This window comes from Lontra canadensis, unplaced genomic scaffold, assembly GCF_010015895.1.
Source record: "Lontra canadensis isolate GAN:19392208 unplaced genomic scaffold, GSC_riverotter_1.0 scaffold39, whole genome shotgun sequence".
NCBI lineage: Eukaryota > Metazoa > Chordata > Mammalia > Carnivora > Mustelidae > Lontra > Lontra canadensis.
Genome location: NW_022631033.1, coordinates 14077541 through 14221719, shown reverse-complemented (window position 1 = coordinate 14221719; position 144179 = coordinate 14077541). Strand labels below are relative to the sequence as shown.

At 42.3% G+C, this 144179-nt stretch overlaps 2 protein-coding genes and 1 long non-coding RNA gene across 6 annotated transcripts in view; 1 reads left to right on the top strand and 2 right to left on the bottom strand.

Moving 5' to 3' along the window:
- Positions 1–18693, bottom strand: part of LOC116874869 — a 26136-nt gene extending 7443 nt beyond the window's left edge. The window contains exon 1 of the long non-coding RNA XR_004384079.1: positions 18628–18693. This is a non-coding gene — a long non-coding RNA (uncharacterized LOC116874869). The remainder of the gene's footprint in view (positions 1–18627) is intronic.
- An 8126-nt stretch (positions 18694–26819) lies between these two features.
- On the bottom strand, positions 26820–70909 carry TRAPPC11 (trafficking protein particle complex 11). 3 transcript variants are annotated; one of them, XM_032869875.1, is made up of 30 exons: positions 70752–70909; positions 68086–68311; positions 65652–65821; positions 64537–64607; positions 63358–63472; positions 61835–61934; positions 61416–61489; positions 59582–59678; positions 57816–57949; positions 57004–57151; positions 54371–54464; positions 53552–53631; positions 53358–53436; positions 53221–53275; positions 52734–52879; positions 52223–52284; positions 51981–52113; positions 51257–51387; positions 47105–47260; positions 45427–45614; positions 45150–45298; positions 44842–44963; positions 44153–44272; positions 40455–40520; positions 40188–40344; positions 36077–36188; positions 32902–32993; positions 31759–31892; positions 30066–30233; positions 26820–27340 (listed from the first exon to the last, which is right to left on the bottom strand). In XM_032869875.1, the coding sequence occupies exons 2-30, from the start codon at positions 68287–68289 to the stop codon at positions 27296–27298; spliced, it is 3402 nt and encodes a 1133-aa protein (XP_032725766.1). In that variant the 5' UTR covers positions 68290–68311; positions 70752–70909; the 3' UTR covers positions 26820–27295. The 3 variants fall into 3 exon arrangements, with proteins under 3 accessions (XP_032725766.1, XP_032725764.1, XP_032725765.1); XM_032869873.1 differs by lacking the exon at positions 70752–70909 and adding an exon at positions 69975–69992; XM_032869874.1 differs by lacking the exon at positions 70752–70909 and adding an exon at positions 69225–69242.
- A 295-nt stretch (positions 70910–71204) lies between these two features.
- Positions 71205–85499, top strand: RWDD4 (RWD domain containing 4). 2 transcript variants are annotated; one of them, XM_032869871.1, is made up of 9 exons: positions 71205–71376; positions 74020–74100; positions 76966–77075; positions 77158–77305; positions 79039–79156; positions 81350–81399; positions 81545–81547; positions 83732–83795; positions 84880–85499. In XM_032869871.1, the coding sequence occupies exons 1-8, from the start codon at positions 71353–71355 to the stop codon at positions 83765–83767; spliced, it is 570 nt and encodes a 189-aa protein (XP_032725762.1). In that variant the 5' UTR covers positions 71205–71352; the 3' UTR covers positions 83768–83795; positions 84880–85499. The 2 variants fall into 2 exon arrangements, with proteins under 2 accessions (XP_032725762.1, XP_032725763.1); XM_032869872.1 differs by lacking the exon at positions 83732–83795.
- The last annotated feature ends 58680 nt before the right edge of the window (positions 85500–144179 follow it).

Genomic DNA, 144179 nt, shown 5'->3' with positions numbered 1-144179 from the left:
GGGGGAGCAAATAAATAAACAGGAAGCGACAGCCTAGACAGAAAATGCAACCGTGGGAGTAAGTAGGGCGTGGGAGGGCAGCTGGGGCTGGGGGTGAGGGGTACCCAACCCAGTTGAAGAGAAGGGCACCCCAGAAGGAGGAACCCTCAGGGGAGAAGCTTACAGCAGAGACAGGGGCTGACCCCCCTGGGGTAAGCAGGTGTGTGTCCCCAAGATCCCACAGTCGCCGCCTCATCTGTTTCCTACAAAGTGCTCTGGCTCTTTCTTACGGGTTGACAGCCCCCAGTTAGGTTTTTCAACTTTTTCTGTTCAAAACTTCAAAAGAACCAATACAAGAAGAGCAGTGCCCCATCTTTTGAGCTGTAACTCCTTGGAGAGACCTGGCTTTCAGGACATCCTACGCCCTGTGTCATCCCCCTCCCCTCCCATTTCCCTCTTTTCTTAGCACTAGGCACAGTGGCACTGAGCAGAATATGCGTTATGGGAAAGCAACTTGAAGGTTCTAAAATCCGATCCAAATGGTGGGTGTGAATCATCATGATTCATAATCGGATGTTTGGTACAGAGGAAAGTGCAGAGGCTGAGATCCCACGAACTCTGGGTCTAGTTCCTTCCTCTGACTCCGTGCCCCGGAGTAAATTCTGAAGGTCTCTGCAGTGTATGTAGGCATTTTCCTGCCCTTACATTCCATATTCTTAGACACGTGCTCACCCCCAAGCACATGAGCACACTCACACACACACACACACACACACACACACACATATGTGTGGACAGGTGATACAAATGTGGGAATATTTTTACATTTTTTGATCCAAATTGTAGGTTTCTGGATGACCACTATACTATTCTTTAAATTTTTCTCAATGTTTGAAACTTTCGTAACAAAAATTTAGAAAACAAAATTCCTACCCTCCAGCCATGTTCTGTCTGTGACCTGTGACTTCCCTCAGTTCTGGGCACCCTTCTTGGTCCCAGGCAATTTCGTACCACCCCTTCCTCCGATATCAAAATCTGCTCAAAAATGGATAGTTACCCGTTATCACCTCTTCTTCATTTCGGGCATATTTATGCTAAGTTCTTACTTTTTAAAAAAGAGCATTCACGTGTTATCTCTAACTGTGACATAAAGGTTTTGTGTCTTCTTTAAAGGAGTTCAGGATGAGCGAGTGTGAGGATGGGAGGGCCGGGGATGCTGTCTTCCCAGAGCCCCATAAAGCACACTGTCAGGGCTATGTCTGCCTGTCTACACCCACACCTGCACAGCACGGTATCCCCCTTGAAGCCACATGTCTCAAGTGGGTCCTGCTGTAAATTGGCTACCTTGCTGTCCCCTTAGTCCTCTAGACCACCGACAGCTCATTTGGAAAATAAGATGATTACACCAGCTGGGGACGGGACTAGCTCCCCGGGCTATTCATTAATCATGTGGATGCTGTGGCCCCGCTATGGAGTCATCAACATACGAAGCACTGTTGGGTTCTCTGCACAACTCTCTTGAGCTACGGTGCATGGATGTTTATGACAAAACAGGGTGGACTGTGTCCACACAATGGAGCGTCTCTCCCACGCCTCCTTTCCTCCCCTTCCCACACCCCCTCCTCTCCGTCCATTATTCACAACGTGAGCTGGACCTTATCAGCCCAAAGGGAATGGCTCTCCTGCCTCTGCTGACCTGTGAGCCTCAGGCAAGAGAACTCAGAAGAAGGCGGAGTGGATTCAAAATCCAGAAGCATTTTCTTTTTTGGTCATCCTTTAAAATGAAACAAAGCGGCTCATCTCTTTCTCATTACATTCGACTACATTTTATAATCCACAGCGCCTTGGCTGCAGTTGAGACATTTTCTTGTTGTTCAGAGCTCTCTTTCTTGATGTTTTTTTGGGGGGAAAAGCTTCGTAAAAGCATATTTCAGGCTAAAAATATAAATACTTTCCTTTAGGAAGTCACCGCTCCCTTCCCCTCACATATTTGAGGAAATACTGCAGATATAACTGTGGTGATGTTAAAAAGGAAACCAAACCACAAAACAAATTCCCTAACAATGTTTTCACGGGAACCAATAAGAGCCCATGGTCCAAATGATGGGAGGTGGGTGGGGGCCTCTTTCCCCTCCATGTCACTGGAGGCCTTCCGTTCTCTGTGGGCCGAATGTTAAATAAATCTAAACGAGAGTCAACAAAGGTCCTTTTCATTCTGGGACATACAAAAATGCAGGGCCTAGTCCTGAAGTTTCAAGTCTCGGAGACCTTCTGTCGGCTGAGTGAGCTACAGGAATTTAATAATTCTGGGGAATGATCCTTGTGCAGAGACGATGGAAGCCCAGAGCTGCCCCTGACCAGCTTCAGCAGTGACCCCTCTTTCTTCCCCGACTGCTGTCCTGCCCCAACTTGTCCGGATTATGGGATTATCAGAACACCAGCACTCAGGCTGGGGTGGGGCCAGGAGTCCTTGAAGGAGCCCTGACTGTTTTCTCTTTTCTTCAGCACCTTTCAAAGACTGGAAAAAGCAACTGAGAAAAGCTTTCTTTCCGAACTGGTGTGGCTCAGGCCACAGGTACACACACCTTGCTCTCACCATCGAAGGCGTTACGTCCACGCAACAAGAAGTTACAGGTGCCGGCTGAATGCACGCTATGGACAGCTGAGCCAGCACGCAAAAATAAGATTCAGGCTATCTAGCAGTTTGATGTCCACATGGAAATCACCATCAATGAGTTACAGAACAGTCTGAATGCAATAAACTGCTAAAAATCTGTGATATGACCCGAAAGACGTGTGCAGTCTGAGCTGAGTGTCGGGGGTAATGCTTTACACGGAACAAACAAAAGGGAGTAGCAGTTATTGCCATGGGCTTTGATGGCCAACTGCCCTGGTCCAGAACTTGGATCCGGTGCTTATTAGCTGTGGGGCCTAGGGCAAGACACTTAACCCATTTCTGCCTTAGTGTCTTCGTCTGTAAAATGGAGGTAATACAAGCACTGACCTCAGAAGGTTGTAATAAGGAATACACACACACCAACACACCCATGTGCATATATATACATATACATGTATATATACAGGTATTTACTCTTTAATCCATTTTCACACCAGAGTGCACCCTGCATGACAACAGGAAATACTGATTCTTTGCTGCTAGGGTGACTGTCTTGTGTCGACTTAGCTAAATTGCACCTGCGTTTCCAGCGTTCTCTTCCCTGCATCTTCCTGGGTCATGGATCTGCGGCCACACCCTGTCTCGTGCCTGCTGCTTCTCCAATTCCCACCAGATCTCTTCCTTTGGTTTCTCTGAGTCCTGTGCCAGGCATGCGCCAGCTCCATGGTGCAGACCACCAGCCTCTCCCGCAGGGTCCCTGTGCCATCAGGGTTAGAGGCAGTGACAGATGGAGAGGCTCTGGTTTCTTCTCGTGGGTCACAGTCTGCCTTGGGGATCCCATTTCTAGTCTTTCTTCCTCACTAGTTGGTCTTAAATGATAAAGACTGGAGGATCATCAGCCGATGGAGAGGCAACAGCCTTGCACAGAGGTCCCTGGCAGCTTCTACAATAGTGCAAGGTCTAGTTCCTAAAATAAATCCATTATTCTGCATCACTGAGAGTGACTTGGCTTCTCTGATCCCGGACTTATAAGGAAATGGTGTCAGACATGGTTCCAAAAGATGTGTTCTCTGACCCAGTTCTAGGCTCTCTGAAATTGGTTCTCTGATCTGACTCAATGTAAAGGCATTAATAACTCAGAATCATTAATAATAACTGATAATGGGGTCTGTGAGTTGCACAGCAGAAATTACTTTAATGATTACCTGCCGTCAAATGTCTACAGCAAATAAAGCTTTGGGTGACAAAGTTGCTTCTTCCACAAAAAACTTCATATATAATAGAGTTGTTTGGTTTCATTCTGGAGAACTTGGGGGAGAAAATGATGCACTTAGGGTTTTAAATTCCCAACTCAAGGTCTGATGAAAGGACGAGAAATTTGTGCTTGCCCTAAAACCGAACATTTTCCCAGGAGCCACAGGGCCAAGATTTCTGAAAACCAGGCCCAAAGTCCAATCCAGTTGAATGGCCAACCTTACAGGATCTTTTTTTACTAAAATTAAGGAAGTGATTGGAAAGGAGTGGGACCCTAAAAATTGGGAAGGGGACATATAGGCAGAGTCAACACCTGGGGACCTTGAGTCCCCAAATTCTGCCAAGTCTTCTTTGCCAGTAGAAGAAATTCTTTCTCCCATGTCTGCGGAAGTTTTCATCCTTGTGCCTGAAGATCCTGAAATGGGTCTCTTCCAAGGCTTTACACCAGAGACTGGTGACCTTCCTCAGGGTGAACTTTGATAGAGTTCAATAGATAGAATCTATTGATTCTAGACCAGATTCAAATTCCAGCAGGTACAACATATGACCTATGAGGTTGCCATACACACCAGAACTACAAGATTTTACCAATTTACAGCAACAGAAACTTGGGGAGCATGCTTGGGAATCCAACAAACGTGTTGGGTCATAGTGGAAGGAATATGATGCTGAATTGGGCTGGATTGCTTATATAAACGTATAATAATGTGTTACATTACATGTAACATGTAATAAAAACATGTAATAAATGTAAACATGTAATAAAAACATGTAAACATGTAATAATATAATAATGTGTGTTACATCCTGATCCAATGTGTTAGCTCAGTGGTGGGGAGTGGCTCTCACAGTCTCCTTATTTGCTTGGCTGAAACCTAGTAACTTGGTTATCTGGACCCAAAGATAGTGACACTGAAACGTTAAGGAACTAGCAAAGAGAAAGGTTCTGGTACAGAATGAATAGAAAATGGGAAATGGTAGGACCCATTTCAAATATATTCAGTCTTTAGGAATGAAGGAAAGGAGTGGATTATCTTCTTACTCATGTCTAAGAGATCCAGCCCCTGTGAAGTTCATGTTTGCTTTTTACACTAATTCCAAATGAGAATATCATGGATCATTTTTTCTCAGCCTCGGGTACCATTGCGACGGGCAAATAATCTTGCCCACCAAAGTCTGGGAGGGGTGGTTACTTTCAAGGAGAGATTCCAATTAAGTCATTCAGCCATGCAAGCACAGAAGCTTTCTTCTCTCTCCAATTGTTCCCTCCCCATGGTAGCAGTCCCTTTGGTTGGGTCTACAGAGCCTTCTCTCCAGTTCCAAGGGCTACAGATCCACCAATTCTGTGACCACAGTCAGGACTCCAATGTCCTATCTTTTTGTATTAAGAAATTTTGAACTTCTTCATTTGTATTATGGCTTGAATTAACACGGCTGGGGCCAGAGTCCAACAGACCCCACGAGCCAGCGCTAGACAAGGAGGGAAAGAGGAGATGCCAGCATTCCATGCCAGCCCTCGGGGGCTCAGCACGCACCCTGCTCCTGTCCCCAGAAACCCTACAGTCCTGGAGAGTTTCAGCAGAAAGAACCCTCACGAATCTAAGGCATAAAGTTAGCTGCCTGCATTTTTCTTCTTTTAAGCAGATCCAATCCCCAAATACTCTTTGTGCTCTTAAATTCTGCTTCTTATTTGGAAAAAAAAAAATACACACTCTTTTTCTTTTCTTTTCTTTTCTTTTGAAAATTCTTTCTTATATAACGACCTTAGCCCTTAAAAGGAAATTTTTAAAAAGAAAACAATTGTGCAATGTCCTCTCAGCAATCTAGATCCCAATATGTGACCCAAATGAATGATTTCTTAAAACTCTGGGTGTAAGTAGGAAGAGGAAAAGTGTTCTGAAAATCATTGCCCACTGCTGAGATCACGAGTAACATCCACAGATGCTGTTTTCACTTATGCTTCCAGGAAATCATTCAAGGGACAAGACTGGTCTCCTTCTCTGAACTGACGTGGAACTTGTCAATTTGATTGAATTTTAATATCTTTTAATCTGTAATTTAAATTTTTGCTTAGAAAATTTTGTCCTTAAAAAAAAGAAAAGAAAATTTTGTCCTTTATCTCACCAATACCAGCAGGAAAGTTGAGCTATCACAGTGTAAGGGGTTAACTCAACACCAATTACTTATTAAAAACATGTAATCAAAAATCTAAGGTTTGGGGGCGCCTGAGAGGCTCAGTTGTTAGGATCTGCCTTTGGCTCAGGTCATGATCTCAGGGTGCTGGGATGAAGCCCCACGCTGGGCTCCCAGCTCAGTGGGAAGCCTACTTCTCCCTCTTCCCACTCCTCCTGCTTGTGTTCCCTCTTTCGCTGTCTCTCTTTCTCTCTCTGTCAAATAAATAAAATACTAAAAAAAAAAAAATTGAAGGTTTGGTTAAATGCTGCACCATGTAAAGGAACATATTTGAATTTTGATTTATAAAATTATTAAATTCAGAGAAATGTATTGCAATTTTATGTTTTCTCAATTGTAAGATAAGAAAAATAATATTGTCTGCTGTTACCACTGCCTAAGAACCTAAACAGAGTTTTGCAGGCACAATTAGTTAATAATTGCTATTTTGATTTATACCACTGTAGTAATTTTATGCTAGATTTTCCAGTATCAAAGCAGGGGTAGAGACATTTTTTAAAGATGACCATTATGCAAGTGCAAACTTAAACAATTCTGCTTACTAGGATTTGCAACCTGAGACATCCCTTTAAAACAAATCCAAAACATCCAAAGAACGTATATATGTGAGCAAGGGTGAGTGTGTGTGTGTGTTTGATATATACACACATATTACCTTTTCTCACAGGTGCTGCCTTCACATCCTTCCATAAGCATGACAATAGTTATAGCAAATCTCACTATATATAGTAAATGTGGTAAAATAATTTTTCATCTAAGTGAACAAGTCAAAATTTTTAGACCCACACTCCTGAAGTTCCCCTAAAGTGTGTCTAATTCAATGGTAAGATTCATGAAATGTAAATATTAGTACGTTCTTTTTTTTTAATGATTTTATTTATTTATTTGACAGACAGAGATCACAAGTAGGCAGAGAGGCAGGCAGAGAGTGAGAGGGGGAAGCAGGCTTCCCACTAAGCAGAGAGCCCGATGGGCGGCTCAATCCCAGAACCCTGGAATCATGACCTGAGCCGAAGGCAGAGGCTTTAACCCACTGAGCCACCCAGCTGCCCCTAGTACATTCTTTTTTTTGAAGATTTTATTTATTTATTTATTTGAGAGAGAGAGCAAGCAAGACAGCTACAATTCTATTTTAAAAAATGATTATCATTAAATTAAGAAGTTCTTTGTCTTGGTTAATTGTTGAGAATTGTGGTGCTCAAAAGATGTAGGTGTCCCCATAAATCTCATTTAAATGACATCTCATGAACTATTTCTTCTTACTCTTCCTAGTGAGTGGTGCTTTCTGAGACATTTAATCTAATCCTAAGTAGGGTTGCCAAATAAAATACAGGACATCCAGTTAAATGTGAATTTCAAATAAATAATGAAAATGTTTTCGGTAAAAATATGTCCCAAATGTTGCAGAGCATATACTTACCCTAAATTTATTTTCATAGTTTATCTGAAATTCAGATTTAACTTGCCGTCCTATATTACTAAGAACCTTATTAAGCTTTATTAAGATACTTGTGTATCATAAAATTCCACCACTTTAAGTATATAAGGCAATGGGTTTTACTATATTCACAGAGTTGTGCAGCCATTATCACAATCTGATTTTAAAACATGGTATCACCCTAAAAAGAAACCCTGTAACCATTATCAGTCCCTCCCCATCCCCAGGGCCCTCTTATTCTGCAGTCCTGGGCAACCACGAATTTACTTTCTGTCTTTATAGATTTGCCCATTCTGGACATCTGACCTACATGGGCTCACCCAACATGTGGTCTTCTGTGAATAGCTTCTTTCACTTAGCCTGATTTCAACGTCCATCCGTGTTGGAGCATATCACCAATGCACCTGTATTTTTATTGCTTAATCTGGCAATGTTAATCATAAGGCAATATGGACTAGAACCATTTTGCCCAGGATAAGGTGAAAAACTGTTCTTTACTACCAGACTCCCATCCAAACTGATCCGTGGAGCTACTCTGTCAAATTCTCCCATCTCCTTTGGACTCGCGGAATTTACCATTCTGGATCTGGAGACCTGGGGTCAAAAAAAACCAGGCTCAAGGTAACAGGATTGGGGCAGTTACTGAAGAAGTTGCCAGGGGCCCGGAGTACAGGATGGAGAAGATTCTGGTGCTCTAGCTGGTGGTCAAAAGGGCCTGAGCTGGTCATCACACAAATACAAGGGGAGTGGGGGGTCAGAGCTGGGTGTCTGCTTTCCACACCTCTGGGCCTTTGAAGATGTCTTCTGTCCTTTCTTTTTAGCTCTCCCCTGGATGATGGTTATTACCAGATTGTCCCTCTGTGAGATTTGAGAAGAAGGATAAATAACACAAGGGAGTTAACCCACAAGTTGAAGGGCGGGCTAGGCCTGCCAGGGATAGCGAGCAGTCTTGGGACAGGCGGAAGAATAGGATTTGAAAACAGTCCTACCGTGCAAGTCTGAAGGGCCCGATTTCACATCTGCTGACGCTGCTCTTCTCGAACCTCCCAGATCCCACTCCCAACCTACCCCAGCCCTGATTCCTACCATCGCCTATGATAGCCACCTGCAAGGAGGTAGTGATTGAAGACTCCAGGCCCTGCCTTTGACCCTGAGAATCCCTTACATTCATGGCCTCGAGAACTCCAGGCTGTGCGTGGTAAACCATCGCTCCAAGATTTTCCTATTAGGACTGTGGAGGAGGAAGCATTAAAACTTCACCAAACAACTTAGCCAGATGATTACTTTATTCTGTTCCTTCCTTGGGCAATGTTACTCTTTGTCTTCCTCAGAATTAGAGAACTGTATTTGCTTCATTTGGACAGGTGTCTGGAGAAGTTACATGACTGCTCCTGAGGGTGAGTGAGAGGACCCGTCTCCTCAGGGATCGAGCGGCAAGCTCAATGCCCCCCTCTGCCTTGCGTGACAGGATGCTCTGTGCATGCCTGATGGAATCCAGGACACCGTCCTATGCCCTCCTCTTGTAAAATATGTATTTCCAACTTGATGTATCTTTCAGCTTAAGCCTTCATCAAAGCTGTAGCCAGCATCCAGAACTCCCCCAGAGGGCCTCACTTGAACACTTCTCTCTCCCACAGAGAAAGGAACCTGCTCTCACCCCACAGCACATGCTCAACTGGCGGAGTGAATTTTTATCACATTAAAAGAAGAAAAAAAAACCCACCGACCATCGTTCTCCAGAAACTCTTGCAAAAAGGTCAGCTTTAATGCAAGGCTTATCAAAAGCATTTCAAAGGGGGCGCCTGGGTGGCTCAGTGGGTTAAAGCCTCTGCCTTCGGCTCAGGTCATGATCCCAGTGTCCTGGGATCGAGCCCCACATCAGGCTCTCTGCTCCGCGGGGAGCCTGCTTCCTCCTCTCTCTCTCTGCCTGCCTCTCTCTTCCTACTTGTGATCACTGTCAAATGAATAAATAAAATCTTTAAAAAAAAAAAAAAAGCATTTCAAGGAATCCAGGGTTGGGTTAACTTGTTCCAAAACTTTAGTTTCTTTAGGTGTTTTTTTTTTTTTTTGAAGTTCCCAATCCCCTTCAAATTCCAAATATTTACGGTTCCCCCAAGAGTGGGCTGTCACCCTTTGCCGCACAATAGCCCTGAGGCGTCATTCTTGACTGTCAGGATTCTAGAAGGAGATGAAAGAATGATAAATAGAAGCCACTGTGGGTGAGTTTGTCTAAAGGGCGGGAGGTGCCTTTTGGGCTATGGGAGAGCGATCGGTGGGCCAAGGAGCCCGGAGCCTCCAGAAAGACAGGCTATCCCGCTCCCGGCTCCCCGCCGCCGCTGGGCCCTCAGCCTGCGTCCCCCCCACACCCCCAGACCAGCTCAGTGGAGGGAAGACTTGCATTTCCCAGTTAGACCTCATCGTGTTCGCTAATCAACAACAGCGAAACATGACGAGATGATGTGCACACGGCATGTATAAAAACAACATAAAACTACCCGACAAATGAGAAACGTGTAAGAAACAAAACCCAGAGCCACCAGATGAGCCATGAGCTTCACGGGCTCGTCCTGGGCCCAGCAACTTCTGAACAGATCTCCCTCGAGGGACCTCTCGGGGGCGTCGGTCAGTGTCATCAAGCTGTGCATCGGGCGCCACGCACGGGACAGGCCTCCGGCGTGAGCGAGGGAGCACGGCATGATGACACCGCGCCCTCGGCTGAGAACACCCAACGCGTTTCCTGCAGCTGCCCATGATGCGCTCGTTCTCTCAAAATAAAAATTGCAATTTAAAAACAAATTACCGAATTCCAAGATTTTAAAGAGCCGCGTGTCCTTGCAAATAGAATGAACACTCAAAGCGGAAATTCCCCAGGAAGATAAGGGCTCACCAGGGTCTCCCCTCGGCCGTAAGGCTACGTCTTCGGGGGCTCAATGACCCAAATCCAGAAGAGCATTTTAGCTGTGGCTCCTTTACTGGGCAGGTCTTTTGATGTGGGGTAACTGGAAGGACTCCCCCTCAGCACCCCAGTACAACACTATACTTCCTCTGTATCTCTATGTGTACCCATGAACACACGTGTCCACATATACCTACTTACACCCACATACACATACATACATACATATACACACACACGTATCCTCTGTCCAGCTCTTTACTAAAATTAATCCATCTAATTCACCCCTGGATTTCTTTTAGCTTGAAATCCCAGGATCCTGTGTTGCATTAGTCAGTATCTGGCTGAACCCAGAGGAGACAGACCCCAGGACAGGACTATGCTTTTAGAAATGGGACGTTCTGGAGCATAGGGTGCTGCTAAGGGAGGGAGCTCCAGTGGGGGACCCGTGGCAGCGACAGGACTATCAGACAGGTGGAGGACTCGGACGGGAGCTGCAGAGGAAGCAAAGTCAAAGTTGGCCATGTTTTATCCAGAGCCAGCCCTATACCTGCAAAACCGGATTTAATGGCAAACCATCTAAAAATCTGTTCATTGAAAAGAGTCCACAGACCCTCGCCTCTGAAGAAACGACTGCAGGACACCATGGGGTCAGTATTTGAGCTTTCATTGTAATGCCTAGAAAAATCTCCATTTACACAGTCAGTTTTCTCCTACCCTGGAGTTAAGCTTTTGACTTCTTTGTTAAATCTGGGCAGAAAAGGGGCCGGAGGTTAATGGGCTGGGGAACCCAGGGCTCTGTGATACAGGGACCGCACATTCCTTTATCACTTGAGCTTCTACACAGTATCAGACTGAGTAAATAGAGTCACACCCCACTCGTGGGCAATCCTAGTATATAGCAAATGCCTCAGTGGGAGCCAGGAAAGCAGAAGAGGGCCTCATGATGGCGTGGAAATTAGAGGCATCAGAAAACAATGTCTGGGGTTGACAGAAAGGGACAAATGGACAGACGGACAGACAGGGCACTGTGCAACCGTTTTTATTAACCTGCAAAGCAGGCAGCCCACCTTTTGTACCATATATTGGAGGAAACCAAAGTCTTCTAAAGAAATCAATGAATAAAACTTGCATGCTTCAAGACTTTGCTTTGAACAAGTGCACTGAGCCATGATGAGTGATGCAAGCCTGGTTTGGGGGGAAGGTAGGAAGGAGAGACTCAACACAGAAAAGAAGGGCCAGACACAGGGATGTTGCAAAGAGGAGGTGTGCCCTGGAGGGCTGGGACAGGGTCTCAGCTCTTGGCTGTGAGGCCAAAATGTTATCAGCTGACCTCTAATTACAAGGAAGAGGAAATCAATGTCAACACCCAGAACTGTTTATATTCCTGTCTGAATGAGCTATCATCTTGTCTCACTGAGTCCAAGCTTTCTCGACCATCTCTGAGTGAGGAAACCTCTAGCTTTCTGGTTTACCTCTGTGTGTGCTGCATGTGACATCTGCATGTAATACACTTTATTCAAAGGAATGTCCTTGGCCTGTTATTAAGACTATTTAAGGCTACATTGGACAGTTACAGGAAACTTGGAGTTGGGGCTTTCTAACTCACAGAAATTAGAAATGACAGAGAATTCATTTACCCAAACACAAATGCTAACATCGGCAAGAAGTGGCAGGTAATAACTATAGAAGGAAAGAAAAAAAGATAAACTCTCCAGGGCCAACCCAAGTGCCACAGAGCACAACAGACTTCACCATCATCACAGAGCCATCGCGACACACATTTGATAGCCGAAGTCAGCCCAAAGAAAGCACAGTTGGAATCTGATTTAAAATGCTGAAAATTAAGCAAAGGGAGTTTTAAAATATTTTGTCCAAAGGGATTAAAGAAAAACAGGAATTTTATTATCTCCAGCAAGTTGTCAAGGGATGTGGACGGTTGAGGTCTCCACTGGTTGAATAGATAAATTCTTGTCCACCCAGAATCAGGAAATACGACCTTACTTTGAAATAGTGTATTTGGTATTTGGTGAGTGGTAAGTGAAATGTACTTGGCTTTGAACTAGTCTCTGAAGTTGGACAATGGGTACAGAGGCAGTGCCATATTATTCTGATTTTTTGGTAAAGTATTTTTAGTGTAAAAAGGGCGTCTAAACTCTTAGTGACTTCTATAAACAGTAAAATAATCACAATTAATTTCTCTTCTATTTTTGCATTTTGCTGCCTGTTTTTCCTGGGGGCAAAAGTGCCTCCTTGGAAGAGATTATTTTATTATCTTTCATTCTGCTCTGCCCGGGACGAATATGCTGGGGTAACACTGGTCACAGCTCTGTAGAATGTGCTACCTAGGAGGAATTTAACCTAAGTTAGGAAACGGTCAGGACTTGACTTGCCTTTTTCTATTTGTAACACGATTTGGCAGAGGTCCTAGACCTTAACACAGTTTAATGTTTAAGGGCACTCAATTCAGCCAACGCTAAGAAAACCATTCCACCAGTTAGTAGCTGGGCCTGTCTTCTACACAACCCTGCAGTGCGTTCCATTCCATCCAAGGGGCAGAGCAGAGATGAATGGGAACTGTGTGTAAGAGGGAGGGGCTCCCTTCCTGTGCAGATGCTCTTGATTCATAGCAGTCTGGTCATTCATCTCTGGGTCAAGCACAAATCCCATGGGGACAGGGAGGAATGGGGTGGGGAAGCCCAAGAAATAGCCGCTCTTTACTTCCCTGGACAGGGCAATGGATCTACTCAGGTTTCCCATCCCACCCCTGGGGAAGACAAGAAAGTAAGAAACCTGTTGGATGTTTCCGGTCATCTCAGCCGCGAGTCCTACCTGCCTGTGAACGGAGACTGTCATGAGTCGTTCATGAGCTCATTTAACAGGTATTTATTGACACAACTATGTGTCAGGCGCTCTTTCAGGCCAGTTCAGGTACGTCGGTGATAAAATATACCAAGACGCCTGCCCTCATGGGTCTTACAGGAATGCAGACGATGCAGATAATCAACTATAAACATAATCAAGGAGTAAATGCTCTAGAAAAAGAAATAGAGCAGGTTGTGACTGAGGGTCTGGGGCATTAGTTTTGCTTTTTTAAATTAATTTAAATTTTTTCAGTGTTCCTGCCATTTTAAATAGCAGGTCAGAGGGGGGCTCTCTGAGAAAGCAACATTTAAGCAGAGTTGAGGTAGAAGAGGAGGTTGGATTTCAGCTAGTTGGAGAGACAGTGTTTCAGGCACAAAGAAGAGAAGGGAAGGGAAGGGGAGGGGAGGAAAGGGGAGAGGAAGGAGGGGAAAGAAGAGCTAATTCCAATATTCCGCAGCAGGAGCACACTCCAGTTCAATGAATGTCAAGACAGCATGCGGAGCACGGTGAACAGGGGCTCGAGTAGCAGGAGAGGAGATCAATAGTAGGTGATGTCTGGCCTTGGAGAAACTTCTAGGTCACTGCGTGCACTTGGCCTTTCCTCTGAATGAAAGAGGAACCACTGGAGAGATCGGGCAGAAGAGTGTCAAGGTCTGAGAGCTTCTCTGGGCTTGTTCTGGCTGCCGTGTCAATCCTAGACCATTGAGGTGGGAAGATATGCAGAGGATATTGTGATGATCCCAGTGGCTGGAGACAGTCACAGCAGTGGGGTGGTGAGAAGGGATCAGATTCGGGGTAGAACTGAAGTGACCTGTCCGAGATCATACAACGACTTGGCGGCAGAGCCAGGTGAGAACCCGTCTTTCACATATCATGATCGAGCTCCTGCTTACTGAACGACCCCTCCCCTCAGTTCTCCCGGAATCCTACCACGCTCTACAAATGCAGGTTTTTGCTTGGGGTTGTTGATTGTCTCGGAACTATCAGTGCATTTTAGCATACATCTTGCTGTCTCCTGGGAAATGGTTTGGGGCAAGAAGCCAGTATGTCAGCTCTCTGCTCTCTGCTAGCTACTCATCTGGTGATTTCTAGACAACTGTTACAAAACTTCTGGGGCATTCTCTGCTTTGCAAAGGAATGCCTAGTAACAGGATACCAGTGCGCCAACTGGAAGCACCCCATGGGGATTCCGTATGGAGACATTCTGCCATGCGGAAGATAAACATCTGCTCCTGCCCCACGGCTGCCCAAGGAAGAGGCAGAGGAGCCACCACTGTAATTACAACCATGATGCTTCCCTCGTACCCAGAAGGTTTCTGAGGACTTGGTGACTCTGATCTACTGCTTGGCAACATTTGCACTGAGTCGGTTCTCTTCCGATTTCCAATCCTGTCTATCTGGCCAGGAAGAATTCTCAAAGCAGATACTCTGTTTCATCTTGGCTTTTAGACTCTAAAAGGCAGACCTCAATTTAGATCTCTGACCTAAGGACTGACGCCAAGGGACCCAAAGAGTTACAAAGCCTGAACTAAACCAGACTTCAGTCTTGCCACAACTTCCTAAATGGAGCCTTTCAGCAAGACCACTAGAATGTTAGCGCCAGAAAGGGATGTTTGATTCACTGATGTGTCTCCAGCTCCTAGGACCATCCTTGACACACTGGGACTGGCAAATATTTATTGCATATAGATGGGTAAACGTCAGATTTACTCTTTGGAAATGTTTATCTCCCAGTCCTTCAGATTTCTTTTTCTTGTCCTTTCTTATTTCTTGTCCTTTCTCCTTCCCCTCCTTCTCCTCCTCCTTCGTCTCCTGTCTCATTTTTATACGTATACTTGAGAACTCCTCCCTCACCCCACCCCTGCCCATTTGTCATTTTCCTCCTACCATTCTAGTCATTCATTAAAAATTGGCCCGTCCGAAAGACAACTTAAATCACAAGCCACACTCAGGTATGACTCCTGGAAGCTTCCCAACAAAGTCTTGAAGCATTTAGGAGGAGACACCAGAACCCAAACGATTCCAAATGTGCTCTTTTCATTGCCAGTTCCATATAAATTTGAGATTGACTGGAACATATGGTCACGTGTATTTGTGATACCAGTGGTTTTTGTCAACACATGACAATGAAAAGTCTTTTCAGACAGTACAAAGGTCTTTCCCTTTGCAGCAATCCTTCTCTCACCAAGTTGTGTTTCTAATGGCCCAAGCCCCACTGAAAACTCTAGATGGTGTCTTCTAACTCAAGTCAAGTGATCTATATTGATGTGATACACATTTGCCAAAATATGCTTAAGTTGAAAACCTAGTAGGTTGTCAAAGTCTAGGATAGCATGCAGATCTCCGACCTCTCAGGGATTAAGGGTCCAAATATTTCGCTGAATGGCTTCATGAGTCATCCTCACACTGAAACAATGTCTCTCTCCAGCTTCTCCAGTTCTGTCAGTGGTACTGCACTCTTGTGGACACAAGCTCCAAACCAGGAAGCAGGGCAGCGGGGGTTCCTCCACATCGTAACTCAGGAATACCAGAAAGGTGTCTTCCCTTTGCCTCAACCTCTCCAAGCAGATTCCTCCTCGTTTGCTGACAACTGAAATTTCATAATTTATTGTCTTGGCTTAAATCCAGGAGAAGGGAAAAGATGTGAATTTCTTTTCGAGCGCTGTGTGCCAGCTACGATCTTATTCATTCTCCGTATCAATCTTATGCCTCAGACCCTTTTACATACTAGGGAACTGTAGCACAGAAACGCTGAGTGATTTTTTTTCAGGGTCACAAAGCAGGTACATGGAAGAGATTATTGCTGAACCCAAGCTGGGCTGACACCAGAATCTGATTTATCTAGTACCCTAGGCTAATATCTAAGTGAGCCTAGCACTGTATTAAATATTTGTCTTATTAGATATATATTATCAGAGTCAGTAAGTTTATCAGGGTACAACCTGATGAAGGTCCCCCCCCATGCCTCTGTACCGAATAAACCCCTCACCCCAGTGCCAGTGGTCCTCAGTCAGTGACTTCCTTGCCCCTAGGGAAGGATAACCCTACACTGACTCCCAGAACTCCCCACTGGCATTAAGCTCCAGGTGTCCACAAAGAGATGTGCTCTATAATACACCTTGTATTGGCTGCCATTCTGTTCCTTTCTCAGTTCCCAATCTACCCATAGATGTTTCTTGGTATCCTTTCCAAAATAAACTCCTTGCACTTGAATACTTTTCTCAGGGTTCTAAGGGTCTGCCTCTTTGGAACCCAAACTAAGGCAGTTGGTACCTGTCCTAAATAGAGATTTTTCAGGGGAAGAATTACCAGACTTTGTGATCATCAAACATTGGCAGGAACAGAAGAACCCGTCAGCTCTCATTTGCTCCCAAATAGTCTTAATTAAATCAGCCATTTATTCCTTATCTCATGAGCTACAGCCAGGGAGATAAAGTCATATATGTGTCCATAAACATGTATCATTCCAGTTCTAGGGAAGAGGGATCAAGCAGGGACAAAATGCCCTGTCCTTATGGAGGTTATAGTCTAAGGGTTGCAAGGAGATTTTTAAAAAGAACCAACTAGATCCCCTGGAATTAAATAATACATATCTCAAGTATTTTTCAATGTATAGGGTCCCTCTTCTCCTACCACTTGCTTTGTTCTTTAAAATTTTTCTGTTGGAGGAGCTTTTGTCCTCCCAAATTACCTATAGCCTGGATTTTGCTGCTTAGGTCCTTGTAGTGGCAATTAATACCTCACTGTATTTTCTGAAAATTGGTGATTCCATCTAGAAGCATGATCAGAATCAGGTTCAAGTTTTGGGCAACCTGATTTCATAGAATTGTTACTTCCATCAGGAGGCATACAGTATCACCTTGACTCTCTCTGTGTGATAACAGAAGCTATTGATAATCATTACCAAGAGTCATTATTAGCTAGGATACTTCCACGAAGGAAAATTATTCCATCAGCTATGTGGTTACTCTTAAGTAACCATGTTCATGTAAAGACAGCAAAATACACAATTTTTTTTTCTTTGTCAGTTCTCAAAATAAGACGATTCTTTAACATCTTCCAACATGGCCCACGAAGTTTATTTGTTTCTTTTGAGTGTCACTGTGAATTTATGGATCCATTGGGAGCCCTTCGGATTGGCTCCAAGGTCATTCCGGCATGATGCTAGCAGTATTTGGTTATTCCCTGGTTTCTGGTACAAAAATGTTCTGAACTCATCTTTACATTTCTTGTCTTCAGACATGGAATCAGCAAATTCTGCCTTTTAATTCCATTCTTAGCAGGAAATATACATTTAAAAACATTCTGCCTGCTGAGTAAATAAACCCTAGTTCAACTCCAACAAGTAATACTAGGTGTTGACCCATCACTTCCCAGGATGTAAGTTTCTGAACGCAGCCAGGTGGACTTCCTGGGTGCTCTGGTTAGGAGAGCTTTCTCCCTCCTGACTAAATGAACAAGGCAGCTGACCTCAGTTTTGGATTCTCTCTCCCCTCTGCCCAGTTCAGTAACTGAGTAACGAACAACCGGTTTTTAACTTCGGTATTCTGTCCATATAACTTTTCTTAGTCATGTGCAAGGACAGCACAGGTGACACACTTTTGAGCATCTGGTCACCTCCTGGCCATTTATGGCAGTGTCCAACTCCCTCCTGGAGCCCTGCACCAGGCACTAGAGAGCAAAGAGGTGAACAGTAAAGAGCTCCTGTCTAGCCAGGGGACAGAATGCGTCCTCTAAAGAGTCACAAGGTGGACAGTATGTACAGGAAATGCTAGAGGATTCTGGAGGACTATGGGAGGACCCTGATGGCTATGGAGGAGGTAGTAAGGCAGCTGAAGGGCTTCTGTGGTAGAGATGATGCTCTGTCTACTGTGTGCATTTCCTGGGCACCCAGGAAGGCACCCATTTCCTTACTTCCTCTGGCCACTGGAACGTATGTGTGCATGTTCCAGGTTTGGCTTTCGAGAGGGAAAATAATGACCCCCTCAAAAACGTATCTTTGTGTCCTTATCTTGTTGGTTTCCCTCCCTTCATACTCTGCCCCCTCAGAGCCCCTCCAGCCAGGCCTATGCCTCTGGGCAGCATGCTTCTGAAGTGGGTGTCTGTAGTCACGGTTCACAAGCAGACAGACATACCTGTGACTTAGAGTTGAGTAGAATGTTCCTTGTCTCGGACACCTGACAATTCTTTCAGCCATAGGGAATTTCGGGGTTACACTGAGACACGTAGAACATTTTATCTTCTCCCAAATCATATTACCAAAGATTCACCTACTAATTCTGTGAGTGTAACTTCTCAGAGAGAAAGAGAGAGTTCTGGGTGGGGATATGAACTGCTTAACCATATCCTCATCCTAGAACATGATGCAGCCTTCACAAACCTTACCTCCAGGGTGACTGTCGTGGGTCACTAAGGAGCAAGGTCATGTCCAGGATCCATCCACTGTCTTCCCACTGGTGGCTGTGATAATTTCCTTCGAAAAATAACATTTATCATTTATTCTCGTTAGGGGAAAAAAATGTTACTGTTGAAAACACTTAAAATAGATTAATAAAATATAGAAAATTAAAATCACCTATAATGTAGTAATCCGAAAATACAGTCTGGGTGTATACTTCTGGTCATTGTGACACCTCAAGGTATGTGTGCATGGTGTTTGCTTTGTCCTCTCCAACGAGATCCTATCACACATGCTGCTTCGTAACTTGCTTTCTTCCCCAACGATATCGAGTGACCATCTGCGGATGCTGTTAACTATTTCTTTAGGGCCAGACCACTGTATCCGGAGTACAGGTGGTTTCACCAGGGAGGACGGGCACGCTGGGGTGGGCGCCCAGGGTCACCGGGAGATCTGCCAAACCCAACGCAGAGGAGGGATGGAGGCGGCCTGGGGGCAGCGCTTGGCATGGGCCTCTCAGACGATCCCCCTGCTGGGAGCGGGAACCCCAGAAGCACCACCGGAGTCGGCCAGGAGGCCCCGCAACCGGCTCGCCGCGCTCAGCCCCCCTCCTCCCCCGTAGGTACTACTCGCTGGGCTCTGGAAAGCGGAGTTTCTCCACTTTTCTTCCATGGGGCTTCCGAGGCCGGTGGGGCTGAGGGGTGCGTGAGGGGTGGGCGAGCAGGTGGGGGCGGGGGGGGGAGCAGCCTAAGCCTAAGGGGTCCTTTCTCTTTCCGGACCGTGCCGCCTCCTGGAAAGAAAAGGTCGACTTAACACCGCTTCACCTCCTAGGTGGGCTTTGCACAGTCCTTCGAAGGCTTTTTTGCGTTGTGCTTCGGAAGCGCAGCGGCGGGGGCGCGGCGGGGGGAGCTTGCTGCAGCCGGCGGCCGGTCGCGGCACAGTCTTTCGGGTGAAGGCGGGCGCGGGCGGCGGGAATGCGCGCCTCGCGGCCGCGGAGGCCACTGACGGCCACACCTGGGCCGTGCGCGCGTGCGCGTGCGCGGCGGGGTCGCGTGCGCGTGCGGGGGGGGGGCGCGTGCGCGGCGGGCGGCAGGCGGGAGCGACTGCACCCGCGGCCCTGGGCTGCCCCCAACCTGCAGGGCGTGCGCCGCGCGGGTCCGCGAAGCGCGCGGAAACCTGCCTCGGTCGCAGCTGGGTTCCGATTTTAGAGCAGAAAGGCTCATTGTCCCTAAGTCACCCAGCCTGTCTGACCACTTTGGAAGTTTCTTTCTGCTCTGCAGAACTCCGAGTCGGTCGTCCCACGGGTCACGGGATTATTAATGCATGAGCTTTACCCAGCAAAACCCCTCTGGGAAAGGGCAACCCTGGTTTAATTTTCTATGAGGCGGGGGAGGCAACGCTTGAAAAGAAGGGCTCTGCTCAGCCAGCGGGCTCCAGCTTTAACAGTAAACACTTTACTGTTTGAGAGAGGAGGAGGGATTATTAACCTGAAATTAAAATTTTGTAGTAAGAAGTTGTAAGCAAATGTGCATCGACCAAGACTGCCCTCGGACCAAACTTTCTTCCGGGTCCTCTGAGCGCTCTAGTCGGCTAGGCCAGCCCTTGGGCTTCTCAATGACCTTGGAGAATCCTGTTTGAGCAAGAACGCTACTAAATCAGCTTAGGGGCACCGTCGGCCCTGGTATCTGATCCCCCAAGAATTCTGTGGAGTTGGTCTAGCTAGAATCCCCCCTCACCCTTACTTCTTGGCTATTTTCCCTGTATGTCCCCTTTGTCCTTGTTAGAGTCCAACCTCCTGGGGTCCAACCTCTCTCCCCTACAAAACCCCGTTCCAGGAGCCTCTCTTGAATAAAGGCTGCCTTACTGTCTTTATTTAACAAGTGTTCTCAATAACTTTTCCGCAGTTTCTCTTGGTGTGTGTGTGCATGTGTGGGTGTGTGTGGTGAGAGATCCCTCTTGTAATGATTACCTGTTTTTAAACAATTAGTATAAAATGCATTCATTAGACAACTTCATCTTCTGCTTCAGGCTCATGTGCTAATTTCCCAAGGTAATCATTTAGAACAACTATAGCGCTGATTTTAGGTGCTCCCAGGAATGTATGTCCCTTATCAGCATCAGTCTGAAGTTATCTCATTGATTTTATCCGTGCTGCTGAAGATTCCTTGTAAAACTGTATTCTTCAAAGCAGAAGCTTCAAACAGGTGAACACAGGCACGAATGTCCCTCTGTTCAGAGGAAGGCAGATTGGAGGGTGCTGGGTCTCCTTTAGAGAAGATGGAATCTGCTACCAGAAAGCCGTAAAGCTGTCACAGCGACCTGACATTCCTGTCCTCCAGCGGTTCATTTACAAGATTTTTACACAGGAATAGGGGGAAAGGAGAGGACAAACCAAAACAAAACCAAAGCTCTTGAAAAACATTAGAGATTAGTGAAGAGATGTGATATAATGGAGGGCCTCCTTAGGATGGAGATTAAACTATAAAAAAACTTCTTGTCAATCAGGGGAAATTGTATACGTATTGTGTATTAGACAATCATAGGGAATTTTTGGTAGTTTTTTAGATGTCATAAGGCACTGCAGTTTTTTGGTTTTTTTTTTAAGTCCTTTTATTTCTGGGTGAAATTATCAAAGAGAATTGAATGTACATAGCCAAGTACTGATAGGGACTAAAGCTCAGTACAAACATGGAAGTGTGTTATAATCTCTATTTTCTATATCTTTATTTTCATGGGTGTTTGGAAATTTTCATGATAAAAAAGATGAAATAAAGGGATGGCAATCAGGAGTGAAGAAAATATTATAAATGTCCTCTGAGCACCTGGGGGTCAGGATCTCCTCCCATCAACATGAGCTATCACAGAGCTCCTCCCATCTTGTATTTAAATAATTCTATATTTCATCTTGAAGACAGAGCCGCTTCTTTCTTCCAGTTAAATTTGGCATTTGAGATTCAGTCCTTTGCTGAGACGGTGGTTGTTGGCGATCACCCAAGATCAACCATTTTTCAAACGATTCAGTCCTGCAATCTGTTGAGCATCTAAAAGCTGAAAAGAAGACAAGCTTCATCCCAGAAGTCCTGGAATTTCAACGGAAAAAGCCCTGCTCTCCAGGAGCGGGGGGTGGGTTTCGTTCCTCTCCCCTCCAATTCTCTTATCACTGAATGTGAACCTCCCAGGTAGGAAAACAAAGGCAAGCTGCCTCAACAGTTGACAGGGCTATGCTAAAAGCACTTGGCCCGCAGGGTGCTGGAAGGAGGGGATGCATTTCCATACAGGAGAAGCACAGTCGTCTTACTACTGAATGAAAATAGCTCTGATGTTGCTCTTAGAGGAGCCCAGGCCTCACTGCTGCTTCCTCACCTCCACCCTATGCTCACCTCCACTGTGGTTCCTTTCTCCCTTGTACGTTTAGTATTTCTTTAATCGTGGACATTTTCAGACATAGCCAAAAATTGGATGAAATGCGCCCCCCCCCCACTGCTGGGCACCCTTTTACCCACCTTTAACAATTACCAGCAGTTTTCAAATCTTATTTCATCCATCTCTCTCTGACATAGTTTGGTTCCCTCCCACCCCCAACCAGGAACATTTTAAAACAAATCCCAGACACCCATCAGCTCATCAGTCTTACACTCACTTCTGCATTTATCACCTTGTAGTGGAATTTGTTTCCAAGGCATTTCCCCCTGTTGGTCTGCAGGGATGGGGTGTCCCTGATGGCTTTAGCAACCAGTACGGAAACTGGCCCATGGTGGTGGTTCAGGAAACACTTGGAATTCAATGTGTGATAAGGGCAGCGGCTTTACTGGCATAGACATGAGAACATAGGGCTTAGGATGCCTTGGTGGCTCAGTTGTTAAGCGCCTGCCCTAGGCTCAGCTTATGATCCCAGGGTCCTGGGATCCAACCCAGAGACAGAACCCTGCTCAGCGGGGAAGCCTGCTTCTCCCTCTCCTGCTCCCCCTGCTTGTGCTGTCAAATAAACAAATAAAAACTAAAAACAAAAAAAAAAACCCAAACCCAAAAAAATCCAACATAGGTCTTAACTCACAGAATGCACAATGCCGGTCATCAAAACCATGCTCAGCCAAAGATTCAATATTTAAGTCCAAGTGCCTGCAGTGTTAGAAGAGTGGCTGTGCGGAGTGCCTTGACTTGAAGCCCAGCTCTGCCCTGACTTCCGGCGTCGCTGGGTCGAGACTTCCGGTTGAGACACTGTATGTTCCAGAACCGGCTGCAGTTCCTCCTGTCCCATAACGTTCTTCCTGTTTCCCCACCCGGAGGCAGAGTTTATGTTCCCTCTTGAATCCAGGTGGGCTTGTGGCCACAGTGGAAGGGCTGTTAAGTGGTAGCCCAGGAGAGGTCGCAAAAGGCAGTGTGGTTTCCACCCTGCTGCCTGAGGCCGTCATGCCGGAGCCCCCAGGCCCCTGGAAGGGTCCTGAGACTTGCAGCTAGCAGCTAGCCCACTCCGACTTCAGCTCCTGGTTCCATTCCCACCTATTCTAACTGCGGTTATGGTCAGACCACAATCGCCCAGGCCAGAGCATGGGACAGCCAAGCCGCTCCCAAATCCCTCACCCCCTATAACCAGGAAAAGATAATGATTGTTGTTTTAAACTGTTAACTATTGGGGTGATCTGTTCAGCAGTAAGAGAAAAACCAGACCACTGGCTCTCGGTACCTCAGTTTACATATCTTTAAAATGTTTCCTACACATTAGTCTATCGGGGGTATTGAAGAGGTAAGAACATCACTGGCACATGATAGCATTGAATGAATGCTGCCAATCGTCATCTGGGAAACACAGAGTTTAGAAATCTTGTCCAAGCTAATAAAGATAATATTTGCAAGATCCCATTTGCCACACAGGTGGATACCTTTTGCATATGGGTGGTTATTACATAAATGAAAAATCTACTTCGAGGTTACTAGGAGTTCTTTCAATAATTGGAGAGAAAACAGAATTTTTAAAAATGCTTTGACTTTGCTTCTACTTCCCTGTCTAGTAAAACGTGCTTCAAAAAGCAAACACAGGCATGAGATTGAGTAGAAGAGAAAGTTTCTCACAAATACAATCTTTGAAGAAACCTGGAATATAACTAAACTGTGAATTTTTCATGAAAACATGGGATTTTATACTCACTGTTTAGCAGGGCTCCAATGTGTCCTGAAGAATGGCACTGTTTGCTAAAATAAAAGGAAGATATTTTTGGAGTTCACTAAAGGATGGCATAAATATCCCTTATTAAAAATGTTTTAAAACAAATACATATGCATTAAAAAAAAGGCATCTGAAATGCCAGGATAATAAAATAAAATGTTTTCTTATATATCTTAATGAGCAGGATCAATGATTTTTAACTTAGCATCCATTCATAGCACTTCAGTGAAAGGATTTATGGCCTGAGGAAAAGGGGAGGGGATAGGAGATAGTGAGGATCTCTATCTGGTGTCATGCACTCATTTAACAAGCCCTCATCACTGATGCTGCACATCATTGCTTCTTGAAAATTATAGTCATTGCTATTTACTTACTGTACCATTAAGTAATACAACTCATCTCTAAGTATTTTCTGGAACATGTTGCTGGGACATGAGCCCTCCACATTAGGAGGGGGAGCCTAACTTTTCAACTGAAAAGCAGTCCCTCACTCATTACAGTCCCAACATGGTAATCACAACTCAGAATTCTTTTTTTTTTTTTTTAAGATTTTATTTATTTATTTGACAGACAGAGATCACAAGTAGGCGGAGAGGCAGGCAGAGAGAGAGAGAGGAGGAAGCAGGCTCCCCGCTGAGCAGAGAGCCCGATGTGGGGCTCGATCCCAGAACCCTGGGATCATGACCTGAGCCGAAGGCAGAGGCTTTAACCCACTGAGCCACCCAAGCGCCCCACAACTCAGAATTCTTAACAGCTATTATCAGGAACAGTATTGAATGGAAGACGTTTTATATTCTGGGTGGAGATACAATATGGACCATGAAAGGACTGAATTAAAACAGAAGTAAAGAATCCCTCCTTCAAGTAACACGGAAAACATTTTTTTAAAAATCTGCTCTAGGAGTCACGCTCCATAACACTTTTTAAGAATTCAAGGGTAAGGAACCTAAGACGTTAATGAGGAAAATGGAGTCGAAATTGCAGATTTAACTTTAGGACCATAAAATACAAACTTAGACAAATTAAGAACTTTTTCTCCCCAGACATTATCACCATCTTCCTTGCACAATTTGACATTTGAAGAGCTCATCTCTGATTGTCAAGTGCTTGCCTTATGATACAGGAGGTCAAACTTCAGTGTATCCCTCCCAAAATATATAATGCTGTATTTAAAAATGTATCCCTCAGTGGTATATAAGACTGGTAGAGAGCCATATTGAGAACCAGACGGCACACAGTAAAAAACGGGAGGTAGGAGACTTTCACGTGGACGATGATGGCATCTGACGGCCCAGAGGCAGGAAGGGAAAGGCCGAGAGTTGCCCCCCCCCCCGCCACTACCCCTCCCAGCGGGTAACCTGAGTTCATCAACAGCTCTGGCAACACATGACAGTTTTGACTTTTTGGACCCAGGGAAGAGGATGATCTCACGTATTTTCGAATTAAAATTTTCAATTAAAAAAACAAGAAAACAGAATATATTCGCAGCAGAATTCATGATATGGGAGAGGTCCCGGCTGGGAAAGGGTCACCCTCTTGCCAACTGTGAGGATGATAGAAGGAAAGCACGGAGCTGTTTATCTGGTGTATTTGCAGTAGCAGAGAGCTGCACAGACCACCCGGATGCCAGTGCTCACAGTTTTAAGGTGTATGCCGGTGATTCATTTGTTCTAACACATACTCCATGTCTGACGATGGCCATGTGAACATGTGAGACCTTTATTACATAAGCCCCGCGTCAGACTGTCTTCACATTCAAAGAACCTGTGAAATTTTCAAGCTGCAGATTATAATCCATTAGTGGGTCATGAAGTCCAATTGGTAGGTTACACCAGGATATTTTGTAATGAAACAGAAGAGGATATAAAATATACGTGTATATAGAATATGAGTTCTTCCTAATATTTTTTGTTTTAGACATTTACACACATACGTCCACATGTATGTGCTCATGTATGTACTCAACTACATAAACACTGACACATTCTGATAACACAGACCCTCAAGTAGATGTAGGCACACCCTTTTCAGCCTTCCCATTTTAAAAAAATACTACTAATAATACAGATGTCACTGGTTGAGTACTCCTGTGGGTCAGCCACTGTTGCCAAGCTCTTCTTATGTACTATTACCATCCTCCTAAGGCTAGGAGATGGGTGTTACCATCACCTACATCTTATAGGCAAGAACACAGAGACACACAGTGTTCCGCACGTCGTGAGCAAGTGGCAGAGCTGGGATCTGACCCTGGACAATCTGACTTTGGAGACAAGCTCCTGTAGCCTCTACCCAAAAGGCCGAGAAAGAAGGGAACTCATGTCCTCCTGAGACACCCCATCACACTGTCCGAGTCTCCCTGAAGTTTAGCAGAGACAGTCCTAGAACACAGATCTCTCGATTTCGAATTCCAAGCTCTCCCTAGACCTCATGCAACAGTATTCTTAGTAAAAGCTGCCTCATGAAGCTGAAATCAAACAAGCTCAAGATAAATGAAAGACACATACAAGCGCCCTTGAAAGAGAACATATTTATTTACATCACTATTTCCTTTTACAACTCCTACACATTTAAATAATAACATTTTCCAGGAAATCCGGTAACCTTTAAATTAAGATATTTTAATGGAAGAAAATTATCATAATATGATTTTTATTTACATGAATTTCCAACAGTTTTAAATAGTTCCTTTTGAAATAGCACAGTATCACTGAAAGCTCTCATTTCGAACTTGCATCTTTTCCCAAAACTTTTAGTTTAAGGAATTAAGCTTATAGTCACCTCCTTGTAGCTTGGATTCTTAGAGACGCAAACCTGTTAACACACTTACGAACACAAACCTGCTTCATAAATGATCCATGTTTTGGCTGCGAGCTGAACCTCTTTCACAAGTTTTGACAGTAAGCAGAGTTTTTTTGTTTGTTTTTGGTTTTGGGTTTTTTTAAGACACTTTACATTGCTTTGATTAAAAACTTTCTGGAAGTTTTCTGGATTAGTCACATAACCACTTAAGAGGTGGATTCTGAGAATTCAATTCAGTGTACAAGGATGGGCTGATCTTGGGTTCAGCCAACTCTGAAAGCGCCGCAGGGGGCTTCGAAACATCCCTGGGTGGGGCGGGGGGAGCAGACTAGGTGTGCACTTTCCTCTCTGCGGCCAGTCCCATCTGGGGGGCTCCCGTTTCTCTGATATTGCACATGACAATCACTTTCTTCAAGAACCTACTATTCATAGAACAACTTCCAGCAATAACAATGGTCTGATATCCTTCCGTGTCACACTGAGAGATTTCAAATATTTATTAGTGAAACTATAAGAGAAGATAGATTTTCCTAATATTTTAAGCATGAGTTCCTCTGAAGAGTTGGTATAACATCCATTAAAAAATAGAAAAGATTAACTTTTACCATGATCAAAGCTACAGTTCACAATGAAAAACTTCTATAGCTCCATCCACCTTCTCCGTAAGAACAGCCGAGGGCCAGTCTTGAACTTCATGCGGCGGCAATGGAGGTATCATCCACGAGCCGGCCCTGTGGCTTTAAAGAGGGGAAACGAGATGGGTTTACAAGGCAGTAACAACAAAGGCTCTAGTAATTGAAAACATTTCGAAATTCTTGGAACTGTTTCACAAAAACGGAATAAATGTGCACGAGTATCAAAACCACATTTGTTTCTCTCCTTCTTTCACCCCACCTTCTTGCTTCACTTGAACCTGGGGAGGGCAAGCTGCGGGGCCGAGGTGCTGCCCCCCTTCCCTCTGCCACCAGACACCGACATCGCCAGCCGATCGCGTACCTCCACCACCTTCTGCCTCGGTCACTAATTCTGTCCACCCTGCGTCCTCACAGCTACTGATCTGATCTCGCACTGGTTACGTGGTGGGAGCGGGAACCCAGCTGCCTTCCTGCTTCAGGGACAGTTTCAGTTTCTCTCTTGCTCGGGGCCCTCCTGCATCCCAAGCTCGAAGAAGGTCACAGACCTGGGCTGACAGACAAGTTCCTTGGGGATCCAAGGTCTCCCAACCTCCCGTTTCTTAGGAAAAGCAATTCACAATGAACTAGAGTATCTAATGACGAACACTACAAGGACAGAAGCAGCAGATAAGAACAAAAATCTAGCTTTCCCTAAGGTCACTGAAACAAACTTAAAACGTCACATCAGAAGAGTAAAGGCTAAGAATGAATAAGAGGTATTGTGACCATACTGAGGGTAAACCTTCTGACAGGTTAGCGATACCTCAGGGGGTCATCAAGGAAATGAAAAAATGAAACTCTTGCAAACACTCTTACTCAGTGGAGGTACATGAGCAGACTTCTGTAGGAAGAGCACGAGATGGTATTTGGGACATGAAACAGAACTGTGTTACACCACCACCACCGAAAGCCATTGACAAGGCCTGACGCAGAATGGTTCAGGGCAGGGGGCTCCCTGAGGCAGGGAAGGGAGCACTTTGTTGCCGTGTGTTTAATGCACGCATGTGTGTGCACATATATGTGTGTGTGTATGCACGCATATGTGTGTAAGTTAGGCCTCTGACATTCAAGGCAGGAACGGAATGAATTAAAGAAGAGGTGGCTGGTCTTTTGTATTTCACATAACCTTTAGTACTGATAGAGGACGTTCAGTTTTAGAAACGGAATAATGGGGGCACCTGGGTGGCTCAGTTGGTTAAGCAGCTGCTTTCTGCTCAGGTCATGATCTCAGGGTCCTTGGATCCAGCCCGGCATGGGCTCGCTGCTCAGTGCGGAGTCTGCTTTTCCCTCTCCCTCTGCCCCTCTCCCTGCTTGTGCTCTCTCTCAAATAAATAAAATGAAATCTTAAAAAAAAAAAAAAAAGGAAATGGAATAACGGCTCAATCTGGTTATATCCTTACGAAACACAGCTTTATGAACAGGGACAGAAGATTAGATCATGAATTAGAAAACTTGGAATCTACGTTTCAAAGGAAGAAAAATATGAATCCAGCCTTGAAGTAGGGCAGTGCGATCTAAGAGAACTTTCTGTGATGATGGGAAAGCTCTGGTCCGCGCTGTCCACCATGGGAGTCACACTGATTTACTGCGCACTTCAAGTGCGGCTAGGACAACTAACTAATTTTTAAATTAAATTAAATTTTAACTAAATTTCATTTACGTCTCGGTAGGGCCCATCATACTAGAATAGCGCAGCTCTAGACTTCAGTGAGCGTGTGAAAGGAAGGACAAATTGAGCCAGTAGGACTGTTCACTAGGAGGGAAGGCAGCAAGCCTCAGTCACTGTCCTCAGCATGACAGGCGAAACTACTGGCACTCAGATTTCCCCACCGAGAGAGCCGCCGGCTCTGAGGATCCCAGCCAACCTTTTCGGCAGCAGCCAAGTTACTAGAAGGTAGTACTTGTATTTAGAAAAAAGAGCACGGCAGTTAGAAAAAGAAGGGCCAGTTATGCTAAGACTTACAAATGTTTATTTTTCTGGAACCTTAGGATTTAAGCACTACCATTCCAGATTATGTAAAGAAGGGACAGTTCCTTCAAACTGGAATGAGACAGACACCAAAGAGGCAAGTGTGAGCCATGTGACACGTCATTCCGAAAGTGAGTATGGAGTTAAAAGAGAAGGTGGCAGACAGGTCGTCTGCACACAGGACGTCTCTACACCCACGTGTGCCCGAGGCACTGAGGAACCCGCAGCTCCTGGGAGGGGAGCCCTACTTTCCAGTGGCGAGAATGGCCTCGGCGGAGGTGAGCGCGCTGCTGGGTGAGCCACCTGCACCGCCCGGGCCACCCTCTCCCACACCGACTCCCACCATCCCACACATCCCTGTACCTCAGGAACCTGGAAATGGTCCCCGTGTGAAACAGCAGAACATTCAAGCCACGCAGTTTCCGACGCGGGATCCTTTGCAGAGAAGGCCCCAGGCGGTACCGCACAGAGAAGGAGGGACGTTCAAGATCACATTGAGGAAGTCGATCCATTTTGATGGAAAACTAGTTCCCAACCAACTACAGGGTAAAACCATCCTTTACTAAGCCAAAGGGAAAACCCGTCTCAGTATTCTGCGAGGGTAGATCGTTATCCACCCAAGGGAATAAAAAACTTTGGAATTCGATTCTGTGAAACGGCAGCAACTGTACGGAAATGACCAGCGATACTGCCAAACTGACCTCATGGCAACCAAAGCTTTCAGTCTCCAAATGCCGTCTGGGGAACCTTACGAGAAAGAGACACCTGGTCTGCCTGCAAGCTGGGAGGCGTCAAGAGCTGACCACGCCTCGGCCTTACCTTTACAAAAATACTGGTAGGTATGAAACGCCTGAGCAGCTGATTGGTGAAGTGAGGAAACCTCAGCAGGTTGACATGGAGAGACGGCAGCTGCTGGTACCCGGCCATCAGAGGGTAGAAATTATATAACATTTCCTGTTCGGTGCCGGGGAGGATCCGTAATCGAATCTACAGCATAACAAGTTGTAGAGAAACACAATCAAAAACACACGCTTACAGCATCTCCGCAACGTCACCCCTTCCTTGGTCACGAGTGACCGGACATGCAAATCTTCCTGGGGAAAATGTCCTCTCTTGCCTATTCCATTTTCCAGACAGATTCAGAAATACAGGGCTGAATTAGGAGGACAGGAAGACTACACAGGTAACAGATACATTACAAAAATCGTGCGTGATTTCTTGGTTTCGACACCAAGATCTAAACAGCAACTTGTACCAGCTTAAAAAGGGGATCGTGAAAAAAAAAAAAGGCGGGGGGGATCGTGAGATGGATCCATGTTTTGTGTGTCTGAGACCAGGAAGATTTTTACAGTCACAACATGTTATGAGACAACTGCAAGAAAAGTATCTTTGTATACATTACATCAACATAAGACAAACAAACTAGTGGTTTCTGGTGTTTTCTTTTAGGGGAACTTTGTGGTGAGGTAAATGATGTCAGGGGGAGAATGATGGTTGGTATCGTATATTTTTATAAATCAATATGTGAAGAAGATCAGGACACTCTAGAAAAGCTTACTTATTTGCATATGAGTGCATACAGTATTGTACATGTGTCAAAGATAATATATGTGTGTACCAATATATAAAAGCTAGTGTGTGTTTTTGTTATCAACTTAAGTTCACTAGTGGACTCGCAGCATACTTCATGTATAATGCTATCTTACATTTAACAACAAACACAGCACTCAGAATATGCACAGCACAGAGGACAGTCAGGGTAGACCCTACTGAGTATCAGTACGTGTTTGTTCCTCTAATTATGGTCTGGTTGATAAAAAGTATTTACTGACTATTGAGAGAGGTCTGTTAGCCACTTTGACAGAAGACAGTATTCTCCCTGAAATATGGTTTTGCTTGAAAGTGTACGTTCCATTAAAAAATGTGATTAAAAAAAAATGTGATGAACTTTTCCACCTCCGATTTGAATGAGTGAATCAAAACACCCGAATGATTTACTTTTGTATGTAAATATAAAATTGTGTTTAAATGTGCCAAAGGTAAGTAAATTCTGTTTAAGATCAAAATCTCTAAAAAGTTTCACAGATACTTCAGAAGAGAAACAGGCTTTTTTTTTTCCCTAAGTAGGCTCCAATTAATTAATTGGAGTCCTAGAGGGGGGAGCCCTCTAGGCCTCCAATTAAAAGACGCAAATACACACATACACACACTCAGTAGTAATAAAAGGGAAATCTAAAATTTTCAGGAATGCTGTTATTATCTAAGGACTTGTAAATTCTTGTTTTATAAAAACAACTTACATGTATGAGCTCAATGTGCAAAGGGTTACCCACTTAATCCACCTCTATACGGGTTGTACTTAATCTTTAAAAGGGAATAAAAATTTCCTATCTAAATAACAGGGACCACAATCAGCCTGATCAGTTCATTTGTAAAAGCTACATGTACAGCTCTCCATTTCCTGGCCACCCTTCTGTATCTACATAAGCAGCCCAATGAGATAGGACTGTACCTGTTTAAGACCTGAGAACATGAAGGCATCACTGGGCTCCACAGAAATCTCCACATCTTGAACTAAGTTAGTCTTATTCTGTAGGTGATATCTGACAGGTAAGGATTCTCTGACACGCCCAAACGATGGCAGATCTACAGAGAAAGAGGATACATTTCTTTTTGTTAAAAAAAAAAAAAAGTTCACCGTTTATGAGTTCTTTTTGTAAAGGAATTTCACTCTGTATACATGGGGTTATTTAAATTAGTGATAACACTGCACTCTTGCTAAATAAGGAAATTCTTTGACTGGACTACAGCCCATGGGACTATGATAAAACAGTCTCAAAAGAATCAAGTCTCCTTCTAAAGTTGATTGACCTAGAAAGGGTCATGGCTATCAGGAGGTGAATTATATTTTGGGAATAATTTTTCAAGTCTATAAAACAATCCCCTAAATATCCATCACGGTTCAAGAAGGAATGATAGGCATCACGTGCCTCCTGATGGGAGCAAACACCATTAGCTATGAAGTATTCTTGCTGAAAACTTGAACCTGAATCTGACTGAGACTATAGCTCTCACCACCAGCTCGCAGGGACCCTTACAAATGATTCAATGCAATCAGCAAAGTCCAGACTGTGGGGAGCTCTACAGGAGACGGGCTCCACTTCTTTAAGAAATGAACAGCAGGGAAGAGGGGCAGGCGGTGGTGGTGAAGGAGGTGAGGGGGGTGGAGAGGGGGGTCTTCCCGCCCATAGATTTCAAAAGTACAAGACATCCATCAGCTGCAATGCAAGGCTTTAAGACAATCTAAAGAAGCTTCCGAGTCAACCAGGGAAATCTGTGACACTGGAATTTGGTAATATTAAGAAATTATTGCTAATTTTTAAAGTGATAATAACAGAATTGTGATTATGTTTAGAAAAATAGCCATCAATATTAAAGATGCAAATATTTATAGATGAAATAGTAGCTGGGATTTGCTTTAAAATGACAGGAGTCTGAGGCGTACGTAGAGGTACAGATGAAACAGGACTGAACATAATCTACTTTCGTAAATGCTGGGCATTTTTCGTAATAAAAAAAATTTTTTTAAACCCCAGAAGCTAAAAGAAATAATCTTCCTGGATTCTTTTTCTCAAGTACCATTTGATGCCGTTACCTGCGTTCACGTGGAGAGGAATGTTTTCTACGATCACATGTGGCAGAGTGATGACAGTACTGATGACAGGGACATTTCCCATGGCTGACGTCCTGCGGCAGAAAGGAGCAGCTTTCAAATCCACATCTCATGTGAAAAGTTAAATCAAATACTGGAGACATGCACATGCACCAACTTGTTCCAAAGGAAACAGAAATTACTTCTACATTTTCTATAACTTCATTAATGGAAGTAGTTTTAAGAGAAGCTTCTGGAATCCTGCATGTGCTTTGGATGTTTCCAACTCACAAATGCTGTAACCCATGGCTGCTGTTTGGCGCCAGGGCCAGAGAGTAAAGCAAGCACACCAGGAGGAACACCATTTTAGGTGGTGTTTGGTAGCTCCCACTGTAGGTGGCAGCACGGTGACCCACACTGTGACAGAGACCTCCTTCTCACCCTGCGGCTGGCTCACAGCTGAGCACAGACAACCTGCAAGCCTGCTGTTATGACGACTCTAGAAGTACATAGGAGAAACTGAGAAATTAGAAATATTTTATGATCCATACCCATAGTGGCATTCCAGCATTACCGAGAAAAAGTGAGTACCGTCAGGAAACAGACAAGGATTTTCCCCCCATTCCAGTCAGAATGGGAACCACAGGCAGAAGAACTGATGCTCTGTGCAGGTACAGCAGAAGCAACAGGAAAAACCATCTAACTCCTCATCAATGAGAAATACATCTTTATGGGACTACAGGAACATGATGGGATAACTAAGCAGTGCCTTCAAAACCCTAGTTTAATTTCCAGAAACATAAATTGAACTAAACTTCAACATGATATATTTAGAAGTGGGGAAAAGAAAGTTGTTAGTTTTTCAAAAATAAATTATTATTTTTCCTTTCTCATTTTTAATGTATCTTATCCACTGTTTTAAAATTTATATAAGGGGTGCCTGGGTGGCTCAGTGGGTTAAAGCCTCTGCCTTCAGCTCAGGTCATGATCCCGGGGTCCTGGGATTGAGCCCTGCATAGGGCTCTCTGCTCAGCAGGGAGCCTGCTTCCCCCTCTCTCTCTGCCTGCCTCTCTGGCTACTTGTGATCTCTGTCAAATAAATAAATAAAATCTTTGAAATATGATGTGTCTACCTCCCAGCCTAAGAAAACAGAACAATATAGCTGAATCTTCCCACCTACCCCTTCCTGCTTGCACTCCCCAGAAGTAACTACTACCCTGAATTTGGTATCTATCAATTGCTATGTGTTTCTTTACACTTCTCCAAATTACGTATGTAGCCCTAAGAAGTATAGTGTTTTTACCTGTTTTCCGATATTATACACATGCAATCTGTTCATATTCTGAACATCCGCAGTTGCTCTGTTCAATTACTATTAAGTTACCAGGGTACCTCTGGATAATTCTCTTTCACTGATACTGTAAGACTATGCCATAATTTACCCATCTGCCTGTTGATGGATATCCAGTGTCCAGCTTTTGACTATGATAATCAGAGACGCTATGAACATTCTTACATAAGTTCTTTGTGTGCAGGTTTAAGACTTTTTCTGTGACTATAGACTATAGATAGACAGACTATATACAGACATCTTCAGTTTCTCCTGGTACTGCTGAATAGACTTCCAAAGTAATTGTTCTATTTTATACTCCATCTCTTTTGACAAACCATGCATTGTTAAACCTTTTTATTTTTCCAAGTTAGTGAGAGCACATCTGAATCTGAGATTCCTAGTGAAGTTAAGCTTCTCCCCTTACGTTTACTAGCCACTGGCTTCTTCTGTTTCCCTTACACCGCATACTTGAGATTTTGCTCAACTTCCTATTGGGAGACTTGTTTTTTTAGGATTTGTAGAAGTTCTTGATATGAATTCTAATACTTTGTCAGTTTTACATGTTGCAAACAGCTTTTCCCAATCTGTATTTTGTCTTTTCACAAATGAAGAAACTTAATTGTAACAAATCAAATTCATCAATTTTAGTGGCTTATGCTGTTATGTCTTATTTAAAGGAACTCTGCCCTATTTCAAAGTCATAAAACAATTCTCCTATTTTCTACTAAAATCAGTAAAATTTTGCTTTTCAAAATTCGAACTTTAGTATACATGGAATTGATTATACAGTGTATAGTAGAGATCCAATTTTTTTCCCAAACGGACACCCAATTGTTCACCATTGTAAAAAGAGTTCATCCTTTCCCCACTGATCTGGAGTGCTCCCTAAAATATAATTTCCATATGTGTGGATCTATTTCTAGACTCGCTCTTCTATTCCACTGGCTGATGCACATATCCAAGGCAATACCACAGCAATGACTACTGTATAGAGTTATAGTAAGACTGGGAAATCAGAAGAGCAACTACCGTTGCCTCGTTTTCCTTCTGAAGTGTCTTATTTCTGAGTTTTTGCTTTTCCAGAGAAACTTTATAATCTAGAGTGTCAGGTTCTACAAAAATAAACTCAAATAAGCTATTGGGATTTTGAAGGAAACTGCACTGATTCTATAAAACAAACAATATTAGACCTATCCAAATCCTACCCAAGACCACTCTGTATATGCCATTTAAGAACTCCTTTAATGTTTTAAAGTTTTATAATTTTCCCCATAATGATAACACATGTTTTCCACTTGATATATTCTTTCTTACCTTATAATTATTGTCATCCTCTAAATGATACCTATTTTAAAAGTACAATGCTGGAGGTTTATTACTGATATAGAAAGCCAACTGGATTTTGTATATTGAATGTTATATCTAGAAACCTTGGTGGATATATCATACATATATGTGAGATATACATATCATATTATATATATATATATATGATATATATGTCTTATAATCTGAATAATTTGTTGATTTGCCTGGGTTTTCTATGTAGACAATCCTATTGACTGAGAATAAGAGAAGTTTCTCCTAATGTTCTTAATGGTCCTGTTATAAAAATTCATTTGCCTAAAATTTCAGCAGTATGTAGGTCACAAATTGTGACAAATACAAACGGACATTTGAATCTTTGTGTTTTTGACAAATAGTGATAGCACATGACTTCTAGTCTGTGCTGACTGAAGCTTTCAGGACTGACAGAAGCTTTCAAATATTAAATGACAATGGCAAATAATAAAAGTATGAGACTAGCACAGACAAGGAGAAAAAGACAGGGCTGATACAATTTACCTCTTCCAGGAGATAATATAATGCCCAGTTGCTACTCCACCTTCAACATTTCCAACAGATGGGCACCGAAGACAAAAGCATTCACTAGCACTCTCTCCAGTCTGTAAAACAACTACAAGAAATAGTCCTTATAATCCTTATGCAATGATCCTCTATGAAAGGCGAGTTTTACCTCTGATGATAGAACAAAAAAAGAATACTTTTATCAGCTATACATTGTTTATAGACTTAAAAACTAAGGCTCAGATATGTTAAATGACTTTTTCAAGGTCACAAAGTCCCTGTCCAGGGTTTTTTCCTAATATATCAATATTCTGTTATACAAACAGACGAAGCAGCTGCAGACGTGTGACAAGTTCCCATGGGAACTAATGAAAAGGGAAAGTCTGGAGTCAGGATGATACCACTTGGTGATTACCTACTCTGGCTTTCTCTGACCAACACACATTACTGACACCATCAAATGGAAACACATTACATGGTGCCTCATTATTGCCTAATTCGGTTATTTACCTCTTATGCAAGGATGCTGTCCTCTCGCCAAATTTAGCCCAAACTCTTGATGACAAGACAAACACTAATCTGAATCAAGGCCTCCCTGCCCCTCAGCCCTTTGCAGGCTGTGCGGTGGTGGGGGCGAGATGGGGGGGGGCGCTCCTTTAATGCAACCCAGCAACAGGGCCCATTGAGGGCCGAGGTTAGCATATCTGAGGCTGAAACTTTCAAATGATGAGAACAAAGTCTCAACTAATCGCTTTTATGGTTCTCCAACAAAGAAGGCTGTGGTATGTTGTGGGTAAAAACTGGAAGTCGAAGGGAAAAAAGTTGAGCCAGGCTCTACTTTAATTAACTACTTTTAATGTAATTTTTAAGGTCTAGAAAATGATACTGTAGCCTGGTAAATAAAACACACATTAATTCAAACCTCTTAAGATACCTGCTTTTTAGAACTGGGGACATTCATTTTCTCTCCCGCCTGCCCCACCCTGCCCCACCAAGTCCTCCCTAATTCTCAGAAGTTAACCAAAATGATACTATCTTTATTAACAATTAACAATTAACAATAGGGTCAACTTTATGACCTAGGACAAGTTGTTATTTTTAATGTGTCAAACAAAAATTTTGCAAAGCATGAGTTCTGGTGTTCCTAGAGGTGGTGGAAAGAGTAATGTCACGCCGCCCCCTTCCCCAAAGATATCCACATCCTAATTCCCCAGAATGTGACCTCACTGGCAGAAAGGACTCTATGGATGTGATTAAGATCAAGACTGGAAAATATGAAGATCATACTGGATAATCCATTGGGCCCAATGTAATCACAAGGGTAATGAGGGAAAAAGGGAGGCAAGAGGGAGTCTGAGAAAAAGATCTGACAATGGAAGCCGAGGCCAGGAAAAAAACATTATAAGATGCTACGCTGCTGGTTTTGAAGGCGGAGGAGGGAGCCAGGAGCCAAGGACACCACCTGGCCTCTGAAAGCTGAAAAGGGCAAAGGAAAGGATTTTCCCTAAAGCCCAGAAGGCATGCAGCCCTACCCATACCTTGATTTTAGGACCTTTGACCTCTAGAATTTTCAGGTCATAAATCTGTGTTGTTTTAAGCCACTAACTTGGTGGCAATTTCTTACAGCAGCAATAGAAAACTAGTAATGGGAAATTCAAGGTGGACATTATTCATTAATTTAATAAACATTTATTAACCAACTCCTATGAGGCTGGCAATACAAAGAGGATGACGTCACGGCTCCAGCTCTTCAAGGGCAGACCGCCCAATGGAGGCACCATAACTATAAACACATAATTACGACAGAACGGGGTAAGTGTTACAGCAGATGTATGAGATACTCGGGGAGTAAAGAAGGAAGGCGACCTAGCCCTGCTTGGGGAGATCTAGAGAGTCAAAGCTTACGTGAGGCCCGAAGAACACACTAGAGTTTGACAGGTTGAAAGAAAAAGGAGAGGGTTTGGGGCAAAGGTACTAACATGTGCAAAACCAGATGGAGGCAATGGCTGCTGACGGTAAAAAGCTTGGCTTGGCTGAAGTCCGGGAAAGAGGGAGGGGAAGTAGAGAGGCTGGTGCAGAAGAAGCTGGGAAGGAAGCTGCACAGGGAAAAGTCTGGAATGTCGTGAAGTTTTTTAAGTGAGAGTAACCAGTTCAGAATAGTTTCCTGAGAAATCGAAGTCTGGCAGCCGCACGAAAGGCAGACGAGGGGAGAGAATGGCACAGAGGAAACCAGTGAAGTAGGTACTTCTGAAGGCCAGAGGAGAGATGGTGACCATCTCTGGATTCAAGACACACAAAGAAGGCAGAACGTGGTGCCGGGCTGGACGTGCACGCACATAGGGCGTCTGTCTTGTCCCCGTGGTTCCGAGCTGGAACCAAGTGCACACCAGTACCTCCAGCGGGACTGCGGCATGCAGGCGGCCTAAGGCTGTGCGGAGGGGAAGACTCGTAGAAAACGTTAAAGGGAGCCAAAGTTGGGATCCTGGAAATGACCAACATTGAAGGGGTAAGAAAAGGAGTCAGCAAAGAATGGACAAATAATGAGCCTGTGTTGAGCTGTTAGGAGACAAGCACTGGGCTGGGATTTTCACATAGATTAGCTCATGCACACTATCTCGTGGAGTGATCTGCTTTAACTCTAAGACGTGATCAAACACAATGAACAGTCCAGCGTAACACAAGAGCAAGCGGTAGGACTGAACTGAATCTAGTTTCAGCGTGACTCTAGATCTCATCATTATTCCAAGTTGGCACAGGGAGGAGAAAAGGAAGAAGAGGACAGAGAAACAAAGTAGAACCAGGGATAATGACTTTCAAATCCACAGGAAAAAACCAGGCTTCCAAAGACAGAAAAACAAAACTTATGAAGGCATTCTGAAAACAAAAATGGGGTTGTTATTATTATTATTATTATTATTTCACAGAATGTACGACCTATTTGTAGCATTTAAACAGAGAGGTTTAGGAACATGTTTGACTTTACCTATCTATTTTACCTATCCTCATTTATGATGACTTCCCTAAAACGCACAGAAGTGACTACGAAGACTGCTTGCTCTTTTAGTGTCTTGAGAAGCCAGCATGGTGCCATACGGTGAACTTGATAAACACCTATAGATTATTTATTGATAGATATTGAAACTTATTTTCAGGCTAGATGCAAAAATACATCGAATTCTAAAACTACTCATCTACTTTTAACCTGTATTGCAAATCAACATAGGATTTAGTAACCCTGAGGTCCAGGAGTAGATAGATAAAGAGAGCAAATAAGTGACTCACTTACATTTGGTTTTAAGATTTTTTTGCATATGATATTTACCCTTATAATATAGCTGAGCACAATCTTGCTTGGGTTAACATTCAAACTCCTTTTTTTCCTAACAGATCAAGAAGCATACAAGTCCAAAGTATGATGCACCAGACAAGTAATATCTTGGGTTTAAACCTCTTCTCTCTACTGTTTTAGTTGATTTAGAAAACTCACTGTCTACTTTTTCATATTCTCCCCAAGTTTCCTTCATAAATATCTTTTACCATTTCAAGTTATACATAATAGTAAATAAACCATTACAAACGAGAAAAAACAATCTATAAAAATCCAAAGGTGAACAAATATTTTATTTTCAAGTACATTTTTCATTTCTCAAAGAGTAACTTCCTTATTGGAGCAAAAATCTTTATCTTTTAAAATAAGGTATACTCGGGGCACGTGGATGGCTCAGTGGGTTAAAGCCTCTGCCTTCAGCTCAGATCATGATCCCAGGGTCCTGGGATTGAGCCCTGCATCAGGCTCTCTGCTCAGCAGGGAGCCTGCTTCCTCCTCTCCCTGCCTGCCTCTCTGCCTACTTGTGATCTCTGTCTGTCAAATAAATAAATAAAATCTTTAAAAAAATAAATAAATAAAATAAGGTATACTTAAGCAAATTGTAAATGATACTAATTCCACCTTAATTCTAAATGTATTTGCTTTTGTATCCATCTCAATTATCCTCCCTTAGCAAAAAAGCTAACTCTTAAGCTGGTAATCCACACGTGCACACACATACACGCACACACACATACACATACCCTCATTCTAATTAAGTGTGACGATCCACATTCTCACCTTTGTCCACTTGGGACTCTAGCTGATCCACTGCGGTCATGGAAGGAGCAAGCTGGAGCTCACTGGATACGATGGTGAGGGCCCAAGGTGAGGCACTTAAAAGGTCGGTCATCAACAGAAAGGGGATGTCCGCATAGACCCTTTCCAGGTGCTCAAACTATCGCAAATGAAGACAAAAGGTCTGTCTGGAACTACAGTAATCCATTTTACTTTTTCTGCTAATTTCTATAACTGAAATGATTTCGAAAATGCTTCACAGGGACATACCTTTGTAGACACAAATTTAACCGCGACATCGAATGGAAAGACAGTTTCTATAGTTACGGTTTCATCCTGCAAAAAAATTTAAAGGGCACATTCAATGGCTTTCCTAACGTTAAAAACAGTTTTAAAATTAGAAGGTACAAAACACTGTCTGTAACTGATCAATAAACAATCCCAATTTATATCTTAAGGAGCTAGGATCTTTCCCTCAGACGATGTTTGTAAAAACCTATGTAGAGAGACCAGACCACTGTTTCTAATAAATTATCTTACAGTTTTATACAGTTCACACTGCAAAGTGCTTTCTAACACATTATAGGATCTAATAAAAGTGAGCAAGACAGGCATAGACACCATTTTATAGAAGAGGAACCGGAGGTTAAAGGAAGATTAAATGATTGGCCCCAGCCCACAAAGTTAGTGCCAAGCCTAGAATCTGAGTCTTATTTTTGTCTAAGTTCTTTACCTTGACTCAGCACAAGATGACTAATAATAATGATAGTAAGAGTAACAAAATATGCCAGTGCTATAATCACTATAAAGCGTCACATAATGTTCGTAATAACTCAAGGAAGCAGATGTCTTTATACTTGCCATTTTTTTAAAGATTTAAGATTTTATTTATTTATTTGAAAGCGAGCAAGGAAAAGAGCACGCACGTGCATGCAGGAGGGCACACACACACATACACACACACACACAAACACACAAGTCGTGGGGATAGGGGAAGCAGCAGAGAGAGGAGGAGAAGCAGACTCCCTGCAGAGCAGGGAGCTCTACAAAGGGCTCAATCCTAGGACCCTGAGATCATGACCTTGAGCCAAAGGTAGATGCTTAATTGACTGAGCCACCCAGACGCCCCTATACTTGTCATTTTAAGATGAAGTGGTCACACGTAGCTAATAAGTGACAAAGGTAGAACCGGACCCAGGTTTGGCCTTGAAGCCTGTACTCTTAAGCAATGTGCTACATCTCCCTGAAGCTATTCACTGAACGATGGGGTTACTATGGCTTTGGAACCAAACCACCCATCCTATTGGTGAGAACCCTTTAAAAATAGTCATGTTGATTAAAAATGGAGGCTGTAAAAATGCCAGGTAGATACGGGTTTTAATCCTGGAGGACACACATTTATTCACCGTGCGGACTTTGGGCACAGTGAGGTGACCCTGGAGAGGAGACATGGTCTCTGAGTCTCAGTTTCACAATCCCCAAAGGGCTGCTGACAATGAAGAGAGACCGCGCATATGCAGCACTAGTGGAACGCCTAAACCATGTTTATTATTATTACTGCTTCAACTATTTCCTCATAATACCATCAAGCTGACTTTTTAAGAAGGTGTAGTAAGTAGGATATTAGTGGTTGAAAACGCATGCAGGGGTTCCATGATCTAAAGCCCAGGACCTCAGTGTTCCCCCACCGTGTATCTACACGGAGATGAAGAAGCAACTCAGTGTGTAGCTTCGATGTGGCCTACTTTAAATTTCCACATGGCTTACAAAGCAGATTCATGTGCAGGTAAAAATGAGATTTAATCCAGTGAAGGGAAAGGAATTTACCTCTAGATTTCCAAAAGTGTCTTACAAATAACACTAGGCCCTGTGACACAGATATTCCATGAGAGAAGTGCTTCTTAGTAAAATAATTCTGAAAGATAATCACCACAGCCTTTTTTGAGCATTCTCAAATTCAATGCTGTGCTAAGCCCTGAAGTCAAAGTTAAAGCTCTTTTAACCAAACATATTTGACCAACTGGACATATTTGACCAATTCACTCTTTTGTGTAACATCTATTTCTGTCCCTCAGAATTAGTGTCCCTTAGAAGCTTATCTTGGAAATGCACTGGCTGATAGAAAAATAAACAGCTTCTCTAAAAAACCTAAAAGACAACCTACTGAATAGGGGAAAATGTCTTCAAATGACATACCCAATAAAGGGTTAGTATCCAAAATATAGAGAGTACTTACACAACCCAACACCAAAAAAATCAGATAATCCAATAAAAAATGGGCAGATGCCTTTTTTTTTTGGTGGAAAATAGTACAGAGGTTCCTCAAAAAACTAAAAATTGTATAACCTTTGTACCCAAAGATTACGAAAACATAAATTAAAAAGGATATATGCATCCCCATGTTTACTGCAGCATTATTTACGATAGCCAAATTGGCGAAGCAAACCAAACGTCCATCAATAGATGAATGGATAAGAAAAATGAGGGATATACACACATGCCCCCCTACACCCATGCAGCAGAATACTATTCAGCCATAAAAAAGAATGAAATCTTGCCATTTGCAATAACATGGATGGAACTACAAAGTGTGATGTTAAGTGAAAGTCAGTCAAAAAAAGACAAATACCATATGATTTCACTCATGTGTGGCCTTTAAGAAACAAACCAAATGAAGAAAAAAAGACAAACCAAAAGACTCGAAACTATAGAGAACATACTGAAGGTTACCAGAGGGGAGGACTGTGGGGGGAATGAAGGAAATAGGGCAAGAAGATTAAAAACAAGCAGCATGTCCATCAATAATATCGAGTCTTGAGAAGAGAGCACTGTACAACACTATAGCTTGATTCCAGGATTATTACTACATGGCAGATATTATTTTAAAAAGGTATATTCCAAGTCTTCTAGAAGCTTCATTAGCCAAAGCAGAAATGACATCCAAGGCTTAGGACTCTAAAGCTGCACAAAACTTTACTGTTCTTGTTTCGGAGATGAGGGCACGGAGGCAAGAGGTGCACACGGCCAGCCCGAGTGCCAGGTCAGGAGGCCAGGCGGAGACTGGCGCTCTCACCTCCTACCTCGCCATCCAGGATTCACTCCAGGGCATCAAGCTAGGGGAAACCTTTCATATACTCAGTGCCTTCCCTCCATCCCCTCAGGAAATACTAACTCTTTCAGGATGAGGTTGCCTCCCCTGACTCATGAAACAGCCGATGGCCCAGACTCTGTGCTAACCTTCCTAGAAAGGGCCAAACTGACTGGCCTTCTCCTCTGCTGGCCGCAGGCCCGGTTCCTGAGAACAGGCCGAAACAACACACGTAAGACTAACAAGACAGTAAGTACCGTGACTTTCCATTAGTTAAAGAAAATACAAGTAATTACAGAGAATACGGTTAAATCTAAGTAAAAACATGGCTCCCCCAAATCGCTGTAAATAGGAAAGAGACCAATGGAAAACACACCGAGGTGACAGCAGTTGCCCCCAAGTGGCTGACTATGACCATGGCAGCTTTCTTATCTTCACTCTCTCTGTCTGCATTTGGCAGAAACAATTTCCATAGTCTTTTTAACAGAAAAAATATTTCATGAAGGGAGACCTCCCATCCTCCAAAATCTTCAGCATATAACCAATTTAGAGGTTGTCTAATGTGTGATTCTATAGGGAAACACATAGATTTAGAGTCTCAAAACTTATTTGCAAAAGATCCCCACCTTTTTTGACTTACGAAAAGCCATGGAAGCCAATATTCTAAAGTTTGAGCCATAGGATGTCATTTATAGTAAATATAAATGACCAAGAAAAAATCCCAAGAGACGTTTAATTTCATTTGTAATTATTTTTTAAAAATTTTTGTAATAGATGATAAGCACCTAAGCTGCTTATCCTTTTACAGGTAAACTAAAAAATACAAAATAGGGAATGGTCCACATGGGATACTTCCTGAAGTAGTTATGAGAATTTATACCTTGTGACACTTGCAGACAATTTCTTTGTCTTCAATAGTTGTATTGATCAGGTAAGAAACATACACGAGAAACATTCTTGAACCTACTGTTCCACAGCGAACGTATAACATTTTTTCCAGCTGTAACAAAATAAAAGTACTTTCATTTACTAATTCAGAAATTTCTTCCTGCCACATATTCTAGGATAATGTGCCCCCACCTTTTAAGAGCTTACTGTACCAGCTGACTAAATTCTTGAACACTTTTTACAGGCTGTTCCTGCCTCAGTGTGAGAGCGGGATCATTACTATTCTACCTTCTCCTATCATCATTCTCAACTTCTCAACAATTGTTGTGTTTACTTTGGAAACAAAAGCTGCCTGAGAAGTCATTTCACTAAGTTACACGTTTAATGTTATTTAGTTATTTTATCAGGGCAACTAGTCCTCCATATTTTAGGGTCATTTGTTCTAAAATCACTTGTAAAAAATAAAAAATTAAATTAAAATAAAATCACTTGTATGAAAACTGCTTACAACACTTTATACATTTAAATATGTAAAGTGTGTATAAAATGTGCATTCGTTAAATCCCATTTTTAGTCTCAGGATACGCTGTTAAAATGTTCTAGAACGATCTAAGACTCCCTACATATTTAAAACTGCAATCTAGTTGATCTCTTTTTCCTTCGTAGTTGACCAAGGCTCACCTGTTCCCCCGGATTTAAGTCTCCCACAGGAATGTCAGTGAGTAAAGCTGGGTAGGACTCGTCACATAGTTCTGTTCCATGAAGAGACACGTACGTTTTCTGAGTTAAGTTGGCATCCTGTCCTAAAGTGTTAATACTGGTGTTTTAAAACACGGAGAATTCAAACATTATCCTAACAATTCATACTGCACAGATCATGTCATAACTACTTCATAACCACATCTGAAATAAACTACCTGCAGTTGTCACCACGGACATTTATTTTCTGTTGAAGGAACACTGGCCAATTTTTAAGGAGGCCCGCTTACCGGGTTTTAAACCAGCGGTGAGCTTCACGTCTCTGATCTGGGTCTTCTCGTGGGACTCCACGTTCACAACCAAACAATACATTTCATTAGTCAGGGCGGGAGGGTCATGTCGCAGACGCACAGAAATGTTTGGAACTCTGGAGATGATCCTTTGTGGGGAAAAAAAAAACCACCTGAGCTGAGTAACCGATTTTTAAGAAAACAAGTTACTCAAACACAGTATTCTGAAGAAACAAGATTGTGGCATTCCACAATCTGCCTGGCGAGGTGGACGTACATTGTGCTTGCCTGAATGACGATGCTGTCCCAGTGAAGCTCACTGTCGGGGAGCTTAGGCCGTCTTCTGAAAGAACGCGAGGCCTGCAAGGCTTCTTGGGAGGAAGCAGCGTCCCCTCCTCCTCCTTGCCAATTTAAAACCACACATCTTCCCGTCTCGTGGCCCAGAACCAGATCTACCGAAGTAATCTGGAAGATGGGAGGGCTGTCAGAAATGCCACCTCATACTTGTCACCATCCCCTCGTGACAAAGGACACAGTGACTGCTGGTCTGTCACGTTCCTCTAGAGACCACAGGTTGATGGGGTCAGAACACCGGCTGTGACAGCTGTCCTGGTCACGTAGGAGCTGTGACACTGACTACGTTCGCCTTCACACGGAGATAATCACCTGACTTCACAGATGCTCAGTTAGTGGTTTCTGAGTGAAATACATGAATGTTTTGATGGCCCTGAGCATACTCAGAACCTAATTCCTAAATCCTAATAAAACATATTTTCCCCCAAACAGCTATACTATTCTTTACTGAATAAACGTTCCTTTCAACTAAATCCATTAACAAAATGTTCTCAAAGTAGTGTTATTAATTATGATTACCATCTGGTAGGCTTCCTTAGGTACCTTATTAAAAATAAAATATGTAATTAGGGATTTAGTCAAAATCATAAAGAATTTTTTTTTTTAAGCGAATTAGCAAAAAACCCTGGATTTGATTAACAATAAAATCGACAGGTTCACAGAAAGTGTTCTAGAACACTGGTAGTATGGTCTCGTGTTTCCATCTTAGAAACGGTCCTAAGTTTAGATTAGCCAACCATCACCGTGGTTTTCAAGCCACAGAAAACAAGCACTTAATGAGAGCTTACTACGTACTAGTCATTATTCCAAGCAATTTACATTAACTAACTGATTTAGTCCTCAGGAAACACTAAGAGGTAGGTATCATTATTATCCCCACTCCACAGATGAGTAAACTGAGATAAAGAGACATCAAGTAGCTGCCCGGGGCCACACACAAGTAAGCTGGAGAGGTGGAATTTAAACCCATAGAGTTTGGTTCTGGAGTTTATGCTCAATAAAAATAATACTTTCATCATGTATTTCTAAAAGGCATTTTAATTATGCATATTAAACAAATCCTTTAAAATAAAGAGAAAAATATAATCAGAAATGTTTAAACATCAAAATGATATAGATCTCTAGCCTGAATTATGTCACAGAATACAAAATATAATTGCTACAATATTTTATATATGTATTTATAAAAAGATATATGTATATGTAGTTTTATATGTATGTATATGTATATATGTATATATATGTATATACATATATATATGTATATATATCTACATATATGTATATGTAGATATATATGTAGTTTTAAAGTCTTTAACTGATTATGTAGCCACTAAAAATGAGGTTGGTCTTATGTACTAAGAGGAAATGATGCCTAATATACACAGGGTAAGTGAAAAAAGCCAACAATGGAATAGTATATATAGTATAGTCTCAATAAAAGAAAACCCACCAAAGCATGAATGACTGCCCTTGAGAAGTCCAAGGGGAACAGGTTCATTTTTCACTTAATAAATCTGTATACTATTTGAAATTTTTTCTGACATACTCATACTACTTTTGTCACTTAAAGTATGTGTTAAACAAATTTCATAACTAACCTCAATTTTCTTTCCCACGTCTTCAGTTTTCGCAACAAATTTAAATAAAAATTTCCTTGTTTTACCAGGAACTAAACACATCTTTCCCTGAGTCAAATTTTCTAAAACTTCACTTGCTTTGGTTGCTTCTTCAATTACACAGAACTGGTTATATTCCTGTAAGAGAGGTTAGGAAGGGTCACAGTTTAACAACATCAAATGTCAGTATGTTTTGCTGACACTAAACACCAAGTGATTTGAAGCTAGGTAAGCTGAACCACTTGAAAACTACAGCGTCATGAAGGGTGATTAATGAGAAGTAGTTTATGCCCAGTGGAAGCACTCGTCCTCAACGTGCTGCCACAAGGTAAAGACAGTTCACAGACACAAGCTGATCTCTGCAAACATTTATACATCCCTTTCCTAGAGAAAAACAAAGATCTATTCTTTGTTTCATTGGACGCTCCTATCTATCATCCCCTTAGACAGCTGTCTTTTTACTTGGCTTCTGTGAACCTTTAATATCATCCTTCTTAACCACTTCCTGTTTTTCCCTCATAGGTCTTTTTGTCTTCTTCTCGTCCCCTTAATACAGAAGCTCCATGGGCTTCATTCCTTGGCTGGCTTTCAGTTCTTTTCCCTTTATGTTCCTTTCAAAGCAAAGTTGACCCATTTCTACATATTCTGCACTTCTTTGCTAGTATTTCCCATATTAGAAACAAACTCTGTCCTATTTCCTTGGCAGTAAGTTCATATCCACAACTGCCCAGAGGAGAATTCTACCACTCAGATTCAACGTGTCCCAAACCAGAAGTACATCTAGTATCCCAGAAGGGCACACTCCTTACAGACGAATAAAGGGAGACAGCCTTCCTGTGGTAGGTCTACAGAACCACCATTCTCATCCATTCGGTAAATTTTAAAAACTTTCCAAGAGCCACCTGCCACCCTAGCAAACGAATTATCATCACAGAAAATTCTAAGTAGTTAAGTTTAATACTTTCCCTCTAATTTTTACTTCTATTCCATGCTTCTGAAACCCAAGCACTACTTTTTTCCTTATGATTTAGATCTTGGATTTCAAGTAAAACATATTCAGAATATAACCTAACTTGAAAAACTAATTGCTTTACATTTTATATTAACATTTTAAATTAGTTTTTAATTATAGAAGTTGTTAAGAAAAGGAGGGGGGGAATGGGATAGTAGGATATAACAGGAAAGGTAAAAATAAGAATCTATTTATTCTGTAAGTCCAGATTTAGAATAGTTTAAAAAACAATATCCTAGTCGAGCAAAAAAAAAAAAAAAAGTAAGGAAAGCTTACATTTTAATAAAGAAAACAATTTATCAAATAATCATACAGACAGAAGTGAAAGTATAGCTGTGATTAGTACTATAGAGGGTTGTGGCTAGGAAAATCAATCAGATAGGCAAGGGAGGTATCCCTGAGGAAGTGAGGTGTCACTGAGGAAGTGAGGCTTTTAAGGGCTTAAAACATGAGAAGGAATTCTTTTTTTTTTTTTTAAAGATTTTATTTATTTATTTGACAGAGATCACAAGCAGGCAGAGAGGCAGGCAGAGAGAGAGAGAGGAGGAAGCAGGCTCCCTGAAGAGCAGAGAGCCCGACGCGGGGCTCGATCCCAGGACCCTGGGATCATGACCTGAGCCAAAGGCAGAGGCTTAACCCACTGCGCCACCCAGGCGCCCCATGAGAAGGAATTCTAAGAAGAGGGACAACCAACCCAAAAAAGAAGTAACACTACATACAAAATCCCATCATACTACTGATCTCACTTACATGTGGAATCTGCGACTCAGAGAAACAGTAAAATGGTGGATGCAAAGGGCTGAGGGAAATGGGAGATGCTGAGCCAAGGGCACAAACCTCCCGTTATGAGATGAACAGGTTCTAGGGATCTACTGTGAGCAGGTTCTAAGGATCTACTGTGCACGGTGACTACACTCAAACCGTGTTATATTCACGCAAGTTGCCAAGAGAGTAGAACCTACATGTTCTCACCACACCAAAAAAGGTAATGATGTGAGGCGACTGATACTAAGGAAGCTTACTGCGGTCACCATTTACAATAGATGTTTCAAATCATCATGTTGTAGGTACACTTTAACTATAAAAGAAACAAATAGTTCTTGGTGGGGGGAGGGAGGGCTGTCTTTTATTCACCTTATCCCCCTTCTTCATCTCTGACAACACACACTCAGCAATCCAGACTCCTCTATCTGTATATGCCTCTCGTAGCCCTTTCTTTCCATTGCCACCACTAACACCCTCATGCAAGTCCTCACACCTTAGGACTTGGGTTCATATAATGAGGCTCCGGTTGGTTTTCATAAGATCATTTCTTTCTATTTCATCACTGAAACAAAGTTTCTTAAATTCTAAGTATCATGCTCTTCCTTTATTTTTTTTTTATTTTAAGATTTTTTATTTATTTATTTGAAAGACAGATCACAAGTAGGCAGAGAGGCACGCAGAGAGAGAGAGAGGAGGAAGCAGGCTCCCCACCCAGCAGAGAGCCCGACGCGGGGCTCGATCCCAGAACCCCGGGATCATGACCTGAGCCGAAGGCAGAGGCCCCAACCCACTGAGCCACCCAGGCGCCCCTCATGCTCTTGCTTTAAAACTCTCACACCAGGGATGTCTGGGTGGCTTGGTTAAGATGCTGCCTTTGGCTCAGGTCATGATCCCAGAGTCCAGGGATCGAATCCCACGTGAGGCTCCTTGTCCAGCAGGGAACCTGCTTCTCTCCCTGCCTCTGCCTGCCACTCTGCCTGCTTGTGCTCTCTCTCACTCTCTCTCTGACAAATAAATAAATAAAATCTTAAAAAAACAAAAAACTCTCACACTAATCAGAAGGAATCGTTGGGCAATGGTTCAAGTTGAATAAAACACACTGATCTTCAGGGGACCCCGGTTCACTGAACCAATCCTATTCCAGGACTAGTTCAAAGTTGCAAAGAGTCAAAAAAATACAAAACAATATATTAAGATAGGTAAAGCTCTTTCCAATAAATATAACCCGAATAAATGAATGAACAAATAAATCTTCAAATATTTCTCTTACTAGCGAACCCCTGCTGAATTCTTCAAGCTCCTTCAAGCCACATGGCTTCACATACCGCTGGCCCGGCTCACAGCCCCTCTGCTCTTGCAAGGCTGGGGTCCCTGCCACCCACAAACCCAGACCGTGCACTCCTGCTTCCATTCAGTGTTGCCTTTGGCCAACCATGTTCCTCCTTCTCACCACTTTATAGTATCCTCATTTCATCTTTATCCTTGAAACTTTCTCTCTTTTCTTTGGCATGCCTGTTGTAACTGTATTTCTAGCCTACACCATGTAACTGAGTCCTTATTACCTACTAGGGTAATCTGTGAGTCAGTCCTGGCCTCTGCCCCCAGAATGCTTCCATTTCAAAGGGGCTGACATATACTAAATGCTTTGAGGTTCGCCACAATGCTGAGAATACTTGCTGGTTAAATGCTTGCTGGTTCACAGCTCAGTATACTTTCTGGGTAACCAGAAGATAATTACCTCTGAAGCAAGCTTGGAACTGAAATATGTGAAATGTACTCAAGTACCTGACAATACTCTAATATGCTACAGAAATGTGCAAATGTATATAATCCCAGTTCTGCAGAAAGGAAAAGCTGCTTCTGTGTGCACACCCAGAAAACGCCTCGACTATTCAGGAAGTTAACAGTGACGACTTCCAGGGAATGGGACCGGAGGGCATGTGCTTACTTTTCACTTTACATCCATCCATTCCACTTCAATTTCTTTAACATCACACATTTAACAGTTTTATAATAAAAAACGAATACCAGAGTTAGAATGTAAAATAAATGATTTTGACAATTAGATTATATTTGATAGACCTCACTTGAAATTCAAGTTATGTATTAAAAAAATTAACTTCCTACATTTCATAAGGATGGAATAAAAGCAAAACTTAGAAACAGAAAAGTGTAACACTTGAAAGGCTAATACGGAGAACTATAAATGTAGTTATTTTCAAATAGACCTTACTAAAGTTTATTTGTTACTATACAGCCATTAAGACCTAAAATTCCTCTAAGCTGGTTTCATCTAATTTAATGCAAGCTACAATAAGATACACAGATGGTAAAAGTATAATAAGAGGTATTGTTACCTGATTATTAAAACTGACACAGAGCTTGGAAAATCGAATGGGATGTGGACAGTCGGCCTTCAGATAGATATCAAACCGCACAGGAACATCAACATGAAAACTCGGGGCGTGAAACTTGGCTTTGCATTGTACTAGAAATAAAATAAAATAGAATTACATACCACAGGACCCTCGAGACACAACCCATGAGTCTCTGAACCACAGTTACTTTTCAGGAAGGAAACATCGACCCTTGATATTCTTTCTGAATTCTGCTCTTAAGCCATTTCAACAGACATAAATGTAGTTCATTTTTTAAAAAACAGAACACACTTAAAGAAAGTATACCTCAAAACCACCTTTAATTCTAAAAACATACCTGCTGCTGAAACATAACTAACACAGGAGTTTAAAGGGGAAAAAAACATTTTGTTATTTTTAACTTATTTCGAAATACCCGCCTAGGTATTATAGGATAAGCTTTTTAAAGGACTGTCTTCTCAAATGCATTTCAAATCACTCCTACACAAACCAACAAAGTGAATTTTAATATATAAGCTAAGTACTTAAAATGTTGAAAATCTTTGTCAATGGGGAGAAAGGAAAAAAAAAATCACAATTTCATCTATAGGATAACATATTTAGAACCTTCTTCCTTTGACTGTTATACTTCTGGTTCCGCAGCTATTCACTTTGTAGCAATGAGGATTCCTCTGAAATAGCACCGCAGGTGCTGGGGACCCACCGAATGGCACGAAGTCCTGCACCCCTATTGTGAAGACATTGCTACCGGCCAGGGAGATGCGGTCCGACCACAGCTTCTGAGCTGTTTTCACAGCTAAGACATCACAGTCGGGTTCTGGATCGGGACTCTCATTCTGCACCAACAGAGTACAATTTTCGGTCAGCTAGCGATAAAAATACACAGATACGTGTCTAGGTCTACGTATGCCCAAAGCTTATTTTATAGAAAGAATTCCGACTTACCATCAGAACATTTATGAGGTTCTTTTCGATCCGAGATTTCTGGTCGTCTTTCAGAGTTGAAGCTAACGTGAAATGGAAGTAGGAAAGATACTCTAACTGTAAGACAGGCAAGTAAAAGCCAACACCCCCATGGAAGATATTAAAATGCTACAGGATAAATAAGTCGTCTGACACGGCTAAGCGCAATTCCAGATAATGTACAACAACACAGCTTCCTATGGGAGCCCCAACACTCTAGATACTCACATTGGAACTCGATGGGAAAAATCATTTCATGACGTATTTTTAAAAAAAGAAAAAAGGAAGAAGAATTTTGTTCTTCTCAACTATCATGAGACCTCGACTCTAGTAAGTTCCATGAAACTATGAGTCCCTTCCTTTGGCAAACTGATCTACACAGGGTGAAAGTACGGTCAAAGACTTGAGAGAGTTATTCTTTCCATTTTAAGAAGCTTAAAGATGCTACATAACTTTAAAGATTCAGAATCTTACTGAGGGAACACCAAGTTACCTCTTCCAAGGAGTTCTAGGGAGTAAGTTATGTAATCTTTTAATTGGGCCATGAGGTAGGAGCACTTCAGAGCTGTAGTCAGTATGGACGTGAGCAAGGTCCACCACCCTTCACTCCGGTAATCACACATCACGTAATCCAGCAACCTGACAGAAGGCAAGACATCAGACACGCTGAAACAGCTTCACAAGAAAGGCCTTGAAGACTTCTTGGAGGAAATAACATGCTTGACTCATTCTATATACACATCAGAAACTCTTACTGAAATAGTTTAACTGGTAATTTCACGTTTAGATGAACCTGGTTTCCCAAGACATTGAGAATGATGGTACCAGCAGATAGCACTTAAAAAAATATAACAGAAATGGAGTTTCATAGATACAGAAATAAATATGGAAACTATAAATCCTTTAAAACTCATTTCTATTCTCATTTTGCTGTAAGGTAATCAGATTACTTATAAAAATAAATGGGGACTAAGACTCACTTCAAAGCTTTGGTATAATCCTTCGCATAAAAATACTCCTCTCCCATTTGAACCACTGTAAAGGGAAAAAGATTTTATGTACATAATTCTAAATTATTCCAAGTTGCATGAAACTGTGGCATCTTAGGAATACATACTTAGATGACTTTTCATTCTTGGACACTTATACTTCTTAAATTGTGCAACAGCATTGCTCAGAAGAGTTATTATTATTTCCTGCCAGAAGAGAGAAAGTGTGAAACATTCCAATAAAAATAATGTCATGTATTGTTTGAATACAGAAAAAAAAAAAAAAAAAGTTTCTATTGGGGAAAAAAACCAACAAACTTACCGAGTGAACAACACTTCTCTCCTTCAGCTGAATGGCAAGAATTCCCACCTTCTCTTTTTCAGGATCAGAAAGATCAAAACCTGTGTAAGATAAGACACAACCCATTTTAGATAGCTCATTTAACATAAATCCTATACATGAACATTGGATGTGTATACTCCTTGAATCCTTTACTTATATATAATGTATTTAAGATTCTTAACCATTCTAGAATCTTAAAGATTCCAAGAGACTGCTTTATTAGCCTGGCAACTACTCTGTGATCTCTGTTCTGAAGAGAACATTATTGAACTCAGCATTCTCTTGCCCTAGTGGAGTAAACCACCTAAAGAACAAGATCAATGTCATTCTCAATATAGAATACACTTTCTGGAGATTAAAGTAGATAATTCCTTAATAATTAAGGTTTGATTGCCATAGACACTGCTCAAATTAAGTGTGAATCAAACCCAAAAAAGATGCAGAGAAATATCCAAGGTAATACAAGTTAATACTGTTTTAAAAGATCAAATGTAATAAATCACCAAAGTTAACTGGAATTAAAATAGACCTAAGTGGCTTATTGGGTCATTTAAGACAAGAGATGTCCAAATGTTTTAATCACACTCATGTTTGATTAGAAGTTATTCTAAGATGTAGTGATACAAACAAAACATCCTAAAAACTAAAGAACTGAAAAATCTTTAAAAGGATGTTTAAAAAACACACATTTTTACCTCTACATAATTTATTACAGCCTATGTAGCCAATGGAAAAACTGCAATAGTGATCTGTGCCTTGTGAGGCTGAGAGAAAAGGGAAGAGGGAAAAATTATTTACTTAGTATTCCTTGTCGCCATGATCTTTGTCCATAAAAGTCAAGAACGCCTGTTTGTGTTTCTAACGGATCAGGATTGGGATACATTACTGAAGCCTGTAAAATAAAACACAGCACTAAATAAGAGTTTATGAACCTGTCACAAACCAACTCATCTTCAATCTCTGACAGAACAAAAACATTTTCATAAATAAAAATACCAAACATATGTCTCAAAATCAAAGTTGTATTTTAACACACATTAAATCTTCACAAAAATGAAAATAAACATTCTATTTAATACCTAGGCAGTCTCATAAAAATTAAATTGAATAAATCAACCTGATTCTGATAAATGATTTCATAGTAACTAACTCCTTAATTTTCTTTTCATCTTTGCTATGATAAACCAGTAAAAATTTTGCCAATTATGTTTGATGTTAATTCCATATGTATAAGTGCTTTTTGTGCAAATAAAAACAATGTGGGTGCCTGGGTGGCTCAGTGGGTTAAAGCCTCTACCTTTGGCTCAGGTCATGATCCCAGAGTCCTGGGATCGAGCCCCGCATCGGGCTCTCTGCTCAGGAGGGAGCCTGCTTCTCCCTCTCTCTGCCTGCCTCTCTGCCTACTTGTGATCTCTGTCAAATAAATAAAAAAAATCTTTTAAAAAAATGTGATAAGGAGTTTTAAAAAGAAGACACTATTTTCCGTTTTTATCACTTGTGTATTAAGTCCTGGTATTGTTTGGGGAGGGCTATTTTTGGTGCCAGAATTTACAAATTTACACTGCTTTATTTTTCTTTCTTGTAACTTTTTCCCTCTGAAACCAAAATATAATGCAAGTACATTGTTGAGAAATACAGAAAACATCCAAAAGGAAGAGGATAAAAACTTAAATCACCTATAAACCTATTACCACTATTAACAGTGTTTACATTAGTCTTCCAGATTTTGTATGCAAACATTTATTTGTTATCAACTGGAATGATCCTTCAACCTGCTTTTCTCACTTAAATATATTCATTGTAAATTTCACATCATTAACTATTCTTCTAAAACATTATTTGTTATGGCTGCATGCTGTTTCATATTTTAACAAATTCCCTATGTTGTTCATCTTATTTATTTTTTACATTATAATTAATAAGTCTGCCCAAAGAACTTGATAAGTAAATCTCAGTACTTCTCTCTTAGGATCTCCTATCTCCCTCAGACTCCCTGAAAATAGATTTCTGGGTCAAAAGAGATACATGATTTTGAGGCTTCTCAAATTATTATTTGACAGAAATATTACTTTACATTCCAACTAAGGATATTTGTTAATCCCATCTCCTTGTACCCTTATAAAACATAGTTTTAATCACCTTTTAAAATACTATGCTCAAATCTTAATGCCTAATTTTTAAATATAAAATATGCCATGAAAATATAAATCATATGCAAATAACAGGGTAGCAAACAGTGTAGTTATATCATGACTCAAGGGGAAAAAAATCCAATAATTTAAGTACTAAGGCGCAAACTGTTTTTGGAGTTGTTTAAGTAGCACTGTTGATAATATCCACCTATCTTCGGAGAAGAAAACTGCAGATTTTCAAGGAAAATAAACTGACAGAAGCATGTGAATGTAAATGTATTTATACATATACATACCACGATCTTATTTTAAAGGTGTTTATGGGGACGCTGGTATCTAACTATAACCACCCACAAGGCAGGCAGAATGAAATGTCAAGTTAAGAAACTGCAATCAGGGGCACCTGGGTGGCTCAGCTGGTTAAGCAACTGCCTTCAGCTCAGGTCATGATCCCGGAGTCTCGGAATCAAGTCCCACATCGGGCTCCCAGCTCCGAGGGGAGTCTGCTTCTCCCTCTGACCTTCTCCCCTCTCGTGCTCTCTCACTCTCTCTCTTTCTCTCAAATAAATAAATAAAATATTAAAAAAAAAAGGGGGGGGAAGAAACTACAATTAATATTATGCCTCGAGGGGCGCCTGAGTGGTCCAGTTGTTAAGCGGCTGCCTTTGGCTCAGGTCATGATTCCAGGGTCCTGAGATCGAGCCCCCCATCAGACTCCCTGCTTAATGGGAAGCCTGCTTCTCCCACTCCCACTCCCCCTGCTTGTGTTCCCTCTCTCCCTGTGTCTCTTTCTGTCAAATAAATAAATAAAATCTAAAAACAAACAAACATTATGCCTCGAACAGATTCTTAAGAATTTTCCAGAAGAAAGCCCAAGGAAGAGAAAGAAGTCCAAAGAGATCCTCTCTGGTGGGTCAAAACAAAGCATATTCCTCCAAAGTCCTTCAAACTCCTACAGCAGTGATCAAAGGGAGTTAGAGCATGGCTCAGACCACACCGTGACTTTTATTTTAAAGTAATCTGCCCTTGTCTACATCACTAACTTATTACCAGTCATAAGTCAGTTCCTGAGAGAAAAACTTCTGTTAATCCACAGGTGGAAATGGAGTACTCAGGCTAAAAGTGAAAATAACTGTAATTCCTGAAAATATAGAAGATACTTTCACCTTCTTATCAGAAGAAAACTGATTCTGTTCAAAGGCTTGGAAAAAGATTATAAACATCCATTAGTCTTATCCACTTTCGAGAGATGATTAATACATTCCTAAGTGCCAGATGACACGGGAGTCGGTCACTTACCTCATGGTTACAGAGGGTTTTTGAGAGCTGTTTCCTCTCCTGGGCATAGTACGCTGCCTGCTGGTAATAGAAACCAGGATTCTGAGTTTGAATAGCTGTCAGCCCTAACTTAATAGCTTCATCAAATAAGTCTCCAAAGGCCTGGAATCTGAAAGAAAAAAAAAAAATCAAGAAATAAAAAAATGATGACAAAGATAAAGGGAAGATAAAGAAGCTTACTTCTAATAATTATTCATCCTGACTACATAACCTCAGCAGACTATATTAAAATAATGCTTCTGATAAACTGTAAATTGTTGGGGTTTCTTGGTAAATACTGACACACACTAATTATAGGTTACAGATAACTTCTACATTGAAGCCTACTCTTCTGTACTGACAAAGCACTACAAATACACCATAGCAGTGCACGTCAACACAGTTCCCACCACTCAAACACATCCACGCTTCTGGAAACAATTTCATTTTAGAATTTTGAAACATCAGTCTCAAATAGCAAGCTCCATGCCAGCAGGGATTTTGTTTTGCTCCTGACTGCATTCTCAGTACCTAAGCACATGGTGGAAACTCCCTAAATATACGCTGAATAAAAAAGATGGTACCATGAATTAAGTGATTTTCATTAAGGAACTCCATGAATCATTACCTACCGCTACTGGAAATATACCTACACTAGCTAGATCTCTAAAAGCCTACTTACTGACAAGAAAAGCTTAGATCAACTAACAACCAAAGTCCATGCTAATTCCGTTCCTCCAAAGCCCAAGTATGTAAAAAAAAAAAAAATTCTAAAAGTACAATTTAAAACATACTGTTTAGACATCCACGCTGCATGCTCAAAAGACAACTCTGCACTTCCGATTTTTTTCTTACACAAATCAATGTGTTTTCGGAACTGAGCGATCGCATCCAATGGGGTGTTGTGCTGAAAACACAGCCTGCAGATCTGCAAGATGGAAAATCAACGCCCAAATAAAGAACATACAGTCAAAAGGCATATTCAATTAAAAACAGGTAAAATGTGAGACTAACTTCAAAAAGACTATGACATTTCCTCTCCTAAGTTTTTGGCAACAGAATTAATTTTCTCTATTAGAATGGCTATGCTAAAACTGGCACTTATGTCCCCTCGATAAAAGAAAAAAAATTATTCCCTATTTGTACTGAATCTACTCTACACCTTAGAAAAGCTTATTAAAGTAAGCTAGAATACAAAAAATTTTACCCAATGAAGAACATACAGGCGGGCAAAAATAAAACACTACCTACCACCCCTAGGACAGATTAACTTTCAGTTTTAGAATTGGCAGAAAGTAAAGATTTTCTGTACCACCATTAGAGCATAGTGGCCTCCGTATCAAACAAGGATTACAGAAATTCTTGAAAACTTTTTATTTGAAATGCTATCTCAAGACAGTAATGATCTGTATCTACGTAAGGTAAAAAGAAAAACACAAAAAACGACACCTAAATTATTTTCCATATGCTTATCATTAGTTTTATATTTTAGGTACAAGGAATACATGAAAAGTTAAGTCTCTCATCCCTGTCCCTCAGCCATCCAATTTCCTGTTCAGAGGCAACCAGCTCCCAGAATGTTCCGTGATAACAGTCTATGCACAGACAAGTGTATGTGTATTTATGTATCAACTACACCTTTTAAACAAAGAGCATCACACTAAATATGCTGTTTTGTACCTTACTTTTTTCACCTAATATTCCATATCAGAAAGTGGAGCTGTCTCATTCTTATGAGTTGTAGAATATTCCATTGTCTCAGTCATACTTTATATGAACCAGTCACTTATTGCTGGGTTGTTTCCAATCTTCTCCTATTACAAGACGCAATAAATATCCTTATGTATGTGATTTGCAAGGCTTGGCCCATGTGTCAGGTAAATTTCCTGAAATGGAATTGGTAGTTCAAAGGGAACACTCACTCAAAGTGTGTGTAAGGCGTTGCAAAAATATTCTCTACAGACCTTGTACCAATTTACGTTTATACAGTCAATTCCAGCATCTAAGTCCTCTCAGGCCACCATCTCAGGGCCAGCCATCTTTAAAAGTTGAGTGTGGAAAGATTAAAAGCAAAACGAAAAGTCCCACCTGCCTTCTGGGGGTATCTACTTCTACCACGTACAATCTTCAAATGCTTAAGTGACAGGTACAAAAGTTTCCTCTCAGGTGATCAGCTATACCTTTTGTATCGTGTCACCATTAAACCAAGGAAGGCCTACGTAGTTCTGATTTGTTGCGTCTTATAAAATTCAGTCATAAAAGTAGCTTTCTTCTCACTTTCTCCTGCTCCCACTTAAAATCAGAAGACCCTCCTAAAGGAGTTTTACAGAAGTAAAACTGCTCTAAGAGAGAACTCTGAGCCCCACAAACTCAAAACCAAGCATTGCAATTAGGCTGCTAATTACTAGGGAGCTATATGAAATAAGGGGCATAAAAGAGAAGCACATAATTAATCAAATACTCTTCAGAGCAATTAACTAACTCTGGTTTTCAATTTCAAAAAGATAAACTAATATTTAAAGACGAGTTTCCTTTCTTTGAAGTAGAACCTTCAATTTACCTTGTAGTTTATAAATCCTGCCATAGTCTTTATTTCCAGAATGTTAGTTTCATGGGCTCGCAACTCATGTACAAGGTTATAGGCAGTCCTGTAATTCCTAATATAAACACGTGCAACACAGTTAATTATTAATTTTAAGAAAGGATTCCGAAGAACAAATTACTAGAAATAAGAGACAATATTTACTCAACATTTCTTAGCACTCAACAGTTCAGGGATAACTTATACATATCCATCTCTGATTTCCTGAAAAATGATCTACTGATTAATAATATGTGGGAAGAATCAATGACTTTTCACTAAGAACAGAAACATCACATGTACATTGCTCTGTTATTAACATCTGTCAATAACGGACAGAAAATAAGTTGAAAATGAGAGTGGACAATTGTCCAGAATTAGGTTAAAAAGTTAGCATTCTGTTTAAAAAAATAAATAAATAATCAGATTTTTTTTTTTAAAGCACCATTAGTAGCTTCTCCAACAAAGAGAAATTTTATTAGCAAAGGGACTATCAATAGCTTTTAAACGCCAGAATCTCCAAAGTTCAGAGCACACTGCTGATCTCAGGCACAGGCTGGAGAAGGTGAAGTGCGGTGGGAAAGGAGAGTCTGCTAGAAGGACGCTACCCAGAAAAGGGAAGGCAATGGGGCATCTCAGTTTCCTCCAAACATCACTCTTTGCTCCTAACTTCCTCAGGTCAAATCTTCCTTTCCAGAATTACTTCTGATCAGAACAAGAAGGGAATGTTTTTAACTCACACCAAGGGTAAGGAACGAACTACGTTAGCACCACTTAGAATCACACCGAGTTTCTGAGATTGAGAGAGACAGTTTGGAGTTCTCCACCTCCACAGTAACAAGAAAGGAAGATGTTTCTGCAATATTCCTCCAGACAAAAGATTTATTTTTCTTTTTTTCTCTTACTTTTCTGCCCTGTATGCTTAGCCTCTCTTCAGTTTTAGGATAGATAGCTGTTTCTTATCTCTATGTTGCACTGCCACTGTCAATTTTCAAAAAAGAGAGGAAAAGCTAGAAAAAAATGTTCAATTAAATTGTGCTCTTAAGTAAAAGCAAAGGAATTAAAACGTGTGACCACTGCCAACACATACACGACTACTCTCCAAAGCTTCGAAGCAGAGCCTTCGTATTAAAAAGGAGGCTGAGCGGTATTATAAACTTAAAAAAAATTTTTATTAAAAATAAAATCATAGTTGAATTAAATAAAAGCACCATTGGGGTGCCTGGGTGGCTCAGTGGGTTAAGCCTCTGCCTTCGGCTCAGGTCATGGTCTCAGGGTCTTAGGATGGAGTCCCACATTGGGCACTCTGCTCAGTGGGGAGACTGCTTCCTCCTCTCTCTCTCTCTGCCTGCCTCTCTGCCTACTTGTAATCTCTGTCTGTCAAATAAATAAATAAGATCTTTTAATAAATAAATAAATAAATGCACCATGCATATTAAGAAATTCACAGCATTAGATAATGTCTGATATATATTTAATTGTGGAAATGAGTCAACACAAAAATTTTACTGAATATACAAATAAGCAGTCAATAGGATAGGAAGAATTTTAATGTTTCTTTCGATCATGAAATTAGACTAGACCAGAAAGCTTTATGATACTATGAAATTTACTTCTGATAATATTTTTTTAAATCTCAAAATATTATATTCCATTCATCTCTGAACAAATTAAATATTACATACCTGAATCTAAACAACATAAGCATCTTAAAATGAATTAAAGTTTGGTTGACATTTGCAAGTTGCCATTAATATGTTACTGTTAACATAAAAGTAAGAAAAATTTAGTTTGACAACTGTTAAAAACTTACTTCAGAGCATTTTGTGTATCCTGTTTCAATTCACTGAAGAAAGCTATTTTAAATTGATGTCTGACAAATAAAAGCTGAAAAGAATAGAAAAAAGATATCATTATTACACACACTCTCTTAAAATGTAAAAAGTACACTAACATGAAGAGGAGACATCAGAGTAGAAAGGAAAATACTCAGATCAAGAATTATTCCAACAAGCATTGTTAAGGAAGCTATAAAAATCTCTAAGAACTTTAAGGCCAAAAAGGAGAGAAGACAAACTTGTTTTTAAAAGCTTAAAAACTTTAAAAGCACAAAAGCCAATTAAAAACATCAAAGCATTACAGATATTTAATAATCTCTTCAAAAATAATCAATGATAATAATCTGCTCTTGGAATGCTTCTATTATTTCCTTCTTTAGGAAAAATAATGTACCTGGTGTGTTGTTTTATTCAAAAATTCCTTATGAGATTTCACTCTTCTGATCTCAGTGTAGTAATAAGTCTGTGCATGTTCATAAAAGGCATTTTCTAATCTGTTTTAAAAAAAAATCAACATTCAAACACTAAAGTTAGTTTAAACCAAACTGTTCTCAAGTATCAGATTTATAAGACCTGAAAGTAAAATCCTGACAGAGACAATGTCCACTTTACTTCATGATAAAGACAAAAAGTAAAGCAAAATACATGAAATTTCTAAATAATAAATGTAAAGATTAGACCCCCCCAAAAGCCATTTAGAATTATTTACGGTCCAAGAAACAACTGATAAAAATAACTTTTTTATAATTTGTAGAAATCACATAATCTCTAAGATTACTTCCACCTCCTTTCATTTTATAAGAAGTGTGAAAGAAAGAGATTTCCAATATTCACTTAATTTGACTATTTTTCGTGCTTTTAATATTTAAGGTTAGAGGATAAGAAAACGAATGGAAAAAGCACCAAAAATGAAAACTGGCAAATGAGGGGCATCTGGGTGGCTCAGATGGTGAAGCTTCTGCCTTCAGCTCAGGTCATGATCCCCAGGTCCTAGAATCAAGTCCCGGGTGGGGCTCCGTGCTCAGTGGGGAGCCTGATTCTCCCTCTCCCACTCCCCCTGCTTGTGCTCTCTTTCTCACTTTCTCTGTGTCAAGGAAATAAATAAAATCTTGAAAAGAAAAAAATACTGGCAAGTGAGGGGAAAGTGACATTCATAGGATTCAAATCCTATTTCACTCCCTAAGTTTGAGATAACACAGGAACAAAGAAAATTTGACCACAGATAGACAACTCAAAGTTCCTTTTGTGAAAGTATGTATGTATTACAAGTATCTGCCCAGGGCATGAAAGAAAGCTAAATTCATAGCTAGATAAAGCTGGACTTCAAGGTTTTTCCTCCTCAGAATAAAACATAATTTTAAAGCTATATTCAAAGAGTTTAGACACATCCTTAAGGAAAATACACTAAGAAAAAAATGGATAAGCCAAAACTTTCAATATTCAATATACTTCCTAAGGTAAGATTTTCTATTTCTTTTTTCTAAAGATTCCATTTATTTATTTGAGGAAGAGAGTGAGAGTGAGAGAGAGCATGAGCAGAGGAGAGGGAGAGGGAGAAGCAGGCTCCCCACTGAGCAGGGAGCCCAAAGCAGGATTCGATCCCAGGACCCTGAGATCATGACCTGAGCCGAAGGCAAATGCTTAACCAACTGAGCCACCCAGGCACCCCTAGATTTTCTATTTTTAAAACTGCAGTTTTTAAAACGTTAAAACATAAAAATAATTCATATTAGGTTCAAACTTTGACCCATACACTATTTAAAAGAACATATTAACCTCAGCTGAACTATGAAGTTTTATAAATGGGTAACCTTTGTTTTGAAAGGCGAAATAGGATACTAAAAAAAAGTCTAAGCAACCCATTTTTCAGTGCCTCTGATAATCCAGGATCTAAAAAAGTTTAAGATCTTTATTTACCTTATAATGTAACCCACCAAGTGATCAGTGTGGGGTAGGACAAACAAGGATTTTCCCGAGAGTTCACACGCATTACATAAAGCTGCGGCTCTTTCTGATGCAGTGACATCTTCTCCTATTGACAGATCCCATAAAGATGAAGAGAGAAAGAAAATGATTCATGTATTTTTTTAAACAAATAGGTCCCCAAATCTAAACAAGGTAATTAGGAAGAAAAACCAAACCCCTTTCGCCATGCCAGAAGGCCTCCTGAGAGCTCTTAGGGGGCGGTTCTCAGAAGTCATGCCATACATATCTGTTAGGAAAACCCTGCGGAATTTTCTACTAAGCCAAGTTAGGCCAAGTAACACCAAAAGATATGCCACATAACTGTTTCAAAACCTTTAACTAAAACTGGAAGCAATAATCCATGAAAGTGGTTTCTAAAACTCAGATGCCAGAAGTTTCAAAAGACAAACAAAAAACATTTCGGCCTCTCAAAGTCTTAGAATACAGAAAAAACAAGCATCTGAAGCTAAGACATTTTCTTATAAAAAAGCAGAAATCCTATACCATTTTTCTTTGTCTGATTGCACATTAAGAAGAAAAAGTCACAGTAGGAATATAATTTCAAACTGACCTCAGAGAGGTAAATAACATTCTTTTTAAAAAAAAAAACAAGTGAATAATATTCCTTTTAAAAAATCAGTTTTGTTGGGGTGCCTGGGTGTCTCCGCAGGTTAAGCCTCTGCCTTTGACTCAGGTCATGATCTCAGGGTCCTGGGATCGAGCCCCGCATCGGGCTCTCTGCTCAGCAGGGAGCCTGCTCCCCCCTTCTCTCTCTGCCTGCCTCTCTGCCTATTGTGATCTCTCTCTCTCTCTCTCTCTCTGTCAAATAAATAAATAAGATCTTAAAAAAAATTTTTTTTTAAGAAATCAGTTTTGTTAACTGATGTACACCTACACGGTGAGTTAAGTGGAACTGGGGGGGGTAGAAGAATATTTTAATATTCTTTATTAAATTTTTTAATATTTTAATTTTAGCATTTTATTTTTTACACTAGGCATTTATTTATGATTAGTACTTTTTAAAGTGAACACACCATCTTTCCTAGTACTGAATGCATAGATTTTAACATCAAAAACTATAAAATGGGAAGTATAAAGCAATTCACTGATTATTAATTAACCTTTTGATACCTGGGGGCAAAGGAGTTTTCTTCTGAATCAGAACCACTGCAACTTTTGTGTTTCTCCCTTGTAAACTCTGCCTGCAATGGAAAAATAATAAAATTAATTAAACATAATTAAATTGTTTTGACTTTTAAGAAATATATTCAAGACTTTACACAGGGGCACCTGGCTGGTTGAGTCGGTTATGCATCTACCTTCAGCTCAAGTCATGATATCGGGATCTTGTGATCGAGCCCCACATCAGGCTTCCTGCTCAGTGGGGAGTCTGCTTCTCCTTCTCCCTCTACCCCTCCACCCCCGCTCATGCTAACAGATGAATAAAATCTTTAAAAGAAAAAAAAGACTTACATAAAGTACAAGCTTGATGATTCAATTTTAAAAAGACGAATTTCAACTAAAACCGTCCAAGATCAGAGGAAATCTTTCCCCACATACAAAGAAACTTCTATGCTACAGTGACTTCGTTTTAAAAGTCTACTCTCGGGGTGCCTGGGTGGCTCAGTGGGTTGAAGCCTCTGCCTTCAGCTCAGGTCATGATCCCAGGGTCCTGGGATCGAGCCCCGCATCGGGCTCTCTGCTCAGCGGGGAGCCTGCTTCTCCCCCTCTCTCTGCCTGCCTCTCTGCCTACTTGTGATCTCTGTCTGTCAAATAAATAAAATTAAAAAAAAAAAAAAAAGTCTACTCTCATACCAAGCTTCTAATCCTGACAAAAATCTGCTTTCAAAGCCAAGTTTACTATATACTTTCATGTAAAAGTTATAACGTAACTTACTTCTTGATGCTGATACGTTACATACTGGTCATCCAAAAGAATTATTTTGAAACCGGAATGGGGATAGAACAAATGTCTTGTGAGACTAAAAAGCAAATTACTATACTTGCCCCCCCAGATAGTAAAACGCAAGAAAAAAGCATTTGGAAATTCAGACTAACATGTCATCCACATTTCTTCACACACCTTCGCATTGCAGAAGTTAAGCATTCACATTAAGCTACCTGCCAGGGACCGACCAAGTGTCCCTGGAGGTCGGCAAGTGAGTGCTGGTTCTCAGCGGCCTTGAGTAAACGCTGGGAAATTATACAACCTCCCTCGCCCCGTCAGATCCGCAGGGAAGACACACCTGACGATCTCCACTCTGGTGGCGCACTCAGACTGCTTTTCTTTCCACTGGGGCTCATCCCAGTCCAGCTCGTAGAACACAACCACCAGGGCCGGCACCAGGTTCAGGTGTTTGTTCATCCAGCCGGTCTTTAGGATCCCCTTAGGAATGTACCATTCATAGGAAGTTCTCTGTGGACATTGGCAAAAGCTGAAGACACTTACTGGATAACAACAGCAGAAGCCACCTGTCCCTGAGTGGCACGCACTTTCTGTGTGTTCCCGTCATTCCACATAAACATGACACATTGTTAACACTTTATTTATTGAGGTCTACAGAGATCATGTGGGTGCTAACAAGTACTGGAGGTAGAATCCCAACCGTGGGTCTGTTACAGTTTCCGCTGAAAGAATAACTGGGGCACCTGGGTGGCTCAGTGGGTTAAGCATCTGCCTTCGGCTCAAGTCATGGTCCCAGGGTCCTGGGATCCAGCCGCACATCAGGCTCTCTGCTCAGCGGGGAGTCTGCTTCTCCCTCTCCCTCTGCCTGGTCTCCCTGCTTGTGCTCTGTCTCTCTCTCAAATGAATAAATAAAATCTTTAAAAAAAAAAAAAAAAAGAAAAGAAAGAAAGAATAACCAAAGCCAGGGCACTTCTAATAACGTCAAGGCTCTCAAATATCCTGGAAGTCATTAGCCTCTTTCCAGGTAAATCCTATTCCTCATTCCAGTTTCCAATCTTGCCAAAGCAGCTCAAATAAAATACAATCTAAAACCTAACATGGCTTCATTTCTTTCAAAGACATGTTGCATTTTACTTTACTTGTGGATGGAGGGAAAAATGAAAGACAACTCTTAAATACAGAAGCGCGACAGCAGTCACTTGGGGGTCACACTAAGTGCCACATCGGCAGAGACAGAGGTGTTGGTGTGAACGTTAGCCCTGAAGAAACTCACTGAAACCTCAAATTGCTTCCAGAGTGCTGGCCCCGACTCGGACTACCCCCAACAGCCTCTTCAAGGGAGGAAAGACAATAAAGTGTCATTATTATCCAGCGAAGGAATCGGAAACAAAAAACTTAGGGACTCAGGGAAGAACAAGGAATGGGCACATGAAAAGCTCCCGCGAGGGAGAATGGATCCAGGACAAAAGGAGGAGAGCTGTGTTGGGCACTGGCCCTCCTGGGCACAAACTCCACACTAAGGACAAACACCTAGGAGCTGGGGTGCTGTCCCCTGCACAATGCCAGAAAAACCAAGCAGCTTTGACAGCCGGGGATGGGAAACCTCATGTGGTCCGTCGCCACAATCGGCCAGCCACCAAATCCACAGGCCCTACCCTTCCAGAGTTTCACGAAGGGGGCCTCGCACTTACATTTTTCATAAAAATCACCAGTGATGTTGATATCCTTGGTCCAAAGACCAGTCTGTCAGGAACATTGCTCCAGAGCAATGTTTATTAAAAATAAAAATTTTGATCAATGTGTCTTGTCAACTGACTTTCAAACCAGCTCTTAAGATTATGATAAACAGGACACCTGGGTGGCTCAGTGGGTTAAGCCTCTGCCTTTGACTCAGGTCATGATCCCAGGGTCCTGGGATAGAGCCCACATCAGGCTCTCTGCTCAGCGGGGAGTCAGCTTCCTCCTCTCTCTCTGCCTGCCTCTCTGCCTACTTGTGATCTCTCTCTCTGTCAAATAAATAAATAAAATCTTAAAAAAAAATTATGATAAACAGCAAATCAATTACACATGATTTTCTTGAAAAAGTAAACTGGCCTTGTAAGCACTTTCCATGTATTAGCTGCTATTCTTAACATCATTCTCTGACTTTACTAGGCAAATTAGAAGCTCTAGTATGATGTTCAACCTAAAATTCAGTTTTGAATGTAATACCTTTCCATACTCCTCACTAAATAAACTGTTTTAGTTTATGTAGAACTCTCCAGAGACAGAGAGCTGGTCTTATTTAAATTTCTATCACCAGCCTAATGCATAGTTCCTAGAACCCAACACAAAGTAAGTGCTCAAAAGGTGTGTGAAACTGAACCAAACTGCAAAGACTGCAGGTTCTACCAATGATACTAGTAATGATAAATGGGGAATGTGAGACCTTCCTTTTAGAGACGGCTTTACAAAGACTGGGAGGGGTTTTAAGCAAATACAAAAAAAAAAAAAAAAGAAAAGAAAGAAAGAAAGAGAAAACCCAGGATGGAAAGCTTAGTAATTATAGAGTAATTATTCCTCTGCGGTTAAAAAAAATAGCTATCATTAAACGTTAACTATAGTGCATTACATATATGAAAAAGCCCTGGGTTTTCTTAATGCATCACTACAACCATGGCTTTGATAAACTCAGGGATTTTCAACACAGACGTTAGGAACAAAAAAGGCATATACCTCACGTACAGAGGAAGAGAGGGAGAGAAGGAAAAGCCCCCATGAAACCATGCTATTACCTTAGGTCTACATTTGGGATACTCATGGTCACCTGGGAGCACCTTGAAAGAAATCGGTACCCGATCAGCCCTCCGATTGGCACAGAAAGCATCCCAGACAGCTCGATGGACAGCATTATAAACTACATCCAGGCCCGTAAGGGTAACAAAAGCCATTGGCCGGCAACATAATTCCACAGGGAAGTCCCACTGTGTGGGGCTCATGTTCAAGGTGTCAGGAAAAAATCTGAAATAGAAATGTAAATACATTCAAAATGTTTTAAAAGCCCATATACATATCTAATCTACCTGCCTCCACTATTTATAAAACATTACAAAAAGGCAACAGACGGAGTCTTTTCGAGTGTCCGCAGAGAGGTGATTAAAATAGGTCTCATGACCCATTTTTGATATAAAGAAAAATAACCGTTGACTTACATATAATAAATGCAACTATCTAATTTCTCTATAATGGCTAACATCTAATTTCTGAATTCCCAGAAAATTATTTTAAAAATGTGCTAGTTATCTAAATAGCTATGTATTCTCATCTCTCCATAATTAATGTGAAATGTATTATTTAAATGAAAATCTAGAAGAGAAAAACTAACAATGAATGAAAACGTCTAGGACGGACATGTTTCCACTGTGTTCTTCAGCTGAGAATCAGTCCATAATAAATCCTACCACACACTAACTATAGAAAAGCAATTATATAAAAATGTGTTTATTCCAAAGAAAATTGCCATTATATTTTAAAGACCATTTCTCATTCCTAAAATCATGTATCAAGAGTCCCTTTTCGGGGCACCTGGGTGGCTCAGACGTTAAGCATCTGCCTTCAGCTCAGGTCATGATCCTGGAGTCCTGGGATCTAGCCCTGTGTCCAGGTCCCTACTCAGCAGAAAGCCTGCTTCTCCCTCTCCCACTCCCGCTGCTTGTGTTCCCTCTCTTGCTGTCTCTCTCTGTGTGTCAAACAAATAAATAAAATCTTAAAATTTAAAAAAAAAAAAAGTTCCTTTTCAAAGGTGATCTTCACCAGTATATCACACAGAACTCAAATGCAATTTTTGCGAAAGTGAAAAGCACTGTGCCACCACTCAATAACCAAATATTTTTAACTGAAAAGTTAATTTTAAAAAGATCATTAGGCGTCTTACATTTAAGTACTGAAGGAATAATGGGTATTGAATAAATGATTTGGAAAGTTCACCACAAATGATACATTTCTACAAGACACAGAAGGTTTAAAATTATTTAAGCAGATATTTTCCAGACAGGATTAAGCTATGAGGGCAAAGGCTCACAAGTTCAGAGAAAGAAAAACTCTAGTTCTAGGGAATTTGGGGGTGAACATTAAGAAGAGATGGTCAAAACACATTAAACAGGGGCCTTTGCTTTACACCAGGGAATCTAGATTAGAGCCCTAAAGTCCATTTCTTCATTTAAAACCACCAGAGGCTCAAGAGAATTAGCTGTGGTCTTTGAAAATGGGAGTGGAAATAAGGGAACCTACAAACGACTTACGAAGCTCTAAATCAGTGCTATCCAAAAGAAGTATTACTGTGAGCCACATAAACAATTTTAAATTTTCTAGTCATATTAAAATATTTTTTTAAAATGGCATTAATTTTAATAATATTCTATTTAACCAATATGCCTAAAATATTAACACTTCCACATTAATGTAAGGTTATTAATGAGATACTTCACTTTTCTGTACCAAGTCTTCATTATCTGATGTGTACTGTACACTCCCGGCACATGTCAATTCAGGCTAGCCAATTTCACATGCTCAATAGCCACATAGGGCTACTGGCTATCATAATGGACAGCCCATCTTAAATTACGGTAATTCTGACCCCAAAAATTACTGTACGGAAACTGTATCAGAAATTCTTGCCACATACTATTTAAAAACTTTTGGCACTTGAGACGGTACTGCTTATTCCACAGCAAAGGGATGGGATTGGGAAAAACACTGGCAAAGGACAGATGCTGAGGTTGTGTGGCTCTTAAGGACAGTCTGTAGACATTCCCAGCTCTCCTAGAAGAAGCCAATGAGGCAACTAACAAAGTATGACACGGAAGGAGGTGCAAAAGTCGTGAATGAACATACTGGATGGGAGACCGTGTCACGCAAGAGCAAGGAATCTGGAAGCTGGCGTGGAAAATAGGAAGTTTCTTGAAAAGGATGACATACAGCAAAGAAAGGCGACCTAATCAAGTGGCAGGTTAAAAAAAATAAAAAGCAATGTGGTCACTATTTTTTAATTAACGGAGGTTCAGGGTGTAGTACACAAGGCCAGCAAGGACTACAAGACGACTCGGAGAGGAATGACAATTTGGGGCCGGGCTGGAGCGGGGGTGGGGGGGCAGGGAGATGTTGAGAACGTGAAGCAACCACCTTAGAAAGATACCATCCCCGGGGTCTCAGCATTCCGCCCTGGGAATCCAATGAGGGAAGGGAGAAATAACGCCGCAGCCCTCCAGGCAGAGGCTCTCTTCCCCGTCTCCTCCCCTTTAAACCCGAAGGTCCTAGATACAGGTGCGTCTTTTCTTTAGGGGCTGGAAGAGAAATGCCAGGACTGCCTCCGCAGACGCCAAAGGAAAACGCAGGGCCGCCCCAAACCGGCATTGTCTCGGCGAGCTCGCCTGCCCTCGCGGGTCTCCGGGGCCGGACTCACCCAGGCCGCACGCCCCGGGCCCGCTGCAGCTGTGGCCGGTCGCCGCAAGCCGGGGGAAGACGAAGGGAAGCAGGCAGGTGGCCTGCAGAACGCCAGGGCCCGTCCCCACCGCCACCGCCCCGGAGCCGGTGCCCGCCCGCGAGACTTCCCGGTACCCGCCCGCGCCGGCACAGGAAGCACTTTCTGCATCTGAGTGACAGCGCTCTACACCAACCGCTGTCCCGAAACTTAGCGCCGCTCCACAAAACGTAGGAAGACGCCCGTCTCCTACGGGGGTAGGAAATAGGGGTGGGGAGAGAAGGAGCCAATAGGAGGAGCAGGAAGGAGAAGGAGGCGGAGCCTCTGCGGCACCGCCCCGCAGCGTCTCCCCCGCGGCCCGGCGCCCCACCCTCCGCGGCCTCGGGCTCCCCGCCCACACACCCCCCCGCGGGTGGCTTCGAGCTGCGGGAAGGCCGGGGGAGCGCGTGACTCTCGTCTGCGGTGCCAGGGGTGTGCCTCCCGCAGCCCAGGCTTGGAAGGGGGACGCCCCGGCGCGGGGCCACTGCTCTCGCTTTCTCGTGGTCGCAGACGCCCTCCCGGGGGGCGTCCCGCGGCCGGCGCGATGAGTGCCAACGAGGACCAGGAGGTGAGTCTCCCTGGCTGGACGCCCCTTTCCCCGTGCCGGCGCGGCGCCTCGGCTCCAAGGGAGGCGGCTGAGTCCCCGAGGGCGGGCTGGGACCGGGGGCCGGGACGAGCGGCCCCCCACGTGCCTTCGCCCCTCGAGCGGACAGAGCCTGGCTGGGGTGCCCCAAGTTTCCGGGTGCCCTGCGAGGAGAGGCCAGGCACGCGGCAACGGGAAGGGTCCGCCTCTGCCTCCGCTTCTCCCTGGAGTTTTCAGTTTTGCAAGCCCGGGGGGTGGCCCCACGCCACCTTAATAACAAGGATGAGTGTCCTTGGAAGGCGACCCAGTGCTCTTGCCTCGCCTTCAATCCCCAGTGTTCCTGTTCAGCGCTCCTGTACGGAGTTCAGCCTCTTGCAATCTGATCACCTTAAAATTTTTAAAATCTCCTGGCTGGTAGGGAGAGACTGAGCTGAGTTAGTTAAATTTCCAGTGGAGGAAAATCATGACACTAAGTGTCACCGATTTCTGGCCTTTTTGTTTGGTGGAATCAGTTATCCACCTGGTAGTTGTCCGGTGGAAATGAAGGCTGTTTTGAGCGAACATGTACTGCCTGACTCCTATAGTTTATGCTCAGCGATTTTCTCGTGAAATGCCACTTTGACATTGAATCATGTGATCGGGGTCATCTCTAGGGGAGCCACCTAATGGTGTAATGCGTCCAGATGAGGGGAAGAGTTTTGCAAAGGTAAAGTGGATGCGCTGGGGCTGCCCAGTGAGCATGGGGTAGAATCAGAACTAGAATGCGAGTCTCCTAGCCAAGTAATTCACTCCTCATTTAGAATATGTTTGTTCAAAGTTAGCACTTTTATAAGATAGATGTGATAGAATCCCTGGAATGGAACTTACCATTGGAAGGACCCAAAGGGCAACAAGCTGGTTGATACCTGAAATCGCTTCTAAACTGTTCTTGCCAGGTGACTTTCTAAGTCGAGGCGTGTGGGGTGTATCATGTCATGTTTCTCAAAGTTTGGCCCATGGAACACTGCCTTAGACTCATCCCGGTGGTTGTTAGAAAAACAAGTGCCTGTACTGTACCTCAGATTTACTGGATTGAAGTTCCTGGGGGGCCCAGGGATTTTAACAACAGAATTCCATTCTTCCACACGATTGATTTTCAGAGCTTTGAAATCTGTTTCCTGCCCCGTTTTTTCCGATGCCCTCTGCTCATACGAAATGATTCCTTTTTGCTTTTTCTCCAAATGTCCGTTCTTTTTGTTCCTTGTCTTGGAATTGTGTATTTGTGGACAGATTATAAATTTATTTATGTCCTGTTTTTAAATTGTAGCATCCCCGTTTTCTAGTTAGTTTCTGTCAATTACAGCCCTTTAAGTGCTCTGTGCAAAACAATTTGTCTTTCGTCCTCTACTGTGTTTAGGTATCTAAAGACACGTTCTTCCACTTACCCTATAAAATTTCATCTTGTTAGATGGTTTTTCTAGGACACTTTGAATTCTTATTCAGCCACCAGCATGATTCACTATTCCATCAAATTGTCGTTCATCAGTTTCATAAGCCTGCCTTCAATTTTTGTTCTGTCCTACTCATTAGTTAAAATACAAGAAAGGATTAAGGGTAGGAGGAGTAGCCCAATATTCTGAGTAAGTTGACTCTTTCTAATCTCATCTTGGTTCTTGAATCCAGTTGAACTCCGTATTTTTTTCACGTGAAGGTAACAAGAGAAACCCAGGTAGACCTGGGTTCTGTGCCTTTCCTCAGTGTACCAATCAAGTTATCCTCTCTAACATTTTTGTTTACATTTATCTTGTTTTTCATATGCTTGCCAAGGCTTAGGGACTGCTACTCTTTATTCTTCTCGGCCCCCACAAATCATTTCTTTAATAATCTATTCTAAAATTTTGTCGCCCTTTTAGTTTGTAGCATTCACGATGTGCATCTTTTTAAAAACTAAAGGATGTATCAAAGTACTGTCTTTCTTTGCTTCTCTTCTTCGGGTGCTCTTCGGTAATCACAACAGCCTTTGAGTCTTCTCATTTGTCAGTCCACAGTGTTCTAAGAAATATTTCCAGGCAAGGATTATTAATTACATTTTCTCTTGAAGTCCTTTTTATCCCATCTTGGGTAGATTCTCGTCAAACCTCTTTCTAACCATCATTTTAAGTTCTTTTTGTGATCTGCAGGTGTTTTTTTCAAGTTTCATATCATTCTGTGGGAAGGATTTCAAACATAAATAATACATGTAAATAGTGGGGAAATACTGTGTTTTGTATTTCCCATTTCCAAGTGTAACTCTCTTTCTACCCTAGCCTAGGACACATGATCTAAATTTACTTTAAACTGACTTATTTTCCTCCCGGGTAGAAAGGAGAAGATAAGATATTCTTCACAGGATTGAAGTGAGAATGAGTGAGACAGTGCACTGTAAAATGCTCAGGGGTGCCTGGCACATAACTTTGAAGGAAGTTCAGTATTCACATTGTGTTACTATTTGCACATATATTATATACATTTATTATAAACATCAAAGGCCATAAAAGTAACTAAATTTTACATATTTGAGTGGGCTTGAATCAGAAACTAAACACCCTCTATGTCTAATCCATTTATACCTCTAAACAAAACTCATTTGATACATTTATTTTTTTCCAGATGGAACTGGAAGCTCTGCGTTCCATTTATGAAGGAGACGAAAGTTTCCGGGAGTTAAGTCCAGTTTCCTTTCAATATCGGGTAAGACATGACATGACTAGGAGCCCTTGCTACTTTGCTAGAAAAGATTGAAGGTTGCTGAAAGTGCTTTTATTTTTTTAAATTTAACGGTTTAAATCAATTACCTCTTTGGATTTTCTGAAGCATTTGAATGAAAGCTCATCACCGTGACAATTATTTTTAACTTTGGGGAACAATTCAGAAACTTTTTAAAAACTAAGAGAAACTTGTTTTTATTGTGACAGAATGATCAAGTATTAGAAATGGAAGAAACCTTAGAAATTACATGGTCTTGCCTTCTAACCTTAAAGATCGTGTCTCTCAGTCACAACTTCCCAAGCTTTCCCAGCTGATGCTGACAAATACTAGAATTAAAATCCTGGTTTCTATTCCAAGTCTAGTATTATTTTCCCCACCCTATGATATAGTCAAGAAAAGTTGATAGTTTCCTAATTCTGTATTAACAATATGTGTGAATATTACATATTCTTTAAAAGGGAGTTTGCCCATAACTATTCTCAACATGAAACATCACCAGTATCTTGTTTTGTAAGTAAATAACAGAAACCAGCTCTCCAGATGGTTATAAGCAGCAGTGGTGTGAGAAAGCTTTTTGGTCTAAGACTTAGTTATTCACATCATCATTTCAAATAAATTATGTGATAAGGGATTCTTATATGTCATTATTACAGACTGTTACAGAAGATAAATTATTGTTCACTACTTTCTTTAGAGACTCTCCCGTCTGCTTGGCTCCTTTCAAGCTCAACAGTCCTTACACCACTCGATGGATAAAACAACAAAAAAACTTAATGGCCAGGGTTACCACTGGGGTCAAGTGCTAGGCCCTTCCATATGAATCCAGCTGCCTCCCCAGAGGTCCCCAAGCACTGCCACTTTCCCCTTAGCAAATGGGAGGTTGAGAACTGCCCCATACTTCCCTAAACATCTGTATTAATAAGTGTGGTCACTTGTTGACACAGTATACGGAACGCAGTAGGACATGTGTGTGTCCTACAGGATGGATTCTCCGCTGTGACCGCAGGATGGATCTCAAGGGAATAAAACATGAAGTTTGGAAACCTTGTATATGTTGAGAGCCAGAGGACAAGGGTACAGGTCTGGCTGGGTCCTGGTCAGGCCCTCTCAGTTCCTGTTTAGGGACTGGTTCGGTAACCTCCTAGACCATTCTCGGTGACTAGGTAACTCTAGTTAACCCATTCCTTCGTTGTGAAGGGTTTCCGCATGGGTTTCTCCTACCTATAGAATAGGAATTAAATTCCTCAGCTTGACATTCAGGGCCCCTCTGCTTGGTTCACACTGCCTCTCCAGACTTTCCCCACCACTACTGTCTGTTAGACCCAGTAGCCTGTGGACCATTTCCCTGCATTTTTTAATATTGTGCCCGTGGGCACATCTTTTGCTCTTCCCCTCACCTCACGTCCCTCATCCAACCTACTTCTTCTTTAATGCCTAACTCAGGCTCCTCTGTGACGTATTTGGGCCTCCTCTTCTAGCTCTCCCTTGACTTCAAAGCAGAATTGGCCACTCCCCATTTCTTCGTACTTTGTTCTGTGTCTTTTTTAAACTTTTATTCATGCTGCAGTTTCGTGAGTTACCTAAATCTCTGCTCCCCTTGAAGACAGGAATGGTCTTATTTCTATTTTTGTATTTTCTGTACCTTGCACTGTACGGGGCACAGGACCCCCCGCTTCTACACACACCTTGAGTAAGGACTTAGTAGACTGCATAGAGCAAGTAACTTGTCACTTTTTCATTATGTCTGTATTTGAAACACAAGCATAAACCGATGAGGTCATCAACTTACATAGATATAGATCAACAGGTCCCTAAGATTATTTGACATAATTTCTAAGCCTCACCTTATATTGGTGTGTCTTGTTGATGCTGAGGGGAAGGGAATAAAAATTAGCGGTCAGAGAGTAAAGGGCAAGTAACAGTTTGGGGTGAAAAATTTTTTAATCTGTTACTATTGTCTAAAAATAAATAGAAAAAGCAGCACATATACTAAAAATATTACAGAGGAGATTGGCATAGCCCTTTGCAAGGATGAGATGCTGACTCATGAATCATTCCATAATTTTATTAGAAAAATCACCATTTTGCAACCACCAACATGATGATCATTTCAGGCAAGGCTCATTAATGGATGTTAAAACCTTCGAAAAGTTGTGGGGAAAGCAAAAGAAATAGAAAAGACATCTTTAAGTTATTCAGGTGAAGGGAGTCAAAAGTTACAAACTTCTAGCTATAAAATAAAATGAGGGACTCATGGTGACTGTAGTTAGTAACATCGTATCGCATATTTGAAGGTTGCACAGAGAGTAGATCTTGAAAGTTCTCACCTAGCCTAAGGCACTCCTGAACCTTATCTCTTTACCTTTCCCTTTTTTTCTCTAAATTTTACATTTCCTTTTCTGGTCTTGGGATTGTGCTAAAGTATATCAATCCCTCGTTCTTAAGGCCTCGTCTGATTTGGCAATTGGAAAACGTAGGGCGAAGATTAGGCCTTTCAAGTTTGTGGATTGTTATTTTTGTCCATTCTCTTCCTTTACCCCACAGTTGATATGTTATCTTTGTCCTCAGAAAGCTTTGATGGAAACAAAAATTTATATTAGACAGTCTTGATACTGGAAAAAGCCAGAGGGCTGGTTGGAGAGAAAGGTTGTGGACATCAAGTCACATTATGACTATGCCCCTCAACCCCTGGCAGGCCTCAGCCCGTACCCCTGAACTTTCCAGAATACAATGTTTCTGATCTGATTATAAGCATCGGCAGTAATTCATCATTTTCAAAGTCATAATTAAATAAATATTCTGTCTTTGTGTCACTTTCTACAAGCCTAAGATTTCCCTTTTCTTCAGATAGGTGAAAATGGTGATCCCAAAGCCTTCTTAATAGAGATTTCCTGGACAGAAACATATCCCCAAACACCTCCAATTATATCTATGAACGCTTTTTTTAACAACACCATGTGAGTAGTGTTCCGTTTTCATTGTTTTTTGTAACACTGTCGCTCACTTTTCTCTCAGCCATGTATTTCTTGTGCATTATAGATCGTCAGCTGTAAAGCAGAGCATATTAGCCAAGTTACAGGAAGCCGTGGAGGTCAATCTTGGGACCGCCATGACCTACACGTTGTTTGAATATGCCAAGGACAATAAAGACCAGTTCATGGAGAATCACCAGCCTGTGAATTCTACGGTGAGCTCATGCTTCGTTTTGTTCACTCTCCTACTAATTCGTCCTTACTAGTTAGTAGTTTTTTTTTTTTTAATTGAAAGATTTCGTGTTAGACTGAAAATGAGTTAGGGGCACCTGGGTGGCTCAGTCGGGGTTAAGTGTCTGCTTTCGGTTTAGGTCATGATCCCAGAGTCCTGGGATCGAACCCTGCTTCGGCTGTCTGCTCAGCAGGGAGCCTGCTTCCCGCTTTCCCTCTGCCTCTCCCCAGCTCATGCTTTCTCTCACTCTCTCAAATAAATAAATAAAATCTTTAAAAATAAAGAAATAAATAAAACAAGTTACATCTGAGTTAAGTAAGAATAGTGAATTTAAGGTTTCTCAGTGCCTATTTAACTTTAAAAATGAAATCATATCCTATAGATCTTACCCTTCCTGTGAGACTAGAATACTTCCTGTGCCCACCACAACTGAGGTGCTGTTGAACCAAATATTTGTTTAAATATATTAACCATATTTGACGTCTCCATAAAGCTCAGATGGAGGATTTCTTACGTGGTGCCCAAATACGTTGGAAATTGCTTTCTTCAGGAGCCTTCTTTAGCTGGGAATAGTCTTGTCCCAGTTCACTCTGAACGTGCAAGCTTCAAGAGACTTCATTCTAGAAGGATTTTAGGAAATCATCACCTTTTATGCCACAGGCATCTCTTTTTAGAACCCTTTGCACCCAGTCCTGTGCCGAGAGACTTTCCAAGGCCAGAGTCCGTTGAGTTCTGTGAAGCAGGCCGGCGGCTTCCTGACAGCGAAGGCTCTGGGTCTTCTACCTGAGCAGCTCTGGCTGCCGCATTCCTGACGCCACAGAAGTGTCCTGAGGGCAGCTCTTGGGCGGGAGAAAGAGCCGGGGAACTGCAGGCCTCACCAGGCGGCCCTGAAAACCCTCACTGCTCCTCGCTGCACCACTGACCGTGAGACTTTGTTTTGGTCAGGGCAGGGGCCGCTGTCTTACCCTCACCGTGCTCAGTTTCTTCTTCTGTCCAGCGGGGATATGGTAGCTTCTGCCTCGTAAGAGTCTAGTAAGGGTCAGACAAGGGTGTACAACATTTATAGCAATGCTTGGCACCTAGTAAGAATTTCAAATTTTGCCTATCACACTCTGATTACGTGAATCCAAATTAAAATATTTTTCTTTTTCTTTTTTTTTAAAGATTTTATTTATTTATTGGGTGGGGAGGAGCAGAGGGAAGGGGAGAGATAATCTCAAGCAGACTCTGCTGTAAGCATGGAGCCCGACGCAGGGCTCGATCTCACAGCCCTGAGATTGTGACCTGAGCCAAAATCAGTGGTCACACACTGAACCAACTGAGCCACCCAGGCGCCCCCAAAATATTTTTCTTCATTCATGAAGATTTTCTTCATTTCTTCAGAGAATCAGGGTTTTCTAGGTAGGCACATGTGATTTTTCTAAAGACATACTTAAATTTCCAAATAAAGCAAATGAACTGAATTATAAAATTACCTTAGAACTTCAGAGCCTCAACATAATGCTGGTATCGGGTCTTATTTCTCAGAGGCTTGGTTATAACAATGGAACTAACATCATGTAAGTCCCTCTATGGGAACGTTTAGAAGAATGAAAGCAATGTACGAATGGCACCTGATCTAATAAATGGATATTATAATGCAGGATTATTTTACTTTACAGATCTAATTCAGTAAGTTTTAAGGCATTAGTACAGGAATTATTTGCTTTTTTCTAGATACCCATAAGCAGTATCATCTCCGTTGAAACTCCTAATACAGCCCCATCAAGTAAGAAAAAAGAGAAAAAAGAACAGCTTTCAAAAGCCCAGAAACGTAAGCTGGCAGATAAAACAGGTTTGTGTTTATTTTTTTTTAATAACAGAAATGTGTTGCTTTTTAGTGTGATGTGAGTGCTTAATAAGTATATTTCGATTTCGAGGAGTAGTTCTCTGTTCTTCATTCTTGGAACACTTGGATCAGACACTGTCTTAGGTCACAGATGTATATGGAAAATATTTACCACTACTTCACTGCAAGAGCTCACCATTTGAGGAGAAGGTAAGTGAGTGGCAGTAAAACTATAAATGAGTCTAAAACTATAAATGAGTCTCGAGGGTGAGAAACAGAATAGCATACAAAAGTGTGTCCTACCTTCTATTGTTTCTGTCATGTCTGGGACTTTCCTGTTTGGTTACCTCTCTGGCAGATAAGTGCATTACTAAAAATTCTTTGAACTATAGCTTTCATTTGAAATGAAGTCTGCTATACCATTAGGTCTTAGCACAATAAATAATATACTGTTTTTGTCTGTTGATTTATTTAAATAATTTGCATAAGATTTAAGAATAGAATTTCTGTGTTCTAAACCAGAGTCATTTTGTGGACCTTTAGAAGAGAATTATAAATTCCACCTCATATCACCAATAATATTTGATCTCTTTGTTTTTGCAAATTGGTATCGATCTGTCAACTTTTTTTTCCAATTGAGGAAATGTATATATTTATATACTTATACACAAGTGTGTCCATGTATACTGTTGTCTGTACCTCTGTGTGTGTGTGTGTGTGTGTGTGTATTCTTGGTATAAGGTTACAAGTTGTCCTTTATTGAAAAGAACTGACTCTTACTTTGGTGAGGAAGTTTAAAATAATGCCCTTTTATAAAGTGATGGCAGGTTTTTTGTTTTTGTTTTGTTTAACGTCCTGTGTGGCAGAACAAAAAGATAGCAACCTTTGTTGGCCCTCAGAACACATTTTTGAAGTCATAATGGTTTGTGAAATAACAAATCTGGGGCTCTGTTATACCTAACATTAAAGCATGAACAACCAAAGCACTGAATTGTTAGTCATTGCAATCTCTTTTCTAGGATGTTGGTTAATTTCTTTGTTAATGCTGTAGCATTTCTGTCCATTAGTTCATTACCTGTCGCTTTCATACATAGTGACCTGATTATTCCCTTTCATTACTGTTTCCGCACCTCCATCTCTTTTGATGATGCCCACCTGAAAGGCATTATCTTTCTGTAGTTATGGTACAGGAGTTAGTGACTTGGAACTTGCATTTTAAATAAAACTTAGCATGGGTAAGTTTTCATTAATAAAATTGGTGATCTGCCCCCATACCCCTTACAACCAATAAATAGTCAGATAAGATTCTTACAAGCATAAAGGACAAGAGAGCCATTAGCATCTAAGATTGAGGTCCAGTAATACTGCTTCTGTCCTATAAGAAATCAGGAGGTTAGTTTCTGTTTCCCTTGTGTAAAATTAATCTATTTGTTTTGAATGCAAATTTTGATGATTTCATAAAATGAGATGTATATAGCCATATCAAGCATAAAGGAAGTCACGTCTTTTTAAACTAAAACACTTAATATTTATTAAACTATTCTTTAAGTTTGAATATTCTATTACAAGAACAAAATCACTTTGTAAACTATGAATTTTTTATGTAAAGTTTCAGCTTCTTTTCAAGCACTCCCAGCAGATTAAAGACCTATCAGATTAAACAATGTTCGGTTAAATAATGAACTTTTTATCAGACTACAAAAGTTAATAAATAAGTTGACTAGGCCTCCTCTTCGTCTGGAAGGCAGACATTGGTTTATAAGGGCTCTTGTATTGAGCCTAGCTTCGGAGTTTAAAAACCCTCACAAAGCAGTAAAGTAACACAACTCACTTAAATCAGCCGTGACTTTATAAAAAGGGTAGCATTGTACAAGTGCATGAAACTAGTAAGTTGATTAGCTCCTCTTCCTGGCATTTCCAACTCACCTCTTTTTATCTTAATATCACAGTTTTGTCTTGAACGGAAATGGGATAAATGTGAGAAGGGAGTATGTCTAAATTACTTTGCAGATATGCTGAGAATGGTGCTTTCAGTTCACAATGATGATAAACTAGTTTTCCAGCTTAATAATACGTGATTTAAAATTTTAGTCTATTTGTTGTGTAGAGTGATGTATAAAAGCTTATCTGTTAGAGTATTCATTGCTTTAAAAATTACTGCCTGGTCCTAGAAATAAAGTTACTATTTTTGTCCTGTAGATCACAAAGGAGAACTTCCTCGAGGATGGAACTGGGTTGATGTGGTGAAGGTATATAATACTTACATTCTGGGCTTTGAAACATTGTTATTGGTCTACCATCAAATAATGAAATTTGTTATCTTCCATTTTTTTCTCCCCACCCCCCCGCAACCTTTGAATTTTACTGGAATGGCTGTTTCCTTTTTTGCTTTAGCATGTAAGTATTTTTGAAGTATCTTTCATGTTCTTTTCTTTCCTACACCTTCAGTTTTAGATTTTCTTTTTTTCTTTTTATTTATTTTTTAAAAGATTTTATTTATTTATTTGACAGAGATCACAAGTAGGCAGAGAGGCAGGCAGAGAGAGCGAGAGGGGGAAGCAGTCTCCCTGCTGAGCAGAGAGCCTGATGCGGGGCTCGATCCCAGAACTCTGGGATCATGACCTGAGCCAAAGGCAGACCCTTAACCCACTGAGCCACCCAGGTGCCCCTAGATTTTCTTTTTCTGAATAATGGAAAAATCTGTAGAACTAAGCTATAAGTACCATAAAGTCTGACTGTTTATGTAAGTACATGTGAAGAACAAACACACCTAACTCTGACTGTGGATTGGCAGTAGTGTGGAAACAAAAAACAAGCCATCGAAAGAAATGCTTTGATTTCTTAGTAGAAGTTCGTATTTTTTTTTAAAGATTTTATTTATTTATTTGACAGACCGAGATCACAAGTAGGCAGAGAGGCAGGCAGAGAGAGAGGAGGAAGCAGGCTCCCTGCTGAGCAGAGAGCCTGATGTGGGGCTCGATCCCAGGACCCTGAGATCATGACCTGAGCTGAAGGCAGAGGCCTTAACCCATTGAGCCACCCAGGTGCCCCCGTATTTTTTTTTTTACGGGCAAACCCTAGATGGAGCTTCCCATCATCGTCGAGAAGGATTTTCTGTTTTTCCTATTTAGAATTGTTTCTGTTTCGCGTTGAAGTTTTTTTTGCCGACTTCTCTTAGTATTTTTCTTTTCCAGTATATTAAAGTGATGTTCAGTTAATCCTCTTTGTAGGACTTCATGAGATGAGTTTTGCATGCCAACTAGTGCCACTACTGCTGTGAGAAGATGTGATCCAAGGGTAGTTAAAGATTAGGATTTTAGTGGGGACCTAGAAATACGGGTAATTATAAGCAGTATATTCTCAGAGTTCATTTGAAAGTCAGCTGTTAGGGTCATGGGGTACCTTTGCTCTAGAAACTGCTTAAAATAATCTTTGTGTCTAGTACAAAAATATTACCTGGGAATAGGGTGGGGTGAGCTGCCGTCGGAATAAAGAAGCAGTATTTCTGGTCCTCCTCCTGGGAAAGGGGCTGAGCGCACATGAGATGTCTGTGTGGGTGCGGCTTCTCCCTCCGTCTCTCATTTACTTTACCCAGGCCCCGCCTCCACGGATGCCTGATGGACACTTCATGTTGTCCCAGCTGTGCTTGTATTTACCTCACCAGCCAAGTCGTTTCACTCCTTAAAATGCTTCAGGCTTCAGGGACGCCTGCATGGCTTAGTCCTTAAGCATCTGCCTTCTGCTTGGGCTGTGATCCCATGGTCCTGGGATCGAGCCCTGCATCAGGCTCCCCGCTCAGCGGGAAGACCTCTTCTCCCTCTCCCACTCACCCTGCTTCTGTTCCCTCTCTTGACGTGTCTTTCTCTGTCAAATAAATAAATAAAATCTTTAAAAAAAAGAATGCTTCAAACTTCAGAATGAGAGTGCATCCTTTGCATGAAGTAGCCTGCAGCAGAAATTGGGCTCAGAAATATTCTGATTAATCCACAGGTGTTAGTGCTCCTCCTTCCCTAGCTCCAGAAATTTAGTTTCTCATTTGTTTTTCATAGAGTCTTTGTTAAGGAGCCTTGAAATTAGAATTTCTTGAAATTAGAATTTCAAGAAATATAAATGAAATAAAGATTTAAATAATCCAGTAATCTCGAGAAATAGACAAAGATATCTTTAAGAGGGAAGTTATCACGTAGATGTGGTCTGGACTCAGAGTCTGTTACCTTAAACTAGTAGTTTCCAAATGTGATCTTGGGATCCCTGGGAGGTCCTGGGGCCCTCTGGGTGTCAACAAGGTCAAAACTATTTACATCACAATGTTAAGATATTGTTGGCCTTTTTTTCCTCATTCTCACAAGTGGATTGTGGTGTTTACCAGAGGCCCCATGAAAAGTGATGACGCCATCACTAATACTCTTCTCTTAGAGCATTAATAGAATGTGTGCTTTTATATTGTGTTTTCCAGAATTTTCTAAGATAATGAGTAGGTTTAGAATCTAAGTATGTGCATTTTTATATTAACTCTGTTTGTTCTTAGTCCTGGTACTGTGTTTTTGTTTGCTGTTTCCTGTTATACCTGCCTTACTATAGAAGCAGATTTGTGAAAACCCAGCGGTCTCCTGTTGAGCTCAGTAACAAAGAAGTTTGCAAAAATGTAAAACAATACTATTCTTCGCATCAAGTCCTATTAGTTTGTTTTAGAAAACACAGCTTTTCGTTTAAGAAATGTTGTTCAGTGATTACAGAATGGGTTTACTGTTATTTTTATTTTTACATGAATTAAATTCTTCAATTTTAATTTCAAGCACTGCAGGTATAACATACACTTAAAAGAAAGCTCTTTAAGATCCTCAAAGTGGGAAGAGGAGCTGAGGCCACAATGTTAGAACTGCTAGAAACTTAGCAGTTTCTACTTTTCCCAGCTTCCCACATTCTCTGGGGTTCTCAGGGCTTGGGTTCAATGGGGATTTCTTGGTGGCTCAGTCTTTATTCTGGTCAGAATTGTCTGTGTATTCTTTGGGAACTCTCCTCGCCCCATTTGCTAAATTCTGTAGATTTTTATCAGAAAAGGCTTGCAATTTAAGATTTTTATTGCATTTTTTAAACTGTATTTAATTTATGTGGGTTTTTTTGACCACAATTTTTAAAATTTTTGGAGACTTTATTTGTGAAAATAATAGAAGAATGTCATTCATTTTGTAAATGGCATCTTTTGTGTATTCTTGGTTCCAATTTATTTCTTGGAAAGCTTCGAGGGATTTTTTTCCCCTCCTTGTTCTGTTGAGGTTGTGCGGTTTTTTTGTTTTGGTTTTTTTGTTGTTGTTGTTGTTAAGATTTTATTTATTTATTTGACAGACAGAGATCACAAGTAGGCAGAGAGGCAGGCAGAGAAAGAGAGAGAAGGAAGCAGGATTCCTGCTGAGCAGAGAGCCCGATGTGGGGCTGGATCCCAGGACCCTGAGATCATGACCTGAGCGGAAGGCAGAGGCTTTACCCACTGAGCTACCCAGGCGCCTCGAGGTTGTGTTTTTAAAGAATCCTTTTTAAAGTAGCTGAGCCTAAAGTTGACAAGTAGTTAAATATGCTGAATGCAGTAAATGGTGTTAAGTTACACAAACCTTGTTGCCTGTCGCTCTATCAACTGTAAGTATTTATTTGTCATAGTAAGTAAAAACAGTGAATTCAAATAACATGATAGCTTAATCTTGTTGATGATGTCTTTTTTCTTTTTTTTATAGTTAAGCAAAACTGGCTCTAAAGAAGACGAATAATTTTTGGAATTGAAGACAAGGGAAGAACATCCTTTAAGAAGGAAACTGGGTTCAAAATCCTTCATTATTACTCTTTTCTGGTATTGAGGTGGCTTTTTATAAAACAATTTTTTTGTATGTTTCTTATGTAAAAAAAAAAAAACGTTTTAAGCTGAAAGTTCATGAAAAGATCTGGTTGTATTATTTTCACAAACTTGCCTTAATAAAAGGTGAAATGTTACCATTTAGTATACTTTCTGAAGATGGTTGATCTTTGTAAATGGACAAAATGGGAAATAATAAATAATCAATGTGAATTTATATGATCTTACTCCAGTGGATGTGCTATTTTTTAAAGGAGTAGGAAGCCCTTTTGAAACTCTCATCCCAGTGGATCAGAATACTGAGTAAACAGTTGCTCTGTGGCGTGATCCATTTTAATGGACTTCTCGTCTTAATCAAGTCTTCATCCCTCCTTTCTCTTAATTACTGAAGCATAAATTGCTCCAGAGAAATTTAAATACTAATATTTGAACTTATTACATAATATTCTTTGTAGTTCCTTTTTATTTTTCAAGGGTGACCTGCTTCTTTCTTTTTAGTAAGTGAGTATCCGTTCATACTCCTCTCTTCCTTTGGGTCATGACGTTTGACCTTGAGAGTTTTCGGCCATATGCGGAATAGGGGAATATAAAATAAATCTGCCAAATACATTCAGAAGCATTTGCGTAGAAGCGCTGGTTCCCACCGAAAACATTTCTCTTTGCTGCATATACCAAGATGGGAGTAAAAGATGCCTTAATATTTAATTTTTGTATTGTTGGGAGACAGTGGTTTTAATAAATTCCTGTTTCTCTGCCACTGTGTGTTTTTGGTTCTCTCGCAACAGGTCTCCTAAATGGTTTAACATAAAACCACCTTTCAGGTCTTGTTTCTTTTCAAGTAGCCATGTGGATTTCTCAGGCTGAACATCTGTTTTCATAGTAATAAACGTAGAAGCGTTTCAAATGCTGAATCATAGTACAAGCTTGATTATACTTTTAATCACGAGTAGGGTAACTGTTAGTGACATGTAACCAAGAAGTCACTGATGTGTTGTGTGACTTACAGTGACTGCATTTGCTCCCTGGCTGGAGAACCCTGAGAACTGCTGCTGGTTCTAGAAGGGTAGACTGTTGGTTCCTGCAGTTACACCTGTGCAGCTCGGGTCTGACTTTTCAAAGAATAATGAACTTCTAAAGACATGTCCTTAGCATTAGAGCAGTTTAAATTGTATGCGTGGCTTTTACTGGGCTAATATTAGGCTCAGTTAAATGGTTGGAATTACACAGTAAATACAATTATGGTAAAGAAGTGTAATCTGGTTTTCAAAAGCTAAATCACATTTTATATCTTGAACTAATAGAAGCATTACAATTCAAGACCACCGGAATACGCCAACTTTCGTTTTTGGGGTTGTGTACGTGGTTTTTGTTGTGTTGATTTGTTTGCTTGTTTTTAAAGAAACTGAAACTACAGATCTGCTCGTGAAACAAATTGTGTTTTGCTCTGAAGATTGAAGTTGTTCAGGCTTACTGTGGTTCAAAGATGACAAAGAATAATGCTAGTTAAATGCCAATGAACTATTTTTACTCTTTTTTATATGAAATGTACAAATTTGGGGGGTGATGGTGGCAGCGGGGCCTCTGACCACCTTCTATAAAACACTGGAACATTCTCATCTGTTCTATCACCGTCTGTTCAACAGTCCCAGCATATTTTTTCCGAGTCTGTCTACCTAAAATTGTATGGAATGGCATAAATAATGAGCAATAAAACCAGAATTATATACAGTGGCTTCTCTGTGTTTTATTTCAAGTTGATAGAGAATTGTTGATTTTACAGATTTGCACAGACTTATGGTGTAAGGTGCACCCTCCTACTAGAAACTGTTCAAAATGTTGGATTGAGAAAGAATTGTTTCATGAGTTGACAAGAAGCTAAGGGATACCCAGTCTTAAAAAATTTTTTTTTGAATATTTTTTTGGATTGATTTATTTGAGAGAGAGCGTGAGCACAGGCTTGGGGAAGCAGAGGGAGAAGCAGGCTCCCCACCGAGCAGGGAGCCCCATGTGGGACTCCATCCTAAGACCCTGGGATCAGGACCTGAGCCGAAGGCAGACGCTCAACTGACCGAGCCACCCAGGCGTGGCTTTATTTAAAAAGCCTTTATTTAAAACCCACCTTTATTTAAAAAGAATAAATTTAGAAATCATGCTACATAATAACAGATTTGTTTTGTCATTGGTTAGTACGCAGAATAAAAACATAACGAGGTATTATCTGGTAGGGGTTATCTGGTAATCTGGGATTCTAAATTCAGTGTTTCCAATTATGTGACAAAATAATAAGGAATTGGTCAATGATCTGAAGATGTTTTGTGTGTGGGATCCATTAGTGAAGAAACTCACTGAGGGTCTTTTTTTTTTTCTAAGATTTTATTTATTTGACCGAGGGAGAGAGAGAGGGGGAACACAAGCTAGAGGGAGTGGGAGAGGGAGAAGCAGGCTTCACGCCAAGCAGGGAACCTGATGTGGGGGCTCGTTCCCAGGACCCTGCGATCATGACCTGAGCCGAAGCCAGATGCTTCACGACTGAGCCACCCAGGTACCCCTCACTGAGGGTCTTTAACAGAAATTTTCCTGATGGAATGGAAGAGAACAAAATTCAACAGAAAATACCAGTGCATATCACATGTCGTAAGGGTCTTTGCGTGCATGTGACCATTGTTTTTGGTTTGGGGTATGTATGTGCAGTACTGTATAAAATTTATTTCTTAAAGATACTCATGGTGAAAAAGTATGAAAAGCACTGATCAGAGCATATGCCTTCGGCTCAGGTCATGATCCCGGCGTCCTGGGATCAAGCCCCACATGGGGCTCCCTGCTCCGGGGGGGAATCTACTGTCTCCCTCTCACTCTCCCTCTGTGTTCTCCCACTCTCTCTCTTTCTCTCTCTCAAATAAATAAAATGTTTTAAAAATTTTTTAGGAAATTTTTAATAATTTTTTAAAACTTTGCATCCAGTGACACATAATGTGACATTCTTTTCAAGCGTACAGCGTGGCGATCATCGTGTGCGCTGTGCGGGCTTTACTGTCCACATGACAGCCTCGGTAACAACTACAACAGCTTTAACTTCTGACCGATAGAACCAATCATAAGAAAATACATCCTATTCTCCCATTCCTCGAGAAAGAATCATTTTCTTCCTGGGCTTCCCATATAAATCTAGTCTCTAAAATAAATTGTTGTCAGCAGCTGATGGGGGTGAGAAAACAGGAAATGCCCCCCCTCGTCTGTTCCTCCCCATTTGTGGCTGCGGGCTCCTGGGAAGTTGGACGTACTCTCACGGGTCTCCCTGCGGCCTTCTGGAGCATTCCTTTTCCATGGCCCCCACAAAGCTTTGACCTGTTGGGACACTATTTTTGGTATTTTAGGCAATAAGCCATCTCCGTGTCCCATTTTGCCCTTTCCTTAACAAAGGAGATTATAATTTAGAAAAGGAAACTTCACACAGGGGGAAAAACACACATGAAAATATTTCTTGCTTCACAGTTGAGGGGCTGGAAATGAACCTTGAACATTGTCCCATGATGACAGTTTTTCAAGCACAGAATGGTGAGAAGAAAGGTTTGCATTTAATGCCTGAAATTGCAGAAAGATCGGTCGGTCTGACCATGCAGATTTCCAAGGGGAGACTGTTCTTCTCCCAAGGGCAGTGCTCTTCTGAGTCACCTGAGGACCCACCTTCTTTGTAAAGGCACATCTTCAGGCTTGGACTCGGGGTCCTGCAGCATGTGAATCCCGCTGAGGTTTCAGTGGAAGCGAACACTTCATAAATTCCTACATTCGTTTCACGATGTGTTTTCTGTTCTTAAAAATCACACTTGGAGCGCCCGGGTGGTTCAGCGGTTATTAAGCATCTACCTTCTGCTCAGGTCTTGATCCCAGGGTCCTGGGATCAAGTCCTGCATCCAGCTGTCTGCTGGGCGGGGAGCCTGCTTCTCCCTCTCCCTCTGCTGTTCCTTCTGCTTCTCTCTCGATCACAATCTCTCTCTCTCAAAAAAGTAAATAAAATCTTAAAAAAAAAAATCACACTTGTTTCCAATTCTACCTAATAATGATTTTTTTAAACATGAAAGTGCAAGAAACGAAATGCTGTTGAAACCTTTCTCTCCTTTCTCATCTCTGTGTCTCCGAAGATCACAAAATCTAGACTTTGTCAGTTTGCTGTTTCACTGGCTGAATGTTGAATACACAGAACTAAATATTCCTTACCTTCCAGGCGCTGCTCAAAGATAAAAATTTAAATCGATGGGTGTTATTTAGAATCATGATAACTGAGAAATCACGGAGTTTCGTTATAAGAATGTCCATCCATCTGCTAAAAGAAAAGCATAACTCCCACTACATGCTGACAAAAGCCATCTGTTAAGATTTTCCCTTAGTTTCTATGTTTTTCCTTTGGATGTCAGTGGTTTAAAATTCTTGATTAATTTTTCATTTTTATCAAAGTCGCACATATACTTTGAGAAGTCAGATAGTTCCACAAGGCTTTCAATGTAAAAGGTAATCCTCCCTTACCACACCCCTGCTATCCCAATTCCCACTCCGTGTAAGTAACTGCTTTCAACAATTTTTAGCTCACACTGGCCCATGGGACCCGGGTCTGTGGTCTCCTGCTGCCTGTAACTGCAGCTCCAAGACTGGCCGCCATGTTCCTTGCCTTGGAGGCTCTCCTCTGGCTCTTGCCTCTTCCTGGGACTCTCCCCTCAAACAGTCACATGGTCAGCTCATTCACCTTCAGATCTGTGCTCCAAGTCTGTTTTTCGGCTTTGAGCAAAGTAGGAAGCCTCTAGAAGTCCCCGCCTCCCCACCTGCCCCAGCTTTATTGAGATATAATTGGCCCACAACATGGTGCAAGTTTTAAGGCACAATACGATGATCTGAGACACTTATCTATTGCAAAATGATTACCTCATATGGTCACTTAACACCTCCACCAATGCACATCATTATGTGTGTGTGTGTTTGGTGAGAACATTTAGGATCTACTCACTCGGTAACTTTCAAGTACTCCATGCGGTATTGTTAACCATAGTTAACCAGGCTGTACCTCAGACCCTCAGAACCTGCTCATCTTATAGCCGGAAGTTTGTACCCTTTGGCCAACACCCTGCATCCCCTCAAACCCCACCCCCAGGCCCCAGCAACCACCAATCTATTTCCTGTTTCTGTGAGGTCAGCTTTCTCAGATTCTGTGTACAAGTGAGATCATACAGTACTTGCTTTTTCTTTTTCTGACTTTCCTCACTTAGCATAATGCCCTCCGGGTCAATCCATGTTGTTCCAAATGGCAGGATTTCCTTTTTTGTGGCTGAATAGTATTCCATTGGGCAAAGGGTTTGGAACAGAGGAGTGGGGTGATCTGACTTATGTTCGAATGGTTTGTTCTAGCTTCTGGGTTGAGAATAGACTGAAGCAAGAGGAAAGGCAGGGAGACCAGTTTGGAAATTATCACAGAAATGTGGGTGGAAAATGGTGGTGGCATGAATGGGGGGGCAGGTGAGAAGTGGTCAGTTTCTGGATAGATATTGAAGGAACTGCTGCTAGGATTTGCTGATAGATCAATGAAGGATGTAGGAGAGACGGTTGTGCTCCAAACATGAGTCCTCTAAGTTTCTGGCCTAAGTAACTGCAAAACAATCCATTGGTACAGATATTAATTCCCCTTATATTATTCTGTACATTTAAGATGATCTCAGTGATATCACAACTGATTTTTAAAAGAAAGAAACACGTTTATTTGGAAGTCCTTATGGAAAACTAACATTCTAGAATAGCCAGAAGAAGTACTGAAAAAGAAGGGTAATAAGGTGAGATTAGTTCTACCAGTTTGCAAAACATCTTTCAAGCAACAAGAATTAAAGTGGTAAGGAGTTGGTATCTGCTCCTCTCAGTGACATAAAACAGACTCCAGACATAGACCTACATGTGTAGAAGAATTGAATATATGATAGGTCTGTAGAAAATGTAATTTCTTCCGTAGATGGCATGAGGACAGCTAGACAACCAACAAACAGGGAAGAAAAGGAAAAGCATTCCTATCTCACATTTCACATCTTAGTAACTTCCAGATACACCAAGAGGAAAGAAAATGTTGCAGATTCTTGAATGTATCATTTCAGGATGAGATGACCTTCCTTAATTAAGTAGGACACAAAACTCCAAATTCATAAGGAAATGCTAAGTGTGATAACATAAAAGTGAAAATATTCTGCATGGAAAAGTTCCCATAAATAGATAACTAACTTTGGGGCACCTGGGTGGCTCAGTCGGTTAAGTATCTGCTTTTGGCTCAGGTCATGATCCCAGGGTCCTGTGATCGAGCCCCACATTAGGTTCCCTGCTCATTGAGGAGCCTGCTTCTCGCTCTTCCTCTGCCCGCAGTCCCCCTGCTTGTGCTCTCTCTGTCAAATAAATAAATAAAATAGTTTTTTACAAAAAGAAGATAACCTTTCTTTTGAAAGAAAGTTTAATTTTCGAAAGAGATCTTACTTTCAATACACATACATATGTACCAAGAGCTATTAGAAGTTATCAAGAAGAAAAATAATAGAAAAATGAGCAAAGAATGTGGCAGTTCGAGAAAAGGAAATATCAGTGACTGTGAAAAAGACGTGAACTCTAGAATAAGAGACATGAAAACTACAGTGAGAGTCTATTCTTCTGTGAGGTCAGAGACCAAAAAGTTCAGTAACACTGTTTCTGAAGGTGTGAGGAAACAGTTTCTCTTTTCCAACGTTTTTTGAGTAAATAGATACAATCTTTAGGAAGACAACTAGCAGTATCTATCAAAATCACAAAAGCCTTTGGTCCAGAAATTCCACTTCTACAAATTGTTCCCACTTCTAGACTTCTCTGTGTGCAAAAGGACCCGTGTGCAGGGATAATGTCCTGTATTATTACTGGCCCCCAGTCAGGATCAGTAGCTTTAGAGGTACCTGGAGAGTGAGGCAGCGGGTCTGGGTTCAGTTAGAGACTGTGTGGGAGAGGGAAAACAGCATCTGTATCAGAATTGAGCAAATGTGTTAGAATGTACACCCTTCTGCATTTGCGTGAACTTAAGAAAAGTCAAAACTGGGGCGCCTGGGTGGCTCAGTGGGTTAAGCCTCTGCCTTCGGCTCAGGTCATGATCCCAGGGTCCTGGGATTGAGCCCCGCATCGTGCTCTCTGCTCAGCAGGGAGCCTGCTTCCCCCTCTCTCTCTGCCTGTCCCTCTGCCTACTTGTCATCTCTGTCTGTCAAATAAATAAATAAATAAAATCTTTAAAAAAAAAAAAAAAGAAAAAGAAAAGTCAAAACTTAAACCCTGTTGTGCACCCAGAAGAGGACTCCTGCTGTGAAGGGTGCTGAGGCTGTGGCCCGGGGTTCATGAGCGACTACACAACCCAGCATGCGCTCAGCGGCTGTCCAGCCCATGCCATGAGACGGGGGCTCTGGGCCATTTCCTTCCGCCTTCCTTACTTCCTGCAATATTAGAGGCCAGCAGGTTGACTAACCCTCTGTGCGGTCACCTCTTACAGGGCATTGTTACTTCCCGCCATCCTCTGGGAGCTTGGGGCTCTTCCCTTGACAAGGACAACAGTACCTCGAGGGGCTCTTGGGTGGCTCAGTCAGTGAAGCGTCTGACTGTTGATTTCAGCTCAGGTCATGATCTCAGGGTTGTGAGATCGAGCCCCATGTTGAGGTTCAGCACTCAGAGTGGAGTCGGCTTGCGATTCTCTCCCTCTGCTTCTGTCCCTCCCCGCAGTGCACTCGCTCTTTCTCTAAATATATTTATTTATTTTTTTTAAAGACTAATAGTACCTCAAATCACCAGGTTGTTAGGAAAATGGGAGGATGTGTTTGTGAAGAGCCTGATGTGATAATGGGTACAGAGCAGGAAGTAAGTGATAGTGACTATTTTTTTTTTAAATAAATATCTTTGTCACCTTTGTTCCTCAAATCAGATATCCCTGAATATGAAAGAGCAAATGGTTTTTGGCTTATAATCCCGGCTATCTATCATTCCACTATAAATCACTGAAGTCGACAAAAATGCATTTTCCAAACCTGTGTTTTTCAATCTGGTTCATAACCTATTAATGGATATCAATTCGATTTAGTGGGTTTTTAGCAGCATTTTTTAAAAAACTGAACAGAGTAGAATAAAAGAGATCAGAATACAATATAAGTTCCAGAGTGGATATCATCCTGTGAAAAGTCTCGAGCTTGTTTGTTAGAACCACTGTGTTTACATATGCAGGTGAGGTATCAAATGGACTATGTGCTCTACTTGTTAGAAAATTGAAAACTCCTTTTCTCAATTCTAAATTGCTGCTTGGCTAAGAACATTTGCGAGGGTTTCCATGGAATCAGAACAAATGATCTTGTATTTAACCAGAACAAGCCCTTCAAAGGGATGAGAAACAGAAGAAAGTCAGTAGGCGTGAATTCTAAAACCCCACCCACTGGCGAGAGCCCAGACCCGGTTATTCCCGACACCAAGCGATCTAACAGAGCCCTCCGGAGTTCACTTGGAGGGATTGCAAGAAACAAAAGCTACACATTTTATTGTCAGCCAACGAATCCTTGCTTTAAAATTTTAGTTTATTCGAATTTAGAGTAAAATCATGCATTTTCCTTAAACCTCCCATTTTTTTAATAAGCCACAGAACTAATTTATTTCCCACCTGAGCTGTACCTGTGAGTCATGCTAACGCATCACGCTTTATGCCAGGACTTCTGCTTTACTACTGTGCTGAGTCAGTGATTTAAATCGGGGAAATACTCCAGGTTTGACACCCACGTTGTGATTCTTCTGGCACAAGGAGAATATTCTTCTGGAGTGACTGACCATCAGCTTAAAAGTTCTTTCTCCATGTTTCTCCATTTCATCCTTACGTAAGTTCCCTGTTCCATATTCAGTGATTTTATTTATTATTGGAAGAAATGACAAGTGACAGTGTCTGAGGAGGAAAGACCTGTCAGGCATCTCCACGCAGATGGTGGGCCCAGGTCTGGCCAGAGAGTAAGCACTTGAACCTGTGTCAGCATCGGCCCAACAGATTTCTGTGCGCGCCCCCCACCCCAGGCCATTGGGCCAAGGCACCTTCCCTAGCAATTTCCTTACTGCTCTCCTTGGTGAGTCCTCTACCTTTTTTTTTTTTTCTTCTTAAAAAATTATTCGAGCTATAAAAAATGTTTATTGAGATGTAATTGACATAGAACACGGAGCAGGTTTTGAAGTGTTGTTGATTCGACAAATTTATAAATGGGAATGATTACCACCATGGTGTCAGCTAATCCCTCCATCATGCCGTGCAATTATCATTTCTCTCTCTCTCTCTTTTTAAGATTTTATTTACTTGAGAGAGAGAGAGAGAGCCAGAGAGCACAAACAGGGGGAGCAGCAGAGGGAGAAGCAGGCTCCCCACTGAGCAAACAGCCCGTCTCGGGACCTGATCCCAGGATGCCGGGATCATGACCTGAGCCGAAGGCAGACGCTTAACCGACAGAGCCACTTGTTTTTGTGGTGAGAACAATTAAGCTCTAGTCTCTTAGCAGTTTTGAAGTATGGAAGGCAGTATTGTTGACTATAACCACTGTGCCATTTGTTAGATTGCCAAGACGCATTTATTTTATAGTTGCAAGTTTAGAACTTTAACAGCATCTCCCCATTTCCCCAGCCCCTGGTAACCACGTTCTACTCTGTTTCTACCAGTTTGGCTTTTTTAGACTCCGCATGTAAGGAATACCATACGCTATTATTTTTTCTCTGTCTGGCTTATCTCACTAAGCCTGATGTCCTTAATATCCATCCATGTTGTCACAACGGCAGGATCGATCTCCCCCTTTCTCATGGCTGACTAATACTCGTCTTCATATATATATATAAACACACACACACCAAGGCACACCATCTTCTTCATCCACTCACCCACTGACAGACATTTACATTGTTTCTATGTCCTGGCTATTGTGAAAAATGCCACAATAGACATGGGAGCACCGGTGTTCTACTTTTGATATCCTATTTTAATTTCCTTTGGTTATATACCCAGAAGCAGGATTGCTGGATCTTATGGTAGTGTAATTTTTTAATTTCTTAGGAGCCTTTGTACCATTTCCCACAGGAGCACCATCAATTGACATTCTTGCCCATAGTTGCACAGGCTTCCCTTTCCCACACGTTCCATGACTCTTACCTCTTGTCACCTTGATGAATAGCCCCGCTCCCAGGGTGAGGTGATAGGCAGCTCCTTATGGTTTTAACTTGCATTTCCCTGATAATGAGCAATCTTCAGCACCTTTTCATGAACCTGTTGGCCATCTGGGTGTCTTCTTAGGAGTACTACACTTTTTGGATTTTCATCAATTGACTTGAGAGAATTTGGTAGCTGCAAGGATTTCTTTTTTTTTTTTTTTTTTAAAGATTTTATTTATTTATTTGATAGAGAGATCACAAGCAGGCAGAGAGGCAGGCAGAGAGAGAGGAGGAAGCAGGCTCCCTGCTGAGCAGAGAGCCCGATGTGGGGCTCGATCCCAGGACTCCGAGATCATGACCTGAGCCGAAGGCAGCGGCTTAACCCACTGAGCCACCCAGGCGCCCCAGCTGCAAGGATTTCTAATGTCTATCTGGAAGAGGCAATCTGCTGGCATTTAGGCAAAAGATTCTGGTGAATCTTCATTAGCTGAAAACGTAGAGCACTGCCGTGGGCAGCCCAAGTGAGGCCACCAAAGTGAGAACTGCATTTCCCCCCTCTCTGATTGGAGGTCGCCTCTCCTTATCCCCTCTCTTCCGTTCCATAGCCATGGAGTCCATATGCTGTTGTGAAATCCCAAAGCGGCCACTTCCTGGCCACCATCCTCTTCCCCAGTGGCCCACTCGATCACATCCAAGTTCCACGTCCCCAATCCCCGTGAAAATTCATGCTCATGCCTCTGATTAAATGAGTTTCTTCAGGGGCGCCTGGGTGGCTCAGCCGGTTCAATGTCCACCTTTGGCTCAGGTCACGGTCTCAGGGTCCTGGGATGGAGCCCTGTGTCGGGCTCCCTTTCAGTGGGAAGCCTCTCTCACCAGAGGCACTGAGAAAATCCTCTTTTGCCTTCAGGCCCACCTCTTCCCTGGGGTTCTAAGTCCCATTGCCTCCAAGGGTCTCAAGGACTCTGCGGTGACCCCTCCCTGTCGTGCCATCAGTGACTGTCTCCTACAGCCTCCAATAGGCTCTCGTATCTCCTGTCAAACAAGAGGAACAGAAACTTCTCCTTGATCTCCCCTCAACGGCAATGATCTCCCCCCATCCTCTCTCCATACCTGCACATTGCGGCTTCCCCCCAGTAACCGAGCTTCACTGAGTGCTCCGTGAGCGCCGGCTCAGTCCACCTCTGCCCGGGATAGGAACCTTCATCCATCCCACTTCACAGTGGATCCGTCTGTTCCAGGTTTCCTCTCACTGGGCCCGGCCAGCATGTCTTCCAGCATTGCAAATGGGTGCCATCGTGGTACCTCTGAATGCCTACCCTCTGTGCACAGTGCTCCCAAGCAGAGGGCTTCTTCCATTCACAAGAGACCCATGAGTGGACATGGTAGGGCCAGTGTGCCCCTGACTAGACAGCTGGGCTCCACTGGGGTGGTCGGAATAGCGTGGAGGAGCCCTGCCCTCCCTGGCTTCGCGAGCTCACCGAAGCCCACGGGGCACTATAGCCCCAGCAGGGTCAAAGTCAGATCTTCCTTCTCTGCAATAAGTTCATTTTTTGTTTTCTATTCCTCAAGAGATCCCCACAACTTGGCATTCAGCCTCTAGGACAGATGGCCTTTCTTCCAGCAAGTGTTTCTGGCTGATGGCTTAGAAAAGAGGCACATCACAAATAGCTCGGGCTCTATAGAAAGGGGGAGAAAGACAAAGCCGTGGGGTGCCTGGGTGGCTCAGTGGGTTAAACCTCTGTTTTCGGCTCGGGTCATGATCTCGGGGTCCTGGGATTGAGTCCCGCATCGGGCTCTCTGCTCAGCAGGGAGCCTGCTTCCCCCCCACCCCCGCCTGTCTCTCAGCCTACTTGTGATCTCTCTCTTTGTCAAATAAATATATAAAATATTTTTTAAAAAGAAAGAAAAGAAAGATGAAGCCAGAGAAGTCAAGGCATGTTTCGGCAGGTCCTTCTCCCCCCTCCCCATAGTTCATTCTCCCTTGTCCCATCCCCCCATCTGCAGTTTCCATCCAGCTCCCCCAAATGTTTGCTCACCTTCCCCCAAAATACAACACAAGAACAATGCCCTCCCAGAAGCCTCACCCTCCCCCAAATCTAAACCTAACATAAATCTGTTATCTTTCCTTCAAACCACCATAACCCTGAAGACATGAAAAATGGGAGATGGTAGATAAATGGTGGCCCAGATAGGTGGCATTCACATGGGCCTCCGAGGACATAACAGGAGGCAGTGAGATCCGGTCAGGCTCTGAAAGCTGCTCTCCCTTTTCTGCTTCAAGCCAAGAGGCTGCTAGGGTTGAGCTTTCCCTCTCCGTGTCCCCTTGTCATCAAAGTACAGACAAACTGTGGGAGGAACTGGGTGCTTACAAGCCTACAGGCTTAGGTAGTCCCCAAAGCAAGTCAAGCAGGTGGGGTTTAAGGAAAACCACACAGAGCGTGAAGGAAGGACAAGTTCTGCCACAGCCTCAGAGTCCAGGATTATTGGGGTGATGGGGAGCACAGAGGTCCGCAGAGAGCCAAGCTAGCCACACCACGGGACTCCAGCCCATTGCCATGGAAGGAGGAAGGTGGGATAGAAGCTGCAAAGAAAAGCCAAAGCCTGTATTTTTATGTAGACTCCCTGAATTTTAAACATTAGTAATTTAAAAATAAAATCTTTAAAATATGTTTTTTAGGTTTCGGGATATTTATTAGAGAGAGAGAGCAGGGACCTTGACCTGAGCTGGAAGCCGATGCTTAACCAACTGAGCCACCCAGGCACCCCAAGAAAACATTTTTAAAACAGGCCAAATACGGGACACCAGCTCAGGTCATGATCCCAGGGTCCTGGAATCGAGTCCCACATCAGGCTCTCTGCTCAGCAGGAAGCCTGCTTCTCCCTCTGCCTGTCTCTCCCTCTGCTTGAGCTTGATTTCTCTTTCTCTCTCTCAATCTAATAGATAAATAAAATCTTTTTTTAAATAAATAAAATATTAAAAAAAAAAAAACAATAAACAAGGCCAAATAACCCTAGCCATGGACTAGGCTCCTGGGTCATGAGTTTGTGATCTCAGCAAAGTAGGGCCATCATGTGTGTTTGCGCCTTGCATAGGGTCCTTGAGTGTAGACTAAAATCCGCATCACGCACGAATCGCCAAGCTGCACACCCAGCCTGGAGACCGCCTCAGGGGAAGAAGGCAAACCCTTTCCTGCTTAGTCTGCCTAACGGAAGGGCGCCCCTTTCCTAATTTGCATGAAGGGTTGGTATGTACCAGCAGGGGACAAGCGGTAGAGATGACCAGCGTCTTGGTAAAGCCTCCACAGGGCCTCCCGGCACCTGACCTTCTGTGATAGAACCGGAACATTCACACGTTCATGGCCTTCTAAGTGACAGTGCCCAGGCTCTGCTCATGGTGTTATTTTCTGGGGTTCTGAGCATAACTTTGTTTACATCTGTGCAACTTTTATGTTGAAAGGTACATAGAAGTACTTTTACAGTAAATCTTATGAAGGGGGAAAAAAAACAGGGTTTTATGAGATAGGTTGACCGTGGAGGACCCACTCGTCTTTGCTGACAGGGGTGGGGAAAATGCATTCCAGGAAGAGAGAACCAGGTGCCTTAGGCAGCCCTCGGCTCACCCACGCATCCATGCTCTGGGAAGGCAGCTTCTTCCCTAGGCTAGCCTGGGGCTAGTAAACACATCTGCTTTTTCAATTATCATTGGTAGGTACAAATGGTTGGCCCAAAGACCACACTTGTCTCCTTAGCCTCTCACCTTACAGACAGATAGTTCTAAGTCACTAGGCTTCTCTCCCCCCACCCCAAACAACAGTAAGGGCTAAAAATTTCAGACTGCATTCTCCCATGGTGACGTGTGTTGCCATATTTGTGACTCTCTAGCAACTTTTTCTAGCCTTCTAGGTCTTCTCCAACATCCTACAGGAAAGTATTATCAATGAATGTAATTGGTTTAAACTATTTATATAAACATTTCAGGGGAGGAGCGTCTGGGTGGTTCATTCGGTTAAGTGTCTGCCTTTGCCTCAGGTCATGATCTCAGGGCCCTGGGATCCAGCCCCATATGGGCCTCCCTGCTCAGTGGGGAGCCACTGCTTCTCCCTCTCCCTCAGCGCCAACCCCCCCCCATTCACTTGTGCTTTCTCTCTCTCCCTCTGTCAAATAAATAAATAAAATCTTAAAAAAATTTTTAAGGGAAATATCATTTATTTTGCTGAATTAAAATTCTCCCTTTCTTATTATATATTTCTACATGTGAATTAATCCCCTTTCAGATTTTAACATTTTTCTCAAATGTCCTTTAAAGCAAAAACAAAACAAAACAAAAAACAAAAACCGTTTTTCTCTTCCAGGATCCAGTCTAGAATTATGGTTGCACTTTTTTTTTTTTTTTAATCATATCTCTTTACTCTTTAACCTGGAACACTTCTGTAGCCTTTTTTTTTTTTTTTTCCTTTCAAGACGTTGACAGATATTTGTACAGTGTCCCTCAATTGGGGGTTGTCCGGTGTTTCCTCATGATTAGCCTCAGGTCACGTATTTTTAGCAAGAATGTCTCAGAAGTTATATAGCGTCCTCAGTGTGTCCCGTCAGGAGACACATGATAGCGGCTCATCCCGTGCCTGGTGACGTCCACTTTGAACACTAGGCAAAGGTAGTGTCTGCCAGGTTTCTCCACTGTGAGGTTATGACTTTTTACCTTTATAATTCACAAATATTTTGTAAGGAGATACTTTGGTGTTATGCAAGTGTTTTGTTCCATATCCAGCTTTTACCCATAGATCCCACTGCTGATCCTTGCTTGGCCCAGCTGCCAGGGGGGAGGGCGCATTGGCGATGGTCTTGTTCTATCAAGCCTTCTGCATTTCTGTGTTGGCATTCTAACAGCCCAGTGCTCTCCTCCACACATTAACTCACATCAGCACGGACACATTTCCATGCTGGATTTATTCTGTAACCCATTTTATCGTTATTTACGGTGTCGCTCAATTACTCTCAGATTTGGCGAGGGAACAGCCCACCAAACTTGCACCAGTATCCTTTTGACGGGTCCCCACTATTTCCCAGCAATTTCTCATTTTCTGGCACAGCGATATGCACGAGGTTATTTCTTAATGAGTTCTTGGACAAAATCCCGAGATGTGGTTCAATGAAAGCAGCTCTGTAGAGAGCCACGGTACTGGGATCCAAAAACACTCCTGATGGTCTTGCTTGATTCAAGGCTAAAACTCAAAGAAACCACAGGAATGGGCACTCCTTCACTGATGTCCTAGAAATACTGCTTCTAAATGGACTTTTGATAAGACTCGGACATCAGATAATCCAAGATTTTGGTTTCTGGCAAAGGTCAGTAGCCCTGTCCAGTATAACTTTCTGCAATGATGGAAATGTTCCATATCTGCATTATCCAAGAAGGTAACCACTAGCCATGTGTGGCTACTGAGCACTAGAAATGTGGCTAGTGGGACCGAGAAGCTAAATTCTCCATTTAAATCTGTTCATTGTGTGTCCATAATAGCCAAACTATGGAAATAGCCTGGATGTCCATCGACAGATGAATGGATAAAGAAGATGTGGTATCTATATACAATGGAATACTATGCAGCCATCAAAAAATGACATCTTACCATTTGCAATGATGGATGGAACTAGAGTATTATGCTAGCAAAGTAAGTCAATCAGAGAAAGACAATTATCATATGAGCTCACCCATATGTGGAATTTAAGAAACAAAACAGAGGATCATAGGGTAAGAGAGGAAAAAAAAAGATGAAATCAGAGAGAGAGAGACATAAGAAACTCTTAATCATAGGAAACAAACTGAGGGTTGCTGGAGGGGAGGGGAGTGGAAGGATGGGGTAAATGGGTGATGGACTTTAAGGAGGGCACGTGATGGAATGAGCACTGGGTATTATATAAGACTGATGAATCAATGATCTCTACCTCTGACACCAATAACACATTATATGTTAATTGATTTTAAAGAAAAAAATAAAAATTAAAAAAAGTACACATAACATAAAAAATAAAATAAATTAAAAAGTAAAATAAATGAATCTTTTAAAATAAAAAAATCAGTTCATTGTAATTTTATTTAACCACATGTGGCTAGTGGCTGCCATACTGGACACAAGTCTAGAGGGAAGGTTTCCTACGGCATTGATAGAGGATGGATTTAAATATACTAGAGGAGAGGGGTGCCCGGGTGGCTCAGTCAGTTAAGTGTCTGTCTGCCTTCGGCTCAGGTCAGGATCCTGGAGTCCTGAGATCGAGCCCTGCTTCCCTGTTCATTGGGGAGTCTGCTTCTGCCTCTGCCCCTGCTCCTCTCCCCGCTTCTCCCCTGTCCCCGCTCATGCTTGCACTTTCTGTCTTTGCCTCAAATAAATAAGTCAAATCTTTAAACTACACACACACGCACACACACACATATACCAGAGGAGAATGATAAAAACACAGCCTTAAATGATTAAACAATTAAAGAATTTTCTGGCGATATTGAACTCAGACCTTGAGAACAGTCGTACTTATGCCTTATTTAAATTGTAGATTGTAAAATCACTGCACTCCACTGAGGCAACTCCTAACTTGTGACAAATCATCAAAACATCAGCCTATGGGACATTTGTCCCTGTGTTTTTTCATATAGGGAGCATGTATGCACATCCTCAAACAGTTATTTCAAATCAGCAATATCTGGGGGGTAGTGATGGAAGGAGGGAGGCAAAAAAAAAAAAAAAAGTCTTATGTTTCCTCCACGATCTAAATTTCCCTGAAGTATGCTTTGTTTAAGAATTGCTTATATACTTTGTGGAAAGACAAACAGGGTTGTCTGACCCTGAAGACTTCAGTTGCCTGGCAACAATCTGATGAGCCCAGAGCTTCCCCTCTCCCAGCAGGAGGGGCTGTGCCCAAATGCAACTTCCTGCAAGGCCAACAGGTGCTAGCAACAGGCGCTCCGGGCAAGTGACGCCCGGCACAGCTGTCTCCCAACCTCAGACTGCCCGCTGCTCAAGCAGACATCATGTCCCAGTTGGCAAGGCCACTGTCATGCTTCCTCTTTAAAAAGGGAAATCAACTGAGTGGGGGTGGGGGACTTGAGTCCTTCTGGAGTTCAGATCCACATGAGCCCCGGCTACCTCGCCCCGAGCGTCCATCCACACGGTGCTGAGATCAGACACCGCACGTCTTTTCAGCCTCTGCTCTTTGGTACTGGCCTGCCCTGGCTCTCAGCGTTGTTTGCTCAAGCCCTTCAAATGACACAGTTTTCATAAAAACAATCTCTATCTTTTCCCAAATAGCTGACATCAAGGAAAATCATCCATGAGAACTCAATAAATTATCATAAAAAAGAATGCACTTTTGAGCTCTGTGGATTACATGGTAAGATTTCATTGTTAATTTCCTGATTTTGATGGTGCTCGTTTGGCTTAGGCAGGAGAACGTCCTCGTGTGTAGGAATTACAAACTAAAGAATTCAGGGATGATGGAGCGTTATGTCAGCAACTTACTCTCAAATGGTTCAGGACAGTTTCTTCTACTCGTCTTGAAATGTTACCATATGTTTGAAATTATTTCAAAATCAACAACAAAATAAGTATGTCAAATAAGAGGGCAATGGACCCCCTTCCCCGGAGATAACACTTTCACTGGTTACACACCTACAGGAGCCATGTTTCTGCCATGTTCGTTTCCCTCTCTCTTTCCCAACAGGACCCGGGCTGAGTTTACGTAGCCCAGGCTCCTTCGCAGCAGGGGGGACTTGGTTCTGGGCAATGAGATGGAAGCTGAGGGTTTGTGGGAAAGTTTTTGTTTTCTTTCCTCCAACTGTTACCCTTACCTTTCTTCCAGCCCAAGAGGTGGAAATGAGGTTGGTACAGTAGCCTTCATCTTGTGATGTTAAGGCAACACAAATAAGGATGAAAGCGAACACTCCAAAAGCCACAGAGGAGAGAGCTATGGGTCCCTTTGCGTTGGCCCCACTGGACTGCCCCACCAGCTCTGGGCCACCTGCCTCTGTGCACTTGCTGTGTGAGCACTGAAAGCCCCTTTCTGTTTCAGCCTTGGTGGCCACGTTTCTAGTTATCTGCAGGCAAAGCATTCCTATGCATTTACATATGTTTTGTATACACACGTGGGTTTTAAAAATATAAATGGACCAGAGTATGCATATTGGTCTGCATATTGCTTTTTTATTTTTTTTAAAGATTTTATTTATTTATTTGACAGACAGAAATTACAAGTAGGCAGAGAGGCAGGCAGAGAGAGAGAGAGGAGGAAGCAGGTTCCCTGCTGAGCAGAGAGCCCGATGCGGGGCTTGATCCCAGGACCCTGGGATCATGACCTGAGCTGAAGGCAGAGGCTTTAACCCACTGAGCCACCCAGGCACCCCTGCATATTGCTTTTTTAAAGTTTTATTTAATAATCTATCTTAAGGATCTTTTCATGTCAGTTCTGGTAAACACAGATCTCAGATTATGAATAACCATGACTGATCCACTCCCCTATTGATTGTTTCTCATTATTAGCCGTGGCCAGTGATACTGTTTGGTATAATCTCATAGTATGTCTTCCCGTGTGTGTCAGTATTTCCATAAGAGAGCCCTAGAAGAGGAGTTGCTGTGCTCTGTGTGTGTGGGGGGGGGGCATTTTGTTAGATGCTGACAAATTGCTATCCCAAGACGGTACCTTCTAAGTCTTTCCAACAGAGTTCAAAGCCCGTTCACTCACACACTTACATAAGCAGAATAGGGTCAGCTTTTAAATGAGTAATTTTACATGAGTCTGCATTTTCCAGATTCCTGGTGAATTTAGCACCTCTTGTGTACATCAAGGCCATTTGTATTTCTTTTGACTACTACTATCCTTTGCACATATTTTTACTTGATTTGTATCCTCTTCCTATTGATATGCAAGAGGTGGGTTTTTTTTTTTTTAAGATTTTATTTACTTATGTATTTGAGAGAGACCATGAACAGGGGGCAGGGGCAAAGGGAGCGGGAGAATCAGGCTCCCCGATGAGCAGGGAGCCTGGCACGGACCTCGCTTACAGGACCCTGGGATCCTGACCTGAGCCGAAGGCAGACACTTAACTGACTGAGCCATCCAGGTGCCCCTGTGTAGGAGGTTTTATGTGTTAAGCGGCAGAGAGACAGTCTTTCTATCCTGCAAACAGTCTTTAAGCTAAGGTCTGCATTTGCTACTGTGGATCCAAGGCTTGGAGTTTCTCTGAGGCTCCCTTTCAAGAATGGCTTCCTTGCCAACAGTCCTCTCATCCTCCTGCATTGAGTGGTGTATCTCTGCCTTCTTCCTAAATCTGACGTCCTTTGCTTTCAATATTCCAGAATCTGCCACCCCCTACTAAAAATTCTGATTCATGGATAACACCTTTCTTCTTTTCCAGCTCAGTTATAGACTTATTCTTTTATGAAATATATTGTGTATCATTTCAGTTGGATTTTAGGACATAGGGAGGGGAGATAAAGACAAGTAGTAACTGTGTCCTCTGCAGAGGAAGCTCATCCTGCATTTCCCACCAGTCTCTGGGGTCATTGTCAAGGGTAAGCTTTCAAATCGAGGAGTAAAAGAATAGAACGTCCTCTACCCTCTACCCACCCGCCACCCCTGCCACCAAAGGAAAGTAGTTCAAATACCAAAAGCTAATGAAAATTTGTGGATTTTTCAGAAAAGAGGGAAGATAAAAGTCATTTATTCCTGAAGGCTAGAGCTCCTCTATGTTTCAGTGGCTAATAATAGACTAATAAGTTATTAAAGAAATGTCTTCCCCAGTCGTTTTTAATTAAATGCGAACATCCCTGAGCTGCTGATAGAGGAGTCACTGCTTAAATATACAAATGATGTTGAATTTGACATCAGGATTAGAATATCAAAAATTAAAACGAAGGCACATGCTTGAAAGTCTGTGCAGGTGTTCAGGAGATGACTGGAGGAGAATTTATACAATGGAGTCTTCATTTCTACATCTTAGGGAATTTATTTGAATATATAAATGCACTATTTTTTTTTCCAAAAAGATCTTTCCGATACCTCTGAAAGCAGTTAGAAACAACAACTTTCCCTAGGAATGTTTCCAAAGCCCTGGAAAAGGAGACAGGAACCCTGCTGGGGCTATGGTGCCAAAGTCCCTAGAAGACTAGAGTAAGTCAGCACTGCTGGGTGGTGTTCAGGACAAGGGACACAGGTCCAGGGACAGAGCATGTCAGAGCAGAGGACAGAGAGACATGAGAGTGACCTGTATGTCCTGCAGGCCCAGCCTACATGGGGATGGAGAAGTGTTGTGGGCTCCATGCATCCGTGGGGATGGGGTGGGGAAGGGAGAAACCAAAGCAGAAGCAGCCATGAATGACAGGGTGGGGGAGGGGCCAGGAGAATGTGTGCAAGCGCCTGCAGTAGGAAACCGAGGCCACCCAACTCTCACTGCATTAGTCAGGCTTTCCAGGGAAACAGAACCAAGGGCATAAGCATAGAGATACATACAAAGAGATTTACTTCAAGGACTTGATTCACCCTATCGGGGAGACTGGCAGGTCCAGGCCTGCAGAGTAGGCCAGCAATCTGGAGACCCAGAGTAGAGCTGACGTCACAGCTCCAGTCCAGAGGTAGGTATACTGTTGGCAGAATTCTTTCTTCTTCAAGGGATCTCATTCTGTTTACACTTAAAGCCTTCAACTGATTGGACGTGGCCCACCACCTCATGTGCTTTACTCAAAATCTACTGAATTAAATGTTTTTTTGTTTTGTTTGCTTTTAAGTAGGAGCCACACCCAGTGTGGAGCTCAGTGCATGCTCTCGAGACCCTGGGATCAAGACCTGAACTGAGATCAAGAGTTGGGCACTTAACCAACTGAACCACTCAGAAGCCCCTACTGAGTTAAATGTTAATGTCATCTAAATGTCTCACCTGCACAGTAACATCTAGACTACTGTTTGACCAAAAATCTGGATACTGTGGCCTACCAAAGTTGACACATAGAGCCAACCATCACATCCAGCTTTCTTCTGAGTTCTTCCTCAACTGGTCAGGAGGTCTGCAATGATGGGGCGGGTTGGATTTCCTTTGGTTCCAAAGGCAGTGAAGAAATGCCGTTTGGTTTCAGTCGTTACTGCTTGAGTCTGAGGAAAACTTCCATTAGAATAAGCACTGGGAACCCATCAGATTGTGAAAAAATTAGAATTAGTACCTCATGCCATATACCATGAATATGCCCGGTGGGGCAGTCTACACTCAGAAGCTGTTTGGATTCCTGACAAATCCCTCTGTTGCCCTCAAACCTCAGTTCTCACACTTTCAAAGGAGAAAGGGACCATTCTTTATTTTGTTATTGTTGTTCTTATTATAAGAAGAAAAGAGGGGAGCCTGGGTGGCTCAGTCAGTTAAGCATCTGACTTTTGATTTCAGTTCAGGTCATGGTCTCAGGGTCGTGAGCTCGAGTCCCGCATTAGGTTTCGTGCTCAGCAGAGAGTCTGCTTGAGATTCTCTCTCTCCCTCTCCCTCTGCCCCTCCCCCTGCTCTCTCTCTCTCAAATAAATAAATCTTTTTCAAAAAAGAAGAACATCAACTCTTTCTATTTTCCCTTTTTCCTAGGAGAGAGCAAAGATTGATCTCTCCAACAACTTCTGAGCTTTACGTTTTTTCTGAATACATACCCATGGGGAAGAAAAAAAATGCATTTGTAAGCTTCAAAGTGTGTGATAGAGAGCATCCCAAAAGAAAAGAAATTCTATATCATGGAAAGGCTGGTTGAAAGGAAGGTGTATTGTTTGCCAGAGCACTGTCCTAGCTTTCAAGAGAACACCAGAACTGGGCCCTTATAAGTAAAGAAACCACTGGATCTGGATTCTAATTCTGGTTCTCCCACTAAATGATCATGTGACCTCAGGCAAATTGCTTCAACATTCTGCCCCTCAGTTTTCCAAACCTTCGAGACAGAGTTAATAATACTTGCCTACCTCCCACAGTGACTATGCTTATTGATTTTGATAATATATATAAATGTGCAAAGCACCATGTAAATGTGAATAACTATCATTTCTTTGCATAGAGACAGTTTTTTATGAATAAAATAATATTGCACTTGGGAAACTAAGGTTTACAACTCCTACCTGATAATTTTTATCTCAAATTAATAGGTAGTGGAAACTCTAAGTAAAACTTGCTAAGCCTCTGGAAAGAGATAGCCCTTTGGAGTCACTTGGCTATAAATTTTATGAACCGTGGAAATGTTGATTTTAATATATTTTTTTCAAATCTGGAACCAGAAAGAATAGTAGTGATGTTGAGAGGTTGGAGTTACATGACAGATATGTGATCTATCCAGCATTTCTCCCTGTCGGGACCTTTCCTCCCATTGCAAGTGTGTGGACTCCACCCGAGTGTGAGGCTGTCAGTCACGTGGACCCTCTTTCTCCAGTACAGGCGTGTGGCCCAGGAGGGCCAATCAGAATGCCCACTTTCCTTGACCCAGTGGCTTGCCCAGGAGAGGTCACATGACCTGAGCTGACTCCTGAGCATTTCTATGGTGCTGACATAAATGCTAAGAAAGAGAGGTCCTCTCTCTTCTCTGGGACTGTGAGCATATTGTTGTTTGCTTCTTAGCAAATGAGTGTGTCGTGAGTTGAATGGTATCCCCTCCACCCCCAAATTCATGTCCCCCAGAACCTCAGAGTGCAACCTTGATTGGAAATAGGGTCTTTGAAGGTATAACTGGTTAAAAATCTTGAAATGAAATCCCTTTGGATTTAAGACCCTCCCTAAATCCAAGAGGCCCTAAATCCAGTGGCCAGTGTCCTAATAGGAAGAGAAGACACAGAGACATGGAGAAGAAGGCAGTGTCAAGATGGAGGCAGACATCGGAGCGACACACCTATGTGCCAGGGAGCACCAGGGATAGCTGGCAGCCGCCAGAAGCAAGGAGACGTGGGGATGGTTTCTCTCTCAGAGTCTCCAGAAGACACCAACCCTGCTGACACCTGATTTCCGACTTCTGGATTTCAGAACTCAGAGAAGAGTTTTCTCTTGTTCGAAGCCTCCCAGTTGGTGGTGGGTTGTGGTGGCAGTCCCAGGAAACTAACACAGTGTTCTGCAGAATTCAAGAAGTTGAATGAACACCGGAGGTCTCAGGAAAGGTGGGAATTAAGGACGCCTCAGGTACTCGGCTGCAAGTTTGTAGACCTTTGGTGTCCTGCTCCTCTGTGTCCTGTAGCCTCATCTCTGGCAGTCGCAGTGTCTCTCAGTTGAAATAAAGTGAGAGAAAAACTATCGGGCCAGTTGATGCCAGATGCCTTCCCTTTATCAAATCACTATGGCCTAGGAGAAAGTCCGGCACTGTCTGGACCCACCCCTTGTGGGGAGGGGGTATGTTCTCAGAAAAGGGCAGTCTCAGGGAGCCTGGATATTCCAAACCTCATCTACTGCACTTCAGTCAAGCAGCAGATCATTGAGATAGACCCATGGCTTCTAATTCTGTCTGATCACCATAATCCCCTAGGAAACGTATAAAATTGCAGATTGCTGGGTGCCACCCCAAATTTACCTGATTGGAATCTCAACAATTATGGTCTGGGGATTTTTTTTTCCCCAAAAAGAGTCATTAGGTGATTATGGTGATGAGCCAGTAGGAATAGTGAGACCATGCTAAATAAAGTTGTTGGAGAAGATTTGTCATAGGTGTGACTGGAACTGGGTCTTGGAGGAAACAGGATTATGTTGGCTCAAAAGAGTGAATTCCAAGCTGATTTTTAAAGATTCTATGAGTCCTCATTGATTAAACTGCAGTGTGTACCCAGAAATAGCTGCAGGAAAGATAAATAGTGAGAAAGTTGTCTTTGCAACCTGACTTTGCCTTATGGGTTTGTCATCGAGTTTATTGTATGCTGTCATTTCATGATTGGTTTAGTGAATCAATTCGTTTCATTTATGTTTCAATGAAAATTGTGTAATATCCCTGGGATGAATCAGGACATTGTGCACCGTTGAATTCAAAGGTTTTAATGCAACACAGTGAATGCCACCCTGTAGTTTATAATGGAAATAACTGACATTCTGTCATAATTAAAAAAAAAATATCTTAGCCAAAAATCACTCCTCACTTTCTGCTTTGGAAAGACATTTTGGTTTCATTCTTATCAAGAGCAACGGTTTGAAACTTAGCTGATATGTGTAAATATTTTTCTAAATATTTGCCTTCCAGGGGGTGGAGTTCTCTAAATGTCACTCATGTACTTGCATAAACACACACACACACACACACACACACACACACACACACACACCCAGAGCCAACACTTCCCCAATGTCCCCATTTAGAATAAAGGACACTGCTAACCAAACTCACTGCTGTCTAACACTTACTAAATTATGTGCTGTGAATAATACGGCACTGATGGTTTTATAGAAGAGGTTGCCTTGAATGTCCTTTGGAATCTAACCTGTAGGTAACAGAGGACTTAGAATTTGATCTTACCATAGGGTGAGCCTGGGAATGAATAGTGGTTGAACACTTTCAGATTGCTTCCTGGACATCAGCTACTGTTTTAAGTGCTTTTGCTAATTCATTAAAACCTCACAACGAATCCACGAGCAAGGTCCTATTATGAGTATCCTCATAGAACAGATGAACAAAGTGGAGTATGTGGAAATTACTTAATGTCTCCAAGTCAAAAAGCTCACAAATCATGGTGCCTGGGTTCAACCCAGGCAGTCCGGCTCTGAAGATGTGGTGTCATAAGAAATATATTTGGCCTTTGTCCCTGGTTCCTGGCACAGAGCTCCTAAAACCCTTGGAATTTCCTGAGTGATAGGGATGCCTTTGGTTACTTATCATGATCCCCTTTTGACCATATGAGTTTATGTTAATGAGGCAACTTTGGGTAGAGCCCCTACAGAGCCTTAAGTGGGCTGATCACCAGAACAACCAACATAAGAGAAAGTTGGTACTTTGGGTTCCCTCCACGAATCTCTCCAGGAAGGGAAGGGTGGCTAGAGATTAAGCTCTATAAAAACTCATAAATAACAAGGTTTGCTATACTTCCTGGTTGGTGCTGGAAGGTGGCCTGGAAGATGGTGGCCCAGAGGGCCCCCAACCCCCACACCTTGCCTTCTGCATGTCTTTCATCTGCTGCTCTGAGTTGTATCCCTTATATTAAAGCAGTAGACCTAAGTAAAGTGTTTTTCTGAGTTCTGTGGACTGTTGTAACAAATTGTTGATCCCAAAAAGGTGGTCATAGGAACCCCTGGTTTATAGTGGTTGGTCAGAAGTATGGGTAGCCAGGAGCTATGACTGGCAACTGAGATGAGAGCGGTCTTGTGGGACGGAATCCTTAAATCTGTGGAATCTGATTCTAACTCCAGGTAGTTAGTGTCCAGCTTGAATTGAATTGTTGGACCCCCCGTTGGTGTCTAGAGAATGGGTTGTTGGTGCTCTCAGCTTCTGTTACCCGTCTTCCAGCGGCCATGGCTGATCCTGGGAAAATGGCTGACATCTCCCAAGGAAGCGAGAGAGAAAGAAGAAGAGAAGTTAGTCGAGTAAAGAACTTTGAAGAATCTCCATACTTGGGACCAACAAAGGGTGAAGGAGACAGAGAAGAGGTCAGAGAGATTGGAGAAATCTGTGCCACAGGGTCAGAAAAATCACGGGAAAAACACACAGCAGGGGCCAGATGCCTCCAAGACTTCAAGAAAGAGAAGCTCCATGGAAACTTTTTACTGGACTCCGGGGATATTAGCGACTTTCAAAAGTACAAACTCCTGAGGAGAACCAGAGTCGGTCAAGATCCACAAAGCAGAGGATTTGGGTGTGACCAGCAGTGACGGAACAGAGACAGCGATGAGGCAATGATGGGAAGACTTGTCCTTCGGACGTTCATTGTTGAAAAGAATGAGAAAGGAATATAGTGTTAAAAGGTAGAAGAGGGTCAGCAGGAAAGTATCCTCCAAATTGAGAAAGTATTTTGAGATCAAAAAACAAAGCCAGACCTAAGTCCACAGATTTTATGGAATGAGGGGATGAGCAGAGGTCACTGTGGTGAGGACAGAGGGTCTAATATTTAACAGACCTCCTGGCGCCATGGGTGCCCCAGGGGGGAGGGGGGAGGAAATGGTGTTATCTCTATTCGTTATCTAAACAACTTTAGGAAAGTTCAGAACAGGCCTTCCCGCAGTCGGGGCACGCATTAACTCCCAAGGGACATGCAACATACCGCAGCCTTGAGGGGCATCCTCTTGTAGACAAGAACACGATGGCCGGCCAAAGATGGAATCAGTATTGCCAGCACTCCTACAGGATGGAAACTGTAAGTTATTAGCAAAGTATAAAACATTCATGTGTATGTTTGCTCATAGGGAAAGCAAAGACATGGTTGGTGCCCAGGTAATTCGCACACAAATGGAAAAAATAGCTCACATTTATTTTGTGTCTTCTATACAGCAGGCACAATGCTAAGCACTTTATGTGTATGGAATCATTTATTATTTCCAATAATCCTATTTGAAGTGGTATTCTTCTTATCATCATCTCAATTTTACTGGGGGGAAACTGAGGCACAGAAAGTTTAAGTCCCTTGCCTGAAACTGGGCTCTTAAGCTGCTCACTACTGCCCGTAATGATGGGTTTGAAGATCAGATGGTGACAAGACTTTTAAACAAGAGTTTTAATTTTAAAACTAAATCTGTGGTAAATGACATTAATATTCATTAATGAATCACTGTATTATCTAGGGAATAGGTATGAAAATGAGAGGCATTAGGAACAAAGCCTTGAAGATTTAGAAGATAAAAGATCATGATACAAACAACTCTCTTCCTCACCACTATATCCTCAGCAGCCAGCACCCCATGGCTAAAGGGAATTCCAGTGATATTTGTCGAAGAATAAATTACTCCAAGCCACAGATTATGATGATCAAATTGGCAATATTGAATGCTAACACAATTTTTAGTCTTGATGAAAAGGAAGAAGTAGTGAGAGAAAAAAGTAGCTATTTTTAAAAAGTACATTCTGTAACTTCTTGTTTACTTTTTCATATGAAGATTGCTTCTTTATAAAAATCTAAATATGGGCGCCTGGGTGGCTCAGTTGGTTAAGCATCTGCCTTCAGCTCAGGTCATGATCCTGGAGTCCCTGGACAGAGTCCCACATCGGGCTCCCTGCTCAGCAGGGAGTCTGCTTCTCCCTCTGACCCTCTCCCCTCTCATGCTCTCTCTCTCTCTGTCTCTCAAGTAAATAAATAAAATCTTTTTAAAAATTTAAAATAATCCAAATATAGGGGATGTTCCTTACCATCCCTGTCTTCATCTGTCCAGATGGCTATTAAAAAAAAATCCAGTAGGGTGAGGGGCTTATAGACAATGGAAATTCACTTTCTCATAGTTCTGGGGGCTAGAAGTCCAAGATCATGGTTCTGGCCATTCTGGGCATCTGGTGAGTTCTTAGGTTTTTGTGTATGCCTGTGTGTGTGTGTGTGTTTGTTTTTGTTTTCTTTTTTTTAAATGATCTATGTTGCTGAAACAGCAGAGGGAGCTAAAATGAACAAACTGAGATTGATGCTACAGTCCGATGCTTCCAAGGCACAAAATACGTGAAAACCAATCATGTCAATTTTCCATTCCACCAGAAACAGGGAGCAGGAGAGCCACAGTAGTTAAAACAAGGTGCAGGGGCTGAAGCTTTGCTTTTGTGTGTTGAGAGAGCCTAACTCATACAACAGCACATTCTGGAAAGGACTTGCAGGAGCAGCACTCTGACCCTTCCTACTGCATCTCATCCTGGGGAAGACAAGTGGGCTGGAGAGCTCTATGCATGCCTCCAACATTTGCAGGTCTCCTTGGAAGTGGTCAGGTGAGGAAGGGAGTTCCAGGCCACCTGGATTTCCTTTCACTACAATATAGAGTCCATTTATGGGCGATGTAATTCCTGATACACCGGGGGTTAAATCTACCTTTCTATTTGTCCCATCTGTTTCACATATTTTTGTGATGGTTAATTTTATGTGTCAATTGACTTGGCCATGGGGTACCCATTGGGTCAAACCTTATTCTGGGTGTTTCTGCAAGGGTGTTTCCAGATGAGAGTAACATTTTGATTGGTAGAATAAGGCAGATTGCCCTCTGCAATGTGGGTGGGCCTCATCTACTCACTTGAAGACCTGAATAGGACAAAAAGATCAACTCTCTCCTGAGTAAAAGAGAATTATCCAGCAAACTGCTTTCAGATTTCACCTGAACCATAAGCCTTCCTGGGATTTCCTTAAAAATTGATACAATCAACATTTCAGAACTTAAAGAAATAAATTTCAGTTATTTGGAAAAGTATGTGTACTATCTCATTCCCTGATTATAGTGCTGAATGTAACAAGTTGTTACTGTCTCCTTATTATTAGTCTTACTGGTCCCCTTATTAATTCAAAACCCTCTCTCATTCCAAAAGGAACATAGCCAGTCACACAGAAAATCTTTGGGGAGTAGAGGTCATTGCCTCAATTTTTTTATTGTCCATTTCCTGATCCAGACACTAAGTTAATTGAAGATGGCACATGAGCCTTTTTTCCCTGTTGTATCTGAGAGTTCTCCACAGTCTTTTTCTTTTCTTTTCTTTCTTTCTTCCTTCCTTCCTTCCTTCCTTCCTTCCTTCCTTCCTTTCTTTCTTTCTTTCATTCTTTCTTTCTTTCTTTCTTTTTTTTTAGTAGGTTCCATGCCCAGCATGAAGCCCAGTGCGGGCCCTGAACTCATGACCTTGAGATCAAGACCTGAGTTGAGATTGAGTCAGATGCTTAACCAACAGAGCCAGCCAGGTCCCCTTCTGCATTCCTCATCAATGCTGTACCTGTGAATACAGAAGGGGGATAGTGCATTGCACTTATTAATATGCTGAAAATATTTGCTCCTGACATCTGTCATTTTGCATAACTATGAATACAAACCGCAGACACCATCTGGGATGTCAGAGCAAAGGGGAATGTGCCTGTTTCAAATTCTCATCCAATTTAATTTCACAGTTTTCAGAAGTCTTGTTTTTCTTCCATGATAATCACAGGGAAAATAATTAACAATTATCCTCAGAGTGATAAAATTACTACAAATTAAGAAGCAGTTATGACTATAATTTACAAATAATAACTTGACAGGAAGGAGCATGAACAGTGCAAAACTAATGAAACAAAATTAATTAAAGCTGCTGAGAGATCATTTTGCTCTTTTATTGATTTGTTTTGGTCCCTTAAAGACAGACTACTGTCCCCAAGATGCTTTACGGCCCTTAGAACTCTGATTCTGAAAGAAACCTGAAGAGCTTGCTCACAGATGCATGTGGCAAGTGTGCTGAGCTGCTTGCCAGAACCACAGGGCTCGAGGTCTCATCAGAAACTTCTGGAAAGCAGAACGGTCTTCATGCAAAATGTCAAAACCATTGACATGAACATCATATTCATCAACATCATCAACATCTAAATCATAAATATGATTTAGACATAGAATATGATGATGTCTAAAGCACTGCTTCTTTATTGGGGGTCAACCTCCGAAAAACAACAAAGTGAGCCCTCTGAAAATGATTTCTTTTATAAAAGCAATGAGACAATTAGTGGAAATTGTCAGAATATCTTTCAACAAACAGTGAAGGATCAAGGAGACATCCACATGCCAAAAAGCGATTCCAGACACAGACCTTCCTCCTGCCACAAAAATGAATTCAATATGGAGCACAGAGCTCCATGTGAACCTTACAACTATAAAACTTCTAGAAGATATATTGAGAGAAAACCTAGAGGACCACGGGTGACTCTGAATGATTAGGAATAAAGCTGCAAAGACATCCGAGAGCAAATCTGTGGGTGGACGGACGTCTTCAGGTCCTTGGAGTATATCCCAAGGAAACTGACCGCTGGATCCTGGGGTAAGAGAGTGCTGGGTCTACGAGAAACCACCAGACTGTCTCTGGAATGGCTAATGGGGCCCCATGTCCTGGTGCCCCATGTCCCTGCTGGCCTCTGGTTTTGCCAGTGTTCTGGGCTGTCACCATTCTGAACGGCGTGCGCTGGACTCTCACCACCGTTTTATTTTGCATCTCCCTGATGAGGCAGGTTCCCTGATGGGGAATATCTTTTCATAGGCTTATTTGCCATCTGTAGGTCTTCTGTGCAGTGTTCAGATCGTTTGCCCATTTTTCCCTCTTCTATTTTTTTTAAAGATTATTTTATTTATTTATTATAGAGGGAGAATGAGCCGGGGGCAGGGACAGAGGGAGAGGGAGAAGCAGGCCCCCTGCAGATCGGCGAGCCCGATGCAGGGCTGGATCCCAGGACCCTGAGATTATGACCTGAGCCGAAGGCAGAGGCTTCACCCACTGAACCACCCAGGCGCCACTTCCCATTTTCCCCTCTTTATTTTTAGGCAGTTTCAGGTTCACAGGATGTATGCAGCCTTTCAGATTGGCCTCTTTGACTTAGTAAATACGCATTTAAGTTTCCTCCACGTCATTTCATGGCTTAATGGCTCATTTATTTTCGGTGCTAAATAACATCGCATTATCTGATGTAATTTTATGTAATATGCCAAACCTTGACTTACCGTAAGATTTTTCTTGCTTGCTGTTCTGTGTATCCTCTGATTGAATCATTAGAAATTATACTTCTAGCAATTTTATTTCCAGTCAATATAATCAAAAAGCAGCATCAGGCGCTCTTGGCAAACGCAAGATCAGAAATAATTTTTGGTAATTTCTAATTTTAAGAACTCTTTTTTTTTCTTCAAAGATTTTTATTTATTTATTTGTCAGAGAGAGAGAGAGAACGAGCAGGCAGAGAGGCAGGCAGAGGCAGAAAGAGAAGCAGGCTCCCTGCTGAGCAAGGAGCCCAATGTGGGACACGATCCCAGGACCCTGGGACCATGACCTGAGCCGAAGGCAGCGGCTCAACAGACTGAGCCACCCAGGCGCCCCTTGAGAAGACTCTCATGGAATATTTTTTCTAAAAAAGACTTAACTCTTCACACAAATCAATTTTGTATAAATCTGCATTCCGTTTTAAATATTAAATTTACACACTGGCATTTAAAGGTTTTCTTTGACATTTCCTCTAACTTGTGGAGGTGTCTGAAATTGGCTTCCTGATTTTTTTATACAACTTAAAACGCTTGTTTATGCATTCTTTAATTGTATCTTCAATTACAAGGAAAATTTAATTTAAACATTTTCTTCCTCATTAATAACTGGTTCATCTGAAGCTTCTTAGGAAAGTAGTGTTCTTTTCGGTTGAAAGCAATGACCTTTAAATTTAATTTCCAAGCCTGTGGATATTTGCTCTGCTTTGTGGTGTTCTAGCAGTTTTTTAAAATGGGAGATTCGAAACTCTCTGAGAATTCTAATAACTTCCTGATAGGCTTTATTGCAACTCCCATGTTTGTGCTTTTCTTTGGTAGTAATTTACCGACATGCTTTACAGCCCGAGCACCCGAAGCTCCTGTCCTGGTCTCAGGCTGGAGAGTTAACATTTGTGCACACATTGCAGGGATGGGCTCTGGGGACAGTGGGCGGCCTCCCACCCCAAGTCCTGGTGCCATCCCCCACGGAGCCTCTCTTCTCTCATACCTTCAGCTGCTACCACGGCCTGCACCATGGCGGGGAGGGGGTGCATATTATCACCACCAATCAAGGCCCAGGACCTGGCCCCCTCACGAGCCCCCACGGCACCCCAACTGTCCCCAAGGCATACGCATGTGTGCACCTGGCCATCTTGTCAAAACGCAGCACCTGGACTCTGGCATATCAATGCTGCTCACCGGTATACTCCATTGTCCCATGGGACTTCACTGACAAGACACAAATTCACAAATAAAATTATGAAGACTTTCAAGATGGAGACAGCAGAGCGTGAAACCACCCGTGCTACATGAAAGAAACCGGTCACGGAAGACCACTTGTCATGTGATTTCATTTCTATGAAACCAAGTCACAAGCTTGGGGAGCCAGCCCTAGCTTTCACTTGTCCTTGCCCATGTCCCAGTGGGACGCCACGTCCCATCAACAGCAGCCAAGGGCCACTGGGCATGGCGCAGTCATCCTCCGCCCAGTGTACCTCCCCTTCACCCCTCACCCCGGTTGTCGCTTGGGGCAGTCACCCCTCCTTCTCCATAGGCTTCTGCCTGATACATGTCAGGCAGACCTCCCCCCAGGAATGGCTGTGCCTCTCTCCTCCACAGGCTTTCAGAACTATGACTCTGCAAAGCCAAGGGGCCCTTCCAATCCCAGAGACCTTTCTGATCAAAGTCCTCTCATGCTTCCCATCAATAGGCACCCTGTTTCGCCAGATAAAGGAGTGGCATTCCATGTATGAATTGGACCGCTCTCCTCTTCCTACCCATACCCCTCTATCCTCCCTGCTGGGGGCAGCTTCTGGAAGGTAGGGGTGCAGACAACATTCAAAGAGATCACATTCTAACGGTGCAGAAATTGCAGTCTAAAGAATGAAGAGAAGACCTGTTTGAATGATGTGTTCTTGGGTGTTTAAGTCACAACATTCCAAATAGAAAAGCTGACCCCACCAGAAAAGAAATTATTGTTCACGTTTTTCTGCATAGTCTATCTATATCAGACTCACATTTGTGGTCATCATCAAGGAAGCATGGTACCAACTTTTGAGTCACTGGAAGCCAGGGTTGGTGGGCAGCTCAGAGAATGATCCAGCATCCTGAATAAGGATGCAGCCAGGATTGTATAAAGGACGTGGGGAACTGCAGAGACAAGAGCTACGTTGTTTCAATACATACAAGTTCTGACCAGCCCTGGCACTACAACTCTTAATATCACTGTTGCCTTTTCTCATGATGTGAGACGTCAGTGTAGTCAGGAACCTGTAGTCAGGAAGAGGGCGTCGACAATAAAGAACACAAAGAGAGGATCCCTGAGCACGAACGAGAAGAGATGGTGCTTGAACACCGACTAATCTTCACATGCACTGACTGGACAGCGAACACGTGCTTCAATGTCTCCTCTCTAGCCAGTATTCTAATTTTCTATTAACAGATCACTGGACCTCAGGTGGGTCCCTAAATTTCGTGAGACATTCTTTCCATCAAATTGTTTATGTAGACAAGGGACTTGCAAAAAAAACATCTGCCCACACCTCATACTTGGTAGGGGTAATGCTGAACTCCCATGAGACTAGAAGTTTCTAGAGAAAAGGAATCGTGTCTGTATTGTTTTCTCTGTATCCCTAGTACCCCACTGATTTGAACGGACCATCCTATACGTACCAACATCTAGTGATGTTCATGGGTCTCTCTACAGGATATATTGTGCAGAAATTGTTCTGTCGAAAAATTGTGCCATCAGCAAGACTTAGACATTATTTTGTAAAATAGAGAATGCTCTACGGGTGTTCAGCGTGAGCCAGATTGGACTCAGGGAGCTCTTTTCCGATCCTGTTAATGGTTTGTGGAATGCCTGCCAGATTTCAGGCGCTCTTACACACATTACTTGGGTCCGCCACGCTGACGATGCTCACTCCATCTGCATTTGCAGGGGAGTCAACAGACATGACAGCTTGCTGTCACCATGTCATTAACAGAGCGAGCAACACAGAACACTTGAGTTTCCAGGGCACGCGCTGCCCCCTCCCTTGCCTCTGTCTCCTAGGCTATTATATTTTATTCATAAGTCCTTCAAATTAGTCCAGGCAGCCTCTCCCTGCTTGGAGGGTGCCGTTCCTTTCATGCAACAGCCGACGCCATTCACCTGGGGATTAGAATAGTGGCTATTTCCTTGCTCCCGTTGCCACGACAGCCAGTAGCCTAAGTACTCATCTTCGGGCCATGAAATAGCATCATTTGTGAAAATGATTATTGGCAGGGAAGCTACGCAGCCCTGCAAAAATTGGTTGAGGTTATGTTTGCAAATGAGCCTCACAGTGTCCTTTATAGACAGTGAGTCATTGCTTCTGGAAGGGCCCAAGTCAGACCCCGTGTCTCTCTGCAGCCTGAGACTCCATGCAAATCTCCCCTCATTGGTCTCAGAGCTGCACAGCCGTCCAAACGGCCTGAGTCTAGAGAATGGATTTTGTTGGGCATACTCTCGAAGTTCCTGGCCACTTAGAACACTGAGGCCCCACCAGGTAAAAATTGCTCAGACTTTGCTGAAGAATCACCAACACGCTTGTCGACGCCATGGCGATGCTCCGTAGGACAAGTTCATCCAGTGTAGAAAGTCAGACCGGAGACTGTCAGAAGTGTGGTGTGCAAACGTCAGACAGAAGGCTCTACTAATCCAGAAAGGTCTGAATAAAACACTACCCATTCTATAATTCATCCTCCATGTCATAATTCATAGCCAGGCTTCCAGGTAAATTGCACTGCCACTAGAATTTAGAAATTCTTGCAGAACACGTGTAGCAGACAACCAGGATAAACTCCCATGGATATGTAGGAGCCGTAACCTTTATCTTCTAGAAATGACCTGTATTGTGGGTCCGCCAGCTGGCGAATGCATAAACAAAATGTGTCTATTCACACAACGAAATGGTATCCATTTGGCCATAAAGATGAATGAAATACTGATTCATGCTACAAGGTGGGTGTACCTTGAAAACATCACCTTCAGGGCAAGAAGTCAGTCATAAGAGATCACAGATTGTGTGATTCCATTTCTATGAAATGTCCAGAATGGGTAAATCTGTATAGACAGAAAATAGATTTATGGTCGCTGGGGCCTTGAGTCCCGGAGTGGGGTGGGTTGGAGTGGGGGACGGGGAGCAACATCAAATGAGTACAAGCTTCCCTTTAAAAAGGATGGAAATAGGGGCGCCTGGGGTGGCTCAGTGGGTTAAAGTGGGCTCTCTGCTCAGCAGGGAACCTGCTTCCCCATCTCTCTTTGCCTGCCTCTCTGCCTACTTGTGATCTCTGTCTTCAAATAAATAAATAAAATCTTTAAAAAAAAAAGGACGAAAACATTCCAAAGTCAGATTATGGTGATGGTCGCACAACCTGGTGAACTTATGACGTTCACATTGAATCATAGATTTTAAATGGATGGATTGTATGATATGCGAGTCATATCAAGAGAGACAGAGAAGTTTTTTGTATTTGGGGTTTAAAGCATTCATGGCTTCTTATAGATTATAATGCATAAAGCATTATAATGTATTATATGCATATACTTACACATATAATGCATAAAGATTATAATGCATAAAGCATTATAGGCTTCTTATAGATTATAATGTCACCCTAAAAAGTAGAAGACTCTCACTTCAGAACTGGGTCATTTAAATCAATAACTTTGGGTTAAGACCAGGCTTGCAGTACTGAACGGGACAGTTAAGAAGGGCAAGGTTATAAATAGCCAGTTTCTCGTGCTCTCCTCCTGCTCTGTAACTTTAACTGCTGTGCCCCGACAAGTTGTCCAATTCTGAAGTGGGGTTCTGAGGAAAGCTGTTAGAGCACCAGGGAAAGGCGAAGCTTGGGTGGTGGGCCAGGTGCCTGGAAACAAGCTTAGAAATCCAGCAGAAAGCTGGTGATCCACGAGATTTATGGCTCCTGAGAAAATAACGCTAACTCAACTGTAAATTGATACAACACCAAACTGAGGGCCACCTTCTTACATAACACCGTTTAAACTGCCAGGCACAATCTTTTGGGAGAATTCATTGCAGCATGTTAAGTTTAAATGGCGTCTCCCGTGACTTGACAGAGGCCTTTCAGAAGCTGTACAAAATGGTCTCCCGTCAGCTTGCAGGAGAGATGAGAGAGGTTGCCCAGCACGTGCCTTCAGCCAAAACAAAGGAAAAGATCTGAACAAATGAGCTCATGGAGTCCATAAGAAAGGGGTGGGAATTTGGGGCCTGAAATTTAACTTCATTGAAGCCTCTAGGACATGTACAAAGCATCATAAGCCTTTAATTATGAAATCCTGATGGGGCTTTTACATTTTTTCAGCATAATCTTAAAAGGTAACAAATTAAGAATATTGCTAGTGGGGCATGTGGGTGGCTGGGTCGGTTGAGTCTCCGACCCTTGATTTTGGCTCAAGCCGTCATCTCAGGGTCATGAGATTGAGCCCTGTGTCAGGCTCTCCACCAAGTGGGGAGTCTGCCTCAGATTATTTCTCTCTGCCTCTCCTTCTGCCCCTCCCCTCTCTCGCTTGCTCTCTCTCTCTCTGAAATAAATTTTTTTTAAAAATTTGTTTTCAAGAATATTGCTAGTGAGTGAAGGGAAGTGGGAGATACAGGCTTCCAGTTATGGAATGAATAAGTTATGGGAATAAAAGTAACAGCATGGGGAATATAGTCAATGGTATGGTAATAGCACTGTATTAAAAAAAAAGAATATTTCCAGTGAATGTCTTTCTCGATAGTTCTAGTTTTTTTCTTGTGTTTCTCTAATGGAAATTCCAGCATTTGAAGCAGCTGGAGCTCCAAACGTCCTTCAGGAATCTCCATTTTCCCAGAACTGTTTGACTCCTGATCGGAGGTCAATAAGGTGAGAGCCCTCTATGTGATGAACCACTCAAGATTAGGGAAGGTCTGGGGCACCTGGGTGGCTCAGAGGTTTAAGCCTCTGCTTTTAGCTGAGGTCATGATCTCAGGGTCCTGGGATCAAGCCCCACATGGGGCTCTCTGCTCAGCAGGGAGCCTGCTTCTCCTTTGTCTCTCTGCCTGCCTCCCTGCCCACTTGTGATCTGTTAAGTAAATAAATAAAATCTTTTAAAAAAAAAAAAGATTAGAGAAGAGCCAACATCTTCCCCTCTTTTTTGTTTGTTTGTTTTTGGTTCACTTTTGGGACGACTTGTATTCTCTCTTTAGAATGACTCTGTGCCTCATCTTCCTACCCTGCTTCCCTTCAGGACGCTCAAGCATCACAGGAACACCAGCAGCACTGCCTAAATCAGGAAGGGCCTTCGTGGAACCTTCTGCCTGCTTCTTTTTCCCTCTGGATCAACAGGTGTTTTGAATAAACCTAAGGTCTATTTTTATCCATGCAATCCCTCTGCATTTTGAATTCATGACGTAGGTCTTAGTATTCGATATTCTGTATTTCAAATTCTCACCTTCTATAGTTTAAAATGCTCATAGTCCCCAGTGATCAATCACTAGATGGAGTCATTTGGTGAGACAGTCTCCCGTCTTTACATACTACCCCTGACTAGAAATCCCAGAGAGCTGTTCCTCACAAATTTGTGTTCCTTCCACCCTGACTTGGGCATATTTTAAGGAATGTTTTCAGCCCAGGGAACACTGGATCTCCAAGATTCGAAAGACTTCTCCCGGTCTCTCTGGTTCCTCCTGTCCACGGCCTCTCCTTCTCATCCTCTGACTCTTTTTTCTTTTTAACTGGTCATAAAATTAAAAATATAACCCATTGTTCTATGCCCTAGGAGATTTTATGTTCTCTATTCTTAATTCAGGAAATGAGTTGATCTAACACCATTTATTCTAAACCTTGACTCATTAAACAACCTTCTAATCTAATTTTTTAATCTTTTTGGTGGATCTATTCATACCAGGTACATTTGTAGATTTATTTTTTTTTGTTAGTTAATAAATGGGCTGTCTTGTTAGTTTTAATTAATATTTGGGAAATGGATAAAGAAGATGAGGAGGACAATAATGAGATAAAAAGACCAGATGACTAAAAAAAAAATCAATTCTGACTTGGACATTCTCTAGTTCCCTAAAATTCTATAGAGGAGGTGAGTGGAATGTTTCATATTCTTAAAGCAACCCTTATCCGAAAGGCTGGTTTTTATTTGTTTTTTATAATAATTAAAATATATTTCATAATCCTTGTAATTCACCCATTTAAAGTATATGACTTAGTGGTTTTACAAATATGCACAGAGTTGTACAACCATCACTAAATAATTTTTGAACATTTCATCACTCCAAAAGAAACCCCACATACATTAGCCATTATTCTCCATTCCCTATCCCCTAGGACTCCCCCACCCCCAGCTCCAGACACCAATCTACTTGGTGTCTCAATGGATTTGACTATTCTGAACATTTCACTTAAATGGAATAATTTAATATGTGATCCTTTGTGACAGACTTCTTTCACTGAGCCTAATGTTTTCAAGGTTCATTCATGTCATAGCATGTGTCAGTACTTTATTTCTTTTTGTTCCTGAATAAGATTCTATTATATGGACATACCGTATTTTATTAATCCCATCACCAGACATCAGGTTGTTCAAACTTTTGGGCTATTATTGTAATGCTGCTATGAACATTTGTACGAGTCTCTCGGGTATATACAGTAGTCCCCCCTTTCCCACCCAAGATTCATTCCGAGACCCCAGTGGAGGCCTGAAACCATGGGTAGCACCAAACCTTATATATGCTCTTTCTTCCTGCACATACATACCTATGATAACGTTTACTCTATAAATTTGGCACAGTAAGAGATTCACAACAACTAATAATAAAATAGAACAATTACAGCAATATACTGTAATAAAAGTTATGTGAAGGTAGTCTCTCATGCATGCCTTCAAAATATCTTATCTTGTACTCATCCTTCTTTTTCTCATGATGACCTGAGATGACAAAATGGGTGCGTGATAAGATGAAGAGAGGTGAATGACGTTGACGTTGTGTCCTAGTGTTGGGGTAATAGTCACATACTGACGCTTGGTCAGAAGGTGGATCCTGTCCTTCTAGACCACTATTGACCTTGGGTAACCGAAACTGTGGAAAAGAGGGCACTACCGTACCTTACAGGGGAATTGCTGGGTCATAAGGTAACTTTCTGTTTATCCTTTGAGAACTTGCCAGACTGCGTCCAGGTGGCTGCACCATTTTCCATTCCCTCCAGTACCTGTAGGAGGGTTCTAGTTTCTCCATCTTTTCTAGCACTTGTTACTACTTCTTTTTTATGATAGCCATCGCAGTAAGTATGAGGCGGTGTCTGATTACATCTGTTTCTAATGGATTGTTGAAAGTAAGTGGACCATTAGTAAAAAGGAGGACTTTGCCTATTATGGTTACCTTTGTCATCATGATAGACTTGATGTTTTCTGTGCCGATTCTACCATCTATTAAGATGAACATTTCTCAATCTTTTTTTTTTTCCGCTAACCTATGTTCCACTTGGAGAAATATTGAAAGCTCATGATATCCTGAAGTTCTCATATACCTCCTGGGATGAGAATCATCTTAACCAATTATCTGAAGGTTTCTGATTTTAAAGAGCAGGAAAATACAGTTGCTAAGTTTGTATTGGCCAGTTATCAACTGCAATAAATATCATTTCATCAAATAAAGAATATTTAACCCTCAAAACAGTAGAAGACCTGTTTCAGGCTAAAAGATAGTTTTTTCCCATTTTACCTGCACACCCAACAACACACACATGTACTACGATAATTGTCCTTATTGAAAATCCCGTGAGACCACTGGAGAGGACTTACATTGGAATAACATTGATACTCTCACAGGCAAGTGACCTTCTCTGCCAAGCATACTCTCCTGGAGGTGTATGAACGAACAGCGCCATGGAGAAAGGGATGTTGTCTGAGTCTGAGTGAAGAATGTTCCGGTAACCACCTTTATACTTCTTCAAGTAGCTTTGTGCCGCAACTCCAGGCCCTGTTTGTCCTCATAGCCTGAGTATAACATAATCTTTCTTTGATGAAGACCAAAACCAAGAGATGAAATGTTGGCAGGAAACTTGTTAATGGAGGCATCGGCCCACCAGTGTGACACATACTGATCAATCTGGACTTTGTAAAAGCAGGACAATGAGCCATTAGGTGTCACGTGATGTGATAGTACACAGCCCCGCATGGGACAGATTCCTGACCTTAAAAGTGAACCTGAGCTTGTCATTTAGATCTCTAGGTCTATCAAATTATAAGAAAGACAGATAGGCAGTAAGAAAGAAAGAAAGAAAGAAAGAAAGAAAGAAAGAAAGAAGAAAGAAAGAGGAAGAGGAGGGAGGGAGGATGGAAGGAAGGAAGAAAGAAAAAGAAAGAAAGAAAGAAAGAATACCACAAGAACACAATCAGCAGTACAGATGTGGGAAAGTCTACAGACAATCGACTCATTTTCTTTGATATACGGTCACATGTAGAAAAGGGATAGTTCGAGAATAAAGAATATTTAAGAGTCATGGCAACCCAAGGTGATTTGTGATACTTGTTTGGATCCTGATTCAAACAAATAACCTGCAAGAAAGACATTTTTAAGATAAAGTGTGATATTTCAAATATGCTCTAGATATTAGATTATGTTAAGGAATAGGTTTTTAATGGAGGTATAATCAGCATACAACCTTATGTAGTTTCAGGTGTGCAACACATTAACTCAATACTTGTACATATTGCGAAGTGATAAGCGCATTAAGTCTATTAACATCTGTTACCACACGTAGTTATGGAATTTTTTCTCTCTAAGAAGTGGTTATTAATCTTCTCAAGTGATAAAGGTCAGAGTGGTTATGTTTTTCAAAAGCCCTTAATAATTATCACTCAAACATGCACACTGAAGTGTTTATGAGACATGTTATCTGAGATCTGCTTCAAAATGCTCAAGAAAAGGTAAAGAAGGAAATATATTGGGGAGATAAGTGACATAAGATCGGGATTATTTTGACAATTATTGAAACTGCACAATGGATAGATGTGGACTCCTTATACTATTCTCCTTTCTGTTGCATATGTTTGAAATTTTTCATAATAAATAAGTTAAATAATAAAAAAAGCTTTCTTCCTTGGAACTAGAGATAGATTAAAATTTGAAAGCACATGGCTTGTTAGGGGAAAAAAGTGAATAGGGAGGGAATAGCATAAATTTCCTTATACATTCTTTTGCATTGCTTTGGGAGATAGTCTGAGGCTAACAGATAGATTCAAAGATGATAGGAACTCATGACTCTACAAGTCACCAAAAGAATGAAGTAAAATAAAATTCCCTCTGATTAAATGGAAGGGAACATATAGGGAAACTCCCAGGTATCTAGCCAGGAAAAGAAGTCATAACTGAGATCCCAGTCTACACCAACTGCATAGCCAAATGGGGACAAGGGAAATATAATTTAACCCTGGAATCAGAAAATTAAATGTTTTTAGGTGATTTTTTTTCCCTGCTACTTCAGACAAGGACAATTTCTGCTCAAGACAGAAGTTATAATTTCAGTTGAGTAGAGTCTATGGCCTTGACCTCCGACATGCTTAGGCCCTGGAATTTAATTCCATTCCCCTAGTAGGGAGCAAATAACTTGCACTAAGTCCAATAACCTCCTTGGAGCTGACTTCCCGTGCCAGGGTAGGCTGTAATCAGAAGCCAGCCCTACTAATCCCTACTAACACCCAATTGCTTGCTTGGACACTGCTTAAGGGAGGTGGTGACGCCACGTGGAAGAACTCACACAAGAGCGGATGAGATCAAGTGTGCTAATTGAAGCAAATGGGCACAGAATTAGTGCTAAGACACTCTAAGCCAGCCTTCTAGATCAGTGCAGTCTCATAAATATATGGGAGCCACAAATGTCATTTAAAATTTTCTAGGAGCCACATTTGAAAAAATTAAAAGAAGTAAGTAAATTTATAATATTTTTTATTTAATCCAATATATCCAAAATATTATCACCGCTTCATGGAATCAATATAAAAAACCGAATACTGGGGTATTTAACTCTTTTTTTTCTAAATACAAGGGATCTTCAAAATCTGATGTGTGTTTATACTTTTCGGCACATTTCCCAGTCTGGATCAGCCACATTACAACTGCTCAACAGCCCCGTGATGCTACTGGCTATACCATATTGAACAGCGCAGTTCTAGAGGATGGATGGTGGAATTGTATGGATATTAACTAGAGAGCCTTCAGCGGTACGCAAGCACAAATGAAATATTTTAATTAGGAGGGGAAAATGTTCGATATTAAATTTTTATGTAAATACAAGTGAATATCTTTGTCTTGTGGATAGTGAGATGAGTTGGCAGCCTCTAGAAGCAAGCGAAGGCTTCTTCTTTTCGGTCTGAGGACTGCGCCTTGAGTCTAAGTGCCCTCAGGAATGATGAAACATGTTCATATGGGCTTGGAAATGGGAGTCATGGCAGATATGTGATGTGTAAGTGGAAAAAGAACTAGTAATCACTAGACAATTGTTTTGTTTTGTTTTCCTTAAGGTTTGGTCTTCACTTTATTAAGAATATAGTCCAGGGGCGCCTGGGTGGCTCAGTGGGTTAAAGCCTCTGCCTTCGGCTCAGGTCATGATCCCAGGGTCCTGGGATCGAGCCCCGCATCAGGCTCTCTGCTCAGCAGGGAGCCTGCTTCCTCCTCTCTCTTTCTCTCTCTCTCTGCCTGCTGCTCTGCCTACTTGTGATCTCGGTCTGTCAAATAAATAAATAAAAATCTTTAAAAAAAAAAAAAAAGAATATAGTCCAGCAAAGGAAGCAGAGCCAAACCTGACAGAAAGTGACTTGACCATGTGGCCACAGAGTCAGTGACAAGGCTGACACTAGAACCCTTACCTCCTCTGCTAGCTCTACGGGAATCCCCATTTTTGTCAGAAATGGGAAGTTGGAGTATTGCTCGGGATAGGACCATCACGGACGCTGGCTTCTTGTTGTCTTTGTTCAAGTAAGCTCTCAGGATCCCGTCTCCAAATTGTCCTGTTTCCACGCTCATGGACCCCTTTCCATGCCCTGTCCCCATTCCTACACTCCTCACACACATCTCAGTGAGAACGCTAGAGCTGAGGGCTAAGGAGCCCCTTCTCTTCCTCCTCCACCCTCTGCCTCTCCACACGTGCCTCTGAGGCAGCTCACACGAGGCCATCATGAAAGAGGAATCTGGGGAGAGTGCAAAGAGGTAATGCTTTCTCCAAAGACCCCGAAATGACCTTGGGTCCTCCTGGTTCTGGCTGAGAAGCTTCTGGTGGAAAGGGTGAGAGATTTAGCTCTCATCTCCAAGGTCTTCATGTTGATAACCTGGGGGCGATTTGTCTTCTTTGTCCATTGGGGCTGTGGTTCACTAGTTCCGGCAGGCTTGGGGGGTGTTTTGAACTCCATGGCTGCCACTCCTCCCCTGACAGGGTCATGTTGGTGCACATGGAGCCGTTTGAGCAGCCCTCCGCTTGTCACAACCCCGACCACATGGTGCTTCAGTTTCCCTCCCCATGCAACACCCACCATTGCTTGCATAGCTCCTTCTGTGGTCTCCCAGGTCGCAGCCTGACAATTTTTAAAAGAGAACCAAACCAAAACAATTCCCCAAGTTGCACAGTTTAATAACATTACAAGGGGCTCCTGGGTTGCTCAGTTGGTTGAGCGTGGGACTCTTGATCTCAGCTCAGATCTTGATCACAGGATCATGAGTTCGAGCCCCACACTGGGCTCCATGCTGGGTGAGGAGATTACTTAATAATAATAATAATAATAATAATAATAATGTTACAGATCCCACACTCTGGGTAAGAACCAAGCTCTACCTGGAAAGTTACGATATGCAGATGTACCCTCATAGAAGCCGGTTGATCTCTTTTAGTTATATTAAATTCACAATCCTCCCCTGGGGGAGGTTGCCCATCCCCCACCACTTCTGTACCACTTATGTGTACACCATTAGTTTCCAACAATCTTGTTTCACATGCTGCATTGTGTGCCTGGATTCCCGTTCACTGAGACAGAGGAAAAACATTCACCTCTCTTGCAGGAAGACTGGAGCACCACGTCAGACCATTGCCTGAGAATATGGAAAGACCCCACAATTCCAACCGGAAGTCAAGAAAGTATGTGTGCCAATTAAATTCAATCCACCCAAGCTTCTAGCAATAACACTCTGATGACCACAGCCTATGAAGATTACAGCTATGAAGACTACAGAATAATGCCACTCTCCTTCAGGAAGCTTGGGTGCTTCCATGACGTGGCTGTTGGCTTCCCCCATACCCAGGGATCCAAAAGACAGCAAGGAGAAAACCACAATGCCTTTTTAAATCTACTCTTGGAAGCCCCACATGGTCAGTTTTACCACACTCTATTCATGAGAAGTGAGTCACTAAGTCTGGCCCCATTCCACACTCAAGGAGAGGAAAATTAAACTCCACCTCTTGAAGGAAGAAGTGTCAAAGAATCGAAGGATATATATATATACGTATATATATATATATTTTTTTTTAATTTTATTTCTTTATTTGACAGAGAGAGAGATCACAAGTAGGCAGAGAGGCAGGCAGCGGGGGGGGCGGGGTGGGGGAAGCAGACTCCCTGCTGAACAGAGAGCCCGTTGCGGGGTTTGATCCCAGGACCCTGAGATCATGACCTGAGCTGAAGGCAGAGGCTTAACCCACTGAGCCACCCAGGCGCCCCTCGAAGGATATATTTTGAAACCAATACAACATGTGTTGGCTCTACTCCTCTTCGGGGGCTGCTCCTGACTCTCTCACATACCCACCCTCTCTTGAGAAGTTCTGCAGCATCTCCTCCAAGTGGTTCCTGCCTCAAAAGTTCACTGTGATACATAAGACTGATGAATCACAGACCTGTACCCCTAAGACAAATAATAGATTACACATTAATTAAAAAAAGAAAAGAAAAGAAAAGAAAAAGAAAAAAATTTCCCTCCAGCCATATGAGGGTCTCCAGACACAACTCTTCTAACAGTTTCGAAACTTCAACTTTTGACCCATTTGGGGATCTTGGCCAGTTTAAAAAAAAATAGATGAGATAAGAAAATACATACATGTATTTCATATGTCAGGGTAAGTTTCATGTAATATTTCTTTCAATTCTTTCTTCACTCACCTAAATATTTATCGAAGACCTACAGTGTGTTGGGCACCATTTTGGACATTTGCGGTCCATAAGTGAACAAAAGAAAGATCCTGTGTTCTAGGAGCTTACAGTCTAGGGGAAAGAGTCAGACCATAAAAATAAACATAATAAAAGCAATTATTTAGTATGTCCCAAGGTTCGATAGAAAAAGGAAAAGTGGAGTGGCATAGGAGGTTCAAGGTGGGGGGTTAATTTCAATTGTAAGTAAGGGAAATAGGTATCCTTGAGGAAGTGGTGAATAAATAATACGTGTGCATATTTAAGTGCATACTTAGGCCTCCGTGTGTCGGTATGTGTGCACTAAGTCTCCTTTAAAATGAATTTCTAACCATGAATCACAAAATCTAAGAAACACTGCTGCTAGCCACGGTGTGGTCCAGACACAATGGAAATGAAAAAGGCAAAGAGAAGAGGAAGAGGAACATCCTGTTTTCCCCTCAATTTAGGGTCTGGAGCTAGTACCTGTTTGGTGAAGAATGAGGATGGGATCATCTTTCAAAATCAGCCCTGAGCTGGTGTGAAGCAGCACCTCAAACTAAGAGATTCTGCACCTATTTTACCTGGCTAAACCCATACCTTTTAGATAAAAACCTATCTCAACATTTACCAAGCTCACTAGTAAGGTCATAAATGCAATAGCCTACAATGTAGGTCGAATAAACCCTGTCGCGTTGAAGAAGCAGGGACGAGTTCCAAATCCTGATGAGGTGGGAATTACATAAAGGCACGGATCCCGGGGGATCTTCTGGAAATAGCAGTGGGGATGACTGTACGGGGAGAAAGGATTTCAACAGAGAAAGAAAGCATGTGCAAAGTCCCAAAAGGGAGATGTATGGGATAGCAAGAATGCAAGTACTAGGATTCTAAATTATGGCATGGTAAAATGGTGAGCTCAGAGCCAGTCTGGCTTTAAAACCCATGTCAGGGAATTTGCACTTCATCTTTATACTGGGGGTACATGCCCACAAATGCTTACTGAGAGGGATGTGCAGTCCAACACATTTAGGGACAACAGATATAGAAGATGAGCTGGAAGGATCCCAGGGTGTCATTCCTCCTCTTTTGGAGGTATGATCCCAGCTCTGGGGATAGGGGATCCAACCAAAGCCTTGTTTCCAGCTGAGGCCCACACCAGGAGCCACCAGGCACAATGGGCTCAATGATGCAGAGACTAAGTGAGTGGATTTCATGGCTGCCATCCCAACGCTGGCCCCAACAGAGGGCTTCCCAGGAAATGGAGGCACCCCAATGGTCCAAGATAGAAAGGACAGAAACAGGAAGTCCTGACAGGACCCACAGGTGGGAAGTCAGCAGGGCTATTTGACCAACACTCAAAGTTCAGGGAGCCTCAAACCATGGCTACTGTTCAACTCAACGACAAGTTTGTGCAGAGAAACAATGTATGGCTTCTTCACAAATGTAGAGTTTGACCTTGAACTCTATCTTTTCCTAATAGGCATAGTGCTAACCATTGTACAGGCTGTTGTCATGGTTACTCACAGTTGGGCATTCATTGTGATAATGAAGGGCTTTTGGCTGCCCAGGCCTTACTGCTGGGAGAGAGAGTTTTTTTCATGTTAAAACCACTCCTACTCACTTGATGACCTCTCTCCAAGAGAGCCCTTTAAGCTCTGAAAAGAGTATTCAACGTTATGTGTTACTTGTGTTTTGTGACTGCATTGCTTGATGAGACCCCTTTGATAAAACATATTTCTTCATTTGAGGACCTGCTTTGCATTAGGTTTTCCTCCTTTGTATTAGGTTTACTGTTTACTTTTCTCTTAGTTTTAAATTAAAATAAGTAAGATAGGATTTTGCATTCATGCTTTGTTTATTGGTGCATTCCCTTTTTAACAACCTGCTCTGTGTACAATTTTCAGTCTATTTTAACCTTTTAATCTTTTACCACCCTCATCTCTACCACTACATAATTAACTGCTGTCGATTACACAATGACTTCTTTAAATGTCAGCCTTATTCAGAATACAATTCAAGTAAAACCTAACCAATGAATAATGCAAGAATTAGGTATTGTAGTTTTATAAATATTCATTTTGCTTATAATGTAAAGTCATTAGGCACTTACTTTACTGTTATCCCATGGCTCATTATTAGATGCTGTGGAAACCCCTGACTGTTGGTACTTGTACTGGCTAAATATGAGGGTAGCAGCATAGTTTTCAGTGAAGGAGACCTCAGAAAACCTTTACACTACCCTGGTTTCACTGAAGTCCCTAGAATTAGTTTAGACTAGGGGTGCTTGAGTGGTTCAGTTGGTTAGGTATCTACCTTCAGCTCAGGTCATGATCCCAGGGTCCTGGGATCAAGCACCGAGTGGGGCTCCCTGCTCAATGAGGAGTCTGCTTCTCCCTCTCCTTCTGTCCCCTGGCCTAGGCTCTCTCTCTCTCTATCTCAAATAAATAAATAAAATCTTAAAAAAAAAAAAAGAATTTATTTAGACTAGCATGTGACAGTGGAGGAAATCAAAACCTACTTAGGAGTTTAAGTCAGCAGAATTGTGTTGTATTAAATTTGGAAGATGAAGACAAGCATTAGACTGGGGTTGACACCTACGTTCCCACTTGTGCACTGGCATGATGGAACAAAGGAACAGGGCCAGCTTTGAGCAAGAAGACAATACATTCAGTCTTGGACATGTTGAGCTTGTGAAATTTTTGAGACATTCAAGTGAAGAAGTAAAGTAGGGAAGATCTAGAATGGAGAGGAGAAGTTTGGGGATGTCAACCTCGAAGCCATTAGTATACAGATAGTGACGAGCTGTGGGCAGAGCGGAGGCTTACCAAGGAGGATATAAAAGAGGAACAGAGTTTAGGACAAAGCATTAAAGAATCCTGATATTTAGAGGCCAAAGGATGAAATTTCAAGAAGGAAATTAATTGCTACTGTGCTCAATGATCAGGTAAAACAAGCATGGAATGATCCCAAGGGCACTGGAGACCTCCCCAGATGTGCTGGGGGCAGGCTGCACAATGAAAGACGAGGAAAGAGGACGCATAAATCTATGCACATGTATCAAAATTTGGTTATAAAGGGGAGAAGAGAAACATGGTGGTTGTTGGAGGGAGCATTGGTCAAGGTGTAGTTTTTTGTCTGGTTGTGCTGTAAGATGGGCGAGCATGTCATGGAAAGAACCCAGTTGAAAGGGGGAGGTCGAAGCCACAGAAGAGCAAAGGGATCATTGGAGAAGGGGTGGGGTCTGCAGGTCAGGAAGGAAGCACACCTCCTAGGCAACAGCAAGTATGAGAGGCTCCATTCGGTGCCAGGTCGTTAATTCAGAGCAAGTTGAGAGAGGTCTTGGCAGATGATTTCAATTTACTCAAAGCTGAGGTAAAGAAAGGAGGTGTAGGGATTAGAGGTTTGAGGAAAGCAGGAAATTTCAAAGCCATCCACGAGGAAGAGTTAAAGAAATGGAATCTAATTATTATTTTTGTTTCTTGACACTTAAAACTACATATACCAGAGCGGCTGTAAAGCTAATCCTTGAAGCCTGCGGAGATACTAATCTCAGAATTAGTATTTGGAATGCTGGTGAGGGGACACAGATAAAACCATAGCCTGAAAACCACAGCTTTGCAAGATGGGCTCCGTGGGGAGGGGTGGCGGAAGATGTGCAGAATTCATTAAGCCACGAGGAGTAAAGAAAGTTATTAAGATGCAATTAAGGAAACAGTATGCAAAACCAAGCTGAGTAAACTAAGTAAACCTGGGGATTTGAGTTTCCAAAAGCCAAGCAAATCTGTCCCCTTGAAAAGGACTGTATGAGACACATGGTAAAGGGCAGTAGGAGGCCAGCCAAAGGCTGAGATGGTGAGAAAGGCAACGAAATCCTCAAGGAGAGAAGACAGTGAATGCTGAAGGCAAACGTTCTGGAAGGAACAGGAGTATGAAGTAACAAAGGTGTATTGAAGATCTTTAATTTCTTAAATATGTTACATTTACCAATATCTTAAATTAATGAAGCTCTTAAAGTATGATGAAGACCTTAAGATATTAGGTCTAAGAAATTGAAGAAAAATCTTCCGTGTACCAACATTGATTTTATCATCTGGCCTCTCACTTTCAGGAAGTTTCTATCTCCTGGAGTCCAGGGGAGAGAAGCCGCAAGTACTCTTTTTTCAGGTGCTTCCATTCTGAACAGTATCTTATCAGCGGCTTTCCTGTTTTTGGTGAGGCAATTCTTACGATGGGCTGGTCATTTCCATCTTGAGCTTTGTCCCTCCCTCTGTGTTCTCTACTGGGAGATGACCCTTCTCTTCATATGTGCACATCCGTGTCCTTGTGTATTTGTTCAAGAAAAGTCCAAACAACAGACCAGCATCCAGCCCAGGGGGTTCCCTTCGTGTCCACTCAGTGGTCCAGGCCAGCAGCTTGCCCAGACTCAGCTCTGCCATTTCCTTCCCCACCCATTAGCCAGTCCATCCCCCAGCCCGCTCAGCTCTACCTCCCAAATGTCTTCCAAATCCAGGTGCCTCTCCTTCCGTGTCACTGTTTCCAACCTTGGACAACCACCATTTCTTGCACAAGTGACAACAGTTGACTTCAGATTGGCTTCCCTGACTCGGTTGGCCTACTCTCACCCTTCGCTCTTCCCTAATTCACTTGCTACATGGCCAGAGATTTTTCCAAAACGTGAGTCTGCTTACGCTAGTTCACTGCTAAGGTATGCAGTGGGTCCCTGTTGCTTTACGGGTAAAGACCACACTCCTTAAACCTTGAACACAAGGCCCTTTGTCTGCCTGCTGCTTAGCCTCCTAGCATTTAAAATGCCAGCCCAACTGAACTTCTCTCTGTTGCCCTCAACTTGTCCTGCCTCTCCCCCTGGCCCCTCACTTCTTTGGCTGTCTTCTTCCCCTTCCTGCCCTGTGCGCTGCCCAAACTCCTGGTTCCGGTCTCTGTTTAGATCCTGTGTGCTCCAGAAAGCCCCCCTGAACCCAACCATTTCTTCTAGACTCAAAAGTTTTCTTTTTCTAAACACTGATGGCCAAGAAACCCTTGTCATATTTTACTGTCCCTATTGGCTTAAAAGCTCTCTGACTGTCAGGATCACGTCTATTTTTTTCTCAAGCTATATTCCTAAACACAGTGCTTGGGCTATAAGAAGCTTTCAAAAATATTCAGTTGAATGAAGGAATGATCAAATGAATTTTCAGTGCAGCCTAGCGCTCTTTGGAACTTAGACCCTAGATTTGGTCAGTGTTCCAAATTTGATCATACTTGGGGGATGAGGGGTAGGGAACTGATAAGGCATTAAATTATATTAACCAAAATTCCAATTTATTCATTTCAATAAGAAATATAACTGACAAGTGGGCCCAGAGTACACGTAGATCTTATTTCCTCTGTGGATCTGGGAAAAGAAATCACAGATTATTTTTTGACGAGCATCGATTCTGAGGCAGGGAAAGTATGATTCCAGTGTTTAATAATGTCAGGGTTTAATTCCTGGTTCCTTCATTTTTTTTTTTTAAGATTTTATTTATTTGACAGAGAGAGATCACAAGTAGGCAGAGAGGCAGCCAGAGAGAGAGGGGGAAGCAGGCTCCCTGCTGAGCAGAGAGCCCGATGTGGGGCTGGATCCCAGGACCCTGAGATCATGACCATAGCCGAAGGCAGAGGCTTAACCCACTGAGCCACCCAGGTGCCCCGGTTCCTTCATTTTTATAACTGATTGGTACAACTGCCAGGTCAAGACTCTGTATCTTGTCCACAGAGAGCACTGCCAACACCAGCCTTTCTGACCACTGTTTTCTGGCCCTCTCTACTAAGGAACCCCCCCGCCCCATTAAAGTGACATTTTTTTTTAAAGATTTTATTTATTTATTTGACAGATAGAGATCACAAGGCGGCAGGCAGAGAGGCAGGCAGAGAGAGAGAGAGAGGAGGAAGCAGGTTTCCTGCTGAGCAGAGAGCCTGATGTGGGGCTCGATCCCAGGACCCTGGGATCATGACCGGAGCCAAAGGCAGAGGCCTTGACCCACTGAGCCACCCAGGTGCCCCTTAAAGTGACATATTGTTTAGATTAGTAAACAAATACATCTTTTATTGTATTATTTGAGTCTTTAACCAACCCAAGAGTCATCAAAGAGATTTGCACATCTCTATGCTGGTTCCTTGGAAGTTTTTCTTTTTCCCTCATTAGCCATTCTTCTCATTTGTGAGTCCTTGGTGGTGACATGCCTCACGTAACACTTTCCACTTGGGCATTCTGAAACTTTAGCAGTGATTGGTGGAGATTTCGAAGGCATTGGGTAATTTACTGGGTCATTAACTTATTTGAAATCAAGGGCTTCTTGGCAGTGATGTTTGAAAAGAGAAAAATGTTGAGTCTAGGAGTCAAAACAAACACTAAAACAACTTTTGAGGGTTATACCAACAAGGCAGCTGAGACCAAATATTAGAGAGACAGGTCGGTGGCAAAGTGCCAACTCTTTGAAGCTAGAGGATGGTCATTTTATATATATATTTTTAAAGATTTTATTTATTTATTTGACAGAGAGAGATCACAAGTAGACGGAGAGGTAGGCAGAGAGAGAGAGAGAGGGAAGCAGGCTCCCTGCTGAGCAGAGAGCCCGATGCGGGACTCGATCCCAGGACCCTGAGATCATGACCTGAGCTGAAGCTGGACGCTTAACCGACTGAGCCACCCGGGCGCCCCAGAATGGTCCTTTTAAAATAATAAATGTTACGCTTTGTAAAATTTCACATGTAAATAACTTGTTTGTGCTTTCTATAATTTTTTCTTCTTATTCTTCCTTAACGTATGCAAGTTCTTAGAACCACTGAACGGTTTCTTCCTGGGACTTAGGACTGACAATAACCATCTTTTCTATGTATAGGCTCATTGTATCTTCTCACGCTAAAGCAAAGGCATTAGGGAGAGACTCTTGCTTAGTTCATCTCTGCTGCTCAGCACCTAGGAGAGGATCCAGCACAGCAAATGTGCTGAAGTAATTATCATCAAATGAAGGAGTGAATGCCCTGGGGAGCCAAAAAGAGATTATTTTGGCCAAGATTGGGGTAGAGTTCAAAAGTGGAGTGGCCCGTCCCTGGGGTCCATATTGGGAGACACAGAGGCAACAAGATGGCGAGTCCACTGGAACAGTGAAGACTTCGAAGGAAGAACACAAGTTACAGAAACAGCATGGCCCAGACTAAGGCTCATCTTCCAGCGCCCCCGCTGGGCTGACCCTGTGTGGACAGGCTCCCCTACAAGTGCCCCAGGGACCAAATACGTCGGAATAAACACCTAACCCATACTGGGCAGCAAACACCACAGAAGTGTTTGGAATTCAAAAATTTTTAACTTATTTATAGCAACAAAATGACATAAATAATTGACTTTTTAATCTACACATAAACCAAAATAGAACAAAGGGAAAGACAATTCGGAAAAGTGATAAGGTAGGTCACGGCTCTGCTAACCTGACTTCCCCAAAACTCTATTTTCAACCACTTTCACCCCCTTTACAGCTTTAAAAAAACCAAACCAAATAACCCACTAAGTCCCTCTTAATGACTTCCTCTTAATATGGCTATATCAGGAGGTTATATGGATTAAAGCACTTGAACTCCCTGTCAGAAGATTTCTCAGAATTATCTCGGCACATTATGTTCTTGTCTCTTGATGAGGGAGGCCACCTGGTTTTGAAATTTTCATCAAAGACCCTGCCTTAACTGCTCAGGGTCCCAGAACCAGATTTTCTCGCAGTTTGATACAGAAAAGAAGTTCATCTCCTAAAGAAATGGTGCTTTTTTTTCAATGTCAAATAATAAAAGACACACAAATCTTCACCCCTCCTTGGCCACTGTGAAGCTCAGAGCTAAAGTTGGGCTCGAATGACATCGCCCTTAGCCCAGCCACGGGCCCAGGAATCCCTTAAGTTAGAAGTAGTCAGACCACGTGTTTGTATGTCTGTAACCACCAGACTAAAATCACAGAAGTGTGTGAGCTATGAATATGATATTCATGTCCTTGCCTTTGTCCCACAGTAAGCACTAGGATGGTTCCAGTCCACAGCTGTTTTGTTTTCCAGGGTCTCTTAGGACAGGTTGTTAGTGGCCATCCCCTCTATTTATACAATTCAGCACCCAGAAGAAGGTATGTATGAGATACCATCTTATATATATTTAAAAATAAGCTACATCACTTATTTACCCGTATAATTAATTACACATGCTTTGCAAAGCTATGAAGAACAATGGTACTGGGTGAAAACCATCTTGGTTGGACGTCATTCTCTTATTCATATACGTAATAATTATGTTAGGCTCCAAAAGACAAAAAGGTCACATTCAGGAACGTAACCCTTCAGCAGGCTGGAGACTAAACTGTACGATTAGCTCCCTCCTTCACTATATGATTCTTATTAAATTATCTATGTTTCCATCATTCTTTATGTGGCTTGATTGCAAATTCTTGGTATCTTTTAAAGTAGGCTGGCTTTTAAAAATGCATGCATTTTAAAACAAAATTACCCCCCATCAAGGAGCATGTGTCAGTTTTGCAAAAGTTTATTCACAAATTTGAGTCACAATCTTTTGATATTCAAGAAGTTTTTGTGGTAGATGGCTCCATAACTTATGGATCATTACACTAGTGATTTATTTCTGCACTTATTAAATACCTACTGTTTCCTTGAGTTCTGATTAGGCTCAGGGATGAAGAAAACTTTAAAGTAATAGAATTTCCTTCTCTTTGAGGAATTATAATGTGCAGTGACTGAGGAGTTGTAACCTATCTCCCTGGGGTGGGGGGAAAGTCTGTCAAAGCAAAACAAATATTAAATATATAGGTTGATGTTTGGTTAGCCTTGGAAGGTTCTGTGGACTTCAAATTTGACTTTAAAGACAGTGTCAGATTTCAAAGAAGGGAAATAAGGAAAGAATCTTTGTTGTAGGTCGAGGAAGAGCATAAAGAAAGTTTACATAAAGGAAATCAATAGAGAGATGAGGTTATGTTTACTCTGGCAAGTGGGCAGGCTGGGAGCTGAAAATGTTCAGGGAATGACAGTGGAGCTGGGGGGTCTGGACTTAATCTCTCAATCTGATATATACTCAGGGACCATTGTAAACTCTTGATCAGAGCTGAGATCCTAGAAAGGGTGCTCTGGAAAGAATCCAGTTGTGGACAGAAGACGTTTTGTAATTACGAGATAGGAACAGGGTATGAAGGTTTTCATCAATCAGCATTAAGAGCTATTTGAGCAACAAAAAAATCTCTAACTTTATAGAAAACTGGGGCTTAGAACAGCCGAATGGAGAAGAAAAGAAAGAAAGGATTAAACTATAACTCCGAGTTCAACAGAGCATAGCTAACCAAAGACTAAAACGTCTAGCATGGCACGAGTGAGATAGGGCTCGGGAAGGGTTAGTGTTGTTACCATGATCATCACCGGGAGATGATTTTGCATTATGTTTTAATAGAAATAGAAAGCAAGGAAACCTTACATTTGTTGTAAATTTTTTATGTTTGAAGACGCAGGCTCAGTGTGGCTAGGAAGCACACAGCTAATAAGTGGGGGAGGCTAGAATGGAACCCATGTCTTTCTGCCTCCAACATCCATGCTTTCTCTACTCTGTCTCTGAATTGGGAAACAGAACCCCTCCCCAGAGTCTAGAAGAGCAAATGCATAATAGAGAAACAACAAATGTTATAAACATGCCTCAAGAGAAGTGTCAGGGAGAAGGTATAGTGTTCAACCCTGTAGCGCAGAAAGAAAGGGAGTCTCAGAAGCCCAACTGGGAGTAGCTTGAGCTCTATAGAGCAGAAATATCTAGGACTCCGGCTTTTCTCTATTAGAGAAAACCAAGTGATTTCCTTTAAACACACTAGATGCTCTTTGCCTCGTCTTCTTACATTTACCCAGAGATTGCATCTTTGGATTTCCAGATACCTTGTTAGAGACGAGTGCGTACTCCATGCCCTTATTAGAGATGAGTGCGTACTCTGCGCTGAGGAGCAGAAAGGGTATTGTGCTTTATAGATGAAGACACCAGCGATCTTAAACGTGGCCCCTTATGGACTGTATCAGCATTAGCCCTTTTCTCCATGTAGCTGATCAGTCTGTCACACTAAGATGTTTCTGCACACGTACAGCGAAGACAAGAATTTGTAAAAGAAATGCTACCAGGGATGCTGCTGGATGACCAGCCAGACTGACTTCCGGTGGCACCTCTCCTTTGAAAGTTCCACAAGGGCGCCAGGGTGGTTCAGTTGGTTAAGTATCTGCCTTCGGCTCTCGTCATGATCCTGGAGTAGGAGGATCGAATCTCACATCAGGCTCCTTGCTCAGCAGGGAGTCTGCTTCTCTCTCTCCCTCTGCCCCTCGCCACTGCTCATGCACATGCGCTCTCTCTACCTCTCAAATAAGTAAATTAAATAAATAAATAAATAAATAAATAAATAAATGTTCAAAGGGGAGTCCATATTACTTAGCAATTTAGATCTCTTGCTCTGTCTCCACTTCCTGATAACCTTCTCTGTTCAAATTATCCTCACTAAAGTTTCCACTTAGAAAGGGGTATGTCAGTCCCACTCATGCTTTACTGGTCAAAGCAGTCCCCTCGCCACCTCTGATGTCAGTGGTGTGTGGAAATATAATCCTTTATAGGAAAGGCACCAAATAATTAGGAATAATAATATACCCTACTACATGGGGTATGAATATATGCTCATTTATTTATGGAACTGGAGATTCTACTCCTACCAATAATCAAAAAGAATGCTTTCCTTGTCAATAAATTCCCTGCTACTTCTATTAGGATTTGACCTAACGGCTTGTATTCAAGAGTATGTTTCGATTTAAGCATTTTGATTGATTTCTGTATATAGTCAGCTTTGTTGCTATAGCAAATAGCTACAATAAAAAATCTCAGTGTCTTACAACAGAATCCATTTCTATGTCTTTATTCATATTCCATGTGGGTCTGTACAGTCAGCTCCAGGCTGTGGCTCCATTCCTGGGCTGTGGGTCGGTGACAAGTCTGTTCCCCCTGTTTTCTCAACCTGGGGTCTTGGCTATAGGAGCAGCTCTGATCTGGAACGTGCTACCCTGTGGTGGAGAGCAGAGACAGAAGTTCGTGATGAAGCAGGCAGTCACATTTAAAGCTCCTGCTCTCGTGGTGTAAGTCACGTGTGCTCCTACGTCAGTGACCCCACCCGACCTAGCAGGGTGTGGAGGACACCGCGTCCCTGCTTGTGGGGCGCTCCCATGAAGTCACATGCAGCCAACAGGAATGTCTAATCCTCTGTTATAGAAAGAAGGAGTGAGTGGTTGCAAACAGTGAAACAATCAACCACAAAATCTTCTGGGGGTTTTCCACTGAGCTTTGTCAGGAATGTGAAGGACTGTTGCCACATGACCTAATCTACTTCTGTCATTGCAGTCTTGGATCAATCCTTAAGCACCTTTCCCAACATCGGTGTGGTCCACAGCCCCAATTTCAGTAATACTGTGTCCTGGAATTTTAGATTTTTTTCCTTTCCTGTCCATTCCATTCTCTGTTCTTCTTTACCCTTTCCAGAAATGAGGGAATAAGACCAAAAACTAAACATTAAGCATTTATTTGGCAAACAGTTACTGAGCCCCTATTATATGACAAGTACCGTGGCCATAATAAAAAATAAAAAAACACTACCCATTTGAATAAGCGTCTATCTGGTGGAGGAAACGAATATGTACACACACACGTATACACACGCACAAATATGGTCAATACCTAAGAGTGGTTGTATAAATAGAAGAGTATTTATACTGCAAAGTGCTAGGGGAGATATTCAAGAAGCAAAGTCAAATTCTTTCATTTTTCTCTTCTGGGAAAGTTTCACAGAGTTGATACCGAATACAGAAGAAAGAGTGGGTCGTCAAAGATCCCCAAGCATAAGAACAGTTTATTCCGATTTGTTTTACGATGATAAACCCCAACTCTGGTACCAGCGTACGTAGGGTGGACAAGAGAGAGGCAGGGAAAGCAGCTGGTGATTGCAAATGGCCAAGAGACAAGGGATGGCGCCACGATGGCAGCAGGAAGGAAAGGGAGTGTTTAAGACATTCAAGAGGCGGAAATGACAAAACTTCACAATCGCTTATGTGTGGGGGATGAAGGTGAAATGGTGTCAAACATTTCCCCTATAATGTCCTTCAGGACAAGCTAGACAGGGCTGGCCTTGGGTTCACATGCAAACAAGGTACCTGGTGTTCTCAGTGTATGGCTAGCCCTCGTTTGCAGGAGCGAGGTTTCACGGAAAGACCCACCTTAAGCCCTCACTACCTAGGTGATGCTGAACACCATAGGCTCCCTGCACTGGTCACTCTGCGTCCTTCCTGGTCTGCAACCTTGCTCAGTGAGCACGCCCTGATCCCTGGCATAGCAGGGCATATACCTACCCGAGAGTAACCAATCACAGTGCCGGCCTCCAGCTCCAGCTCCAGCGATTGGTCCAGGGAGCAGCCACGTGACCGAAAGAGACACCCTTTCCTGTCTAGTTTCTAGGGCGGTGCTGGAAAGGGGGTGGGGCCAGCGATGGGGTGATCCTGATTCTGAAACCAGTGGAAAGCATTTCTGAGCGCATTAGCAGACGCACAGGAGGTCTTGGCTGGCTTCAGTCAGCTTACGCTTTTCGCTCAAAGGGGCATAGGGGCCGTGTCTGCTCAGTGGGTTATTAGGAAGCGCAGAGTTATTGTACATAAAGCACTTCCCATGGTAGTGCACCGAATTCCTCCCACCTGCCCCTTCTGATCTATGGCTTCTTGTCTTGGGGTCTTGGGCCCAGCTATGACTGCAGCCATCAGCTCTGCGTGGGCTCCTGCCGACCTCACACAGGCACAAACCCGATAGACATTTTCTTCCCTCTTCCTCCCCACAGTGTGTCCTGGGAAGCCATTGTTCAGAGTCTCATAAGATGGTCCCTGGGATTAAGTCTGGTATCGAGCAGTGGCCAGCTTGGACACACTGGCCCTCATAATGGTTGTCCCCTTTCCCTAGCCCCACTCCTTGACCTTGTTCCTGTTCCCTGGGGTTGTACTCCTGAGAAAGTAGCAGCACACAAGCCGAGGTGTTCCAGGCTGGATGTTTGTGAGCCAAGATCCATACGTTGAAGCCCTAACTCCAGTGTCGATGTATTGGGAGATGGGCCCTCTAAGGAAGGAAGCAAGGTTAAAAGAGGCCACAAAGGTGAGGCCCTGAGCCCACAGGATGGGTGTCCTCATAAGGGAGGGAGGAGACCCCAGGGAGCTTGCTTTCTCCCTCTCTGCAGAGAGCATGCCCCAGGAAAGGCTTTCTGAGACACAGCAAGATGGTGGCCGCCTACCAGCCAAGGGAAGAAACCTCAGAATGAAACCTGCTTTGCTGGCACCTGGATCTTGAACTTCTAGGCTCCAGAACTGTGAGAAATAAATTTCTACTGTTTAAACCACCCAGCCTCTGGCATTTTGTTGTGGCAGCCCTAGGGGACTAATAGCGGACTATTGAATTGGCATTCAACAAGTGTCCACCATGCACTACAGCCTTCACCTTCATCAGTCGCTTTCAGACTTCAGAATCCCTCCAATTCTGGGAGAGCCAAGGCTTGCAGTACTCATGTTCCTTTCCCCCCTCCCCTTCCCCACCTTCCTTGACTCCACTTTCTCACATTTTCCACCTTTTTTTATATTCCCTGTATTTTAGAGCAAGTCTGCCTATTTTGCACTTTTTTTTTTTGAGAGACCGAGAATGTGAGATGGGGCGGGGGAGGGGCAGATGGAGAGGGAGAGAGCATCTTAAGCAAACTCCACACCCAGTGCAGAACCCAAGGTGGGGCTCTATCTCACAACCCTGAGACCATAACCTGAGCCAAAATAGAGTCAGTTGCTTAACCTACTGAGCTACCCAGGCATCCCTATTTTGCACTTTTTAATTGAATTTTGTCTTGCTGATGGAAGTCATCTCCTTCTGGTTACTTAAACCTTAGGGATCACGTAGGCCCAACAAGAGAAAAGAGGGTGCATTCAAATTACTGTCAGCTGATGATGGGGTAAGTAAGAGGCTAGTTACAAAAACATGGCTGAGATGTGGGGAAGCATGAGGGCCACCACGGTGCCAGTTCTGGGCTGACTGGTTGAGGAGAGAATTTGCCAGAATAAAAAGGAGTGTGTCGCCTGGAGTCACACTGAGTAGAGTTGGGACCTGGGGCAGAGGATGAAGGGGACGGGTATGGAACAGA

What these genes read in the sequence shown, in the direction of transcription:
- TRAPPC11 (XM_032869875.1), bottom strand. Translation starts at nt 68,289, where the DNA reads ATGAGCCCCACACAGTGGGACTTCCCTGTGGAATTATGTTGCCGGCCA. An exon ending in GATTATACCAAAGCTTTGAA is followed by an intron (nt 52,880 to 53,220) that starts GTGAGTCTTAGT and finishes GCCTTCTGTCAG; the next exon opens with GTTGCTGGATTACGTGATGT. An exon ending in ACCTCATAAATGTTCTGATG is followed by an intron (nt 52,114 to 52,222) that starts GTAAGTCGGAAT and finishes CTGTTGGTGCAG; the next exon opens with AATGAGAGTCCCGATCCAGA.
- RWDD4 (XM_032869871.1), top strand. Translation starts at nt 71,353, where the DNA reads ATGAGTGCCAACGAGGACCAGGAG. An exon ending in ACCAGCCTGTGAATTCTACG is followed by an intron (nt 77,306 to 79,038) that starts GTGAGCTCATGC and finishes GCTTTTTTCTAG; the next exon opens with ATACCCATAAGCAGTATCAT. An exon ending in TAAGCTGGCAGATAAAACAG is followed by an intron (nt 79,157 to 81,349) that starts GTTTGTGTTTAT and finishes TTTGTCCTGTAG; the next exon opens with ATCACAAAGGAGAACTTCCT.